Raw genomic sequence first — 144,179 nt, 5'->3', positions numbered from 1 at the left:
TTAATGTATTGCAATATCCAGGCTTGCAAAATACACATACATCTAGTTTGTTAAAACTGTAATTAATTATTTAACATACATTTTGATTTTGCCAGTAATAGCTTTCCAAATAATGGTGTTTTGTGGTTACTATACACAGCTTTCTTGATTTCTCCTGGAATAAGCACGGATCAATCTGACCTGGGTAAGTCAGAGATATGGAGAGAACAAACACTTTGTGAGAAAGTATGTGAAAGTAGGAAAACAGATCTTTTGTAGAAGAATCAATTGAGCTTCCCCTTTTTCAATCTGCATGAAAAGTAATGTCAGCCACATAAAATGAAAGCAGATGTTTTTCCTGCTATACATAAAGACCTCAAAAACGTGAGGCTGCTCATACTTTGCTTTGCATGTTTACACTAAGTCAGCTCCAATAGAGGAAGATATTTGTAGCTCAGGGTTGAACTGTGGGGTTTTGATGCTCCCTTGATGCACTCTGAGTTTGATTATTTTCTTACAGATGTTTCATTACCAAACTAGATGACATCATCAGTGGGGAGTGGGGTTTGCTCTTATTTTTATATACTAGTGCCACGATAGCGAACCTATGGCATAGGTGCCACAGGTGGCACACAGCACCCTCTCTGTGGGCAGGTGAACCGTCGCCCCAGTTCAGCTTTGCTGTGCATGCACATGTGCCTCCTGCCAGCCAACTGGTCATTGGGTCTCTGCCACGCATGTGCAAGGGGTGGGGTGCAGGGGGCATGTGTGCATGCATGGGGGTGGGGCACATGTGGGGGGCTTCATGCACATGTTCAGGGTGCAAGGTGTGCGCAGGGCATGCACACGTGTGGAGGCGGAGCACATTCGAGGGCCACACATGCATGGGGGGCAGGGGGCATGTGCAGGGGCAGAATGCATGCAGGAGGGCAGGGCACATGCATGGTCCTCATGCACATTGCATTTTGGGGGTTAGGGTGCGCACGCGTGCATTCACACATATACATGCATTTTAGGCACTCAGTCTGGAAAAGGTTAGCCATCACTATATAGTGGCTTGCGCTGTCAGTGGGAGTGGGAGTGGGAGTGTTCTTGGTGGTTCCTTGATTAGGCTGTATACTGTTAGCTTGCTAGTCTGAGTTGGTAGTTTCTTGATTGAGATATTGTTTACTTCTTGATTGTTGGTTTAATATTGGTATTATTCTCTGTTCATGTGGGTGTTCATTGCTTGGGAGGAAGTATTTTGGTCTTTTTGGTTTTTTTCCCAGGCTTTTTGATTGTCTCTTTTGAGTGGTATGTAGATCTTGTTTATCTCTGTGTTCCCATTGATGGCCAATTTGTCTATATTCCAGGTCTCCAGGAATTCTGATTTCTTGGCCTCTTGGCTTGATCTAGGATGCTCATCCATTTGTTCTGAAGTTAAGAAGTTTTCATCATGTCTTCTGATTGCAAGTTGATATTCATAAATGCAATTTGCTAGTCTTCTGCCTGTTTGTCCAACATAATAATTTTTACAGTCCTTAGAATGTATATTGTAGATGACACCTGCTTTTTCTTCTGGGACTACTGGGTCTTTCAGCTTACTTAGGATGTTTTGGAGAGCTTTAGTTAGCGTGCTACTGTAATGTCATGTGGTTGTAATAGTCTGTTGATGGTTCTGAATCAACAGCACAGCAGTTTTGTCTGCAAGATATTTGACATACGGGATCCATGTTAATCTGAGAAGAGAGAAATAGATTTATTGCTTTTATTATTTGGCCTGCCTTTCTTGTCATGCTTGGGATGGGGCAAGGGAGGGGAGTTTCCTTTTGGTTGCATTAGTCACGGTATAGAGGATTCTGTGACGTTTTCAGCTTTCCTTAGTCTGGCTGTGTTGCATCTTCTTCATGAGCTTGCTTAATTCCAAAGCATTTGGCATGTGCAAAAGAATTTCCCTTCTCTTACTAACAGCCTAGGACAAGAGGAGATTTCAGTAGGCTTAGATTGCTTGAATTCCCCCCTTCTACATGCCTATTAAAGGTGTAGAAGCCCTGTTATCTTTTACATCTATCCACCCTATGTTTGGTATGGAGATCTAGTTTCCACAAATATCACAGGCATCTCTTGCTCAAAGATTCTACAGGAACATTTTGATTAGTTCCCCGTGTTCAGAGGCAACCCAGTTTCCCCTCTCCCACTAGCTCCTTGTTCTTATATATGGAGCTTCTCAGATGTTCAAATCCAGTCACCTTGAATGACCCACAATTACAGCAGGAGTATTTTTATCAAGGAGCAAAAGGCAGTGAATATATAGCCGACTGTCACATAGCCTCATTAGAACACTGGTGTGACATAAGGCTGTAAAGAACAACTTGCACGTTATGAAATCTGGGATGACTGATTTCCCTTGCTCGTTTTTTGACTGAAATTATTCAGATGTATGAATCCAGCAGATGTTTCCAATACTCAATGACTCAAGAGAGAAAATGCAGGATGGTGCCTCCCACCAGCATTTAATGAAATCTATGGAACATTGTTATGAATCATTTCAGTCCTGGTAACGAATCAAGCCACAAAAACTGGGAATAGTAATTTTCATTTTGGAGATAAGGCCAGACTGCATTACACATAAAACTCTGGTTCCCAGTTTCCCCACATCACAGAGGCAATCACTGTGTGTGTGTGTGTAAGAAAGAAAGAAAGAATAACTAATTCTTAAGATTGGCAAACATTACCATATAATCAATACAAGTGGTGAGACGAGCAGCTATATAAATTTAATTATTAAAATAAGTAAGTAAGTAAATTCACTGCCCTTCTTAATTCTTTTTTTTTTTACTGTTCCTTCTTGAACAGTAAGACAAAGGGATTTATACAGTATATTCAAGCAACAGATTTGACATTAAGGTCAACTAATGCAACTATATCATATATACTACATATCATGGATGAAATTTCAAATTAATTTCCTAACTTGTATTCTTCAGTGTCTACAGAATAATGGTGATTGAATAACCTTTTTCAAACGGTGAAGCACATCACAGCCTGGTGGCTACAAGTTAAAATGCAGCTTTAACGCTAGGAACATTATATGATCAGAATCCAAAGAAGTACAGTAGTAGCATTTTCATGCGGTTAGCCACCAATAACCCACCTGATCTAACCAACATATATAACAAAGACATTCAGATGATCAGATTTCTACTCCTGGAAATCCTGATAGATTCTAATTATGCCAACAGAGGTCCCTTCCACTAGCTTACAGTATACATCATGCTAACTAAGATGTGTTTAACTACAATGTGTAAACAGGCTATAATTGTTTGAGTGAACAACACATGCTAAAAATGCTATAAAACTAGCATTTTTAAAACTTAGAAGTGCTAAAATTATCAGCTGATATTGTTTTCACTGTAAGACCTTTACCATGAACTATTTTCAATCACATATTTTACTTCTATAAATTGGTTCTCAGAACGACTCATATGTTCTTATCTTTCCAGTGCTGTGAAAACCTGACATCCATGGTAGAGCCAGGGAAATAAAGACAAATGCATTACTTGGTGATCACACAAATGATATAACTTACATATTTGCATTAAAGGTCATGATGCCATTATTTAATAATGCCATTTGAATGATATCACGATGCATAATTCATCATTTTGGTATTATTTCATTAATCACAACATGAAAATACTTTTAAAAAAATAGTTTTTAAAAATTGCTGTACAGCAACTTTCTTCTGTTTTATTATCTCATTTTATCCATTGGGCATTGTACGATGTATGAAAAGTCCACTAACTGGTGGATATTTAAATGCATATAATATTGGAGAAAATTTCTGGGAAGCACATGAAGATAGGATCGTGGAATAGAGTGAAATCCTCAGAATGACAACTGATGCTGATGGGAAGAGTGAAGACGAAGGGCATATGAAGGAAGAAGGGAATAGAAGTTGGGGCTGATCTCCGAGAAGATGGCAATGGTGATGCAAATCCGAATCTTGTTGGGAAATAGAGGGGGGTCAGAATGCTGAATAACGTGTTGCAGATGAAGGGGGGACTATATATAGATGCATGGTGCAGACCCTCTTTTCTAGAACTATCACTATAGACCAGAGGTGAGGAACTCTTTACGATTTGTGGACTTCTACTCCCAGAATTCTGGGAGTAGAAGTCTACAAATGACCTTGACAGAAATATGCAAGGAAAATGACCTTGACAGAAATATGCAAGTTATTTATTTATTAAATTTATATGCTGGCCCATCTCACTCACGAAGTGACTCTGGCTGGCTCACAATACAATAAAATAAGAATAGAGAAAATTTAAAAATGGTAAAAATATTTAAAGCGTTAACATTGTTTTATGTAAAAATGTGTAAAAGTATATATACATACTGGGGAAAGGGGACCAAAACATTTTTTAAGCTCTAAGAAACACAATGATATTTGGAAGCATCTCAGGCAGGTGCTGATTCACTGGGATATGAGGGTGGGATGTGTTGTGAGTTTAGCACAGTCAGACTTGTAAGATTCTGTTACTACAGCCAATTTCAGTAAAGTCTTTGTATGAACTTGATTTCCTGCTCTAGTCTACCTAAAGCGGCTGACAGTTGCCTGGTTCTCGGCCTCAATGGCCTAATTGTTGGAAGTCTTGGATTCTGGTTGCTTCTGATTGCCATTCGGTATGTTTGGAATAAGAGAATGTATTATATGGTGACACATGTACATGAAGATTAGGCATGTATTATTGTGATCTGGCTCAGCAACAGTGGGGTTCAGTTGAAAATCTGCTAGCTCAGGCTTCAGGTCTTGAAGCAACAGTGACCCCAAGGGGAATGATAGGTAGGCCATAATGCTTGCTTCCTGGGTGCACTTTTCATTTTTCTTTTGCATAACATCATTTATTTCTGCTCTGGTTTGAATATTAGTTGGGCAGAGACCGCTGTGGCAAATAAATAAATTGGGGTCATGTGTTATGCTGTGATGAAGATTCTTTTGGATGTGAAGAACCTAATAAAGTATCTAGAATTTTCTGCCCCACCCCCACCCCCATAGTCTTCATCAATAACCCTCTTCTGGCTACTTTGATTGGCTAGGTGAGGCAGCCATTTAGAAAACAAAAAAAGACACTGGGCTTGCATACTTCCTATTCTAACCGTTCAGGAATTGCTTGTTAACCGCTTTATTTAAAGTTTAAAATATTTTAACCTGCCTTTCTATTTCGTACTTGGATAATATAAACATAAATTTCAAATCGGAGTTTTAAATGCTGTGTGATAACATTTGTGTCAATCGGATGAGTCGGTATTAATTAATAGATTATACAATAATTTACTTATTGTATATAAAATCAGCAAGGGTTGATAAGGGAAGTCATTGTGCACCAGAAATCTGAATTGGAGCTAGTCCAAATATCCTGCTTCTGTGTGAATGGGAGCTTGGCTTCACAAGGTGAGGTAATTTTCCAAACCATTCTTACACGCAGTTAAATCTGAGAGCAAGATATATTCTAGTCACATGCTGTACCACATATACATTTGAACATTATATAGAATATGGTAGATTTGTACTTCTTGTTTTCATGCCCCTTTGACTTCTGCTCATTGTTGTTATGCCATATATCTGTCAGCTGAAGATAACATGTTATTCATCCTACAGACTGGGCTGCAGTCCTAAAAGCTTATGGCCAATAAATCTCTCAGATATCCTAGGACTCTTTTTTGTATCATGAAACCCCCCCCCCCCCCGATAATATTTCTTAAAAGATTATTTAATGGAAACCACCTAGCTGTGAAATAAGAATATGCAAAAATGAGCTCAACCTTTCACTCTGGTACAGACACCTCTGTGCTGCTGGAAAACACACACAGAGAGCATCAGTGCTTCCTTGTACTTTGAGACAATGCCCTTTTGTTCTCATCCTTTTGTACTGTGACACATGAAACACTGAATAAATGAAATTAATTGCCAACTTCTGCTTTTCTCCCCAAGCAGAACAGGATGGAATGTTGTGATTTTCCATCTGCATGCCTGCAGAAACATGCGTGTCTATGTACTTATGTATGTCATGGATTTATGTAAATGTTATATGTTTTTTACTCCATTGTACGCCGCCCCGAGTCCTATTCGGAAAGGGAGCGGCTAATAAATTTAAATTATTATTATTATTATTATGCTTTGCTCCAGCTTGTCATTAGATAAATGTATTATTCTCTGCTACAAATTAGGATTTCTCCCCCATTTTGGGGTACCACGGTCAGCCCCTTAAATTAGGGAACTGGCATGAATGTTGTGGAGTGGCACACAATCATGGTATTGTTTGGAAAGTGTATGGTAAGAGTATCATGGGAAGTGAGGCTGAAAGCCGAGGAAAACACCTCTGCTATTGCATTTATTTTATCTATACAAGCTCAGTACTAGTTTTTATGTAACTGGAACCTCTTTGTAGCTGAGATGTCTCTAAATTAGAAAAAGACAAGCATAATATTACAGTCTATTCAAAGCTTTATATTTTCCTTTACATTTTAATATGGGACTTTTTAAAAAAAACGTAATTTTGATTTGAGTGAATCTCACAGGATGTCATTGGTGGAGAGATCACCAGATGAGTCACTGTATGGAAAAAAATGTAATGGCAGTGGCAATCTTTAGCTGCACACCAAAGTAAGAAATTGAGCCCTGTATGAAGAACAAGGACCAAGAGGGTTTCTAGAAGGAAGGACTGAGATTTTCAACCATTCACCTTCTGTCATTTCAGAAAGTGAAACAAATGGCCACTTAAGTTTACTTAGTAGAGAAGGACTATCTTGTCTTCATTGACTAAGCCTTAATATTCTGCCTTCACCCTCATTCCCTTTGTTTTCTTTCCAAATAAAAAGGACTATTGATTTTCACACAAGTACTATTTTTTTCCTTAGGCACTTCTATGTTGAGCACCTCACAGATTGCTCCTTCTGTTCATGGGGAGAGCGAGCCATGAAGAGGAATGCCAATAATTCCTCTTGAAGTTTTTCATAAATGGCTGGAAAATGAAACTCCTGATAATATTAGCATTATCCACTCGTTCAGTGTCACTGTGTTCGTGGTGATGAACATTCCTAGCATTTTTCAGAAAAATAAGTAAAGTTCAAAAGAATATTTTTGGAAATAGTCAGTTGGGGTTTTATATCCAATGTTTGGTAGGCTTGATTTGTAAATTCTGTACCCTACCAGACTGTTGGATATGCAACGTGCCCCCAGCAATGAGCAAAACATGCCTATCTTCTGGGATGAAATTTAACCAGAGCATCTTGAAATTATGTCTTAAAAAAAAAAAAACTTCCTTAAGCATTGTGAAAGACAGATTTATCCATTCAATAGCCAGTTAAAAGGTGGATGCAACACACAATTAGAAATGTTGCTTGCAGCTGTGAGGTGGAGGAATCAGGGAAGACAATAATTTCTATTAATATTCTTGATTATAATAGCATAAAGTATAATCTCATACAAACTAAACATAAAGAGTAGAAAGTGCAAGAAAAAAGTGAAAAAGAGAGAAAAATAAGAATATAATAAAGAATAAATACTTAAAGAATATCCAACATCACAACAAATATCAACATATTTAATGACTCATTATCCCTTCTAAGGTTACAAACAATGATTTCCTCATCCCATATCCCATCTTTTATCGATTGGCAAATCAATAAAATATCATTTACAGCAGAAAGTCCATAAAGGGTTGCCAGAAGTAAGAACATATCTTGTTTCAACCTTGATCAAATAATCAACTTTATATTCAACTTAATCTTTAGTTCATTCAAATATTGCCCTAAGCTTTTATTTTTATTTTCTTCTTTATCCCGTTGCAGAGGTCTTCAAGTCTTTTACAAGCCTCTTTGGTAATTCCATTAAAAAAAATTAACTAACTCACTTTCTTAATCATTTGTATTTTCCTTTTGATTTTTAAAACATCAGCCAGTTTCTTTTGTATATTTAGAGACATCCTTTTCCATGTTATTACTTTGCCCTGTCACTTGAAATTCAAATTTTAATACCATCTTATCAGACAATTTTTTTTTCGTATCTGTTATTTCTTCAGTAACATCTTTCGAACATAATTATTTATAGAGGCAGATGTCATGGCTGATGTTGTGGCCACTTATTTTTGGCTCCATTCTTCAAATGTTTCTGGTACTATTTTCAGTGTTATAATGATTTGCATTATTTTGTAGATCCCATTAATTAATACAAAATGGAGGCTAGTGTTTTTCCCCACTGCCTAGAATCTTGAACCCCCTCTAGTGTCTAATTTTTAAAATTATAACATTATTTAGTTTGGCTATGTTTTGCAAAAAACAAAACATGTTTGTTTTCTATAAAAAGCATTTGTTCTTTATAATTAATTTCAAAATCTTTTGGTAAAACGTTTCTATATTCTAAATTTATCTAGTACCTTAATCTAGCAGGCCCCAACCTAATTAACAGAGGGGGGGGAGAAGTGATTGTTCCATGCAAGTGGCAGACGTGCATGCTTGTGTGCACAACTATATTTGCAAAAGAAGAGGCACAAGGGACTGTCACAAGTGCAAATAGAGCTTTGAGTGTTGAGTGCCCGCTGTAAGTGCAAATCGAGCTTCGCATGCGAGCGCTCGCCACTCACACAAGTGGAGCTGCACAGACGCTTGGCCGCCCATTGCTTGGCCTGGTTCCAAATGGGATGTGGCCTAGTAATGGGCTTCAGCCTGAGGCTTGGGACCCCTGCCTTTCCATTTATAGCAGGGGTGTCCAAACTTGGCAACTTTAAGACTTGTGGACTTCAACTCCCAGAATTCCCCAGCCAGCAGCTGGGGAATTCTGGGAGTTGAAGTCCACAAGTCTTAAAGTTGCCAAGTTTGGACACCCCTGATTTATAGCTTTCTAAAATCAAAATCTTATTTAATTTTTTTTATTATTTCAAATGCTTTAAATTCTTAAGCTTTTGATTTTCTTTCATTTAAGACTGAAAGTATAAACTCACCTGGCATTTTCAAACTTCTTTTTCTGAACAGCTTAAAAATGACAATTTAGTAATTCCTGAAAATGATTATAACATTAGGTTAGGGAACTTAGTGTCCTTCACAAGGCACCAACTGTGTTGGCAAGCAAGATTGCTATTTCCATCATATCTCCAAGTTCCCCGTCTGGTGGTTTCCACATGAGGAAGAGCTATCAGGAGCATATGTGGATAATCTCCCATTCTCTCCTTGATGGAAAAGGTTCTGAACAGTCAGTCTATTCACAGGTTCTTTATTCTTTGTTGAAGCTATCCGCTCCACTTTTGTGGCGATATCTTCAGCCCATCATTCCATTCCCCAAGAAGCCCCAGAGGAGGGAAAAATATTTTGAGGGAGCTGCTTATGTCCCTCAAAACTAGTAAGTAATTTCAGCTTTGTTGCAATCTTGTGAGAACATTAAGAGAGCAACTAGTGTCAGATGTGTGGTATATAGTATCTAATCTAAGTGCACTGTAGTAGCTCACTATCGCAACAGAAAAGTGAATCTCAAAATGTTTTAAAATCCACACTGCAAATAGGATCTTAATTTTTTTAAAGCAGTAATGAAGCAATGTGCTTGACATAGTGTGGACTCAATTTCTGCTGTGATTTATCACATTTGCATAATGATGTTATTCTGCAGATAAATTACAGTATTTGCATTAATTTACAACCTTTGTTGTGACACCATCACACAAATGATATAAATCCTCACAATGCCCAATTCTCTGATTCAGTGGATTATCTCCAATAACAGACAGCTCATCCTCCTACCAATGAATTCATTCTGTGGATGTTCATTTTAGTTTTGAGAAGCTCAGTCTCTTCTTGCAAATATCAAGTTATTGCTGCTTTTAGATCATCTGAAACCCAGTGCCTGGCCCACCATCTGCCCCGCGTTTGAAAGTATTTCAGCAGATAATGTTATGTTAGCCTCAAATGACTTTAAGACTGACTTTATATTTGACTGCAGGCCATTGCACATTTCCTGAAATAATGTAAGGTTTGTCTCGGTGAAAGTTCTGCCCACTGAATCTTCTTCCCTCACTCCTCTCCAGTTTTGCTATTATCTTTTGCAAATATTCAGGAGCAATTGTTGGATAGTGGGTCTGGCCAAAATGTTAAAAGTCTTCATCGTGCAGCCACATCTGCCATGTTGACTTTTTTTTATCCTTGATCCACCTGAATAATAACAAAATTAAAAAGGAGTTGGAAGGAATCTTGCAGGTCATCTAGTCCAACCCCCTGCTCAAGCAGGAGACCCAATACTATTCTTGATGAGTGTTCAGTCTCTTGAAAGTCTCCAATGATGAAGCATCCACAACTTCTGAGGGCAAGCTGTTCCATTGGTTGGTTGTTCTCATTGTTAGAAAATTCCTCCTTATTTCTAGCTTGAATCTTTTCTTGATCAGTTTTCATCCATTGTTCCTTGTCTGCCCTTCAGAAAATAGGTTGTCCCCCTCCTCTCTTTGAAAGCCCCTCAAATATTGGAATACTGCTATCATGTCATCCCTAGTCTTTCTTTTCACTAGACTAGCCATGCTCAGTTCTTACAACTGTTCTTCATACATGTTAGCCTCTAGTCATCTTTGTTTCTCTTCTCTGCACTTTTTCTAGAAGCTTAACATATTTTTTATAGTGCGGTGAGAAAAGCTGGATGCAGTATTCCAGGTGTGGCCTTATTAAGGCCACTTACTTACCTGCAGACATTGCTGTAAACATTGCAGATTCAGAGAACATCTTGACATCTTCACAGATGTCTCAAGATGGTTGAAGCTCTTTTAGAAACAAATAGACACTGAAGGTATTTTCCCTTATATTTTTGAGTGGGGTTTGATGTCTTTTAAGTTGCTTCTGGTAAAATTTGGCCAGGATGAGTGAAAGGAACTTAAACAAATCTTGCAGTGCTACAAATTATTCCCTTCCTTCCCCACTATTTGGCCAACAGAATGAAAAACCAAACCAAAACATTTTATGGATAAGAATAAAAAAGTAGGAGTCCTAATACATAGTCATGAAGGGTAGTTGACATTTATAACTTTATTATCCTTACATTTCTAATTGCAACTTTATATCCATGAGTGTATCTTTTTGATGTGATGGCTACCAACATGTATGGTTTAATCCAGAGGCTAGGTTAAGACTGTGTTTTCTGTGCTTTATTTAGTACATTAAGGAAAAAAGACACCACTTGTTCTTCACAATGGCCCATAATGTCCTTTGGTTCACAGGCTTCCCTCAGTGTCCTGCTAGTGCAAACTTTGAGGTCTGGAAGGGTTCTGAAGCAGAGGAAGTGAAATCAACCTACTTCATTTTTTGAAGCAAAAGAACAATATGACTTTGTGAAGTAGTTTTAATAGACTGGTTGTTTTGGAGTTTTGTCAAGCAACACACTTTATTAAAGTTTCATGTTGCCTCATATATAATGAATATTTATCTTCATCTTACATTTGTTTTTGGCTAATTATATTGATGGTACAATTCCACAATTTCAAGGATCAAATGCCATGAGGATTTACCAAAGCCTGCTCTCCAAATTAATCCCTATTTAAGGATCAGTGTGTAATTCACACAAGTTACCAACTCTTTGAGACCTGTGAATAATTCAAGAAATATAGTAAATTCACCCTATAACAAAGAGAAAAAAAATTAATTACCAGCTGTAGAAAGACTTTTTTTAATATTTTCAAGCAACGATTGCCTGTGGTTTCAAATTATCTGAAGTGTATACCTTTAAAAACTGCAGATAGTTTGACCCTGATCCTCTGATTTTCACAGTTGCATTGATTGTTTCTGCACAAAAGAAACAGAGATCAAGAGTTTGCACAAATAAAAGTTACTCTGTTATTTTTCCACATTTTAACACATGCGGTAGGTGGCCTATCAAAAATAAATTTAGAGGCATAACTGGACAAATTATTGCAAATGACAAAGGATAAAAGAGAAAAATATTGGCTGCCAATGCTTTAGCCTTGCAACAGCATTCAAACGGAATGTTATATTACCTGCTGCACCCCAGTGGAAAATTGACGCCAGGTGCATCATGATATAATCACCCAAATACTGAAAAATTGTATAATCTGCATGATGATATAATGAAACACATAACATTATTGCAGTTTGTGTGTGATTTCTATAATACCACCTCCTAGGCAGGAGTGCACAACTTTTGGGTGGTCATTGACAGGGTCATAATCCCAAAAGTGAGAGGTTCCTAGAACACAACTCAATATGATTTTATTTAAATGAAAATGTTACAGTTTGTTGTCAACTTACAACCACAACTGAGCCCAATATTTCCACTGCTACGTAAGAGAGAGCTTTGCCCCATTCTTTCTTGCCAAAATTGCTAAGTGAATCACTGCAGTTGTTAAGTTAGTAACACAGTTGCTAAGTGAATTGACAACCAAATTGACTTTGCTTGTCAGAAACCAGACCCTGAGACATTACAACCATCATAGAAACAAGCCAGTTGCCAAGCATCTGAATTTTGATCAGGTGACCATGGGGATGCTGCAACTATTGTAGGTGTGAGAAACAACTATAGGTCAGTGCTGTTGTAACTTCAAATGGTCACTAAACAAATGTGTATGTCGAGGACTATTACTTTTCATAAACCTATTACAATAAAATTAGTGTGATTAACTTTCAGAAATTTAGTGACTTCTCTTTTCTATTACATGCCAAACTATAATCTGATTGTACCTTCCCAATTTCTACCACTTTAAAATTATATAATCGGGCAGCAACGTCTGTGAAAAACCTTTTTTAGGCTGGGATTCAAAATTTTTGCTACCAGTTCTGTGGGCATGGCATGGCTTGGTGGGCGTGGCGTGGCGTGGCAGGGGAAGGATACTGCAAAATCCCCATTCCCTCCCCACTCCTGGGGGAAGGATACTGTAAAATCTCCATTTCCACCCCACTCCAGGGAAAGGATACTGTAAAATCTCCATTCCCTCCCCACCCCACTAACCTGCTTTGCAGCTCCATTCTCCTGTGCAGAGCAACAGAAGAAGACCCAGCCGATCAGCTGGGACACTGATCAGCTGGGACTTGGTAGGCAACAAATAGATGGGGTGGAGCCAGCCAGAGGTGGCATATTTCGGTTCTCCGAACTACGCAAAATTTCCCTACCGGTTTGCCAGAACCGATCAGAACTGGCAGAATACCACCTCTGGCTGCACCTAAGGTTTAAGTGAAGCATGTGATTTAATAATCAGACTGCCATTGCATGTTCACATCCTCAGATTTCAGTGGCAGTAGGGACCAGGATTGCTGTCACTAAGTGTCGAGGTCTTAAAGCATGATACCATGTGTCTTAACCAGTGGTGGGTTCCAAACCGGTAGCGGTTTGGCGGCCTGGGTCGCTGGAACCAGCAGCGACCCAGGCCTGCCACGCCCCTGAACCAGTTCTCTGGTTTTTCATTTCTGCGCATGTGCAGAACAATTTTTATTGCAATGTGCATGCGCATGCGCACGCCGTGCCCACAAGCAAACCAGCAGTAGTGCCTGCTGGAACTCACCCCTGGGCTTAACCACATGGCAAATCTGTATGAGAGATATCCATGGACTATTAACCTTGCCACACCTCAGATCCAGGTATGTTTTTTGATGCTGTTAACTATCGGGGTCACTTCAATACATCTTTCTTAATTATAAGAATCGTAGGATCTTCCTTGTTTCTTAATTTCTTTGGGGGTCTGACCCACAACAACCATACCAGCAGTAACAACAATCATAGTAATAATAATTTACTATTACTAAAGGTATTAAGAATTGTTTAGTTAAAATAAAGAATTTTAATCAAAATATAGCAGTCTTGTGGAATGTTTATTATGATATATAGAGAGATAGTCTTCAGTTTCCAACAACAGTTGGGGCTGGAATTTCTGTTACTAAGTGATATGATTGTAAAACATAATGCCTCATGAGCATGTCACTTAGTGATGGCAGTTCTGGCATTTTCTAGTTGTCAATATTAAGCAAATCATCATGGTCATTGCTTTTTTTTTTGTATTTTTTTTGTGTTTATGTTTTTCCCTTATTCTGTTTTTTGAGGTCTGTATTTTTAGTGAGGGTTACTATTGCATTGTTTTTGCTGTATTTGGTCATTGTTTCTTCATTTTTCTGTTTTCCTTTTACCTTACTAACAATGGATCATAATTATTTTGTAAGAAATTCAGCACAATTTTATACTATATTTTTTTCTGTTTGATCCTGAGAACCACCAACTGATAGTATGCATTTTTGTGAACACAATCCACTTCATAACATTTAGAAAACATGAAGTTTATCAACCCTCGGTACATTATTTTCTGTTGCTTTCTTCATAAAAGGATATATTGGAAGTCTTGATAAATAGAATACAAGAATCAGAACAAATTTCATAGGTCTGTTAAAGACTGCATATTCATACTTACCTCCTTTCAGAGCTCCACAAAATGAATAGTCATCATCCACACCATGACAAACAGTAGTCTCCCATTTAAAGTCTTTGGAAGGCCCATTCAACAACAGTATGCGTGCATTGACAACTGTCAAATCAGCCTCTGCAGAAATATGTTATAAAAAGATCATTGATAATGTTTCTATGCAAGTATATAATATAGGCCTATAACATGTTCCTTATATGTGTATGAGAAAGAGAGTGAATATTTGATCATTTTAAAATTCTTTTTAAATCCATGGGATTTCACAAAACATTTTGTTTCCTAGAAGACAGTTAGAACAATTAATCAGTGGAACAGCTTGCCTCCAGAAGTTGTGAATGCCCCAACACTGGAAGTCTTTAAGAAGATGTTGGATAGCTATTTGTCTGAAACGGTATAGGGTTTCCTGCCTAGGCAGGGGGTTGGACTAGAAGACCTCCAAGGTCCCTTCGAACTCTACTATTGTATTATTATTGTATTGTATTATTGTATTATAAGAAGGCATCAGTTGAAAACATATTTATACAGACATTTATAAATGGTGACAACAAAGCCAGAGGAGTGATAAATACTTTATTATATTTTATCAATTATTATGTCATATTATACATTATCATTCATGTAATGAAATTTGGAACTAATCAGAGACCTTCCGCCAAACTGAGAAGTGAACTTGTTGCTTAGTAGTTTGTTACATACCAAAAGTGGAGAAAAAATAATAATATACATACTCAGCATGAGAAAGAACTAGAATTTTTTTCTCTGGTTTAAAGGTTCTCTCTTGCATTCTAACTCAAACAATTGCTTCCAGATATGTTACATTATCCCTACCATCATTTTCAACAGAATACCCTGTGTCTCTCTTGATTTACAAACTACTAAGCCATGATTTATGCATTACAAACTGCAACGAACAGGTTCACATGCTAGTCTAAGGGAAAAAATCGAATTGTTTGATAGATCAGCAGTACAAAATGCATATTCAAGTCATTGATTGGGAAATAAGCCCATTAAACTGAGCAGGACTTAAATGTGTACAATGAAAGGTTTGAACCAATATTTCCCACTTAGGATAAATTGCTGTCCAAAAACTTTAATGAATATGAAAGAACAAGCACAAGGTTGCTTTGATTGCTAATACCCCAGCAATCCTTAGGCATATGAGATGTTGCTGATATGAAAAACACAGAAAGGTGAGCAAACGAGCACCTCCTTGCACTTCCATGACCTTCATATGTCAATTAATACTTTGTGTAAGTGTATACCCTTAATATGCTGTATTTTCACTAGAACCAACTGTATGAAATAAAAGATTGGTAGTAATCATTTTTATCAATATTTTATCACTTTAACTGCTCATCGTCCTGTGAGTAATCCATGTTTGCTTTATTGTATTTATAGTAAGTTGCCTATGTAAGTATATAAACAGGGAGCAAGCCCCACATTCACTAGTGCTGATGTTACCTCTGTAAGGTACAATGAAATATCTGCAAGCAAATAATCAGATTCCGAGAGCACTAAGGATCCACAGTTCAACCCTGAGCTACAGATATTCTCTTCTACAAATATTCTATTGTTATTTAAGGTGACCATGAAATACGTTGAGCATTGTGTGTGAAGCTACTATAACTGCTAGGGTTACTGTGACTAAAAAGCTGTTTGATTATTTTCATCTAATTTCCATGCATTTTGGTGTGCTGAAAACAAATAAAATATTGAAAAAACTCCTAGACGTCATGATTTGCCACAACATGCAAACTTGTCTTCAAATTTATTTATTTTTTAATTTTTGGTATTTTTTTTATATTATGGGTTTTTAACCAAATTTAAAGTCCAAATTACTATGAATTAATTCACATAAGTGCATTTAAGATATAAAATGCCAAAAAAAACCTTAAAGGGTTTGTCTGAGTTATGTAAAAAAAAAATATAGCACTGTAAATCTGATGGTCAGCAATATAAACATAAGCTAAGCAAGTTTTAAGTCTGTGCTTCTAATGGTAGAAGGGGTTAATCTAAGCAAGTTTTAAGTCTGTGCTTCTAATGGTAGAACTTTGTGAAAAGTATACTTTGCATACTTTGGACCAAAAATTGGAAATCAAGATAAAGTTTGGGCGCCTCATAAAGTGTGCAAAGGGTGTGTTGAGGACCTCCAAAACTGGTTCAAGGGTAAGAAAAACTCTTTCCGTTATAGGATTCCTATGGTATGGCGAGAGCAAAAGAACCATAGTGATGACTGTTACTTTTGTTCATGCGATGTGAAAAGGTTTAATTCCAAATGGAAGCATTCCATTTCATACCCCAATCTTCACTCAGCAATTCGTCCCATCCCCCATGGCACAGATATACCAGTACCCAAGCCCCCTGCTACCTTGGAAGAGTTTGTCAATACCATGACAGATCCTCAAAAAGAAGGGTGGATTGCATTTAAAGAAGTCGTACAGAAATTTTTCGGCAATAACAAAGATCCTCACTACAAAAAGATCGTCGGAAGAATGCTGAAAGCATTTCAAGCTTTAGGTTGCCTGATGAGTTTGAAAGTACATATCCTCCAGTCCCACCTTAGCTACTTTCCTGAAAATTCGGGAGCTGTGAGTGAGGAACAAGGTGAACAATTCCACCAAGACATTAAAGAGATGGAAGGGAGATACCAGGGAAAATGGAGCATTACAATGATGGCAGACTACTGTTGGATGCTTCAGAGAGACATTCCAGATGCTACTCACAAGTGTAAATGCACCAAGAGGAGCCTCACAAGGAAGAAGAATCGAGTTTAGTGTGTGTAGGTGAGCTCATTTCAGTTCAAAAAAGGATTTTCATGAAAATATTGTAATAAAACTTTAATTTTATAAGTCTATTTCCATTTATTTTGAGATATTGCCTTATTTAACTTAGTTACCTAAATTGCCAGGAAACATGATGTCCTATGACAAAATGGAGGTCATTTTCAGATTCAGCGCACCAAAAAACATAAAGATTACATGGAATAACCAAAACAGCTCTCGAAAAATTTTTTTTTGCAGACCTGTGATTCAAAAACATATTCAGAAATGAATATGGACCACTATAATATAGAAACCTAGCAGTGAGTTCCATGAATGTTAACTTTGCAGTAGTTGACAGCACTTAAGATTTTTTTTTATAAAAAACGCTGTCAGTCTTAACTCTCTCTCATGCTTTCCAACAACAGCTATTCAATACTGAAAGTTAGTCCTCCTGAAGTAATTAGTGTACAGGTAGTTCTCAAAATATCACCTGTCAATTAATGATCAAATGTACAACAGGCCACCTGCCAAAAAAGCTGCATACGTCCTGTTTCAAATTTACAGAGGATACAATATCCCTGCAGTCATTTGCCCTTACAACCAACCACAGGGATGCTGTAACGTTCCCCACCCCGCCCTTCCCCCATCCTTCCCCCTTCCCCCATCCCGCCCTGACAGGACTCCATAATGCTTGGGCCTGGTAGCCATATTTACTGGAACCAGAAACCATTTTCAGTGCTCTGACAATTCCTTGAGGAAAAGGTGGCTGCATTCAGAGCTTTCTGTCCTGATCATGCAAAGGGGGCAGCTTTAGGATCAGCTTCCCAAAAGATTACCCTCACGTAACCCCCTCCCTCTTCCAAAAACTCACATTTCTTCAATAAAGAAAACAAAAACAGCTCAGAGGGTCAGACTTATTGATCTCCCCCCTCCCCCCCAAAAAAATTAGGTGCTGAAATTAAACTCTCTGCCTCTGCCCTCCAATTTTGATCCCCTTTAACCACTTCATTTGCTAAATTTAGCTCATCCTGAAGCTGCCACTTTTGCATGCAGGCAGCTGGCTTCCACAAAGCCTAACAAGGACCAGGAAAGGTTTGCAGTTTCCTGAATGCCAGCTAATCAGGGCAGAGGCCCATTCCCTTCAGAGGGTTGTTTGGAAGCCTCTCTGGCATTGAAATGAGGTGCTAGGCCCTAATCTATTTGGGGTCTTATCCCCTGCTGGGCTGATTTTGGCTTTGAAAATCTTTTTGCTGCTTGTCTGCCTCCTTTATGGACCAGCCTCCCTCACCCACGAGGTACCCCATGCACATTTGTTTAATGGTAGCATCAGGGAGAGCAGGGGCTGGGATTGTTAAGCAAGACTATCTAACTTAACAGTTGACACCACTTGCAACTGTAATGAGCAGGCTGCATTAGTGTTGTATGTTGAGAACCACCTGTATATATAATCCAATGAAACACTACAGTAGATGCCAAGATTAGCCAAGTCTGGTGCTTGATCCTGAATAAGCTAAAGCACTTTCCACCCAAAGAAAGTTACCATCAGATCCAACCAGAGGTGGTATTCAACTGGTTCTCTCCAGTTCGGACGAACCGGTAATGGTGGCTGAGGGAGGCTTTGCCACCACCACCCCGAGGTAATGCACGACCTTCTGTGCGTGCTCACATTTGCAAACTGGTAAGGAAGGTAAGTAAATCCCACCGCTGGATCCAACCCAGCAACAGGAAAAAAATAGCATGGTATACTTGCTATACAGTAATCCTTTCAAGTGGGTTGTTAAGCAAGGCCCATCTCTAATGGAGAACAGTTAAGTCTGGTGTGGTCTGACATAGATAGTAAACTCACTTGGAATCCAGAAAATAGTACCCTGCCATTGTGAACGACCTCGTAACAAACATGGCTCCGCTGAAAAGAGGAAGTTATCTCTCCCAGAACCTGTGAGGCAAACAAATTTAGTAAAGTAAAAATAAATCATTAAAAATGACATTAATCTTTGGCCATTCCTGTTGGACAACTAAAACACACAACTAACACACTTTTGAAAATAAGTGCCAACCAATACTTTAAGTCTGTGCAGGGATGGAAGAAACTAGCAAGACAATACTTAATCAGGATAATATAGAGCAATTTCATCTAGAAAAACAGATCATATAAAAATGAAATGCAGAGTTTAAGAGTTCTTCTACATCTGTAGCTAATTGCTGCAGCTGAGATTGCAACAGGTATTATGTAGACATAGTATTCGGCAGCTTTCAAATTTGCTTGTTTCTCATCTTTGGGGCCATATTATTTGTGGGATTATTCTATTTTTGCTCACCTACCAAGATATTCTACAAAGCATGAGACCCAATAAGTCATAAGAAGTCATCTTCTCATAAATGGGGGCATGCCAGAGCTTTCAATAAGCGAAGGAAGAAGGAAGAATTAAGCCAACTCAGGCCATATTCAATGGCTGAACTTTTCTGAATAGATCTCAATTTTCACGTGACACCCAAAATAGATTTAATATAGTATTATTTTCTGCTCCAAAGCAAATATTTAAACAAATTCTCTTTAAGCTTTGTAAGTTACAAAAAATGGTAAAATAAATGTAAAGGCACTCCTACTCCTTGTAGAAATATGGTGTTTCAGTCCCCACTGCTTGCTCAAATGTGATATAAATTCATTAGTTCATTTTATTTAAATTAGAAGAAATTGTTATGATCTTCCCACAAGATTTAAACTAATTTACAAAATGAAAAATAACTTTTGTGCCAATTCCAAATAACCCATTAGCAAATGAGTGGGACCAAGAGTGTCCATGAAAGAAGACACAAATGAAGGTGCAAATGTGATGACGTAATCACAGACAATGCTTATATATTTACATCAGATGTGATGACATATTTTAATTAAAAGGTGGACTTTTAAAAAATAATATAGGCATGTTGCTTTATACTAGAACCATGTTTTCTAAAGTTGGTCCGAGGATCCTTTGGAGGGACCTGAAAACCAAAACCAAAATTCTTGCCAGATATTGAAGATATTGTAGTTCGTGGAGCCAAGATGTTATTTGGGCCCTTTTTTGGGCACCCAATATTACTTGCGTGGACACATTCTACATCAGCTGAAGCTTCAGATACTTTTCAAGGGTAATGCTTTAATTTTGGAAGTCAATGAGCATTTGTATTGCTTTATTTATTGTTTGTTTTATTGTACATTGCCCAAAACCCCTCTTTGAGACACATGGGTGGTTCAGCAATTGAAAATATAAACACACACACACAACCTAGGAAGATGATGACAATGATTGTTCATGGATTCAAGGTTACCATGACACTGTCAACCCCTAGAATAGATCTAAATAGAATTGTACTTTCTGTGCTTCTCAGCTACTTGACAGGAATTTTTACAGAAGTTAGAAGAACACTGATAATGTAATGGAAATTAGAGCATCTTAGGGTAAAAGACTTGGGATACCTGTTTAAAATCTGAAAATCATTCTGTGAGGCTGCAGACATAAGGCAACAAGCCTATAGGTGTAGATCTGACATCAGTTTAGCCATGAACCAAATATTAAAAATACATTTGAAGTAGGGTGGAATTTTTTTCTTTCTAAGCACTGCATTTTTCTATTTCCTTCTTGATCGGTGAAAAGAAAGTAATTTCACTTTTGAAGTTTAAAAATCTGTTGCGATTAACTAACGATTAGTTTCATTTTTCTAACCAATAGCAATATTTTTTACTAAGAACCTGAAATCAAAAAGCATCAGATTACCGTTTTCATTTTACAGATATCATTTTGCCTAGACTAGACTAGACGTTAAATCAAAAGCAAAATGCATGTGAAATAGAAATTGGTAATGAAGAGCATAGTGGAAACCCAATGCAATAATATACAATAGTCTTAAAATGAGGAAGTTGCTTGGCTCAGACTAACTGAGGGATAAATTACCTAAAGAAACAAAAAGGAAAAAAATTAAAGCATAAATTTTAATGTAATTAAAAAATTAATTTTAAAAATTAAATTGCTTGTAAAGTTTTGCAAACCAAAGAGATTTTCCAGCTCAAAAGCATCACACGTGTACTATTTTCTAATTAAAATTGTGCATCCTAGATTGCAAGTTATCACATTAAGAGTAAAGACCATACTGGTACATGACACTAAAGCTAGTTTTGTCAGCGTTACTTTATTGCAAAAATAGGGAAATTGGAGAAACAGAATTCCACTTTACTAAAGACGACACAGCTTTTCAAGTGTCTGTAAGAATGTTTGTGTCTGTCTCTTTCTGTGTGAATGTGTTAATTGCCTTGCTGGACCAGTTCCTGGCAAGGTTTTGGGGAAGTGATTGGGCAATGGAGGAACCTGGCTCAAAATCACCCAGCTAGCTTTGTGCTTGAGGCAGGACTGGAACTAGAGGTGGGTTGCTCCCTGTTTGGTCTGGATCGGGAGAACCAGTAGTAGCGGTGGCGGGAGGCTCCGCCCACTCACCTGGATACTTCTGCACATGCACAGAAGCGGTGAGTGCGAGCGAACTGGTAGCAAAAAAATGGGAAACCCACCATTGACTAGAACCTCGGGGTCTCCTGCCTTCTAGCTTGATATCTTAAGCACTACACCAAATTGTCTCCCTTTTCAAGTTATACCAAACTGGCTCTCTATCTAAAGTTACACATAGCCTTTTTGTAAGCATATAACAAGAAAAGAGAGCAGAGATAGTACACAAAATGGCTCTGGGTTAGTGAAAAGCAAACACACGGAGAAATCTAGTTCACCAGAATGAGGACTCAATGGTAGCCTCCCCAAAATGATCTCCTTTCTTCTGATCTGTTTCCAGGTATTATCCAGGACACAATTTTCGGGCTATTTTAAACAGAACCATATGGCTGAAGAAGGGACAAACTAATCTGAAAGGATTTGCAAAGTCTGCTTAAACAAAGGCATGGTGGTTCTTTACTTACCACAATAGGAATATAAAATATCAATGTCATGGGATGTACAAAGCAGTTGTTTTTCCAGTGCTACAGTAAAGCCATAAACAGAAAGATTGATGATAACAAGCAGGAAAAACTGTAGATATCTCAACACCATCTTGACAACAACTTCATTTAAAAAGAGGAAGGAAGTGACACTGTGTCATCCTCAAACGAGATTTTTTTTTTAAAGGGGAATAGCTATGTCGTATCTTAAATGATGCCAAACAATGATCTGAAAATCTTTTTTCATTTTGCCTTTTGTTACAGAAGACATGCAATATATTTTGAATCTCATTTGTGCAAAATGAGAAAAGGGGGGGGGGGAATCACTTTATTCACCTAAGTTTGATGTGATTATGGCTGTCAAGAGGCAGACTCTCAAGAAATATTGGCTTCTCAATTCAACTTTATTTTAGGCTTCATAATCCTCACGTTAACTACCAACCTTTTCCTTCATTTACAAGCATGAATGGACCCTTTTGGGACATAAATGCTGGAATAATCCCAACTACACAAACCTGACCTAGAGTTTATTTAGTTATTCCCATGGTGGCCCTCTTTAATATGCTCAGAAATAGCAATTTAATTAAGCAAACCACATCTAATCAAAACCTGCCAGTTTAAAAAAAAAGTTGAAATAATTTGGATTGAACACTGTTGTGTCCTTCCTGTTCACATATATACACAATAAGGTTCTGATCCTAAAAAATAATGGGGTTAGCTAAAATCAACTTTGATCTTATATCTAGGAATGATATAAATTATGGTATACCTACAAGAATTTTATCATAGACAAATATTATCTAAGATAGCCGGTAAGTCTTTCTTATGCTATATATAAACTTTTCAAAAATTCAAGTTTAAGATTAGGTTTGTATGCAAGGCTGTAACACCAGGGCAATTTCTGGTAGCATAAGAATTAAGAAGATGCATATTTGGGTTGCTGCTATGGCACATTTGTTAGCTGTCTAGCAGCCAAGATCATACTTGTCATTCTCCAAAACTGAAGGGCACATTTAAACGCAGGCCCCTCTAATGCAATCCTCCTATATGTAAATTAAAATTAAATTAAATTAAATTAAATTAAAATGATGCTGTTATCTCAATTCCAACTGGCCAAAAGTGAGTTATGCATTGCAATGCAGCACTCAAAATTAATTATATCAAACCTAATGTTTAGGGTTTGCCAAACAAAGAACCACCTGTACTCTGGTCTAGATTTAAATGTTACAGTCACAGTTCTAAAAAATTAGACAGCCATCTTTCTAGCTATTCTTAGGTATACATTACTGTTAAGAGCTTCAGCCTTTCTTTTTGTGAAAGTGGTTGTCAAACAATATTTGGCTGTGATCATTGCAGATGCAGGACATATTCATGTAAACTACTTAACCACAAATAAAAATGTTGGGAATAGCCATAATGTTCTTCGGAGTAAGTCTAATCATTCTTTCCATGCAATAGAAATCATTTTGAAGACTAAACTGGATTGATAAATGTACCCTTACTTACTGACCATTTTAGGCAAAGCCAGTCAGAGTGAGACATGATTTATTTGGTCTTCTTGTATTCAAAACTTGTGCTTTATTACCAAGCTATATTTCTTCTTATCCCTTAAGTACCGTCAAAGATCATGGAACCTGCATGTGCACTAGAGGAATAGGCAGTTTTGCCTATTTGCATGAATATGTTGAATGGAAGACATAGGACTGTGTAGACTGTAGCGTGTGTAGTTTGCAAGATCCATCCTTCAAAGGATATAATTTTTCATTATTTTTATTAATCAGTCTTACAAAGAAACAAATCTTGCCCCTGTTGCCACTTATGCCAGAGGTAGTGAACTCTTGTGGTATTTTATACGAAGTTGTAAAAATATTACTGAAATCAGTAGTTGCCAACACATCCAAAAGCACAGTAACCCTTAAGAACATTATTTTAAAAGAAAAAAAATGTCTCTGCCCCACTAAGTCATTTCTTATTACTGCAGTAAGCCAATTATGACTCCATTTATTGAACAATGCATGCTTTTTGAGCACTCCATTAGAAGGGCCTGCATTTAAAAGTGTCATACAGTATTGTGGTTCAGGTCCCTCTAGTGGTAAAAACGCTTCCTTCACTGTAGTGAAGTTCATCCATTCTTTAGTTATCCATAATTGTGAATTGAAACTTCCTCAATAATACAGTTTTGGGGAAACTGAAAATGATCTCAATAGGCAGACACTTAAAATAAAGAAATAAAAAACATGTACTCATTAAAACTGAGCTAGTTCTTAGAAGTGGGCGAGGATTCTTTGAAGATTGTATCGATCCCTCTGTGAAATAGATGCTATTGTCACAAAAGTGCTTTTTCAACAGGAAGCGGACTTCGTTCCTCCGGGGCCCTCCCTGGACATTTTGCTTCTCATCCAAGATGCTTCTTCAGTTCTGACTGAATGGGGCGGCAGCACCAAGGGAAGCGGGGGAATGGGATGATTTATATTCCTTGCAGTCATCTGGTCATTAGCACTCTCTGGGAATTGTTGGAGGAGGTCTATCAGGATTGTGTGAATCAAAAATGGAAATGGGTGTGGAATCTTCTTGGAACTGCAGAAAGGGCTATGTTGTAAACAGGATATAGAGGTGTTGTATCCCTCCCCCTCTGTTGAGAGTGGGCTGTTCAGTTTTAACATAGATGACTTCTTTGATCCCTCTCTGTTCAGAATGCGAGCTCTGAAAGAGGGGTCAAAGATGCAACATCTTAAAAAGACATTTTTTTGCTCAGCAGACTAAATTCCCATCCCAGTAAAGTCTCTTTTAATCAAGTTTATCAATATTTAAAATAACAAAACTAAAGTAATTATGAAAAAAAGCAATATTAGGTCATCTAAAATCTGTGAAAGACTTCTGAACATCAAACAGAAATCAGGTAACAGACTTTGACATTTTAGAATTCTATTTTTTTGAGTCCTTCAAAGCAAACTGAAAGGGTTTGTCATATCCCATAAGATGGCTGTAGTCTTGAGCATAGTTAAACAGGAATGGATTAACTAACATTGCTCTTCTTTTAACATAAAATGTTGTGAACATCTTGCTCATGTCTGGAACAGTCACATCTTTCTGATGGAACAAAGTTTTCTTTTCTCTCAAAATGCCACTGTATGTAATTGCTGTGTATGTGTCTGTTTTATCTTTATAGTACAGACGGATAATATATCTTCTAGTAAATAAATGTAAGATCATTGGTGTTAGGAAAATAAAGAATAGTGTGGTACTATAAAAAGCAATTTCCGAGTAGATTTTGTCAAAATTTAAGCCATACTTGTGTATAATAGCAAACAACATGAAAGCAGTAATTATGCTGGTGGTAAAACAGAACATTTTCACTCCTGCAAGAAAAGAAAAACATATTAATAGTTAAGAGGTCCAAATTGGCTCCCATCCTAACCCTAACCCAGACAGTAATTCAAGAACTAAACAGTACTTAGAGCCATTTACATCCATTTGCTGGGAGAGCCATCTTCTTCAACAGGATTTGCTTCTAAATTGATATAGTTCAGTTAACAGAGCTAAATGAAGTATTTAACAATAGGCAGCAGTATGAATGGGGCTAAAAAGAGGCACTTGCTGCAGCTGTTATCACTCCTGTAAAGACAGGCAGCTTTTCCTGGGCTTCCATGGCTGGCAGAAAAAGCTGTACAGGTAGTTCTTGTTTAGCAATCCCAATTATGACTAGCACCTCTGTTAAGTGAAACAGATGCTAAGTGAGAAATCATGTTACAGGACTGTACTTTCCTTTTTCCTAAGCTTTGAGATGCTTGAAACTGACAAGACTACTCAGTTTCACACCTTCCTCTTTTGCTTCCCTCCTAACTACTCCCACACCTTTGAATGCTCACCCTGGCTGGATGCTGGAATAATTAACCGGAAGGAAATTGATAATTGTATTTACATTTGTTGGAGAGAGATTACAAGCGAATATGCAGGCACACAATGAGGAATACACATCAAAAGCAATGTGATGAATCTGCAGATATGAGCATGCTATGCAAATAGTACGATATATTGCCCATTGTGTGCCTGCTTAACTTTTTGTAATTCCTTCCATTCTGATTTCCTTCTCTGGGGAAACAAGCAATTTCTAAAGCAGTCTCTCCTGGGCCTGAGTAGTTTTCCCTCCCAACACCCAGAGTAGAAACACTGAAGGGATTACAAGAGAGCACCCCCTTTTTTAGCAAAGTTCCACCCTTTTGCTAAAAATAGTTGCCCTGCCAGGCATCTACAGGTGAAACTCGAAAAATTAGAATATCGTACAAAAGTTCATTTATTTCAGTAATGCAACTTAAAAGGTGAAACTAATATATGAGAAAAGACTCATTACATGCAAAGCAAGATACTTCAAGCCGTGATTTGTCATAATTGTGATGATTATGGCTTACAGCTCATGAAAACCCCAAATCCACCATCTCAAAAAATTAGAATATTGCATGCAATCAATAAAACAAGGATTGTACATAGAACAATATCGGACCTCTGAAAAGTATAAGCATGCATATGTACTCAGTACTTGGTTTGGGCCCCTTTTGCAGCAATTACTGCCTCAATGCGGCATGGCATGGAAGCTATCAGCCTGTGGCACTGCTGAGGTTTTGTGGAAGACCAGGATGCTTCAATAGCAGCCTTCAGCTCTTCTGCATTGTTCGGTCTCATGTCTCTCATCTTTCTCTTGGTAATGCCCCATAGATTCTCTATGGGGTTCAGGTCAGGCGAGTTTGCTGGCCAATCAAGCATAGTAATCCAACGGTCATTGAACCAGGTTTTGACCTGAACTCCATAATCTATGAGGCATTGCAATGGTGGGTTTCAAAAATTTTTAGAACCTCTTCTGTAGATGTGGCCTGCTTTGTGGAAGTGGCTTGCTGGCCATGTGACCGGGTGGGAATGGCTTGCCAGCCATGTGACTGGACGGGAGTATCTTGGTGCTTAGCAACCAAAATGTTGGCTCAGAAACTCTGGCATTGAAGTGTGTAAGTCTTAAAACTGTCAAGTTACAAGACCCTTGCACCCCTAATCTTTTAGAAAAAAAAACCCCAGGGGTGTTCAAACTTGACAGCTTTAAGACTTGTGGACTTCAACTTCCAGAATTCCTCCTCTCGCTCTTCATCTTGATCATGTGCGGATGGGCGGGGAAAGGGAGCTGGAACCGGTTCTAAACGGCACTGTAGATTTGTGGAACCTCTTCTATAGAAGAGGTTAGAACTGGCAATGCCACCCCCGGGGCATTGCCAAGAGAAAGATGAGAGACATGAGACCGAACAATGCAGAAGAGCTGAAGGCAGTGCCACAGGCTGATAGCTTCCATTCCACGCTGCATTGAGACAGTAATGGCTGCAAAAGGGGCCCAAACCAAGTACTGAGTACATATGCATGCTTATACTTTTCAGAGGTCCGATATTGTTCTATGTACAATCCTTGTTTTATTGATTGCATGTAATATTCTAATTTTCTGAGATGGTGGATTTGGGGTTTTCATGAGCTGTACGCCATAATCATCACAATTATGACAAATCATGGCTTGAACTATCTTGCTTTGCATGTAATGAGTCTTATCTCATATATTAGTTTTACCTTTTAAGTTGCATTACTGAAATAAATGAATTTTTGCACGATATTCTAATTTTTCGAGTTTCACCTGTAAGACATACTATATGCCACTGATATGAAGAATGTTTTTAAAAGTTGCTAGTTGGCTTCTGGGTCCAATTCAAGGTGCTGCTTATCATCTTTAAAACTCTTTATGGCATGGATCCAGCCTATCTGAAGAACTGTCTCACCCCAGTGGGATTGGCCTGGAGGGAGTATGGTGCAGACCACATTGGCCAAAGAATTTCAGCTGGCAGGATCCAGGAGAAAAGCCTTTTCTATCATGGCTTCCGCCCTTTGGAACATCATGCTCTCATGGTGAGGTCTGGCCCTACCTTCTTAGCCTTTTAAAAAGCACAGAAAACCTGGCTCTGCCAGCTGACTTGGGCCCTCCACAAATACTTTCTGGATTATCCCTCTCTACCTACCAGCATTTTTTCTTCCAGCCATTGTGTTCCCCCAATAGACTAAAAGGAGCCACAAAGGTGCTCCAAAAGTATTTTTGGGTTTTAGGCAGGAGAAATATGTAACATAGAAAGCATCTTAACATTCTTCTTTCTAGCAAGAGTCACAAATTTCTGAGCTAAGCTCCTACATCAAACAAGATATTTAAATGCATAAGCAAATTTATAGCTAACACACTTTGCATGCATTTCTGCATGACAAGAATTCTCTCTCATGAAAAAGTTAAAAAAAAATCTAACACACTTACCTAATACAGTTTTTGATAAAGTTCCAGAATAAATTAATCTTCCATATTCTGAATGTTCTTCCAGGGATAATGTACCAAAGCGGCACAGAGACTCTGCATAGAGAAATGGAACCTAGGGGCCAAATACCATATATAATCAGTATCAATATCTCTTCCAGTAAGTAATCATACATCAACATATATATACAGACATGCTTTTTTTCTAACAACCAATTTAAATAATGATTCCAAGAGCCTGGTTGAGATTGGCAAGCTGCTGCCCTACCTCTAACCATGTTTTCCTTTGTTATGTGAGTGATGAATGGACCACATGAAAAATTAAGATTCCCTGCCCGTGATTCAGATATATTTATTGTGTAAGGCTTATATGGCCACCTATCTTCTGCAATATAACCTTGGGCAGCCGACAACTGCAAGAAGAAAAATATAACAAAATTAAAGCAACTGCAAACACCTTTTAGATGTCCCTCCTTAATAGTTAGCAATTTCCATTCTATTGTTTGCTGCTGTACATGGATTTCAAAGAAGCAGCAACAAAAGCATTTTGAAATGGGTGAAGAAGCAATGGGTGGAAACTAATCAAGGAGAGAAGCAACTTAGCACTGAGGAGAAACTTCCTGACAGTTAGAACAATTAATCAGTGGAACAGCTTGCCTCCAGAAGTTGTGAATGCCCCAACACTGGAAGTCTTTAAGAAGATGTTGGATAGCCATTTGTCTGGCCTCCTGCCTGGGCAGAGGGTTGGACTAGAAGAACTCCGAGGTCCCTTCCAACTCTGCTATTGTATTGTATTGTATTGTAAATATATTCTACCAAATTAAAACTAAACCGTTTGCTTATATCTCCTGGTGGAAAAAGAAAACAAGATACACGTCTCGGATTTTGTTTCCAAGTTCCTGCTGCTGGGCTATGAAATCCTGATATCTTTCATCCCAAGCGTTCTTCGGCTGAGCAGAGAGAGGTAGCATGGATCATTCCACTTGGTGGCTCAGGAATCCTAGCACCTGCATTCCCCACACGTTAAAAGCTACCAAGGTCAAGAATCCCCGGATTACAGCACACGTGCAACCACCTGCAGGCCAGGAGCCGCGGCTTAAGCCCCAGTTGTATGCTTTCTTACGGTAACATCCGCCCTCCCTCGCCGTGTAAAGTGCACCAAGGTTCGCTGCAGCACTTACCTGCTTCTTTTCCCCGAGCCAAAACCGGGATGCAAACGCTCGGAGCGAACCAAACGGCGTTAGTAGTTTGCAATGGGAAACCCTGAACGCCTGGCGCTTCTCGGGGATTCCCGCCAACCTCTTCGCCGGCTGGAGCGCCCTACATCTTCCGGCGCTTTGCTGCCAGAGTTTTAGGCCGGGAGCGTGGAACCTCAACCCGGCCACCAGCAACATCTCCTCCGCGGGAAGCCAAAGCTACTGGGAAGAGTAACCCGAAGACAGCTGCGGGGCCTCCTCTTCCGGCCTACGGAGACCGAAAGCGGCGTTGGGAAAGCTACCGCAACGCGCCACTGTGGGAGGAGCGCGACGTTTTCAAGTCCAGCGCCTCTGCCTGAAGGTGGAGCTGAAAGGCTTTTGAAGTTACTGGGATCCCGATCAAATGCGAAGAACTCGACTTTGCCCAGCCGAGGAAATGGAGCCCCGGATGAAGTGCCACTCTTCAAGTTGTCCTGGGAAAAGAGGAGCTCGAGAGGCGATGGAAAGATGGTGGAAGAAACAATTGGACTATTTAAAAAAAATAGCAATGCCAAGTGAATCAAAAATGCACTCTGGAAAAACTAACGTCAGATTTGAGAATATCCTCCAGAATATGAGCTACATATGTAAACATCCTGCAAAGGATTCACTCTGTTCTGTACCTGGAATAAAATGGTTTTTTAGAAGTGTGTGGGAGGTGTAAGACTAGGAAATAAAAAAGCATAGCCTTTGAGATGTTTCAACATTTATTTGAAGCTTACATGTTTCAATTACAAAACTCAGCTTTCTGATAGCGCCAGTATTTACAATCTAATCATCAACTCTGTTAAATCTGGTACAAAAATTAATGATCACAGCTCAATGTAAGTATGTGGAAGGAGGGTGTAGCATACAAATACACAAAGTATTGGTTACAGAAATGCAGATTTAATTATCCTGAAAGAATAGCTTTTCATAGCCCAATATTTCCCTGCTGTCCTAATTCATAACTATTCAAATCACACTATGGGGAAGCATCAGGTTGAGGAAACTAGCTCAGAATATTTGCCTAATTAGGATGAAATGTTAATGAGAAATATATTGAATATAAGAATTTTTAAAAAACCAATGGAAAAACTATTGGCTAATGAATTAATATTCTACACATCCCTCCTACTTAGTGTAATAAACTAGGAAGTCTTGCAACAAGTCCATTTGGACTTAGGTTTTTTTTCATATGACAATATTTCCCAGATTATATTTTGACTTTAAACTCAACAATATAGTACATCTGGTTCACTAAATGACTATTGACACATGGAGATGTAAACTTTCTGGTGCTGCAACAATCGTCCTTTTGATTAAAATTCAATGCAAAAAAATTGAATAATCTATAAACAACCCCTCTTCCCCCAAAAAACCTATGTTAGTAATTTAATATATAATCTTTAAAGGTTGGGTTGAGCCTCAGCCCGTTGCTCCAATGTTTCCACAATGTTTTTCAAACGTTCTTCATCATTGAAGAAGAACACGTAGAGTTTTCTTTCCATCTCCTGTACTTTATTATTCTCCAGGACGTCCTTCTTAGATTTTATATCAGCAAGAAAATCCGTGATAAGCTGATTTATTTTATTCAACTGGAATTCCAGCTGCTGAAACTGTTCAGAAAGTTGCTAAACATGAGAGAAATGCAATAGTGAGTTCAATACACTTCTGTCCTACTATATCCTAGAAATATCTTCATATTAACTCTTATATATGCAATCATGAGTTTTTTCTGCCCACATCTTTTTGAAATATGGTTTTTTAAAATTAAAACTTGGAATTCTTGACATTTATATTATAAATCAGGAATATGGAAATTTTGATTTGATTCTATAGGCCAACTGTTACTGGTGGTTGACAAAAAACTTCTGCTGAATAAAAAGCTATGGCTGGGTTCACACAATACATTTGATTGGAAGTCTCAACTATTCAAAAGTGCTGATATCAACTGAATAGCCACTTCACTTTGGTCATGTAGCTTATTGCATATTTATTTATTAAATTTATATGTCATCCAGCTCACTATTCAAAGCAACTCTGGGCTGCTGATAATGTAATAAAATCACAAATGCAAAAACATTAAGATTAACAAGAATTAGATAAAACTTAGAACCAAATGCACGAGTGATATGACGGTTAGTTAATCTTTGCAGTTGCTAAGTTAGTAAGATGATTGTTAAGTGAATCTGGCTTCCCAATTGACTTTGCTTGTCAGAAGGTTGCAAAAGCTGATCACATGACCCCAGGACACTGCAACTGTCATAAAAATGAACCAGTTGTCAAGCGTCCGAATGTGGCTTGGGGATGCTGCAACAGTGTGAAAAATGGTCATAAATAACTTTTTTCAGTGCCGTTGTAACGTCAGTCCCTAAATGAATGGTTGTAAGTTGAGGACTACCTGTATTGTCACAGTGAAGCAAGGGCTGCAAGCTGCAAGAGTTTAGATTAGATACATCAAAGTTATGTGAATAAGGTACTTTCTTATAATTACAGTAAATATTAACAAATGTACTGTTGAATACTCCATCAAACTACCATCTCAGATTATCATAATCCAATTACTTACCTGATTACTAAGGCAGACACTTTCTCCTTTGCAGTATATAGAATCATGAAGAATTGTTAAATCAGCATTCATCTTTGATAAAAGAAGATTTTGTTCTTGGCCAGCAAGCACTAATTGGTCAAGCACTGATACTGAATCCAGATGTAACTTTTCAGCCATCTCCTCAAGCCTTTCATGTGTTCTAAATAATTGCTTTGGATTCCTTCCTTCCAGAAGTTGACACATCCTTTAAAATATGTATAGAAGTGGGATAAAAATATAACAAAGTTAATGCCAAGTGTTTCATTAACAGTGAAGCATAAAATGTTACATTATTTAATAAAATCTGTAAAGTCCGGTGCAAATACAGCAGTACAAAAGGTATTGGGCCTTTGCAACCATGTTATGCTTGGTTCAAGAGTCACGCTTGACATTATTTCTTGTGTCACCACTGGAATTCATTATTTTAAATAAATAAGACCAAACCCCAGCAAAGCAGGGCTGACTTTGGAATGTATCCAATATTAGGCAGCTATTGCATTGTCTATATTAATATAGGGAGAACATTAAACTATCCAATATTCTTGGTTGAAATGTTACCAAAGTTAGATGAAAAAGTACATTTGATACAAACTGTAACATCCATACACTCTTTTATTCAAGGAAGGAAGTAAATTATTGTTTAACTAGAAACAACTTAAAATACTGTACGATAAAAAGAAAGTAAATGTCTATTATGAGTTCATACAAACACCGGTAATCCTCGACCTATGACCAAAATTGAGTCCAAACTTTCTGTTGCTAAGTGAGACATTTGTTAAGTGAGTTTTGCCCCATTTTACAATCTTCCTTGCCACAATTGTTTTGTGAATCAATGCAGTTGTTAAGTTAGAAACACAGTTGTTAAATGAATCTGGTTTCCCCATTGACTTTGCTTGTCAGAAGGTCACAAAAGGTGATCACATGAGTCAGGGACACTGCAGTTGTCATAAAAAGGAGTCACTTGCCAAGCATCTCAATTTTGATCACATGATGATGATGGGGATGTGGAAATAGTCATAAATGTGAAAAACAGTTATAAGTTGTTTTCAATGCTGTTGTAACTTTGAGCAGTCACTAAGCAGGGTGGATAAAAATCAATTTTTAAGTTAAAAATCTGATTTAAAAAAAATTAAATTAGATTGTTTGGATTTTTATCAAAATTATTTTAATAAAATGCTTTTGGAATAAAAATCTATCTAAATGTAGTTTTCTATTTAAGATACATTAATAATCTAGTTTATTCAGCATGAAAAGGAGCTTAGTTATGTAGCATGACTGAGTCAACAGCGAGTCAAATCCACCCTGTTAGTAAGCAAACTTTTGTATGTCAAGGACTACCTGTATATAACAGTATACTCTGGCTTAGAACCGTTACCAATAAGGAAGACCCATTAATTTCAAACAAATTATTTTTATGTTTCAGCCTGAGATTTATTTATTGACAACAGGCCTTATGTTTAGTGCTTCAGTAAATTTGAAATAATCCAGCTTCTTACCTATGGGCTGCAACATCCTTTGGCTCAACAGTGCTTCTTGGTGTCTTTTGAAGAGCTATAGAAGGCTCAGACATTGTTTCTATTGTCCGTACTAAAATGTCATTGCTTAATTTCAGGTCTTGCACCATATTTTCCAGCAGACGGCTGTTTTCCCTAAGTTTTCGAAATTCAATTTCATATGCCAACTGAAGAAATTCAAAGGATGCCTTCTGTTTGATCAGCTGGTTACAGATCTGATCCTGCCTAGATATATAGTAGTCTTGACGAGCAATTTGTAAATCAAAATCCCCTTTAACCACAGGCATATTCAAGAGCTCTGCATTCTCCTTAATCAGCGAAGGTAGGGTTCCACTCTTTATTTGTGATAAATCCATTTTTATTTTTGCAATGTCATTATTCAAGCTAGAAATTTTAGCTTCAAAGTTTTCTTTTCCATGAATCTGCAAAATAGAGAAATGGTTTCTGAGTTTTTATTTAAGTGAATTCTTATTAAGTCTTGAATTCCAGAAGTTCTCCTCTAATTTTATAAACACACACACACTGCTGTTCACATTCCTTTTCGTTCTCCTCCTTTCTACCTATCTATGTATCCAACAGAGTTGAAATACTCTAGGTCAACAATTGGACAATGTCATCTTGTAAGATAACAAGAAGCATGCCTTCTCTATCACAATGCCTGCTCTATGGAATACATTCTAACCAATTCTGGCCTTTAAAAAATCCCTGAAGACCTAGTTTTTCCACAATGCTCTGAGCAGGATAATATATAAATCTGTTGCAACTTCTTAAAGTCTGTGGTTTTCCCTAAAGAAGTGTGTTTTATTTTCATTGCCTTCTTTTCAGATTGTGTTGTATTTAACTCTTACTAGCTGCCCAGAATCATTTGACAAGTGGACAGCTATATCAATTGAATACATTCCATTACACACTATATTTTGAAGTATAATTACAATTACCCATCTTTAAAATCTAAGTTGCTGTGGACCTGAGTCAGTGAGAAATATTCTTCAAAATTTCATTTATCAATCTCTTTCTAATTATTTTATTCCCACTATAATAGACTTTACTATAATGGATTTTTGAAAGGCACCATAATGGATTGCAACAACGAAATTATTCCGTGAAACAAATTCAGTCATCAATGATTCATATAAGGATGAAAACTTTTAGAAGTCTTTTGTTCTTTTATCAAGTATTTCTCACTTCACTTCCAATATTACTGATTGATATGGACCTCAGCCAGAGGCTTCCTGTAGATGTTGAATAGGAAGGGACACAACATTGAGCCCTGTGGTATTTCACAAATGAGGGGACTAGGGAGTTATTTCTTACGCCCCCTGCATCAATTGAAGTTGGCCCTAAAAAAAAAGAATGGTCTCTCCAATTCTCAACTGCCAAAACTAGTCCAGATAGCATGGTCAATGTACTAAACCCCTGAGAAATCAAGGAGCACAAGAATGAATACATCATTTCCATCCTAGATCCAGCACAGGTCATCTGTGAGTGTGACCAAGATTGCCTCTGTACTAAATCCTGGCCTGAAATCTAACTGAAACAGGCCTAGATAATCCACTTTCTCCAGGGTGCTCTACAGCTGCAGTCAGACTACATTTTCAACAACCTCCCCTAAAAAGGGGTGATAACTACTAAAAGTATTGGCTCCAGGGATGACTTCTTAAGCAGGGGTTCAACCATTGCCTTCTTCAAATTTGATGTTATTACCCCCTCCTTCCAAGACCACTCTCAAATGTCACAGAAATCCTATTTACTTCAAAAATCACTGATTCAAACTCATTCCAGCTCACACCTCAAAACCAGCCAAGATCCAACTCAGCATGGCTCTGAGCAATTCTTGCTTCATTTTCAGGATTCTTAAATGCCAAATGATTTTACTCAAAATAATGAGTGCCAGCCTATGGAACACTTACAAGGATGACATGTTCAAGTCAACTCACTATGAATTCAAAGACCATTTAAAACCATATCTTTAGGGCAACAGCATTAAGCCTTATGCAAAAATCACCTTACCTTTTTTAAAGTGCCAATACTCTTCTCTGCCCACTGAAGACCCGATCTCATACTAAGGTTCTTAGCTTGCTGTTGAATTAATTGATGCTGAGCACAAATATATGCCATTTGCAACCTAGTCAGTTCTGATTTTTCATCACATATATCACTGCTTCCCTCGTAGCTGGAGGACTTGCTTATATGTAGAAGTTGAAAATTTTCTTCATTAGAACTTTCCACCAATTCGGATATACCCTGGAAAAACTGTTTTTTTGTATAGGAAGTAAGAGCTCCGGTGCTTTGTTCTTCTTGATACAAATAATTATCTAAAGGAAGATGGGTTAGCAGCACAGGAGGATAATCCAGATCTTGTCCAGCTGCAACCGCAAAAAAAGAAGCAAGTTTCTTAACTCCTTCAATTAGGGTTTGAAGCTCATTGTTTATCTTTATATTCATGGTTGTAAAGTTCCCTTGACCATCTTTCAGGATTTTAAGTGCTTCCTCACCTCTTTCTTTAACCTTTAAGGAGATAAAACTATTAGCTGAAGCCATGACTTGAAGTTTGTTACGACGATGAATCTTTACCTGTTTAATCTTTTTAAGAGTTTGACATTCATTTTCTAACATTTTAAGGGTTTCCTCTTCTTCCTCACAATTGTTAGTTTTCAAATCAAGAGGCTTGGAATTCTTAAGAATTTCATTAAGAGCTTCTTCTCCTAAAATAGATTTTGATGACTTTAGGAGAGCATTAAATGACTGCAATTCTTCTTCAGATAGTACATTACTTTCATTCAAAGCTGTACAGAACCAGTCCAGAAATGATTTATTTTCCAAAGTTTCAAATAACCAGTCAAAGTCTTCTCCGTTAAGTGAATTTGCCTTGAAATATCCTATCCGCTTTAGAGTTTCAACAAACCTAGCTCCACCATCCATAATGCACTTCACTTGTTGATGCTGGATATTGCAGCCGTTTTCTACCACATTTTCAAGTATTTCTAGTAAAGAAAAGTATGGGATAATGAAAATAAATTAGTTTTATAAAGGCCTGCATTTTGTCAATTTATTTAGAAAACCATCGCAAGGTTTCAAATCAATTAGAATTTTGCATATTGATAACAATGCATTTCAATAGTCAGTGGCAAAATAATGCAAAAATGAAACTGAGTGAGTTAAAACAAGCCACTGACTCTTTCTAGGAGGCAAATAAATTGCTTTAAACTTCGGAAAAAAAGTTCCTTTCTACTCGTTTCTTATCGAAGTCCCTCCTCTTTGGAAATTAACGGTTACTTCTCCCCTTACTTGGTATTAATCTCCAGTGTCTTTCCTAGATTTATTACCTAGTGATCACGAGAATCCACCCGCGTACGATTCAAAGGGATCTGTAGGGCTGAAGAGCTCTCGCGTACCAATAAATCCCAAAGGAGAAGAACAACTTGAACAACAGCTTTGGCGGGCGAGGGTGGGGAGGAATTCAAACTTCCGCCTTTTCATGAAAACCAGCTCCCAGACACTCGCGAGAGCCAGCCGAGCTTCTCCCGAGTTCATAGAGTGTTAGTTTTAGCGCTGATTTCAGAATGGAATGATTCAACTTCATTAAAATTCAGCTGAAATAAAAATGAATTAATTTAATTCGTTAAAAATTGTTTAAAAATTAAAATTTGGAAGCATAAGAACCCGCAGATTGTTATACTTTTGTGAACCGTCTTTCCCATTTACATTCAGTACACCCAAGGCACAGGTTCCTCCCTTAGTCCTAAAACAGCGTTTTTCAAAATTTGTCAACTTTAAAATGAGTGTACTGCAACATTTTATGCCGGCTGGGGAATTCTGAGTGTTATAGCCCGCACATCTTAAGAGTTGCCAAGTTTGAAAAATTTATAAGGGAAATTAATACGTTTCTACAATTTGTAGCGTGATATTCTCATCACAAGACCGAGGTTATTTAAGTCTTTTGCTCCGGGTTTTTGTAAACAGCTCCCTGTGTGTGTATATGAGGAAGAAAAAAGCGTTACATCCATATGAGATTTAAACAACATATACATCAGAGGTCTTCAAAGCTGACAACTTTAAGACTTGTGGACTTCAACTCCTAGAATTTTGGAAGTTGAAGTCTTAAAGTTGGCAAGTTTGGGGGCCCCTGATATACATACTGTGGTGGGAGTGTCGGATAAAGCACCCGAGACACAGGTGCTGCTCTGCTTTCAGTCAGAGAAGGGTGACCCAGTGTCCTTCACAGGGTGGACAAGCTTGACGTAGCTCTAATAATTTAAATCTGTACAGGGACCATTCGTCGGCATTTTACAATAACCGTTAGTAAAAACGTCGCTCCCTCCAGTCATCTGACTTACCGAAGAAAAAATTCCCCCAGTTGCTGCTGCCCATAGCGGGCTACTCTATTTTATATATCTCTATGGTATTTGTTCCACGCCTTGCGTTTCGGAAACCGGAAATCGTTATCGGTGACCTACCGGAAGTGGTTTCTGAGAAGGATTGTCCCGGCTGGAGTGGTGTCGTGCCTAAAAAGCTGCCTGGCGGATTTCTGCGGCTGGGGAGCGGTGAGTTGTTGGAGTAGACCTGGTAGACACGTTTCTTTCTTGCGTGTTTTGTTCGTCACGAGGACTCGAGAGCCGAGAGCCGTGGGAAGGGGCTGGTGTCGATGCTGGGCGGAAAGTGACTTAATCCCGGGCTTCAATCTCTTCATCCAGCCTTCCCCAACGGTGCTTCGCCTTGCATTGGGAAATTGCCTCGGATAGGATGTATTGATGCCCTCAAAAGCACCCCCGTGTCTATTTTCCTCCCTGAACCCCCTGAAAATTATTTATTTTAATTTTATTTATTTGTCAACCATGCGCAAGGTAACAGGTATTAGTATAGACATGGACATTATCGCATGAGATTGGTACAAATAGATGACTATAAATAAGTAAAACATGGGCATGATCACACAAAATGAGTACATATCAATGGGGACAGTAGGACAGGGACGGCCCTACTTTTTATTACTTTTTATTCTCAGAGCTGCCACGTCTCTAGACAACTGTTTGTGAAAAGCATCTTGTAAGGGTTGTTCCGCCTTCTTCCCTTTTAGTAAGAACTAAGAGGACTTTATGTCATTTTTTTTCCTGTAGGCTTCAACCTCTTCATTATTTGTGAACTCCTGGATGGATTTTTCTCTTGGGGTGACTTTGCCACACATATTTTTTTCTATCATTTCTTTCCTCTGTTCTCTAGCATTCTTCTCTGCCCTCCCCCCATTATGATTAAAATGAAATGAGCCATATGATAGCAAGCTGTTCATAATATCTTGTTTATATTTGTGTATATTTGAAATCTTAGGAATCAAGCCTGGTAGCTTTGGTAATGTAATATTATTCCCCCACTCTTCTAAAAACTGTTCTTTGCCTACAATTCCCAAGTATTTTTAACATCATTTAAAATATGATCCATGCAATAAGAATACAGATTATACTGTACATGTGCCTTGCCGACAGTGTTGACTGCTACAACTGCCTGGATTTCTGCAGGGTTTTTTTTTTTGGCAAGATTTAAGAAGTGGTTTACTATTGCATTCTTCCTAAGAACTGAGAGAAAGTGACTGTCTCTCAGTCACAGTTGTCTTTGTCTCTAAGGCAAGACTAGAAACCAGAGTTTTCCAGTTTGTAGCCTGGTGCCTTTACCACTGTACCAAACTGACTCTGTTACTGTAGATATAATGCTAGGAAATTAGATACAGCAATAAATTATGTATCAAAACCAAATCACACCTATATGTCTTATCTTAATATGGAGCACTCTAAGAATATAATATTAGGATTGCAACTTCCCCAAATTCTCCAGCTAATGTAGCCGTTTGTCATGCTAGATAAAAATTATTAAGAATTATAGATCTGAATGGTACCATTGGAGGAAGGGCCACCTATTTAGTTTCACTTGGTGTGCACAAGCAACAAAAACAAATCTTTTCAGATCCAGTTTGGTGAAACTGATTTTGATTCCAATTAAAATAGCAACTGTTTACAATTTAAGAGTTAGAAATCTAAAATCTCAAAAACACAAGTCAGTCCAAGTTTATCATTTTGTTTTTCACAATGCCCAAGCCAGGCCTGTAGGTTTCTTGCAAACAGGAGATAGAGGAATTATCCTTTTCACCATTTGCTAAAATTGGTATTTTGGAGGTATTTGAGTCTCAAGTTAAAAGCCCTTGAAGTATCTGTCCCCCATGAAGTTATCCAAATCCTTTAAAAAACTTTCCAGATTAATGGGCATTATTACTTCTAGTGCTAACTAATTCAAGAATTTTACAGTTCTTGTGGACTAGGATGAGCAGCCCAAAATAACTAAAACTTTTTAAATGTTTATCTGATAATTCTGAAACTGAAGACACAATGTAGCTTTCTCATGAGATGAAGCAAGTCCACTTTCAGGAGATCTGGGTTTTTTGACTAATATATCTTTGATTTCATATTTTAAAAGGCAACATGTATAATTTTGGGCAAAATTAGATCAAATATTCAGGTAGTAGTGCCCTTTCTAATAATACCTCCCAAACATTCAAATAAATTGGTGAAGGGTTTTGTGCAAAATGGCATTCAAAGTAATTTTCTTTGCCCAGTGCCAGTTTTGTTGGTATACTCATCAACTGAGAAAGCAATCATGCAATCTGTAAATCTGGTTAGGCATTTCTTAATCTCAATTGTTTTATTCAATACGTAAATCATGGAATTGGCTGATAGCAAGGCTTGTGTTTTCTTGATTCCCAACTTGGCACATCACAGATTTAACCAAAGTTAAACAATTAAGTTCTGTTCTGTTCTATGTGTATTTCAATTTTAAACAAGATCACTATCTCTGTATAGTATAGTGGGCAAGACAGACAATTCTGTCTTCTAAATGAGGACAGTATTTGTATAATGTACCTTCAGGATTTTTAACTGTATTCAGCTGACAACATTACTTCTGGCCATGTTGCCTAGAATGAGAATTTCCTAATCATTACTATGTTTTTATCTGTAAGGAATTTTGAGGTGTCATCCAATGTGTGTGGAGTGGGGATTTATCCTGAAAAATATACTTGTAAATTCAAGAATGAATATATCTATATTTATATAACTGTGTAAATACATAGATGTAATATTGATATATTTTATGTAAGAATACACATACAATATGAACTGTTCCTTATTGGCAATTATCATACTTGTATTCTGATAATATGGGCAGTACTTTTGCCAAAAGTAAGATTTATTCTGAAAATCAAGGTTACATCTGGCCAAGTTTACATGTTTTTTAATAAAAATAATATCGGTATGTGAAAGAAATTCCTGGACTGGCTGAGTATCTATCCATTTACTTTATGGTGAAGTGTACTATCCTGTATCCACATAACAGCTTGATTAAATAGATTGGGCTAAGAGTGAATGAAGACTATATTTATATAGGCTTTTATAAAATTTCCTGACAGTGAAAACAATCAATCAGTAGAACAGCTAGCCTTCAGAAATTGTGGGTGCTTTATCACTTGAGGCTTTTAAGAAGAGACTGGACAGCTACCTGGTAATAGTATAGGGTCTCCTGCTCAAGCAGGGAGTTGGACTAGAATACCTCCAAGGTCCCTTCTAACTCTGATATTCTATGTTCTATAGGCTATAATCACCAAGTAACCTCTATGACCAGAACCCAGGGACTCTTAATCCAATCATTTTACCACCTTGGCTCTCTGTGCAAGCAATGCCATGGATGTTTTAAATAGCAATAGCACTAAGATTTATATACCGCTTTACAGTGCTTTACAGCCCTCTTTAAGAGTATACAGAGTCAGCGTATTGCCCCCAACAATTTGGGTCCTCATTTTACCCTCCTTGGAAGGATGGAAAGATGAGTCAACCTTGATAGAACCTTTCTAGACACTTATCCTTGGCCTTTAGATTGTAGGAGGTATAATCCATCATATCTGATAGGTATTAAGTTCTGGAAGACTGAATCAAATCATCTGACATGCTTGTTATTGATGATGTTATTAGTTTGGGTAATGAAACATCTGCAAGAAAACAACCAAGCTTAGAGAGTACAAAGACCCACTCATTTCAACCCTGAGCTAGCTACCATGTTTTCCCGAAAATAAGATAGGTTCTTATTTTATATTGACCCCCGAAATAAGCACTTGACCTTATTTTCGAGGCGGTCTTACTATTTTTGAGGTACAGGAGACGGCAAGCATGGTCACTTCATGGCTGCTGCTGTGTTGCAATATTTTCAGAGACGGCTTATTTTAGCGCATGCACTCAAAAGCCTGATTGGGCTTATTATCTGGGGAGGTCCTATTTTCAGGGAAACAGGGTATGCATATTCTCATTTATCAGTTTTTGTCTCTTATTTTGATAACATTTCCCATGATAATTTGAATGTCTATTAAAAGTTCTTCAGGAAAAACTTTATTTAGTTAATTAATCTGCAGATAACATTTTAAATAATCTATATAGTATAAAATAGTCCTTGGATTATGACAGCAGTTGAGAGTGGGATTGCCATTGCTATGCGATGCAACCATAAAATGCAGTGTCACATGACCATCATTTAGCAATGGCAATCCTGGCAGGTCCAGTAGCTGTTATGTTAACTGAGAACATGTGGGTTGTTGAGGGGGAAGCAGAGGAGTCCCAGGTAAGGAGCCCAGAGTTGGCACAGAGGCTGGGGAGGGCTTGGGAGACCTAGCTCATGCTTTGAGTGAGATGAGGGAACTGGGGGAGTGAATTAGTGGAGGTTTGAGGGGGCTGGGAGAGGTTGTACACAGGCAAGAATATCCGCTGTAGAGGGGAACAACGTACCAGAGTGACTTGCACCTTTCCTTGCTGACTTCTCCACTTAGTGAGAAGCTAGCAGTGAAGTAGTGATCATGTGGCTGTGGTTGCCTGTGACATTGTAAATGAACTACATTGAAACCTATTGTGAATGTTTCTGGGCATACAATACCTAGATAAGATTTTAGCCAGGCATGTGATTGGCCTGTCAAATTCATAACTGTGCATTAAGGATCCTTAGATAACCTTGGCCTCAAATTAAGGGGTAGTAATGTAAACACGGTGCTATATATGGTATGGTAATATAATACAGTAAACATAGCTAAATCATGTTTTTCTTTGACGTCACTACCAACTGTAGGAAGGACTGTAGTTAGTGACCTTGTACTGCCACTAGACAATATTTTTTTTCATAATGAACTTGAATATGTATGTACTTTTCCATTTGTTTTCAGATCCTGTTTAAAAGCTCCAAAGGCATTTGTTAAGAAGAGATGGGTAAGGATATTGACAAAAATATCCTTTAGAAGTATCTTTGCTTAAGAATATATTCAATATATCATAAAAGTGCTAATTTTACTTCCAGTCATGTTTAAATGAAAATTTGTGTGACAATTCAGAGTAGTAATTAATATATTACTTAATGATTGCAATTGTTTGTCATGGAGTATCTTTTAAGGCTCGTTTTGTTTGCTGAATGGCAAAATGACACTTTTGTAATCTTACATTATTTAGAGATATATATCACTTCCTCAACGCCTCCCCCCCCTTTAAAACTTAAGAATTGTTTTTTCCTCACGTTATTTGGAGATAAATTGTTATTCTGACAGGTGAAATATTTTTTAAAAAAAAACAAAGATTGCCAGTACCTGTAGGAAGGGTGGGTATAATAAAAAACACTCATTCTGCTTTGTAGTGTACTGGAATTATTATCTATATTTAAATTTTATCTTTTAAAATTTATTTCCTGTTATGAAGTATATACGATAACTATCTCAAAATGTTGATAAGGATGCCTTTTTAAAGTTCATCAGATTTGAATATTACCAAGGAATGCTATAGTATTTTGAAATATTTCAGGTTAGTAGATTAGTGTCCACCTAGTATTAAAACAACTTGAGATAAGAACTCTTACAGTATTTATCACAAACAAGATATATCTCAACATCATATTTACACATTAGACTTGCTGCCATTCTCATATATATGTATTTTATTTTTATCCCACATTTATTACCTTAACTCAAGGAAGCAAACATATATAATACCCCTCCTTCCTCCTATTTCCCCCCCAACAACAATCCTATCAGGTGGGTTAGGCTGAGAAAGAGTCACTTGCCCAAAGTAACCCATAAGGCATGAAACTCAGTCTTCTAGTTTCTAACCCTAACCTTAGCCACTAAACCAAACAGGTTCTCCATACCAAACTATATATATATAATACATTCATTGTTTTATTTATTATTTAATTGTTAAACCTCCTGATAATCATAAATTGAAATTCTTCATTCATTTCATATTGTAGATGGAGAAGAGAAAACATATGGAGGGTGTGAAGGCCCTGATGCTATGTATGTGAAGTTGATATCTTCTGATGGCCATGAATTCATTGTTAAACGAGAGCATGCACTCACATCAGGAACAATAAAGGCAATGTTAAGTGGCCCAGGTTGGTATAACACTCATTTCTGAAAAACTGGGATTGAGAATTTTTGTTTTGTTTTTTAATACTAGACTAATCTTTGGAATCAGTTTCTCAAAAAGAACAGTACAGTTTGGTAGAATTTAGTATTTCAATTTCAGTCAGAGACTATGTGCCCAAACAAAAGTGAAAATGGTCTTGGAATCATAGGGATTTTCCAGTATTACCAAAGGAAAGTTTCTAAGCTTTAGATACTTTTTTATAGATCAGTTTTTGTTTTTTTGAAAAGGGATCAGTTTTGAGTTAGCCATAATACCAATTTGGGTCAATTATATACATAATGGAAAAATAATGTCCATATTCATTCTGCTAATAATAATAATTGTACAATTCTATAGAGACAGAGAGTGTATTTGCCGTTACAAGGGATGATCACTGATAGGATGAATTTTCCTTCCTCACTGTAGCCATTTCCTAACAAATATATTATTCTATCTGCCCTGTCCACTAAATCCATAAAATAGATTTGGATTCCTACAAGCCAGATTTATGGGGCGAAGGACCTTATATTTCATATCACATTCATTTATATTTCACATATGTTCAATCATGCTTATTACAATTTTATTCTAGAAATAAAATTCGCAGATAATCAACAGCTATCAAAATGAGTTTTAATTCAAATTTATAACAAATACTTAACTTTTAATAGTGCAGTTTTCAGCTTTCTTTATATGTACAGGTGAATGTGTTGTGTGTGTGCATGTGTGTGTAAAAATAGTGCCTGAAAAGGGCAATGTTATTTATTAGTGCATTATATTCAAGAAGTTAACTGATTTTCTTCTGATTAGATCCAATGGTACAATTAAAACAAATTGCAATAAGGATTGGTTTGACAGGATTTATTAAAAAAAATACCTAAGGTCAAATGATTATATCTGAAAACTCATTCTGAATTTGTTCAGGTTGATCAAATTTAAATAATTAGAAAAGATAAAGAAGACAACAAATGTAAAACGCAGAAGTTCAAGTAGCAGTGGTTTCATTAAATTATATGTATATTCATACAAATACAACACACACACACACTTCTGAATTAAACCTTGTCAAAAAAAATACTGATGAGTTATCTTTGTTTTTTATGTGCACAGGGCAGTTTGCTGAAAATGAAACAAACGAAGTGAATTTCAGAGAGATTCCTTCTCACGTCCTATCTAAAGTATGCATGTATTTCACCTATAAGGTTCGCTACACTAACAGCTCCACAGAGATTCCTGAATTTCCAATTGCACCTGAGATTGCACTGGAACTGCTGATGGCTGCAAACTTCTTAGATTGTTAAATAGAATAAATTATAATAAAAATGTAAACCACCCCCCTTCCCTTCCAGTATTTAATACATATGTTTAGTTAGCAACTTTTTCGTATAGCATGTTTTATATGTTTGGCCAAGAACTGTACTCATCACTGTGAAGGATATTTCTCACAGTGGTTTTGCATAGGAACCATTCATGCTCAATTTTGTTTTGCTGCCTACACAAGTACGGACTTCTTACCAATTGATAAATAAACATGCCAAGTTATGCATGACCTTTGCCTTATCCTTCAGCAAAAAAATAATTATGTTATCAACGTTATGAATTTGCTGAAATTACTTCTTTCTGAGAACAGATCACAGTTAAAGATGGTATCCCCTCCGGGGATGAATCAGACTTCCTCATTTGGAATGCTCAATATTGGGGTATGCTACAAATGTGCTGGGGAGGGGTGGGGGATGGAATTTTATGTTAGCATATTCTCAGATTGTGCTAATAATAAAATGGAGTTACGTTGTAATTGTAAAAATGGTATATAACTATGCTTATAACACAGTTGTTGCAATACTTTACTGCATTTAGTTTGTATGTTCAATCTTGGTAGGCATTACATTTACATAGTAATCTATCATGGATTTTCCCATACTTCCAGTTCTTCTTTACTTTTAGTAATCTTTATAAATTTATCTATAGGCTTTATAAAAATGATGATTCCCAGCTATACTGTCAAATGTAAAATAGAGGACTGTGATAGAATGACACGTCTCAATTTAACATGAGCAAACCTCATCCTGAATAATATTTTCAATCATAACTGGACTTCATTATTTGCAGTAAATAATAATTTATTAAATCCATACGCCACCTGACTCCCAGCAATTCTGGATGGTTTACAAATTGTTAAAAACACATAACAATACAGTACAAAAAATAAAAATCAAAGAAATTAACATAGCAGAGAAAACAAACTTGGATGGATACAAGGGAAGGAAAAAACAGACATCAACCGTCACCAAATCCCTAATGAAGATCAACGTCATTAAGGCCTTTTGAAATCTCATTAGGGTGGAGGCTGTTCAGATCTTGGGAGGAACCTTATTTCAGAGTATAGATGCTGCTACATAAGACATACTTTCAGGGTCCCAAAATACAGCATTAATCAATGGAGCCTGGGGCATGCCAATCCTGCCAGATTGAACCAACTAGGCACATATTACGGGACAGTATAGTTTAGGACATTATTTTATGTAGCAGTTTATACATAATCTCTGGAAAGTATAGAATATGAGTTAAATACTATTTTTATCCATTGTTTTTGTTGTGTTTGAGAGCTGGTTACAATACGTTTTGTTAAGTTCATTTGGATATTGCTGATTGGCTACAGTGAGAACATTCTACTATCCTATTCTGACCATGAATCAGACCATTCCAACTGCACCAGGGCTAGTTCAGCCTCTACTTTTTTTTTTTTTTGCAAACTTCTGTTTAACAAGCATTACATAAAAGAAAATAGTTTTGAATTAAAAAGTATAATAAATTTATATGCAATCAGAGGTAAAAAGAAACTACCGGTAAAGCTCCACAGATTTGATGCGAGTTCAAACTAAGGCATCTGCTCAGTTTTTTAAAGAAATGGATTGGGAAGTTATGAAGGATTGCCTTAAATACTTAATTTTTTAACAGGACCTTACTTGTGAAATAAAGTTTTTTTTCTTTTATTTCTGTTGTCTTTTGAGTTAGACTTGATTCCTGGTGACTATCTAGACTAGTCCTTGCAATTTTCTAGGAATATTTAAGAAGTGGTTTACCAGTGCTGCCTTAGGGTTGAGAGTATATCTGGCCCAAGGTCACCCAACTGACTGGCTTCATGCCTAAGGCAAAACTAGAAATTACAATCTCCCTGTTTCTTGTCTGCTGACTTTTACATCAGTTATGATATTAATTGCAGGATCAAGTAAAAGATCTTGATAAATATGCTTTGCCATAATTTTATATACTTTTCATCGTCCAGTACGATCCCAGAGTTGACCTCCTCAGGGTGCCGTCAGCCAGTGTCGGCTGGCGACCCCCAGGGGGAGAGCCTTCTCTGTGGGAGCTCCTTCCCTCTGGAATGAGCTGCCCCCGGAGCTTCGCATAATCCCTGACATCCGGTCCTTCCGACGTGCCCTAAAAAGTTGGCTTTTCCAGCAAGCCGGTCTGGCCTGTTAATTTTAACTCATTTTTTAAATGTATTGTTCTATAAATTCGATTTGGGTTTTTTTTGGATATATATTTAATTTCTTTTTAACTTTCGGGATGTGTGTTTTTTAATGTTGTACGCCGCCCTGAGTCCTTTGGGAGAAGGGTGGCATATAAATCCAATAAAAACAAAACAAAACAAACAAAACATAATGTATTTATTCAGGCCAAGACAAGGCGTGATATTGGGGTGGGGGGAAATTTAGAGATCCAGCTTTTCTAGTTGAAGTTAACATTCAACTCTTGCGTATACTAGTTCCCCATTTAGAACTGACGCAAGTAAACATAAGCTAATACTACTTACAGTCCAAGTAGATATTTGCAGTAACAGTATCTTCTGGCACAATTTGGTCTAGAACCTTTCATTAGTTCCTTTGTTCTTGATTTATTGATTTTCCCAGGCCAATATTCCTGTTCTATTTGTCATACACAAGTTAAGTTTTTTTAATCTATTCGAACATTGTTCACTTGTGCTTGTATTCAGAAAGTATAGTATAATGTGTTTATTTCAGGATTATTCTCTTTCTCTTTTTGAAAAATGAGGAAGAACTGATATATAGAAAAGGTGCATAGTGAAAACAAAAAGTATACCATTCAGATTTGTTTCCAAATGCTCCCACTGTCAGTAGTTTCTAGTTTTGCATATGCTGAAGATAGGAGAAACGAATATATCTGTTAATATATACTGCTCATAGTGAGGTGGCCTCCTGGTACTGCAAATGTTAGTTGCTATGCAACTGGCCCACCAAAAGAATGTGAATATAAATCTTCCATTACATTGGGTAAGAGGTATAAACAACTATGCTGCGAGGGAAATACAGAAATATGTTAATTGTGTAAGATGTTCAAATATTCATTTATTTATGAAATGTGAAATTGGTAAGATTTGAAACATTCAGGTCTACAGCTGATAGGAAGCTGTCTCTACACATACAAAGCTAAGAGTTATTTCTACATACTTTACACTGAAAAACTATTCCACTTAAAATATTCATAGGGATGTATTCCCATACTGAAGTGGAACCACACATTGTCTCTTATGAAACATACTATTTTCCAATTTTAGTCTATTGTTATTAGACTTTACTCAGTGTGTAGTGACAGTATATGTTACTTATATGCTAACAGGATTAGTTGTAGATTAGTATTAAATAACGTAATTTAATGGATATTTAAAATTAATTATGCTTCTGAACACTCCGTTTTAATTGTTTCCTTCAGATACACTTTTTAGTGCCTTTGAGTCAATGGCAGTCCGAGCTGACTGCCTGGTCATACATCTAATGTCTATATATCAAAATAAGTTTGAAAATCATATTTTACTAACATGTTAGCAATATTTTGCACCATCATTAATGGCACACTTCAGTTCTAAGGAAAACAATCATGAGCTGTATGTTATGTTATTGATTTACTTAAAACAGTTAAAAAGAGTGAAATGGACATTTTGAATGCATATTGGTATGTAGTATCTTATTTGTAAAAAAATGAAATCAAACATTTTAAAGCAACTTGAAAAGGAAAATGGGATTTAGCAATTCTTGTATTCCAAACCTAACAATGAATAACAGTTTGCACAACGTGAGAACTTGTACTGATTCCCATACCTAGTACAAAGGCTAAGCCCTGTAGTTTTCTTATTTTTTCAGAAATTGTTTGCCATTGCCTACTTTCTAGGGCTGAGAATGAGTGACTGACCCAAGATAATCCAGCTAGTTTCATACTCAAGGTGGAGCTAGAACTCAGTCTCCCCAATGCCTTAATCACTACACAAAATTACTCCATTAGCCAGTGGAATTTCAATAGATTATGGCAATGCTCTTTTAAAAAAATGTCAAGTTCAAGATCCATATTAACCTATGTTTTTGTATATCATTTGCCACATTAGCAAATGTTCTGTACAACAACAAAAATATTTATGGGCGTAATGGGAATTATATGGTTGTGGATGTCATTTGGCTGGATGCTAAGAAAGTCTGAAGTGAAGAATCATCTTCCAATTGCTTATGTAAATACATTAATTTTCATTATAAACAGATCAATACATGCAAAGCTTTCTTGAATTGTTAAAATCATGTATTTATTTCTGACAAAAACATCAGGATTTCAAATTCCCTGTCCAGGTATATTTGAAAGATTTTACTTACTTGTAGATTATACTTTCCTTGAATAATGAAAAACCAGGCACTACCAGAAAACAAAGTTATTTATTATGGCATGATGTCATGTCCTATATACATTATCTAAGCTAATTATTTTTATTCTGTGATAATATATTCTGTCTAGAATAAACGGAAAGCTATTTTTATAGCCTGTCAAATGTAAGCACGCATTTTGAAGGTAGGTCTATCTAAGTATATGCTGTATCTGAAACGTAGGTCACTTGTGATGTCACTGCTGGCGATATGGACGAGATTCCAGGTGGCAACCAAAATGCGTTTGCTTCTCCTCCAAGCTTACTAAGTCGAGCCCTACAATGGGTGACCTCACGTCCTCCGTGAGGTTTTTTGGGCACTCCTTCCAGATGCAAGGCCGTAGTCGGAGAAAACACTTAAAGGGCATGCGATGTCTGGTACGTCCACGAAGATATACACACCTATTTTTTTAATAAACCGCCTGGCACCCTACACTCGGGAAGCCAGCACGGCACGCACGTGGCCTACGACCTTACCCAGTTCTGACGCCGTAACGAGAGGAGCTACGGTTGGCTTTTGAATTTTTTTTTTGTAAGGAAGACCAGAATTTTAACAACCCGCCCGAAGACGTCCCGTGCCCACCTGGCACCGACTACGGCAGGGCTTCTGGGCGCATGCGCGCTTTCCACGGGATGGCCGGAGTTCCCACGTGACCCGTAGGGGGTGGGGGGAGAGGCGAGGAGAAGGAAGCGACCGGGGAAGTGTGCCGGCGTTCCTGCCGCCGCCTCCGTCGCCCTGCGTCTCTCCCGGTCCCGGCCGGCGGCGCCGAGAGCGGACCGTGTGGGGAGGCGGATCCATCATGGCGTCTATGCAGGTGAGCAGCCTGCGGCAAGCTGGCGTGGCGCGTCCCTTCGTCCCCAGGTGACTCTCTCGGGGCTAGGGAGAAGAGCGGAGCCGAGGGAGCCGCTCTGCCGTCAAGCAGGAGTTGGTGAAGGTTGGACCGGAGGCTCTCGCCCCTCTCGCCTGCGCTGACTTCCGTGAAGCGGCGGCGGTGGTTGGCAGCTGCTCTGGCGTTTCCTGGCCGAGCGGTTGGGGGAAGAGAGGAACTTCGTCCTGAAGGGACGGGCGAGAAGCCGGGCGAGGGGTGGGAGACAGAGAAGGCCAGGAAGGAGAGAGAGCTCTGCCCTCCCCGTCTTCACCTCCCTTCGCGGCTTGAGGAAGGGGCAGGAGACGGGAGAAAAAAGCCGGGTTGTCCTGCGACTCGGAAGCTTAAGAAAGGTGGGGGTGGACGGGGGCGGCGGGCCAGGTTGGGCTTCGCCGGGTGAGAGAGCAGGTGGCTGTTTTCCTAGGTGTGGCTTTCGAAGACTTGGGGCTGTATTGGGCCTGGCTTGGTTGGTAGGTGCGGGGCAAATATCATGGGTTTTATTATTTGCCAACTAACACAGTCACTTTGTATTTTAATCTGATTTATATTGTTTATTTTAAAGTGACGTTCAAGATTTAGTAGCTTTTAGCGTTCCTAAACCGATGAACAAGCTGGAGACTAGAATCCTGAAAAGAGAAGTTTGTTAGTACAAATTGGGGTCTGGCTTATCTCTTGTGAACCCTAAACAACCTTTCTCCTTACAATTTATTCCCCTTCAGACCTCATTTTAATAAACATGTATGCTATTACCCTATTCAATCAACTTTCCTCTTTCAGGTTTCTTTGTTATGTTGACTGTAAATGGGGATGTAAGATAAAGATTGGGGTTCCCTCTTTGAATGAGGAATCCCTTTTGTCTGAATATTCTGATAAATTGTAATAAAATGATCTTCCTGTCTCGGTTTGTCTCATTGGAAAAAATGCATATGGAGGCAGGAGCCTGAAAAAGCCATATTTGGCCATCATAGGTGAATGTGGGAAGGGGCAGTAAAAGGTGCCTACTGAGGCAGGGCTGTGGCTGCTTCAGGAAATGAGATATCTTTAAAAACCCTTTTCTTCGCTGCTCTGGAAGTTTGGAGTAGAAGTAGTTTTGATGGAGTGCTTGCATGTGAGAAAGAGGGAGAGGTCAGGAAGTCTTGGTGTGCTTTTTTTTTTTGTCTGTTAATCATGGCACATTTTGTTTTTGTAAGGAGTGACAGTAGCCTACTGTAGTTACCATTGGATATATCATTCTCTATATGAAGATAGAGTTCTAATTATTTGTCTGGTCGATAGACCAGTGGTCTCCAACTGTGGCAGCTTTAAGCCTTGGTTGACTTCAACTCCCAGAATTCTCCAGCCAGCAAAGCTGGGAGTTGAAGTCCGCCAAGGCTTAAAGTTGCCAAGGTTGAAGACACCTACTATAGATCAATTACCCTGACTTCAGGGATGCCAATGTAATCCCTGGATTTCAGAGTCATCAACGGAGCCAAGTTCAAAAGAGTGGTGGACAGAAGTGAAATAGGTCCAAGATGATCTGTTCTCCCCATTAAGTAGTTTATTACTGTTGTCTTAGACACTCTGATTGCATGCACATTCAAAAACAAGTATGTATGAGTTGTGAAATTCTAACTGACATTTCTGTTTTGCCTTTATGTTGGAATTAGGAAGTCAACCTCCTGCTGGTCAGCTAATTGGCCACGGCAAATCTTCTTGTAATGGCCCATTTGCTTTCTCCCCTTATTTTTATTGCTTTTTGAATTAATAAAAAGGACAATACAGTACCCCGAAATAATAATGATAGTGATACATATATTGTCAGAGAGAAAAAACACACATAAAAAGTACTTTCACAAAAAGTGAAAAAAATACAAAAATGTAATATGTCTTTTATAACAATAAACAGTTACAATTCTATATATACTTTTCTAATGTAAATATTGAAGACATATCATTGTGATACATTTATATGATTATTTTAACCTACTTTATTCTGTATAAATGAGTCCAATATTTCATTATATTTGTCCATGCAAAGCCTATATCTATAGGAAATCCACATATACTGTAGATGGCAAGGGGCATGAATTTATCTTTCCAATACTGCAGTATTAGTCTTTGGCCTTATTAAGAGCATAGAAAATCAATTTGTTGTCCAGTTTTGAAATTCAATGAATTAAATATGTAATTCAAGAGAATAATACCGTCTGATAATTTTGGCTTTACTTGCACAATCATATTTATATAATCCACTACTTTCTCCCAAAAATGTAGCTATAAGATATTGTAAAAACATCTGTTTTAAAGAAGCATTACCTTTATTACATCTGCAATAAAATGCTATTTTTGACAGTCCTTTCTATACAAATGTAGCCAATAAATTCTAAATATTTTTTTGTTGTATAAATTGTAATTGGAGACCCACTTCCACTGACATTCTTGCTACAGAAATTAAGACATTCTCCCATTATCTAGATAATATAGGAACATCTAATTCTATTTTACACTTGTTTTAACCTTTGCTTATTGAATTGACTTATTGATAATTATATACAAAAAGTAGTAATAGGTTTTTTTTAAAGAACTTAACAAGCTGTTATAGTACCTCAAGTGTCTTAGAAACTGAAAATGCTGTTCTTCCAAATAATGTTAGCAAATGCTGTAATTGTAAATATTGCCATTGACTTACATCTGATAAATGATTTATTTATCTTTGTGCATAGGATATGTTAAAAATTTATCCTAATCTATCAGTTGGCCTAAAGTCAATATGCCTGCTTCTAAGCTCTTTCAGTATTTGACTTTTAATAGTATTTAAGAATTATTGAAGTTGTAGTCCGCTCCTTAAAAATGATTTACAGAATTAAAATAATATACTTTCACACTGAAATCTATGAGCAACAAAGATCTGAAGACATCCTTTAAGTAGCTGATGAAACCAAAGAATTATAAATGCCCAGATTACCTAAATCTTCAAAAAGGCTTAGCAACCATAACTAGAGACTAACCCTTACATTGTCAACACCTAGGAACATGTATAACTAACATTAAACCTATTTTTCTTACATATACATACATTACATATACATACATACATATATATATATATGTATGTATGTATTATATATTATATATATAATACATACATACATTAATTTATATATATATATATATATATATATATATATATATATATATATATATATATATATATATATATACATACATACATACATACATACATACATACATACATACATACATACATATATATATATATATATATAATTAGTAGTAGTGTAAACTTTCATAGCAAGTCCATCTAATTAAAAAATGGTTCTGCCTATTAAAGGTGGTTGATACATGCATTCAATAGATTTCAGCTTAGCATAGGGCAATTTATTATCTACCGTAGTTAGCTGTGTGTAATGTTTTGATTTCAACTAAAATGTTTACATTTTATATATATTATTTTTATTAAAAATTTGAACAATGTAAAAACAAGAATACAAAGTAAAAAGAAAAGAGAAAGAAGAACAGTGAAATAGAAAAATGCAAACAAAAAAACACGAAGTTGCTGATTTCCTTTTCAGCAAGTATAATTAGAAGTAAAAAATACCTCCTACTCTACAGTTACAAAAACATTCTCTTTATTATATTACCTATTTCTGTCTAATTATCAAATCTGTTAAGTTACATATTCATTATTTTCTGCTTCGTACAAAAAGGCTACAAGGGGCTTGCTTCCATTCAACAGTAAATACCATGTCTTTTCTCTAATGAAATAAATAAATTTAGCTACCTTTGCAAATTCTATAATCTTCACCAACCATTCCTCTATTGTAGGTAACTTGAGTCTTTCCATTTTTGTATATTTAATATTCTTGTTGCAGTTGTATAAAAATAAAGTTCCATGACTTCTTTTCCAGTTCTTTATCTATAAGTCTCAAAAGAAAAACTCTTGTTTTCTGTTGTTAATTATGTTAATCCTCAAAAGCTTCTGCACTAGTATGTTCATTTACACCCAAAATTTTCTAGCTTTTTGCACATCTACTAAAGATGATAAAATGGCCCTTTATGTTGTTTATATTTCCAACATAAATTTGAAGTACAAAGATATATCCTATACAGTTTTTCTGGTGGTATATACCAATGATCCATCACTTTATAGAAATTCTCTTTAAGGTGTCACAAAATGAACATTTCATCTTGTCAACCACTTATTTTCCATTTGTAGAGAGTTCTATTTCCAATTCAGTCTTTATATGTTCCTAATATTTATACATTCTTTTATCTACTTTAAAGTTTTCTGACAATTATGTATAGGAGAGCCATTGAGAAACAAATCACTTTGCTATTACATCTTCTCTTGACTTTATATTACATTCTCCTTGAAAAAATTCTAATATTTCATGGTATGCTAATCATTAATGTTTACTTATATTCTCATTGATAATTGCTCAGAGCCTCAGAGGTGTTTTTGGGGAAAAACTGGATGTATATCTATTCCATATTCTCAATGTGGTATATTGAACATGATTTTTAAAATCTATATTAACCTTAGTTTTATCATATGACAAATAATCATGCCACCCAAATCATAAACTGTCTCATCTACCTCCAGCTCCAAAAGCATTTTATTTCTCAGCAATGCCCACTCTCGCCTAACGAAACAGTAAGCAGCAAAATCCTATTTTAAGTCAGGTAAACCCAGTTCTGGTCTTTCTGTAGGAGAAGAGGAAGAGTCAAAAGGGCAATCAACCTGGAGTCGTCATGTTCTCACAGTTGGTCCAAGTCCAGCTCTTCTTGAATTCTGTCAACTTTTATGTAGGGCCAATTTAGTGCTGACTGTTAGTAGACTAGATTCTTGTTTACAGGCATGAGCAATAAATCAGCTTAACTAGAACTTAACATGCGGACCTGATTCTTCAAGCCTGACATTAATCAATTAAGAAGGAGAGGCAGAACCTGGAGGCAGAGTCAAGAGAGGAATCAGCACTAAATTGGCGCTTAGAATTTAAGATGGGCTGCCCTTGGACAGTTTTTGTGGACGAAATGACTCCGGGCTGATTTCTCTCTTGACTCTGCTTCCATTCTCTGCCTCCTCTTCTCCTACACTTTGCTCTGCAAGTTGTAACACCTTATATTTAACTAGTGGTTTTCCCCTTTTTTATACAAGTGTAGGTATGTCTTGCTATGAATACAGGGATGCTTCAACTCCCCCCTTGAGCTTATTTTCCCCATTTATGTCCTTTTGACTCCCAGCATTCTGAGGCCCCTGCCAGGATAATTGGCCTTTGCTGTCGTCTTGTTGCCACTGCTAACCAAGCATGCCTGGCCTGACACTCTTTGTGAGGCAGCTGCTAGCCACATGAGGCTTTTTTCTTTGGGAAGTTTCTTCATAAGACATGGGGGAAATGGCTTCATGTGGCCTTGTGAAAGGCCAGAGTGAGTATGCCTTGTCAACAGTGGGAGTAAGAAGATGGCAAATATCAGCTGGGGTGACAGAGCTCAGGACAGCAGGTGCCCTGGAGGGGTGAGGATGAGCCACATGCTGGGGCCAAGGTTTATGCTGTGAAGGGCTTGGCTGGGTGCTGGGGATCATGGTGTAATGGAATGTGGATGATCTTGGGGGCAGTGAGACAAGAGAGGCAGGAGCTCCTAATAGATTAACAGTCAAAGGAAGAAAACTTAGGAAGGACCTGCCTTAATGGATCAATCAGTTAAAAGTGGCAGTGGGAAGTTTGTTCTTTCAGATTTGCAAGAATCTGTTAATATGGCATTACAGTAAGAATTAGCTGACCTGTCGAGATTCATTTCTGATTTACTTGGGAGGATGACATAAAGTTTTTAGCAGGCCCAGAGTTCTGTGCCAAGAAACCTCTTTGTGTTGTGCTGCTAGGCTGGGTTGGAGCTGGACTTCAGGTTCTGAAGAGCTTTGTGTGACGTCTCAGGGGTTTGTTGCAGCTCCAGACCTTTGGTGTGACAAGAAGCCCCTAAGCAGCAGCATGTCAAGCAGCCTAGAGCCGTGTATGCCATATAGGATGTGGGCAAGGGTTTTAACATCAAAGAGTTTTAATGCTGCCAGTATTCTCCACCTTAATAAATAAAAAAATTGATGTTGGTGAACATTCTTCAAGCCAACTGTGATAAATTCAAAGCAACTGTATTCACACAGTTACCCTCTACGATCTAAGGAAAATATAATGTTTGGCTTTTTCTGCTTTGAATCTGAAATATTGCATAGCCTTAAAATTACATGCAGAGCCAGTTTGATGTAGTGGTTAAACCATCAGATTAGAAATCAGGAGATCATGAATTCTAATCTCTCTTTAGGAATAAAACCATCTGGGTGATCTTGAGGCAGTCACGCATTCTCAGCCCTAGGAAAGAGGCAATGGCAAATCATTTTTTTTAAAAAAACGTTGCTAAGAAAACTGCAGACTAGTCAAAGCAGTTACCAGGAATCAACACCAACTTGAAGGCGTATATATATTTCTTATGACTGCCATATTCACTTCAAAATAATAACTCCATTTTTCAAGAATTTCTTATTAAATTCTCTAGAAAAGTATTTCTCAACAACAAAATGAAGTAGGAAAAAATATAACAAAACATAACAAAAGGACTGCAAGATGCTTTTCATGTGTTTAAAGTTATATTGTACAGATCTATATTGTAAAGACAATGAATATTTAATGTTAGCACATAATAAACATTCTCTTGTCATCTTCTACACATAACTTAAAACTTGATTATCCTTTGGTAAAATTCCTGGGATAGAATCCAAGAGTGATTTTGAGAAGACTCAAAGGCACATGGCAAGCTATATGAGAAAAGAAGGTAGAAGGGAGTCCAAATTTTCCTATGGAGCTACTAGGATACTAAATACATTATATCCTATCATTATTTTCTGAAATTCTAGAATAGATTTAGGAATGTTATCCTGTAAATAAACTGGAGCTCACATATTTATTTAATTCTCATGCTTTGCAAAAGTATGTCAATCTTTAATAAACCAAATATAGCTTTATAAAAGGCAGTGATTTATAAGTACATATTTGTTATTCTATAAATTTATGTAATTAGTGCTTTAATAGGTAGGAGCTAAAAGTCACAAAACATCAACTGCTGCAACTCTCTTGCAAAATAACAATATAGGGGAGGACTAATAGGAGATGACAGTGAATAAGCATGCTCATTAATGCAAATTTTTAAAAGGTCCATTAAAAATGGAAAATAGAGAGTGAGAGTGAAATGAAATATTCAGGAGAGAATGAAGTAGGCTGAAAACTTGAAAAGAAGGATTTCTGTATTTTATTAGTAAACACTGCAATGTTTCCTTCTGGATATACTGTTGGTCAGCGATTTGTATATATTTTTCCAATTCTCATTAATATTCTTTTTTAAACTGTCTCCTTAAACTTTGAGGTTTAAATATATAAGTGATGGACTGTTGGCAACATGTTGATGATCTATAGATATCTTAATCTCCATAATGACCAGAAGAAAATTCTGAGTTCATAGAGTTTCATCACTATATGAATTTTGTGAAACTTCAGGATTGAAGTTTTTTTCAATATGAATGTTCATTAAAGTACGTTTCTCTATAAGTTCTAGATTGCTTTTCCTGCATCTGCTTCATGTCTTTCAAGTAAAAGTATACTTTCACTTTTTATCCTCATTCTTAGGGCAGCTAATGTTAATTCCCCCCCCCCCCCCCAAGTTGACTTTGGATGGAAACAGTGTTAATCTAACAAATCTGAAAAGTACCAAGTAATGGAAATCTATAGTTATCTCATGATTACCTGGATGATACTTTGATATATATTTTTAGCTGCTGGGTGCAGGGATATAATTTTACCCAGTCATGTACTACTCTTATCTAATCAAACATTATCTATTCGATTTCATACTATAAATAAATAAAAACCTGTTTCTACTATTTCCTCATGAATTAATTAATGTATTTTTCCCATTGAAAGATGTTCAATTCTCAGAGAATTGCCTTGACAAGTCCCTGCAATTTTTTTACAAGATTTTTCCAAAATGGTTTGCTCTTGCCTTCTGAGAGGTCTGAGGGATGATGACAAGGTCACCCAGCTGGCTTTGTGCCTAAAACAGGTCTAGAAATCATAGTCTCCCAATTCTTAACCACTACACCACTCTGCCTCTCATTATATTAATAGTATGGTGCAATGTATGTTTCCTCTGAATTATCTCTATATTCAGTTAGGTTCACTGTTAATTAAGTTTCACATATTTGCAGCTTTAATTATGTGAATCAAGTATAGATCTGTTTTGAAGTCATGCTACACATATGGACAATTGCTCAGATAAAATTTAATTGTGTCCTTTTACTAATCATAAATTTAATTGGTGGTCAAGCCAATTGGCTAAATATTCTTAGAATAATATTAGAATAATATTTAGATAGTTTAATTAAAGTTTCTTTACTTTTCTGATAATTATTGTGCTAAAGAAATGTCTTAACTTCATCAATAAATGTTTTCTGTTGGATATCTGTTTCTTGTGCTGTGCTGATTTTCCATATAACATATTTTGTTATTTGTGAAGTGCAGCTTACCTGTCCCGTTCAGAAATAATAGTTCTCTGGATGATAATCAGTATGAAATTTATTTATTTACTTACTCATCTTACTAGGCTTATATGCTATTTGAGTCATTACCAATTCCTAGCAGCTTATGTATCCTTAACCTACCTTTGTAGGTAAGATTAGTACAATATATAATTAAAAATAAAATGTAAGCTACTGTTGACTTGCTACACAAAATGCAAAGCAAATAATACACATGATGATTATGGTGTTTAAGGCGTAAATAATAGACTTGGCCATTCAGATTGAGCAATGTCTTGTACTATACAGATAACAACTTTACAGATTATTCAAATACTTTATGAAACATTTTTTAAGATTTTTCTTTCTCTCTAGAAGAGGCTACAGAAAGAACTGCTAGCTTTGCAGAATGACCCACCACCAGGAATGACCTTGAATGAAAAGAGTGTACAAAATTCAATTACACAGTAAGTATATGTAATTTTATTACAGTTGTGAAAGATTTGTAGGAAAATGCAAACATACTTGCCATTATTATATCACTAAATACTTAGTTTGATCCACTTATCCTGTTTACATTGCTATCAGACTTGGATATGTATAGTGTTTATTTAGATGCATGTTTTAAAAGGATACATTTTTACCATGAGTTACCGTGTGGTAAGATGGATGCTAATAAATTTTACAAATAAGCAAATACCTCTTATTTATTTCAGTAAGAGGGAGAATGCTCCAACATTTTATCACAATTTAAACCTTTTAAACTAGGTTTGTGATATTAGGCATGAAATACTGCTTTGAACATATATAGGCAATATGATACCTATGAAAATAAATGGCAATCCTTAAATTCTACTTATTAATTTATTTATACCTATATGCATAGTCTGTATGAGTGAGATATTTTTTGCTTTGGAGCATTGGCAACACATTTTGTTTGTCCTCTGCCATGAAGTGTTTGATTATTTTAAAGTTCTACCCATTGTCTACTACAAGGTGGCAGGACCCATTCGTAAGGGGGCCTACATGATGGTTATCGATGAAGGACTTGTTTTCCCAACTGTTATTTTTGCATATTATTATGAATGGTTGTTTTTATTGTATTTTTACTTCTGTTAGCTGCCTAGAATTGCTGATTGCAAGATGGGTGGCTGTATAAATTTACAAGGAAATAAATAAAAAAACGATCCAGCAAGTGCCAGATGAATGCAGTTGGGTTTCACAGGGTAATAGTTAGAATTCCTGGTGATCAGCTGCTGAGGCCTTAATCATCACTGGAATAAGGAGCTGGTGATGGCACTGCAACAGATTATTCTTGCGTGGCCTCTGTTTTTTATGGTTCCTTTAAGATCCCCTGGTTTTTATAGTTCATCTTGTGCATCCCACTACTTACTATAGTCATCTTACAAGAAGATTAATGCAGTGCATTCTTGGTGACCACTAAGAAGCATCAGTGGGTCTAGAATACAGCGGAATTGAAGTATCTTGATATGCTTATGCACATTTCTACTTTTGAGTTGCACTAGTGACCAGAGTGCTTTTGAATGTAATTCAAGGTATTGTTTTCCCATAAAGGCCCTCAGATGGAACAACATTCTCTTGAGACTTATGTACCCAACCTTACCTGCCTTTCAAAAAGCATTTAAAGTCTTTTCTCCCCTCAGACATTGGCTCTAGAAATGGTATTACCCATGAGTTGATTTTTTTGTCCCTGACACTTACATGTTTATATGTTGTTGTTTTATACTTTTATTGTGTTTATATTTATATATTCTGCATTTTATTTATAACATATCACTATTGACTATGCTGGCTGAGATTATTGAGATTTTTATTTCAGTAGTAGCTGGTGGATCAGCCACATGTTGTTCTCTACCATTTTGGTAAAAGCAGGAGGGTTGAGGAATACAGTATATGGCTTTAAAGAAAGTGATATGCTCTATAATAATATCTGTAAGCAGTGAGCTGAAGGAAACTTGCATGCAACATAAGAGTGAGATAAGCAGTGTTTTAATTTCAATTCCTGTCAGCATCAATACATGTGCCCTATGTAAGGGATTGTGGAAGTTTAATTCCAGATAATCTGTACCAGATTGCTTGTTCCTGACCTAGAGACAAGCTGAATTCTTCAATTAAAGTGAGTAAATATGTTACAGGAAAATACTGAGTTGGCTTCTGCTAACTTTAGAATTGTTTCATTACTAGAACCACATTCTCACAAGGTTTTTTTTTCTTCATAGCATTTTCCTACAAGTCGTTCCTCCCCCCCCCCCCCCAATCAACTAAGTGTTGATCCATTGGTTATGACAGGAATTGATTGACCAGCGTGTTGTCTGAGCCTGATGTGGGCTGAGAGAGAGTGACTGGCACAAAGTCATCTAGCTGGTTTTCATGCCTAAAGTGGATTATAACTCACAATCTCCTGGTTTTGTAGCCTGCTGTCTTAACTCTTAAATCAGGTCCAACCTGGTGCCTTAAGGCCTGGATAGCTGGTAATGCAGCCCCACAAGATATAATAAAAATAATAAAAAAGTTAAGGAATTTTGTTGTTTACATATATTAACTATATTATATGTATTTATGTTGCCCCAAACAATCCCTCTTTGTTCAGTGTGGCCCAGGCAAGCCAAATGTTTGAACAATCATCCACTGGATCAAATTGCCACTCACTCCTTACAAGAATTTCTGCTCCAGAAATCTCAGCTGATCATAAACGTTTTCCTTCTTTAAGGCAGCAAACATAACAGTGTAGAAATAAGCAAGTAACAAGCAGTGGGTAATTTTAATAAGGGCTGTAAAAGTTTTAATCTTTTTAGTTTGATTTGTTATTGCGGTATGATGCAGAATATGCATTTATTAAAAAACAGCAGACATATTCAATGAAAACAGGAATTGTGGTTTAAACCTTACTGAATGATCAAGAAATAGAATTTTATTAGTGTATATTGTGAAGCCATACTTAGTTGGGCACAATCAGGGAAGCAAGAAATATTAGTAAGGTATCTTTAATTCTAGACTGGAATAAATACAGAATCTTGTACACCATAAAGGAATGTTCCACCCTCATTTATAATGATTTCATTAAAGCAGAACTTCTGAATGATTTAGGAAATTTCTTCATACTTTTTGCTACCTTGCCGCTATTTTGGGAAATGACTTGCTGGTGATTTATCTTACTTCTTTTGATTGTCAATATCTATTCTTCCATTTCTTTCTCAACCTCTTCACAATTTCTAAGAGGAAAGATGATAATTTGAGAATGATTCAGGAAGCAGTTAAGAAAATACCAGTACGTAGCTATCCATTGCTCTGTTGTCTGGAAAATGATAAACCAGCCTAGTGATTCAGAGAAAGGGGATTAGAAATTGAAGAATTATCTGCCTTGGATTGAACAGTCCAATTGTTAATACAATATTTCTGTAATCTAACTTCATTATTTTTTCAAAGGAGAATATTTATGGAGAATATTACATTTAGTAAAGTACATACAATGATCTTTTAAGAAAAAAAGAACCCTATAATTCTAGGATTTTTAAGATGCGTTTTTGAAATTGGGGACTACAGTAGCAATTTGCAAACAGTAACTTACATCAGGTTACTTACAGAAGATCAAATACTCTAGTTATATGTTTTCATCATTGTAAACCATTTTCTTTCCAAAGGTGGATAGTAGACATGGAAGGGGCTTCTGGAACATTATATGAAGGGGAGAAATTTCAACTGCTATTTAAATTCAGTAGTCGGTATCCATTTGATTCTCCTCAGGTAATTTATTATATGCTCAATTAAATTATAAAATATTTGGTAACATTGAATGTTTATTTTATTGAAATTTTTGTTAGGATACCTCTTTAGAAAACAGCAAGAATGGTTTAATTATATATCTGGTACCTGCAGGGGTTGAATGAAAAGCAATGTGTCCAATAGTGTAAGACATCAAAAGATAGCAATAATGATATGGTAGAAGCTTTGAGGTGTTCTTTTTTGGCAAGTTCTTTCACTTCAGTTGTTCGGAAATTGCTGTGCTATTGTTTGTAAAGTGGAAACCTACAGTGAGTACTTGTTGGCAGGCTTTAAGCAATGTGCTGTGATTGAATTTTTGACTGCTGAATGAGTCCTTCCATTCACCACTAAATGTAGATTTTTTTTTAATGTTGACTGCATTAACTTGAATATGTGTTCTTGAACCAAGACATGGAAAGTTGGTGAATTGTGAACAGTTGATTTTCAGTTTGTGATCAAAAACAAGGTAGCTGAGGAGTTTCATTTGAGAACGGTTGATGAACTAGGACAATTGGCAGATTATTCAATCACATTATTGATGTGCTTTAATATTGGAAGCTTTGTCAAGATATATTTCTTGTATGCTGACAGCAGAAATGGAAAGTTGAAGCTTTGGTTGATAATTGCCAGCACTTGAGACATGCTACAGGAGTGAAATTGAAGACATTCTTTATATGGTTATGACAGCTGATAAAACATGTTTGTCATTATGGCCCAGAAATGAAACATCAGTCCATTCAATTACATCATAAAGCTTCAAAAAATTTCAAAACTCAGGCTTTAAAGCAGGAAAACTCATGCATTACAGTTTTCTTTTCCATGTGTGTGTGCACACGCATAGATGTTATCTACATAGATTTCCTTGAAGCCAAAGTCACAATTACCTCAAAAATTTACATTGCAAGAACCGTTTCAAACAATCAGAGCTGAGAATGAAATTTCCTGTAATGTAACAATACTAGGGCTCAGCCCTCACAAGCAACCCACAAGATAATTGCAAAGTTGGATATCTCCATCTTACCAACTTGGTTCTGTGCGGCTTCCATTTTTTTTCCAAATTAAAGAAATATTTCCATGGGATATTTGACGCAATGAAGAGGTTAAAAAGTACTATTAAGCAACCAAGTTCTGAACTGCATATTCTGAATTGCAGAGTTGCATAACTCATAGTCAGGATTGATTACTCTGTGAGTAGAAAGTATTAAGATTCTTTTGAGATGTTTAACATAATGTAACCTGTATGAACAATCTGTATAGAAAACTTTCGGTTAAAAAAGCTAAGAGTAGTAAAAACAAAATAAGAAAAAAAATCATATGGATAACATTTACCTGACAAGAATAAATATATAAAGGTGTATTTTCTTCTGTGAGAACCTAATTAGATAAAGGAGCAAAGGAATAATGCTTTTCCAGCTTTAAACTGAAACATTGGGTACATGACAAAATAAAATGAGACTGATGAAAGCAAAATAGATTTATTCTGGGCAAAATAAAAACTATCAGTTTTATTTTAAATATAAATATAAATACATTCAAAATCCCTCAAAAATAGAAAGGTTAGCATCTATTGACACTTTAAATGAAAGAATGTACATCGCTACACAATTTATGATATCAAGCATTTCCTATGCTGGAATTATTTACTTGTATAATTTAAAATATTTTAAATTTGTGTATTGACATGTGACTCTTAAATTAGATCCATTTCTGCCTGCATATCCAATTGTCTCAGGTGTGACTGTGGAAGAGGAAAGGAGTTGACACTTTAAAAATTGGATTTTATGCTGTATTACCATTACAACTTCTATTTTTGATTTTTAGTATGTCCTTTGTGTTGGTTTCTTTAATAATGTTATACATATTATTTTAACTGCCTGGAATTTCTACCTAATATATTTTCAATTAAGTTATATAGGAGAACAAATAAATACATAATATGTGTTTATACAAATGTACTGGGTTTTAAACTAAATAATGGAAATTAGAGTAACTAGGACGTTATTAAACCCATAAACTGGGCTCATCTGGAAAGACTGAGCAAGAGGGAAAAAACTTTAACCATTTTATTACTAGCTTATAATCACAGTACAGATACTCTTTGACTTACAACAGTTCATTTAGTAGCCATTTGAAGTTACAATGGCACTGAAAAAAATGACTTATGACCATTTTTTCACATGTAACAACCACTGGAACATCCTCATGGTCATGTGATCAAAATTCAGGTGCTTGACAACTGATTCATTTCTGATGGTTGCAATGTCCCAAGTCATATGATCACCTTTTGTGACCTTCTGACAAGCAAAGTCAGTGAGTAGATTGTGATTGTGCAGTGATTTACTTAACAACTGTGGCAATAAAGGTCGTAAGATGGGGCAAAACTCACTTAACAATTGTCACTTAGCAACAGAAATGTTGGGCTCAGTTATGGTCGTAAGTTGAAGACTACCTGATTAGGCAATAGCACCTGAAGTAACAGAATGTACATAACAGAATATAACTAAGAAACAGAGTTGAAAGAGATATTGGAGGCCTTCTAGTCCAGAAGACCCTATGCCATTTCAGGCAAATGGCTGTCCTTTGTTGGAGCACCCACAGCTTATGGAAGCAAGCCATTCCATTGATTAATTGTTTTCACTATCAGGAAATTTCTAGGTTGGTTCATTCCTTAATTAATTTCCATTCATTGCTTTTTATCCTGCCTTCAAGTGTTTTGGAGAATAGGTTGACCCACTCTTCCTTGTAACAGACCCTCAAATATTGGAAAAACTGCTGTCATTGTCACCCCTAGTCGTTCTTTTCACTAGATTAGACATACCCAATTCCTACAGCTCTTCTTCATATGTTTTAGTCTCCAGCCCCCTAATCATCATATTTACACTCATTCTAGAGTCTCAACATCATTTTTATATTGTGGTGACCAAAACTGTATGCAATATATGTGTGTCTATTATAAAGTAGTATTTCATATTATTCTATCTGTTAACGCAGCCTGTGACTGCTGGCTTTTTTTGTAGTTCCAGCACACTGCTGGCTTATATTTAAGTGGTTGTCCAATAGTTGTCCAAATCCCTCACATTTATCACTATTGAGCCAGCTACCACCTATTCTGTACCTGTGCAACATACTGAACGATAAAATTTCATTAAATTCAAGACTGACTCACTGTGATATATGAAAGATCAAATTTGATTCATACCCTTCTAACATCTGTTATTTTACAGATTATGTCCATGTTTGAATTCAAATGTTTTTTGTATAAAAATTGAATTTTTTACAAATAGCATTAGTATACTTTTTGATCTATTATCTTAATAAAATATTAACTTGATTTTTACTTTATAGGTTGTGTTTACTGGTGAAAATATTCCTGTTCATCCTCACGTTTATAGCAATGGACATATCTGTTTATCTATTCTAACAGAAGACTGGTCTCCAGCTCTTTCAGTGCAATCAGTTTGTCTTAGCATTATCAGCATGCTTTCAAGCTGCAAAGAAAAGGTATGAATTTAAAGATAAGGTTGTTATAAGTTTAATGGTAGTAGGATGCCCCACTCTAAATCAATTAAGTTTCTTTTTCTCTTTAATGACATTTAGTAGACTCTAAAATAAGTATATTGTTAAATAAGGCATTTCAAAAAAATTCAGAAGGGTTAATTTATCTAACTACAATACAAACTAGTTAGATAACAACCAACTATTTTTCTTTCCAACCTTTGGAGACCAACAAAACAGAATAATTGTCTTCAAAAGAATGCTCATTACCTAGTTTCACTGAAATTAGTGTCAAGTTCCTGCTTCATGTTGCCACATTTCTTCATTTACATAGAGTTTCGAGAAACCCTAAAAAGTTCATTGGACAGATTATGAATGTCACAGCTGGTAATGGGTATTTAGTGAGATATTTGTACTGTACATTTAGTACAGCTTAATATAACATTTTGAATGCTATCTCTGAAGCAAATTATAAATATTTTAAAACCCTGTAATGGTTTTCTTTCTAAAATAAAATTCAGCTTGTAGCAGAGCACACTTAGGCACAAATGAAATTATGATGGCTCTTTGTATAATTGCAGATAATTTCATTGGTATATGTTGCAGTGTTATAATATCTAAATTGTGTCTTGCTTAGATTGAGACTATTCATGTATGGCTTAAAGAGAACAAATATAAAAACATATTCATGCAATATAGCAATGTTTCTGACATGCTACTCATACTTGATATCTTTTACTAAAAATCTCTCTCTGTGTGTATATGTATAAAGCTAAATGCCATTCACACCGCATCACGAAATCTTCAGAACCGTAAAGCCTACAAACTTGAAATTTGGCATGTATGTTCCTCTTGGCTTCTAGGTGCTAGCTAAGAAAGGATTTTTTGAAATGACCATCAGATCATTAGTATTTGAGGGCGGGGAATAAAAGGAGGGTTTGGGAGGAAGGGATGGAGACAGAGGGAGTGCAGGGGGAGGAAGGAGGGGCTTGGCTGAGGAAAAAAAGAAAAAAACTGGGAGTAGGGTAGCAGAGGCTTCTGTAGGTCAAGCCTGGGGAAGATAATGGGTTAGGATAGCAGAGGCTTCTGTGGGCCATGCCTGAGGGAGATAAGAGGATAGGATAACAGAGGCTTCTGTAGGGCAAGCCTGGGGAAGATAAGGGGATAGGATAAGGAACACTTCTCTGGGACAAGCCTGAGGGAGAGAAGGGGATAGGCTAGAGGAGAATTTTGTGGAGCAAGCTGAGAAAGAGAAGGAGATAAGATAGGAGAGGCTTCTGTGGGATAAATCTGTGGGAGAGAAGGGGATAGGCTAGAGGAGAATTGTGTGGAGCAAGCCTGAGGGAGAGAAGGGGATAAGATAGGAGAGGTATCTGTGGGGCAAGCCTGAGAGAGAGAAGGGGAGGGGAGAGGCTGATCATAACTACTCATTAGTTTTCAAGCTGTGTATCGATTTATCAAGCCCAATCACATAGTTTCGTAGTAGAGTACAGATATTCAGCTAGTATATTATAAATACTGGATGGTGCATATACACAATACAGTTAGAAGAACATTTTCTTCCCATATATTCAAAGTGTGTGGTGAGGCAGAAGTAGGAGGAGGAAGACTTCTGATTATTATTTCCTCTAGAAACTGCTATTTAAAGTTTGGTAGAGAAATATTTTCTTCTATCATTTAGCCTGCTTATGTATTATTCACTTATTTATTTCTTTATCCAGTTTATTTATTGACACAACTTGAGGGTTTTTCCAAACCTGTATTGGTTACATGCTAGTTTTCTCTAGTTTATTTAAACATGACTAAGAGAGGTATTACATTTGTTTAAATATGTGTGCCTGTAAGTTAGGAATTTTAAAGTCTTCTGAAAAATTAACAATTTATTCCCTTATGTTGTGTAAGAGTTGAGGAGAAGTTGAAAGTATTGCAAACCAGGAATAAAATCTTGGAAAGTAACTTATATTTTCTCTCTCATTTCAATGAATACATTTCTGAAATTTCCTCCCTCTCTTTAAGGGAAGGGAGGGAGGAAATTTCAGAAATGTATTTGTTAGATTTATATCCTACTTTTAATTGAGCCACTAATTGGCAGTTTTGTATAATTGAAGTAGGCTTATAATTTAATATAGTTTTACTTTATTGCAGAGAAGGCCACCAGATAATTCATTTTATGTAAGAACATGTAACAAGAATCCAAAGAAAACAAAATGGTGGTATCACGGTAAGCATTTAGTTTGAAAACAATATTCTAAGTAATGAATAATTAGTACTTAATTTACAAAGCTTCCTGTATAATCCTTGAATAAGTTTTTTAATATTCACAAATAACACAAATGAGTACTGTTAAGTTACTTAGACTTGTCTTAATGAATTCAGGTGAAAAACATCTACAGGTGAAACTCAAAAAATTAGAATATCGTGCAAAAGTTCATTTATTTCAGTAATGCAATTTAAAAGGTGAAACTAATATATGAGATAGACTCATTACATGCAAAGCAAGATAGTTCAAGCCGTGATTTGTCCTAATTGTGATGATTATGGCTTACAGCTCATGAAAACCCCAAATCCACAATCTCAGAAAATTAGAATATTGTGAAAAGGTGCAATATTCTAGGCTCAAAGTGTCCCACTCTAATCAGCTAATTAAGCATAACACCTGCAAAGGGTTCCTGAGCCTTTAAATGGTCTCTCAGCCTGGTTCAGTAGGAATCACAATCATGGGAAAGACTGCTGACCTGACAGTTGTGCAGAAAAACATCATTGACACCCTCAATAAGGAGGGAAAGTCTCAAAAGATAATTGCAAAAGAAGTTGGATGTTCCCAAAGTGCTGTATCAAAGCACATTAATAGAAAGTTATGTGGAAGGGAAAAGTGTGGAAGAAAAAGGTGCACAAGCAGCAGGGATGATCGCAGCCTAGAGAGGATTGTCAGGAAAAGGCCATTCAAAAGTGTTGGTGACTTTCACAAGGAGTGGACTGAGGCTGGAGTCAGTGCATCAAGAGCCACCACACACAGATGGATCCTGCACATGGGCTTCAAATGTCGTATTCCTCTTGTCAAGCCGTTCCTGAACAAAGAACAACGTCAGAAGCATCTTACCCGGGCTAAAGAAAAACAGACCTGGTCTGTTGCTCAGTGGTCCAAAGTCCTCTTTTCTAATGAGAGCAACTTTTGCATCTCATTGGAAACCAAGGACCCAGAGTATGGAGGAAGAATGGAGAGGCAGACACTGCAAGATGCTTGAAGTCCGGTGTGAAGTTTCCACAGTCTGTGTTGATTTGGGGCACCATGTCATCTGCTGGTGTTGTCCACTGTGCTTCATTAAGTCCAGGGTCAACGCAACAGTCTACCAGGAGATTTTGGAGTACTTCATGCTTCCTTCCACAGACGAGCTTTTTGGGGATGCTGACTTCATTTTCCAGCAGGACTTGGTACCTGCCCACACTGCCAAAAGCACCAAAACCTGGTTCAATGACCTTGGGATTACTGTGCTTGATTGGCCAGCAAACTCTCCTGACCTGAATCCCATAGAGAATCTATGGGGCATTGCCAAGAGAAAGATGAGAGACATGAGACCGAACAATGCAGAAGATCTGAAGGCCGCTATTGAAGCATCCTGGTCTTCCATAAGACCTTAGCAGTGCCACAGACTGATAGCTTCCATGCCACGCCACATTGAGACAGTAATTGCTGCAAAAGGGGCCCAAACCAAGTACTGAGTACATATGCATGCTTCTACTTTTCAGAGGTCCGATATTGTTCTATGTACAATCCTTGTTTTATTGATTGCATGTAATATTCTAATTTTCTGAGATGGTGGATTTGGGGTTTTCATGAGCTGTAAGCCATAATAATCACAATTATGACAAATCACGGCTTGAACTATCCTGCTTTGCATGTAATGAGTCTATCTCATATATTAGTTTCACCTTTTAAGTTGCCTTACTGAAATAAATGAACTTTTGCACGATATTCTAATTTTTTGAGTTTCACCTGTATAACTTATAGGCATATGAAAATTTCAGGTACAGAACATTTCCAAGAAATCTGCTAGGGAATGGAGTTTTGGCATTCTGAACTGCAGAAGCACTGAAACAGGCTATTTCAGTAGTATTTCAGTAGAATGAAATAATGAATAACCTTACTACTTGGTATAGAAATCTACTGAATGAATAGATTATTAACAAATTTGAATTGAACTGAAGAAATAGGTTGCCAAAGCTAGCATAAAATAAAGTGCTGTGAATAGTTTAAAATATAACAATGTGTTTACTCTGCACGGAAATCACGTTAAAATAGTATTGAGAGTTTTTGTGCCACCTCTCATCCTTCAACCACTTTATGATGTGAAGGTACTTGCACAGCAATAGATTTTTCCCCAAAACATCTTCCACGGTTTCTGAGCCTTTGGGCTTTTTTTTAATTTGCATTTTTCTTTGAAAAATGCACTATTTTACTGAATAGGCAGTTGAACCTATTCAGTATATTGTCCTATTTGTTTGAACAGAACAAGGCAAGTTCAGAATTATATTGTCTCTTTCAGAATTTATAACTTTTAATCCTTATTTTAATTTATTGAAGTGGTACTGTTAAGGGCTATTCCAGCAATAAAAATCTTCATATGTTTTGAAAATGTATATATGCAGAATATAATATTTTACATTTTGTTTTTTTTTAAGATGACACTTGTTGACACCATCATTCTATGATTCTCCTAACAGAAGATAGTCCTACTGAGAAAATGAGCACTTTGATCATTCAGTCTTTGAACTTTAACCTCCTGACTGGAAACGATAAATAGGCAATGAAGACTACTTCCTTTGACTGAATTTTTACTAGTATGCATTCTGGGCGCATGTTGATCACTGGTCCACACCATGCTACTGACATGCCTTTTGTAGTCATACAATGTTAATGCTGGAAAATGTCATTCAATTTTAACATTCGAAAGAATTCCAGGTCTTCATGTATTGTGCAATAATATGAATTTCTTGGTGGTTTTGGTATATCCATTGCCACAGAAGATTGTATCAGGAAACATATATGCTTTCCACACAATAGTTTAGATGCATGATAGGGCCTATGAAAGGTTTTAAGTATATTAGGATGATAAGTAACCTTTTACTTTGAAAGCCACCTAATTTGTTTAGATATGGATTCTGTGCACTGTGATCATAAAACTAGCAGCATAAGTTAAAACATGCTTAACCAAGAAATTAATAAGATCATTGCGTATTTACTGAACTGCCAGTGTCTTGACAAGCAAGTTTTTTTCAAGTTATGTCAGCAGAAAGGTACGTTCTATGGTAGAATAAATATCTTTTGTTTGTGTATGTTATATTTCTGAAGAGAAGGTATGAATAAATAAGGCAGAAGTGGTTTAATCAAGGAAAACCATGTTATGAAATAGAAACAGATAGCAGTGATAAAACTGAATGCTGCAGTCCATGATTGGGCTTGTTAATATGTATACTAGAGCTATTTTCCAAGTAGATTGCACACTGTTCTTTCATACTAGCCTTCAGCATGAGCCCTGTTGCCTACACAATATTTCATTTATTTATGTGTCTAGAAATTTTTGAGTTCAGAGTTTCTTTTGTGGTCTTATATGTTATATTTGAATGTTACAAAACAATATTTTCACTGAAAAGCTATCAGAAGATATTTTCTTGTAAATTATTTCTTTATTAACATTATCTTGTCTTTTAATTCTGTACCATAAAGGAAGAAATACATTTTGGACAGAGATGAACTGTTTTGACAAAAAGTGTGGATCTTTTTATTTAAACTTAAGACAAATATATATAAATATATATATATATATTTTTCTTACCTTACTTGTCCCATACAGCCATAACAATTTTCCAGGTTTTCTTTAAAGATACGACAAAAACTAGATTTACCTTTTATACGGAAAAAACTTGTTAAACAATACTGAATTGATCTTCACCTATATGTAATTTTATGATACGGGATCTAGGCTGTCTTTTTAGGAAGCAATGATGTGTCTTTTATAAACTTGCTACCTTTACACATATGCAAACTTTCTATTTCAATGCTCTTTTTAATGTTGCCTTATTGTTGCACTAAAAAAATCAAATCTAGTGGTCAATAAATGAATGTCTGAACTGCAGAGTAAACTTCTTACTTGATTTTTAAAGTAAGAATCATATAAGCAAGACAAATCTCCCAGGGTTGGCTGAAAATACTCTAGTGTGTATGGATTTTTTTTTAACTGCTGCATTGAATCTTACAAGTTTTATAGATATGTATATAATACAGTAGCTATAATATTTAAAATCAATATAATTGCTAAGCTCAGGGGTGGGAAGAAATCAAATGAAAGTAAAAGACGTGTTCTGTCCAGGCGCTGAATTCCAAATTATTAGTAGAGCAGTTTAAAATAAGGGTAGGTTACCTTTTTCTGTTTTGAATAAGATTATTGACCTCTTAATCAAAAATAAGATACTGTGGGAAAACTTGTACATAGATGTTTATATTTCTCCATTGCATTATTAATGTTACAATACTAATTTTTGTTCAAGCCAAAAATAATGTTGATGTTGAAATTTGTATTCCTTCTTGATTTTCTTCTAGTTCTTCTTCCGTTTGTAAATTTAATTGTGAAAACATGTTAAGAAGTGTATACATGAAGGGTACCACTAAATATTTAAATGGAATTTTCATAGTTTCACAACCCACAACAACTATGTATTCATACATTTAGATAATGTGAATCTGTTCTGTAATTCACTATGAAGGACCTTCATATGTGTGGAGGTTCAATTTGTCCATCTTAAAAGATTAATGCAACTGTTTCCATATTTTTTAAAGGTTGGTTACATAATCCATGCTTTAGTCTTGCATGTATTTTATTTGCCTATAGATTTCTCAGTTTGGATTAAATCAAAATTGCTCAACAAAATATTACCTGGGTTGTTTTACACTATTTCTTGGGTGTGGAGGCTGTTTAAATATATAATAAGGATTTTAAACCAGAATTGTATCGTTTGGATTTTCATAAATTGTATGATCCCACATTAGGGTATGGAGGCAGAGTTTTGCTTTTTTCACTTTACCCTTAAATTCTGTGTCACCTGAAAATCTCTTTTTGAGAAATTAGGAGCTCACTGCAAAAGTATATGAAATGACATAGTGAAAGTGAAGGATACAAATGACCATTCCTTTTTTTTTCATAAAAAATGGTGTCACTGAAAAATATGTTCTCTACAACTGGTACATGCTGAGTTGATTCTGTGCCATTAAGAAGTAGTTCAGGATCTACTTTCTATTTAATCACAGTTCAGTCTGCAATATATACATGTAAGATGCCCTTTCGGGGGGGGTCCCCCCTAGAGGCTGCCCATCATTATAAATTGCACTTAGTAGTAAACATTATATTTTATTATTCATTTTATATATGTGGTATTTTGCTTAGAACATGACAGACAACATACAGTATATAGAAATGTTCCTTAATTCCAACCTGTGAGGTGGATTGAATTAAAGAATAATTGACCTAAATTCAGTCATTGAATTCCCTGGTTTCTGTTAATGTTAATCACTCGCCTCAATATCATTTTATTATCAATATCATATAGTCCACTTGTATGTTTTTTTCATTATTTATTTTTGGTATCTTAGTAGCCTGGGCTATCTTTTCTAATGTCATGAAAAAATAAAGAACCACCTGTCTTTCTATCAGTTCTTAGTTAAATCATCTTTTTCTCCCTTTGTAGCAAAAAAATATGTCTGTTTATACATTTCTGTTTTCTGTTGTATAATACGATATTGGTGTACGAAAAGGACATTCTCTTATCTCCACGAGAAGTTTTCTCAGAAGGTCCAGATAAACAATATATTAAAAGTTATGAAACAATCAAATTGCTCTGCAATGTTGTTTGGATATTAATATGCTATTTTTTCAGTGAAGACGGATGCTGTGAATTAATTCAGTTTGCCTGCAATCTCATGCTATCCTTAATTTCACTTTATTCTAATTGGACATATATTTAGGAAATTTGCTTCAATGTCTGTAGCAATAGCATCTATGATTGCATTTATTTTGCCAGATTCCTCTGTTGATAGCAATCTGAGGATTTCTACTTAGACCTTGACTGAACTACATGTAGTGTGCTTTTTAATGCTGCAGTAGCACAGACATCTTTTGTATAATTATATCTCATGCTTATTGTTATTAGATAAGTAAATGAATCTATTTTCACTGTTGCTGCTGACTTGAATTGGGTTGAATTGATTGTCAGATACTTACCAAAACTAGAATCAGAATCGAGCTGGAAGGGACCTTGCAGGTCGTCTAGTCCAGCCCCCTGCTCCAGCAGGAGATCCTACCATTTCAGACAAGTGGCTGTTTAGTCTCTTCTTAAAAACCTCAAGTGATAAAGCACCCACAATGTCTGAAGGCAAGCTGTTCCATTGGTTAATTGTCCTTGCTGTTAGGAAGTTTCTCCTCAATTCCAGATTGCTTCTCTCCTTGATAGTTTCCATCTATTGTTTCTTGTCCTGCCCTCTGGTGCTTTGGGAAATAATTGACCCCCTCTTTTTTTTGTGGTAGCCTCTCAAATACTGCAATACTGCTATCATGTCTTCCCTAGTCCTTCTTTACTCTAGACTAGCCAAACCCAAATCCTCCAACTGCTCTTCATATGTTTTAGCTTCCAGGCCTCTAATCATCTTAGTTGCTCTTCTTTGCACTTTTTCCAAAGTCTCAAAATCTTTTTTGTAATGTGGTGACCAAAACTGGATAAAGTATTCCAGATGTGGTCTTACCAAGGCTTTATAAATTGGGACTAATACTTCACTTGAATTTGTTCTATGGCTGTGTTTATACAACCAAGGATTGTATTAGCTTTTTTGGCTGCTGCTGCACACTGCTGGCTCATGTTTAATTGATTGACAACTAAGACTCCAAGGTCCCTCTCACAGTTACTGATTTGGAGCCAGGTTTAGTCTAATCTGTACTTGTACCTATTGTGTTTTCGGCCCAGGTGTAAAACTTTGCTTTTCTCCACATTATTTAATTTTGTTGGATAGGTCCCATTGTTCAAGTCTGTCAAGATCTTTTTGGATCCTGAGCTCGTTTTCTGGGTTGTTGGCTATTCCTGTCAGTTTAGTATCATCTGAAAATTCCCTCATCTAAATAATTTATGAAGATATTGAAGAGTACTGGCCTAAGACAAAACCGTGTGATATCCCACTGCTTATTTCCCTCCATGTGGATTTGATATTACTGACTACTTGTTGAGTACGGTTTGTTACAAATCCATCTGATTGTGATGCGGTCTATCCCACATTTTTCTAGCTTGCCAAGTAGTAAGTTGTGGTCTACTTTGTCAAATGCCTTGCTGAAGTCTATAAATATAGTATGTCCACAGCATTTCTACTAAAGGTTCGACTACTGGTCTACTAATTTAGTCACTTTGGCAAAGAATGAAATAAAAATGGTTTGGCATGATCTGTTTTTAACAAACCCATGCTGGCTACTAGTTATATCTTTATTTGCTTCTAGATGTTCACAGATTTTTTTTTATTTTTTCCAGTATCTTCCCAGGTATTGATGTTAGGCTGATTGGTCAGTAGTTTCCTGGATTTGTTCCCCCTCCCCCCCTTTTTTTTTTTTTTTTTGAAAATGAGAACCACATCAGCTCTTTTCCTCTGGTAGTTCCCCTTTCCAATCCTCTGGTAGTTCCCCAGTGCTCAAGATTTTTTTAAATATATGCTACAATGGTTCTGAGATAACATCTGCCAGCTCTTTCAGAACTCTGGAATATAATCCATCAGGTCCCAGTAATTTACCGGTCAGACAGATGTTCTCTTAGAAATTTTTTGCTTATTTTAATTTTTATTTCTAGTCTGAACAATTAATCAGTGGAAAAACTTGCCTCCAGAAGTTGTGAATGCCCCAACACTGGAAGTCTTTAAGAAGATGTTGGATAGCCATTTGTCTGGAACAGTATAGAGTTCCCTGCCTAGGCAGGGGGTTGGACTAGAAGACCTCCAAGGTCCCTTCCAACTCTGCTATTGTATTGTATTGTATTCTTATGGAATATACGTGCCATAATCAGCTGATGGTTGGATTACTTTACTGCAACATACTCAGTCTGCTCTGCAAGCCACTTTAGCATGGTCTAAAATACAACAGGACAAATTGGTATAGATGCACCATTGGATACCCAGGTCGTACTGCTACTTTGTGAACTGCATTGGTTACCAGTGAGCCTTCAAGTAAATTCAAGGTCTGTTGGTCATCTATAAAGCCTTTCAAGGTATAGGGTTTAGATATTTGTAGGTCCATCTCTACCTTCTGCCTGCCTTAAAAGAAATATATCAGGACGAGCATGCTTGAGATTCCATCAATTAAAGAATGCCATCTCGGGACCTACGAAGTATGCTTTCATCGTTGCTGCTGCCCTTTGGAATGGTATCCCCTTCCCAAAATCCTAATGACCCTAATCGCTGGCTTTTAGGAAGACATTTAAGACCTGGCTGCTCCCACAGGGCGGGAGGGGATAATGTGTGGTCTTGCTAATTTCCAGGTGAATATACTTTGGCTTTTCCTTAGTTTGATCATATTTTGATGTTTAATATTTGTTTTTTTACTGCTTTGAACCACTGCAAACTGTCCAGAATCATTGAGTGAGTGGTCTTAGATATTGACCAAATAAATAAATCTTGCTGCAGAATATACAGACTGATCGTTACACCATTGCAAAGCAGTAAGTCTCTGAGCTTTGCATAAAAGCAATGAAAGCTCCACAGACTCACAGTAGACGAAGGAGGCAGACAAGTGTACCATGACAACAATTAAGTTATAAAGAAGTCATTTGTGGGGTGAAAGATATGAGGGATCTACTGACTGATATTTCAGTCAGTAGTTAGGGGAGATGGGGAGAGGATGCCATCAGCTCTGCCCACTGTGGTCCAGGTGATAGTAGAAAGTATCAGGTAGGGAAAGGCTGATAAATTGCTTGCTAGTTGCTTGGCCTGAAAACATGCATCTTGTAGCAATAAACTCCAAATGGTAAGTCCAGCTATAGAGAAATTGCAGCAGTCGACAACGTAAATGGGTAGTAGCAAAGTAAAAGAAGGTACACGTGTTCCTCTCTAGCTTAAGCTTTTGCAACAACAGTCTAATAGTGATGTTAACTTACTAAGGGCTGTATTTGCATAACTCCAAGTTTCTATATCGTCATATAATCAGATCCAACCTAGTGTCGGGGAATGCAAGGGACAAAGTGGATGGATGGTGGGTATGAAGAAGAGGAAGAAAGCTAGTTACTTGAATCAAATGGCATATATTGTATTATAGTACCTCAGGAGTGATAAGCAAGAGCTATCTGACCAAGGTGAAAAGTCAGACCTGGGATAGGAAAGGCCAAAATATAGGCTGTGCCAAAAAAAAAAAGGAATTAAACTCCATGTCTGCTTTCTCTTCTAAAGAAGAGCTGTATCAGTTGTTTGATAAAGTATTGTAGTGTGAAGTAACTGGCTACAGCAGTGGGTCTCAACCTTCCTAATGCCGCAACCCTTTAATACAAGTTCCTCATGTTGTGGTGACCCCCAACCATAAAATTATTTTATGTTTTCTGTATTTTTTCAAAAATATGTGTTTTCCGATGGTCTTAGGCAACCCCTGTGAAAGGGTCGTTCGACCCCCAAAGGGGTCCCGACCCACAGGTTGAGAACCACTGGGCTAGAGAGAGAATCCAGGTGCTGGGTTGAAATGATTCCCCAAAGTGCAAGAAAAGATCAGATAGTTAGTTACTTGGCATTGGGGCAGGATGATAGAAATCCTGTACTGAAATGCACTTGTTTATGATTTTGCACCAATAAAAGCAGAAAAAAATATTGTGTACTCCTTCAGGTTTAGATCCTCCAAATAAACATTAAAGGGAACCCCTAGCAGCAGGGTTAAAGAATGAGAAATTAAGACTATTTCTGATGTCATTATTGACAGGTAAGGTGCGTCATGTGCAGGTTTGCCTATTTCCGCTGCCACAGCAACTAAAAGTACAGCAGAAGCAGAATAATATATATATTTTTAAAAAGACGATACAATACCATATGCCATCAAGATGTAACGCCGGTTGTAAGAGAAGCTTCTCCGTCTTGGGACTGAATCCAGAAGACTGCGGTGTCTTCAGCTGCCACAGGGGGGCGCTTAACACCGCTCGCGGTTTGGGACTGGGAGGCGCTGGGGAAGGTGATGCGGAGGCGGCCCTTCTCACGGTGAGAAGTTGGGGGAGTAGCGGCGGTAGCAGCCCCGCGTAGAGACGCTTCAACCCAGCCCCGATGGGTTAGGCCCCGGCTATCCACGTCGGATAGCGGGCCGCCACGTTGGCGGCGCCCTGTTGCGAGAGTGGGAGGGTGGCGAAGCGGTTGGTTGGCGGGGTCACTTTTGTTAGTATTTGACGATGTCTCCAAAACGTCCCGGGAACCAGGTAACCTTGTGCCGTACGGCCCGCCGGGGGACCGGGGTAGCGCCAGGACGGCTGCTGGAAATGCTGCCGCGGGGCAGAAAAGAGTCTCCTTCTCCTCCCGTGGCTGTTGCGGCGAAGGCGGCCGGTGGAGAGGAATTGGGATGCGCAGGTCGAGCCCCGCCTCTTTGGCTCCGCACAGAATAGCAGAGTTGGAAGGGACCTTGGAGGTCTTCTAGTCCAGCCTCCTACTCAAGCATGATACTCTGATAGCCTGTCTCTTTTTTAAAAGCCTCCAGATGGGACGGCAGGGAGCCTTCTGGAGTTGCTTATCCAGCAGGTGAGGGAGTGCACAGGTGATACACACACACACACACACACCACCTTGGGAACCTCGCAGTGCTTCTGAAAAGATCAGTTCAAATAAGGGGATGTCCAGGAAACATGTCAAGGGCTTTTTTGGGTAATAGTAATGAAAGCTATATTGATTACTCAACTTTCACTATCTGAGGTAATAAAATCTTCACTTCACAGGTTCTAAAGATGCGACACAACTTCATATAGACATGGTCCCATTTAACTTAAGAAACGGCCCATTTGACTTAGTCAGTTAGGGCAAAGCTTATTTCTAAAATGTATAACATCGCAGATAAGGAATGTTTTTGAACAAAAATATACCCACACAATCATTATTCCCTCAAAACTTGACAAACTCTGACAACAGTTTACAAAAAGTGGAACTAAAACAGCATGTTATCATTGTACAGGTTTTTTACCCACTAAAGTCAAACACATAGATATGTTAAATGATATTATTCCCAACCCCAACAGATTTGTGTAAGCTGGGTTCTTAGCATGTTGACTGCAGAGGTGAAAGCTTCAGGAACTGAAATTTGTCAGCAGCTGTTGCCACCTTAGGAGAATGAAAGTGAAAAATCTCTTGACCTCATGATGACAACACAGTAGTTCATTATGATCCAGAAATTAAGCAGTCACAAAATAATGTCACTAAAATGTCACCTGCGGAGGTGGGGTGGGGGGATTAAAACATTGAACTTCAGCAGGAAAACTCATGGTTACATTTTTTGTGACAGATTATTCTAATAGTATGGATTTATTTGAACCTGGTATGTTTTATCAACCAGCGTATTGAATATTATGACTTTTGAAACAGTGTTTAAGAATCATTCAGAAGCAAAGAAGGAACTTTTGCTATAATATAACAATGTTAGGCCTCATACCTCACAACCATTCAAGAAGCTATTGTGAAGTTGGATCTAGCCATTAATGGTACCCGTCCCCATTTAGTGCAGAACTGGAAACATGCAACTTCCACCTTCCCCCAAAATTGAAATAATACCCTCAAGGGCATCTATTTGACTCAAATGAAGAAATAGCAATAATTTCAGTCTCTTGTTTGTTTGCTTGTTTGTTTGTTTGTCAAACATGTACAAGATAACAAGTATAGGTATAATGAACATAAAACATGAACAAAGGAAGTAAATACAGATAAATGGGGACAGCAAAACAGGGATGGTAGGCATGCCGGTGCGCTTATGCACACAGACCTATTAAGAATGGCGTGAGGTCCACGGTAGGCAGTTTGAGATTGAAGCTGTGAGGGTTTGAGGCTGTAATGATGGAGTCGGGTAGAGCATTCCAGGCATTGACTACTCTGTTGCTGAAGTCATATTTTCTGCAATCGAGTTTGAAGCGGTTTACCTTCAGTTTGTATGGATTGTTTTCCCATGTATTGTTGTGGTTGAAGCTGAAGAAGTTGTTGACAGGCAAGATGTTGTAGCAGATGGGGCAGTTCCAGATTGTCCAAACCCAAAATTTTAAGCCTGGTGGCATAAGGGATTCTATTGTGAGTAGAGGACTGGAGTACTCTTCTTGTGAAATACCTCTGAACACGTTCAATCGTGTTAATGTCCGATATACAGTGTGGGTTCCAGGCGGATAAGCTGTATTCAAGAATTGGTCTGGCAAAGGTTTTGTATGCCCTAGTTAGCAATATAATGTTACCGGAGAATTGAAGAGACAAAGCACGTAGTTCTTTCGTAATGGCTTTAAGAAGCTTGTCTGGCATTGGCAGAAATGTATAATAAATGGTGGTGCATATGTGTGGAGAAGTAAATACAAGTAGCAAAAGATCTCAGTCCAGGCTATTTGCCTCTTTCATTTAACTAAAGGTCCCTTTTTAAATTAAAAATATGGAGGTGGAATCATTGCTTTTCATTCAGCCCTTATTGCTTAATTTTTTTAATAGTTTGTGTGTATACTGTCAGTCAATAGTTACGATTCATTTTTGCCCGTGTTATGTTTATACTGGGTTTTCCTAAGTGTGTTCCTGGATTTTATTATATGTCAATATATGTTGCGACATATCTGTCACAAATCACAACTACCGGTATTTGTTTTACAGAAGTAAAGTTATTGGTCTTCAATTTAACACACAGTTAAAAAGTTATATGTAATGAGCATTTTGCTTCCCCCCCCCTCTACTTTCTAATTGTGTGTTTGATTGAGGGCTACCAGCTTTGCTTCTGTAAAATAAGTAACTGATGTGTGAGAACAAACATGAGATTAGACATTGTGGTTCTGAGATATCAGATCTTTCTAATATTCAGCTTGTGGGGCATCTGAAATGTACAGTACGTTAAAATAGAAAATAGTGCATTCAAAAGAGTTGCTGTATGTTTTGGATCTCATCTCTGCCATGAGGAACTTTGGGGTTTGTTTGATCTCAGAAGGTTGCCTATTTTATTTTATGATTGGCATTCACATTGTGAAGGGGATTTTGTGAAACATAATGAAACAGATGCACAAACATTTTCTATAAGAATGCTCATGTGTCCATCAGCCATCCCCCTCAAATAGGAATCACTACTTTACTCCTTCCCAAAGTGGCCATTCGAAATAAATTAACTGATGATTAATGTTACATGCATGACTGTTAAGAATAGCCATGTGAATGCACAAGCCTCTGAAGTTTTAATTTTAACGTTTTAGCATCTTTTGTCATGCAGTGTTTATGCATACAGTAAATAGTCTGCATCTTAATATAAACACCTCATATTGTACCAGTCACCGTTGATTATGTTCAGTTTGACACTAAAATTTTTCATTTTTAGTGTGCTTAACATCTTGAATAGCGTCATGAGTGAATGATATTATCTGTAGGTTTAGCATTTAGAGCATTTAGTTTAGTAAATTTAGATCTTAAAGTCGGTGCTTTTTTGGATATGATATTTTATGATTCAAAGGTAGGAAATGGAAACAAAATTGATCCTCATATTTCTATTAGGCCTGTTAAATATATATACATTTCTGTTTTTACAGGCAGAATAACTCCAACAGTGAAATTGAATGGTCTTGAAATGAGAAGAGGGGAGCCTGCCATCTCTATACCATTAGATCAAAAGCCAGCCCAGCTACAGAGAAAATTATAATTTTTGTGGCATGTATGATTGGAGGTTTGTGCATTTTTAATTATTTTAGCTCCAATTACATTTTAAAATGCCAGCAGATTTTAACCTTTTAATTTTTGTATGATGCATTTCATTACTCGATACCTACTTCAGGTATGCTTTAGTTTCTGAATTTCCTTTTCCTTCACAGTGATAGGAAGTATGTGGAACATTATCAGAAAATGAAACAATTTCTCCATCTCTCTCTCCTCTCTCTCTCTCTCTCTCTCTCTCTCTATATATATATATATATATATATATATATATATGTATGTATGTATGTATGTATGTATGTATATGTATATGTATATATATATATATATATATATGTATTTGTGTTACAACCCCTGGTATGACCTAATATGGGAGGGAGCTCACTCCTCCCTCTTTCTGTCCTTTCGGCTCATCACAGAAAACCATCCAGGCAGAAACCCATATTTTTATTTTTAATGTTGCCTTTTAATATTTGTGTTGTATTTGTGCTGATAAAATTATTTATTTATTTTATCAGCACAAATACAACATTATATATATATATATATATATATATATATATATATATATATATATATATATATATATATATATATATATATATATATATATATATATATATATATATATATATATATATATATATATATATATATATATATATATATATATATATATATAATCTCTACGCTAAAATAAATTACAATTTATGAAAGTGAATTGTACAGGCAAATGTGACAATAGAGAATGTTTAGAACATATTTGAGTTTCCTTTTCTTCTATCAGATGACATGTGATTTCTCAGCACTTTGAGCCAGTTAGGAGTTTCTGTGTAGTGTTCGTATGGCTTGTAACTTAATCATCTAAAACAGGCTTCAATTGATTTCTGAGTGGTAGGCTAGTTGCATTTAAAAAATAAATTGGGGCCAAAGAACTTGAAAGGCCAGGACCCAAGTATAAATTTCTTACATCAAATAAATAAGAAAAACAGTTTGGACTGTACTGAAGGTTTAAGAACTTTGAGACCTTTCATACTTTGCATGCTTTTTTCTGCCAATTATTAATTTATTGAGAAAACTGAGGCTGCATTCATATATCATGAAAGTAATACAGAATACATGTGCTACATTATCATGATCACATAGGACTCAGTTTAAGAACTTAATTTACTTAATTATCTATGTATAGGACCAGCATATTTTTAAATAAATTTGGGAGTGGGATAGAGTCAGGTAGGGAATGGTCTGGCCATATGATCATTATATTAAAAATCCTTGTGTCTTATCTGGAGTCATAACTTCAAATTATCTATATATTATATAAAAATTGCACATAAGAATCAGTTCAAGACCAGTGAATATTTGCTTACACCCAGATACTCAGCGTGGCTTGAAGAAATGATATGGGAAACTCATGAAAGTGCTGTCACAAAGCTTGTGTTCATGATTTCTATTTGCCTAGAATAATATGAAAGTCAGTCTGTGGAAAAAAGCTTTGAAAACCATGGCTATTTATCCATGCAAGAAGTGAAGTTTACAGGATCAATTGTCTCTCTTGATTAGATTTAGAAAATAGTATCACTTAAAATAATTCTTATTGGCCACCAGAGGGCAGTATGAATTTATTATTTGTTTCTAACTTCTATCACAGAAGCTAAAGGTATTTTTCAGCAGACTATTTTTTACACTCTTTAGAATGCATTATTTTGTTCCATGCTATGTTTTTAAAAAAGGGATTAATTTTTTAACTCTTTGGCTATTATAACATTTTGTAACAGCTCCTTATATTGAAAAGCATGCTGAGTTTATGCTAGATGTCAGAAAAGTTAAAGAACACAGCATGTGTTTTATTTACCACAGAGATATTTTTATTCTGTTGAGCTTCATTCAGAGGATAGGAAGGCATCCAAAACTAGGAATTGGGGAAAAACTTCCATTATGAGGACAATCATGGAGGACAAAGAGGGTTGGGGTTTTAATACCTGGAATCTTAACCAAACTGGGTTTTAGGTGAAACATAAAATAATTTTGGATTCAGAGATTTCCCCAGCCTGATATCCTCTATAGTTAACAAAAGCATTCTCTTGATTTTCTCTGCCAATAATGTATCAGTGGCTAGACTGGTTTGTGAATTTTTGGGTTTGTAAGTTCAACACATTTGGAAGGTATCAGGTTCAGGAAAATTGAGACCAGTGCTTTTTAATGAGATAGTGTTTGGTCGGTGAAGGCCCTGGCAACTCATGTTCTTATGTAATTCAAGAGCCCATGTAGTTGGACTCTTGTATGACACGATCTATAGGACTGAGACTGAGGGTAACTCAGAGAAAAATGCAGCAGCCCAGCTGTTATCAGGTAGGGCCCACCACTATAGAATAACAGCTATTTTATTATTGCTGTACTGGCTTTCAATAGACTTCCAGGCTCAATTCAGCAGTACTTGTTATCACCCGTAAAGCTCTGTACAGATAGTCCTCACACAAAGACTGCCCCATTTAGTGATCCTTTGAAGTTACCGAGAAAGTAATTTTACAACTGGTTTACCCACTTACGACATTTACAGCATTCTGCAATCATATGATCATCATTTGTACACTTCATAGCTGGCTTTTGACAAGCAGTCAGTGCAGAAGCCAGCAATACAATGGCAAATCATGGCCACACGATGTCTCGTTTAATGGATAGTTGATTCACTGAACACCTAGGAAAGGTTGTAAGTGTTGCAGTCATGTAATCTCACATAACAGCTTTTAGTGACTGTATTACCGGTCCCAGTTGTGGTTGCTAAGAAAGTGTGATGGCAAGTTTGATTTACATTGTTCAGAATAAATCTGCCCATCCTGTCAGTTCATCTAAAGACAGCTTACTGAGAGTTTTGGCCCATTAATAGGTAAAAAGTATGAAGATTAGAATCCATGCTTTCTTGATTATGAGTCATATTACAGAACTGTTTGCATCCCTTGCTTCTGATTTCCTGATTTCAGGAATAATCTCAAAGCCTTTCTTTTTCACCCAACCTTCAAAGCTGAAACCTAGTTGTTTATGATGTCTTCCATCTTGTATATACATAGGGAAAGCTTGCTTAAATGTGGGATGGGTGATATAATGTGAGGCTTTGTTTTAAGATTGTTATTGCAGTTGGGGCAAATACATAAAAATTCCTAGTCAGGATTCTGGGAGCTATGTTCTCATAACATCAGAGGGAACGTAACATGTTGGGGAAGTAAATGTGAAGATAAGTAAAGAATAATGGATGATTATAAGAGTTGTACTTTTATAAGTAAATATAAGGATTATCCCAGAATTTACGCAATTTATGTTCTGTCTTCATAAAAAAAGATGATCTTCTTTGTGAAAAATTTTATTCCACAACTGAAAATACAATTATGAATGCAGAATAGCATTTGCCGAAAAGCTTGCGCAGAAACGTCACACGCACGCTCATCAGTGCCATGCTCTGGAAAAGCCGAACTTCCAGGTTCTAGTATGCACCAATGATCAGCTGCCCGGCGCGCATGCACAAGCCAGTTTTTGGCACTGCCGTGCACGCGAAAGGACCGCGCTCCGAAAAAGCTGAACTTCTAGGTTCTAGCATTCATGCGTGCCCGACAATCAGCTGGCCGGCACATGTACACAGGCCGGTTTTCGGCACTGCCATGCGGGGGAAGAGACCGCACTCCAGAAAAGCTAAACTTCTGGGTTCTGGCATGCATGTGTATCCAATAATTAGCAGCCCAGTACACATATGTGCACCGGTTTTTGTCACTGCCCCATGCGCGAAGAACAGCTGATCATTGTGCCTGCATGCACACCCAAAACCAGGAAGACAAATAGGCATGGCCGCACATGCCGGGCAACATGGCTTTGCGTGCCACTTTACGCGTGCTATAGGTTTGCCATCATGGCTATAGGCAGATTTTAAAGCATAAATTTGATGAAGACTTGCCTAAGGTTTTTTTTATTTCAGATTGTTTTTGTTTCTTTAACTTACATTAGTAATATTGTTGTTACATACTGATAAACAGTAATGTAATTTCCATCAAGGTCCTCTGATTCGGTGGGAAAATACTCAAAGGTGATTGATTAAGACGTCTGACAGCTCCCTATATTTATTTTATTTATTTATTTATTTCTTAGATTTTTAAACCGCCCCCTCTCCCAAAAAGGGACTCGGGGCGGTGTACAGTCAGTGCATAAAATACAGACGTAACAATAAAATACATTTAAAATACATTAGAGGGGGAGATAGACTGTACAAGAAATAAATACCTAAAAACATCCCAATTAAAACCCCAAACCCAATTAAAATAAATCCCCGGGAGGTAAAACTAAGAAAGTGCCAAGCCAGCTGATTGAAATAGGTGAGTCTTTAACTTTTGACGGAAGGAACGGAGGTCAGTGGTAGTTCGAATATCAGGGGGGAGGTCGTTCCAGAGGGTTGGGCCCATCACAGAGAAGGACCTACTCCTAGGTGTCGCCCGCTGGCATTGCCTAGCGGACGGCACCAGGAGGAGCCCCTCCCTGTGTGAGCGGATAGGTCGCAGGGACGAGTGTGGTAGGATGCGATCCTGCAGATAACTAGGTCCTGTGCCATGGAGCGCTTTAAAGATGGTGATCAATACCTTGAAACGCACCCGGAAGGCCACAGGTAGCCAGTGCAGCTCGCGCAGGAGAGGTGTTACGTGGGAGTAACGTGTACTCCCCATAATAACCCGCGCGGCTGCGTTCTGAACTAGCTGCAGTCTCCGGATGCGTCCCAAGGGAAGCCCCATGTAGAGAGCATTGCAGTAGTCCAGGCGAGACGTCACCAGCGCATGAGTGACCATGCGCAGGGCACTCCGGTCCAGTAGGGGGCGCAATTGGCGCACCAGGCGAACCTGGTGGAACGCCCCCCTTGCCACGGCTGCCACATGATCCTCCATTGACAGCCAGGCATCAAGGAGGACGCCCAAATTGCGCGCCCGCTCCACAGGGGACAGTTGTTCGCCCCCTATGGCCAGCGATGGAGTCAGCTGGCTGAACCGAGGTGCCGGTACCCACAGCCACTCTGTCTTGGAGGGGTTGAGTTTGAGTCTGTTGTCCCCCATCCAGACCCCGACGGCTTCCAAACACCGGGACATCACTTCGACAGCCTCGTTGGGGTGGTTTGGGGTTGAAATGTACAGCTGAGTATCATCAGCGTACAGGTGGTACTCAACCCCAAAACCACGGATGATCTCACCCAGCGGCTTCACATATGCGTTGAACAGGAGGGGCGAGAGGACCGACCCCTGTGGCACCCCACAAGTGAGTGGCCTCAGGGACGACCTCTGCCCCCCTGTCAACACACATTGCTTCCGGTCGGAGAGGTAGGAGCCGAACCACCGCAAAACGGTGCCTCCGACTCCCATCCCCTCCAACCGGCGCAATAGGATACCATGGTCGATGGTATCAAAAGCCGCCGAGAGGTCTAATAGGACCAGGATAGAGGAACAACCCCTATCTCTGGCCCTCCAGAGATCATCGACCAACGCGACCAAGGCCATCTCAGTGCTGTGCCCGGGTCGGAAGCCGGACTGGCGTGGGTCTAGATAGTCGGATTCGTCCAGGTGTCGTGGAAATTGCTGCGCCACCACATTCTCAACAACCTTCGCCAAGAAGGGGAGGTTGGAGACTGGACGATAATTAGCTAGCTCCATTGGGTCGAGCAAAGGCCTCTTGAGCAAGGGTCTCACCACCGCCTCTTTCAAGGTGGTTGGTAAGTATCCCTCACCCAGTGAGGCATTCACCAGGCCCAGGAGCCAGCCTCGTGTCACCTCCCAGGCTGCCAGCACCAGCCAGGAGGGGCACGGGTCCATTAAACATGTGGAGGGTCGCAGCCGTCCACGCAACCTGTCCAAATCCTCAGGGGCAACAGAGTCAAACTCCTCCCAGAATGGTCTCTCAAGACTCGCTGTTGGCGGCTCGTCTGGTCCACTGACGGAGGTCCACCCGCTCCGGATCTGATCGATTTTGTCCTGAAGATATTCCCCAAACTCCTCTGCTCTACCCTGTAAGGGTGTCTCCCGCGCCCCCTGTGACAAAAGGGAGCGGGTCACCCGAAACAGGGCGGCAGGGCGGTTATCCGCGGACGCAATAAGGGCAGCACAATATCTACGTTTGGCCGCTCTTATTGCCACAAGGTAAGTCCGCAAATAGGCTCTTACCTGTGTTCGGTCAGATTCGGAGCGTGAGGACCTCCACCTGCTCTCTAGACGTCTCCTGTGGCGCTTCATCACCCTAAGCTCCTCAGTGAACCAAGGAGCCCGGGTGGGTCGATGCCGCAGGAGAGGTCGCAAAGGCGCAACCCGGTCCAAGGCCCCAGTCGTCGCCCTATTCCAGGCAGTCACTAGGTCCTCGGAGCGGGAGCGGGACAAGGCTACAGGTATTGGCCCAAGCTCCGTCTGGAATCTATCCGATTCCATCAGGTGCCTGGGGCGGTACCAGTTTATAGAGTCTGGTTCCGCCTCCTCGCGGTGGGGGATAGCGCCAGGGAAGTCCAGCCGGAGGGATGAGTGGTCTGACCATGACAGGGGCGTGATGACTAAATCCCCTATTCCCAGATCACTCGTCCACTGCTCAGATACAAAAATGAGGTCCAGTGTGTGGCCCCCTTCGTGAGTGGGGCCCTGCACTAATTGGGTCAGGTCCATGGCCGTCATGGAAGCCATGAACTCCCGAGCCACCTCAGAAGCCGCTCCCGCCGACGGCAAATTGAAGTCCCCCATGACCAGAAGTCTGGGAGTCTCAATTGCCGTCGATGAGATTAGCTCGAGGAGCTCGGGCAGGGCTGCTGATGCATAGCGAGGAGCCAAGTATACAATCAGCAAGCCCCACTGCCTCCCTGGGCCCCAGTTCACACCAAGGGACTCACACCCGGGTATCTGAGGGACAGTGAACTCCCTCGGCTCTAAACATTCCCGAATAACCACCGCCACCCCACCACCCTTACCCAGGGCCCGGGGCTGATGGAATGCCCGGAAACCTGGTGGGCACATTTCCACGAGGGGTAAACCACCCTCGTGGCCCAACCAGGTCTCTGTTATCCCCGCAAGGTCTAGCTCCCCCTCTGAGATCAACTCATTAATGAGGGGGGCCTTGTTGGTAACAGACCTTGCGTTGCAAAGCATCAGCCGCAGGCCCTGGCTCTGTAGCACCTGTCCACCTAGACTGCAGGGGTTGGTACAAGCGACCGGGCATAACCAGCAGCCACGGTCTCCCAACCGACCTTGAGATCTTATCCTGTCCTCGCATCCCTTCCTCCCCACGACCGTTGTAATAGGACAACCCTCTGCTTGAATGATCTTTACTTTCCCCACCACCACCGCATCCCCGTCCTTCCTAGACTCACCCATTTGTCCGGCACTGGCTCTCCTCCCGGTCTGAATAGCCCTCCCCCCCACCCTGGAATAGCCCTCCCCCCCACCCTATAAAAGGGCTGCTGCCAGACAGAGTCTTTGCTGGATTGTACATAGTGTTGACTAATAAAGAGCTGTTATTACTGTTAGCCTGAGTCTGCCTCATCCATTCATCTGATCTAACACTGACGTCGAGGATGGGATTGGAAGGCAACTAGGCACAAAAAGAGCTGACTGACAATCCAGCAACACAATCCAGCCTGGAGCTAAATGCTGCATCGAGCAGCCATCTTTAAGCGGCAAATTCAAATCTGCCTTGATTAAAAAAGATGACTATGCATGCCCCACCAGCTCCGTACGCCCAGCCCCACTGGGACTCGTATATGATGAGGTTCGAATGCTTCCTTGAAGCCAACGACCTCATGGGCCTGTCCGAAACTGAAAGAAAGCCATGTTTCTGAGCTACTGTGGGCCAGAGGTATTCGACAATGGAAGCTGCAGCAGAGGGCAGAGTACACAGATGCCAAAGACACGTTCCAAACAACCATCGGGCAAACAAGCACCACGCAGAACAAGAAGCTGCGGATCTCCATCCTCCTTGAAAGGTCTCCATGCAGCATGGAGATAGATACTGGCTCATCGCTGACCATCATGTCCTGGACCACACTGAAAAAGGCTGTCCCTAATCTATGGAAGCACAAGCTGAGGGTTCCAGAGATATGCCTAAGCGATTACCAGGGGATCCAAATCCCTGTTTTGGGTTAAGGCACCTTCCAGGTGCAATTTAAAAAATTTGATGGCTTGCTTCCTGTTATTGTGGTCAGCGGAGCCCTGCAGGCCTCCTAGGCTTAGACTGGTTCGAATCCCTGGGCTTGGGGGTGACAGGCATCAACACCGTTAAAGACGACAGCACTGAAGAACTAATGCGATAGTTGGAGGACGTCTTCGGCACCGGTCTAGGCAATATATGTGGGGACCCAAATTTCATTTAATTTGGACTCCAATGTTGCCCCCATTAGATTAAAGTCCCAGCAGGTCCCTTTCGCCCTCTGTCCAAAAATTGACCTTGAATTGGACAAACTAATTGGCCAGTGGATTCTGGAGCTGGTTGATCACGTATGCTGGGAGACCTCTATACTGACCCTGGTCAAGCCTGACAGGTCAGTCCGCATCTGCGTGGGTTATAAATGCACCATAAATAAGGCCCTACAACAGAGCACTTATCCAGTGCCCATTATCCAGCATTTACTTCACTCTCTTGGCTAAATTTGATATGGCACAGGCATACCAGCAATTGCCTGTAGATGGTGCCACAGCAGAGGCCCAAACCATAGGGGTGCATTTAAATGCACCAGGCTACAATTCGGAGTTAGTATCACCCCTGGACTGTTCCAAAGCATTATGGAATGGCTTTTGCAAGGAATACCAGGCGTCGTCCCCTATTTTGACGACATCTTAGTATCGGCTGCAAATAAGGAGCAACTTTTTAAAAGATTATGAACCGTTTTGACCAGAATTAGTGAAAAGGCTCTCCATTTAAAAAGAGGAAAATGCCAAATTAATGTTCTAAGGGTTGAATTCCTAGAGTATTTGATCAATGGCTCCGGAATTCACCCAACAAATAAAAAAATTAAAGCAATCCAGGAAGCCCCCACACCTCGCAATCAGACCGAGCTGCAGGCATTCCTCGGATTTCTCAATTTTTATAGTGTCTTAAGCAAGACTCTTACTGTCGCTGAGCCCTTACATCGGCTCCTTGGCAAAAACGCCAGATGGAGCTGGGGAACAGCCAAACCACTTTTGCTGCAGTTAAGAGACTGCTGTCAGCAGACATATTCCTGGTTCAATGCAACCAGACTTTGCCCCTTGTCCTGAATTGCAATGCCTCTCCCTTCGGCGTCGGTGTGGTCCTCAGCCACCGCATGCCCAATGGAACCAAAGCCCCTATCGCTTACTACTCGAGGGCCCTGTCAATGACCGAGCGCAACTACAGCCAGCTGGACCACGAGGCTTTGGCTGCAGTTGCTAGGGTGAAGCAGTTTCACGAGTATTTGTATGGCTGGGACTTTGAGGTCATCACGGACCATAAACCATTGCTGGGGCTCTTGGATGGAGACTGACCAACTCCTGCATTGCTGCCACCGCGGATGACACGCTGGACTATTTTCCTCACGGCCTACAGCTACCACCTCGTTCACAGGCCTGGGAAAATTTTGGGACACGCTGATGCTCTTAGCAGGTACCCACTTCCTGAACTGTTAGAAGATCCAACCCCTGACACCCCAATTTTGCTCATTGACTGTTGGGAGGCCAGCCCGGTGTCATCAAGCGAGGTCACCTGCCACTCTGCGAGAGACAAAACGATCTCTCAAATTTTGAACTGGGTGTGGAGTGGGTGGCCCAAGGGGCCGGTTGGGTCTGAGTTTAAAGCATTTGTAACCAAAAAAGATTAGTTATCTGTATTGCGAAGTTGCCTTCTGTGGGGGGACCGGGTTTTGTTCTACCCAAACTGTGAGTTGCAGTATTAGAGGCCTTGCACGTAGGGCATCCAGGAGTTGTCCAGATGAAATCTTTGGCAAGGAGTTATGTGTGATAGCCTAACATGGATGGGGAGATAGAAGAGTGGGTGGCTACCTGCACACTATGCCAGGAATCCAGACCAGCTCCCCCAGAGGCACCCACTAAGGAATGGGAAAGGCCTCAGTCACCCTGGTTGAGGGTGCACATTGATTCACTGGCCCAGTTCATGGCCAGGTCTTTATGGTAATTTGGACACCTACTCGAAGTGGTTAGAGGTAGTCCTCATGACCACCATCATGGCAGAGCCAGTCATCAAGACACTACAGAGGCTTTTCTCTACTCACGACCTGCCTGATTTCCTATCTCGGACAATGGGCCCCAATTCATGGCCATGCAATTTGAGTCTTATTTAGCCACTCAGGGAATCAGACATGCCCTGGCACTCCCTTCCATCTGGCCAGTAATGGACAGGAGGGGAGAATGGTGCGATCTGCAAAAGAAGCCCTATCCAGGATGGGGCCAGGAGATTGGCAAACACGGGTAGACCAATTCCTCCTTTATCAGCACATCACGCCAAGTGCTACCACTTGCAGAAGTCACGCCGAGCTTCTGATAGGTCGCCGGCTAAGATCGCCCTTAGACAGGCTACACACAAACTATTCTGTCGCAACTCCCCTAGATTTGACTGGCAAAATCAGGCAATTTAGTGTAGGGGATTGAGTTTATGCCCACAACTACGCAGGAGGGCTCTCTGCATCCCTGCCACGGTTACAGTAATTACTGGACCTTGCTCTTACCAATTGGAGCTCGAGGACGGTAGAATTTGGAGGTGGCATATTGACCAATTCCGAGGCCGCATCTCCAACTCCAATCTTAGGCAGCCAGAGGTAACTCCAAGAGTCAGCCAAAGCCCTACCCAAAAGGATCACGAATTCACTCCTTCCACAGACAACTCAAACCTGAAGGTACCGGGTTACTTATCTGGTGAGGTTGCAGAGCCGCAGTGAGTTCCAAGTGAACTGGTTCCAGAAACTCCAGCAGCGTCCTGTGGAAAGTTCCAGGAGCTTCCATCAGGTGAAGCCAGAGAGACAACAGGTCCATCCAACCTGTCCAAGCTTCCAGTGCAAACTGAACTGCGCAGATCAGAGCGAGTCACCAGAAAACCTGCCTACCTGCGTGAGCACGGATCAGCCCAACTAAGAGGGGAGGGGTGTTGCATAGTGATAAACAGTATGGTAGTTTCCACCAAGGTCCTCTGATCTGGCGAGAAAATACTCAAAGGTGATTGGTTAAGCCGTCTGACAGCTCCCTATAAAAGTACTGCTGCCAGACAGAATCTTTGCTGGATTGTACATAGTGTTGACTAATAAAGAGCTGTTATTACTGTTAGCCTGAGTCCGCCTCATCCATTCACCCGATCTAACAATTGTTAATAAATTATATTGCATATATGAATGTAAATTAAATTATCCTACTACCATTTCTAAGCAGTGGAGAGAGGGGTAATCTGGCTTCAAGATTGCAGAAGTATAAAACATGATTTTAAAAATCCATCAGTGGAAGAGATCTTGAAATAGGCCATAAAGATTGAGTACTCTCAGTGGGCATAGAATGTTGATATGGTTGCAGTTATATGTGTAAATAAATAAAGTTAACAACAACAACAAAACTAGAACATGATTTAAGTACAATAATCCTTTTTTCCAGGACATTTTGTTTTTCAGTGAATATAGTACTTTTTATATCTAGATCATTGAGTACTATGTATAATCAAAACAAACTCTCCGCTAAACCTTTTGACTCTACAATTTAATTTTTTCTCATGAAAAGCTTGGGCCTTCTTATGCTTGCTCTTCTTCATTCTAACTTTTAAACATTATGTAATAGGAAAACATTCCTCCTAGTAAGTTATCTGAATTAGCCTGATGTATATAACTTCAATAGTGATAAATTTAATGCTAAATTAAAGGGTTGAAATACTTTGTTTTCTTTCCTTAAGTAGCCAGTATGGTGTCAAATACAGTGTTATTTTAGGGTACGAAGATGATACTATAGTAAGATATACAGTATTTTTTATATTATTCTGTTTTGAAAATGTTGGTGTATTTAGAAAATTGTCTTTCTAACCACTGGGCAGGATGGTAATCTAATTCATGGAAAAGTCTTATGAACTGAAATAGATAAGAGAGTTGAATAATCTATGACATAAATGTAAACGTTACCCTCACACATATGTGCTAGTCATTCCCGATTCTAGGGGACAGTGCTCATCTCTGTTTCAAAGCCGAAGAGCCAGCGCTGTCCAAAGATGTCTCTATGGTCATGTGGCCGGCATGACTAAACACCAAAGGCACACGGAGCGCTGTTACCTTCCCACCAAAGGTGGTTCCTATTTTTCTACTTGCATTTTTTACATGCTTTCGAACTGCTAGGTTGGCAGAAGCGTGGAAAAGTAACAGGAGATCACTCTGTTACGCGGCACTAGTGGTTCAAACCACCAAACTGCCGACCTTTCTGAGTGGCTCAGTGGCTAGACTTTGTCGATCTGAAAGGTTGGCAGTTCAGTGGTTCAAAACTATGACATACAGTAGATTCTGTCATTTTTTAGTTTGAAAAAGAAACTTTTTAATTTCTTGCCTACTACTGATCCCAATTGCCATCCTAACTCAAGGACAACCTTTATAAGAAGTAATGCATTTTTTTAAAAAAAAAGCATTACACATAGGAAATCTGAATTCAAAGTACATTTGCATAATTTGTAATACAACTACATAATGTATTCAAACGCATGAATTTATTTGAAAGGATAAATGTGTATTGTCCTTTATCTCAGTTATGAGAATATACCTCTTTTCCTTGTAAGTTTCTATCATCTTATGAAAGGTATATCTCTGTATTATATGGATAGGATGTGTCTTAAATATATTCTAACCAGTAAGTCCAAAATTAATATAGTATGACATGATGTCACTACATATTATTTCAGACTGAGAAAATGTTCATGATTTCTACAGCAACTTTGGAAGTCTTGTTCAGACATTTTACATAACATTAATCTTGTTAATTTATGGAAAAGGATTAATAGTTTATTTAAAATATACATAGTCCCCGATTTAAGACCACAACTGAGCCCAAAATTTCTGTTGCTAAGCAAGACAGTTGTTAAGTGAATTTTGCCTCAGTTTACAACCTTTGTGCCACAGTTGTTAAGTGAATCACTACAGTTGTTAATTTAGTATCATCAGTCATATAATCTGGCTTCTCCATCGACTTTTCTTATCAGAAGGCCACAAGAGGTGATCATATGAACCCGGGACACTGCAACTGTCATAAGTATGAGTCATTTGCCAAGTGCCTCAATTTTAATCAGGTGTCCATGGGATGTTGCAATGATCAAAAGTAGAGATGTTTTGCATGCATAGAAAGTTCTTTTAGATTCCAGGTAAAGTGTGGTGTAGAAACTGCTGTCATATAGATAAATTAATATGTTTTAGATTTCTAATCTTCCTATAACTATGGTAGGATCCAATCAGTGATTAAGTCAGTTCGCAGTTATTCGGGAGAACCGGTTGTTAACTTTCTAAGCAGTTTGGAGAACCAGTTGTTGGAAGAAATCTCATTTTGTTTTTTCCCCACTTTACAGGGTTAATCCTGTAAGGAAGACAGGAAGGAAACATGCTGGTGTTGCTTCTAGCCTCTTTATTGCCCTGCTTACCGAAACTGCCTTTCCGGTTAACCCTTATTACATTGTAATAGCTAAGGTGAAGCGCCCATCCATGTGAGTGATGTTGAGTTGGCCATGCCTACCCATTCACATGACCACCAAGCCACGCCTACCCAGCTGGTCATTAGGGCAGAGAACTGGTTGTTAAATTATTTGAATCCCACCACTGGATCCAATGATATGTTTTCAGGAGGAGTAGGTCTTCCTATTCACACACACATACACACACTCACTCCAACACTGCTTTGGGGTTCCTTCAACTCTGGAACAAATTAGCTGCTTCTGCTTTTTGCTTCAGTTTTAGTCTTTTAAAAGATGCAGTTTGTTTTAAAAAATTGAAAGATCACATAAATTGACTCTGGTTTAAACAATGTACTAAGCTGTTTTGTGCCATTGACCAGCTATAGATAGATGTGAATTCTGTAGGGGGGGAAAAGTCACTTGTTGAGATGGGCAGCTATAGAAATCAAATGAATAAGTAAAATAAATCAAAACATAATTTCTGCTAATTGAAAACCATTTTAAATTCTTCCATAGCAACAATTGCGATCACAAAACTGATCTCAGCTACATGACTGTGCCTTGAGATCAAAATAAACAATCAGATGCCTTTAATCTACTTTGTAAATGTCCCTTAATGATGTCATTATATAGCCAGATCAGAGAAGTGTTTAATAATATCATTGTTCTTTGAAACAAAGAGGATCATTTTTTTACAAATGAGCACAAACACACACACACACACAAACACACACACCATCAGATATACACCCAATGTGATAAACTGCATGACTATGAAGGAGTCACTCTGTGCTAAAAGACAGTTACAGAAGAAGAACTTTATGAAGAGTATCTGAGAATCTAATACAGGGGTGTCCAAACTTGGGAACTTTAAGACTTGTGGACTTCAACTCCCAGAATTCCCCAGCCAGCATGCTGGCTGGGGAATTCTGGGAGTTGAAGTCCACAAGTCTTAAAGTTCCCAAGTTTGGACACCCCTGCTCTAATACATTTCTATGAGATGTTCCATTTCTCTTCAGACTCTTCTCTGGACATTCCTGCTGAGGAATGTTAGGTGCTTGACTCCAGCAAAAGGACTTTTTTTCACTTACAGGTACCTATTTGTAGAAACATCTCCTAAAAGATCCAGAATTTATTTTCCTTTTATTCAGGGTATTAATTTTCTGGCATTTTTATAGCATTTGGATACTTTTTGAAGTTCTCCTGCTATTTTAAATAGCCCTAGTTTAGCAACTGCTTCATTTAGCAATTCTTCACGGTTTACAGTGATGATGAAAAACTAGCTTTACAACCAATCCTTGCATTTACAATCTTCGCAGGTCTATAAAGCAAAGGAAAGCTGAAGTCAGATGATAAAATAATTTTTTGAAAACAAGATTTTTGGGGATATTTCTTTTTTTGGTTTATTTTGTCGATAAATGTTTGCATCAAAAATGGAGAATCTTTGAATGCCTCAGAAATAATGTGGTACAAATATATTTATCCAGGAACTTAATGAATAGGAAATTCAGAAAATGCTAAAGGAGACAAACCTAGCATAAACTTAGCTTTGGGTTGCAAATTATAACCTGAAAAGAAAATGGAATTAAATATCGCTTTGAAATTTTACCCATTTTGTTAGAAGGGTTGTAAAAACATCTATTCTTCAAGGAATGTTGATGCCATAGAGCAGGGGTGTCAAACTGGCAGCCTGCAGGCCGGATGTGTCATGCGCAGTCCACGCCCACCCCAGCTCCATGAATGGGGAAAACATCGCAATACATCATGTGAGGGCAAAGCAGTGTTGGGTTTCTAAATTTTTTAGAACCTCTTCTGTTGGTGTGGCCTGCTTTGTGGGAGTGGTTTGCCAGCCATGTGACTGGGTGGGAGTGGCTTGCCAGCCATGTGACTGGGCGGGCGTGGCCAACTTGTAAAATGTGGTGAAACTCACTTAACAACTCTCTTGCTTAGCAACCAAAATGTTGGCTCAGAAACTTTGGCATTTGAAGCACGCTAGTCTTAAAGCTGTCAAGTTACAAGACCCTTGCACCCCTAACCCTTTAGGGGAAAAAAACCCAGGGGTGTTCAAACTTGACAGCTTTAAAACTTGTGGACTTCAACTCCAAGAATTCCTCCTCCAGTCATGTTGACTCGGGAACTCTGGCACTGAAGTGTGCAAGTCTTAAAGCTGTCAATTTACAAGACCCTTGCACCCCTAACCCTTTAGAAAAAAAACCCATGGGTGTTCAAACTTGATAGCTTTAAGACTTGTGGACTTCAACTCCCAGAATTCTTCCTCTCGCTCTTCATCTTGATGATGTGCAGACGGGTGAGGGGAGGCAGCTGGAACCGGTTCTAAACGGCACTGTAGATTTGTGGAACCTCTTCTATAGAAGATGTTAGAACTGGCAGGAACCCACCCCTGAGGCAAAGTGATGTGATGTATTTGACACCTGTGCCATAGAGGGATCTGAAAAAATATAGAAAATGCAATAGATTGTTTCATAAAATAATACTTTACTTTTTATATTTAGTGGTCATGCATGGAGAATTCTTAAGGCATATTTAGTATGCAAGTAATATTTGGCTAGAAAGTGTAGGATTGATTCAGCATGTTTGTTTCATATGACATCATACTCCATTAAAATTATAATAAACACAAATTTTGTTTGCCTCTGTGGCAAACCAAAATTAGCTTTGTAATTGCCAACAGACCATAACAATTTATTTAATTACAATGGTGCCTAATCACACCAACTTGATGGCATGTTTTAAATCCCCTTTCAGATGCTAAGAACTAGTTATAAACATTCTTCATTGCATAAGAGCTTTATGCTGGATCATAGCTTAGAAACTGAGTTTCAGTTTAATATTTTTAGTTCTTAAATGGTCTCCTATTAGTGGTCTCCCAAAAAGCTGCCTACCTTGAGAATTTATTTTAAACTTTATTAAAATATTTACAAACCTTATGCTAAATGCATTGGGACCTTTGAATCTTACTCAGGCAAACCCCCCTTTGATGAAATGTTCAATTATACTAGTATGTTTGCCAAAAAAAATTGTCTGATCATTATTGCCACTTCAATGCTTCATAAAATGTCACTTTAGATAATGTGAGTAATAATGGCTTCAGGAGAGTCCCAGTTCACTTATGTATTATTATAGTTCTCTTGGTAGTCACTCATAAAACCTCTGTTTGGATTGATTAGAAACATATACTAGTAAAATGAACGCCCTAATTAACAACTAAAGCCATACACCCTATAAATGCAACATGTAGAACAGCCCAGTGCATATATTCTGGAGAGAGAGATGTTCCCTGATGATCGACTCCAGCATGAGTCTGAAAGCTTGGAAGAATAAACCTTTGATCCAGGTGACTGGCTCAGATTGGATCCTGCAGAAAAGTTTGGGTCAGATTGATCCTGAAATTTGCTGGGTAGGTATTTTGGGTCTAGCATTAAAATTTCCTCCTACCTGAATTTTTTAGAAGAACAAAATGAAAAAAATGAATGATAAAACTATTAGTGCAAAAAAATCATCATACACTGAAATGTAGTTTGGAAAAAATTGGAGGGGAAATTATACAGATTTTAATTAATGTATCCAACCAAACATTATAACTAGATCTTAGCTTCTTGTGATATATTTCATTATAATTTATGTACAAATTGCTTAGCATGTGGATTTAACATACAGTGAGAAACACTTTCCTCATATATATTTTTTCTTAGATACCACCACCCAATGCCTAACATTTTCTATGTTTAGTTAACGAGCTGAGCGTGAGATTTTTGATGAAAGAAAGACTCTACAACAGTGATAGATAACCTTTCTGTTGTTGGGTGCCAAAAAAGCAAGGGTGTGTGTGTGATAGCACATGCGCATGCTGGCACCCATAATGCAAAGCATGCCCCACATGCAGACACACTCACACACCCCCACGTGCACCGCACTACTCACCTCAAAACTAAGCTTGGTATTTCTTCCAGGGGGGGCAGGGGAGGTCATTTTTCCCCTCTCCAAACTCCAGGAAAGCTTCCTCCTGCTCATTTCCAAACTTCTGGTTGGCCCGTTGGGCCCGTTTTTGCTGTTCCCAGGCTCCTGAGGTTTTTCTGAAGCCTGGGGAGGGCGAAAATGGCCTCCCCCGGGCCCCCAGAGGCCCTCCAAAAATGGAAATGGATTGTTCCCAAACTTCTGGTAAACCCATTGGGCCCGTTTTCATCCTCCCCAGGCTCCGGAGGCTTTCCTGGAGCCTGGGAAGGGCGAAAATGGCAGAAGGCTGAAAATTAGCTGGCCGGCGTGTGTATGTGTGCTGGAACTGATGGCTCACATCAGTGGTGGGTTGCAGGTGGTACGCCCCAGTACGGGCGTACCGGAATCTGCCTGGTGCACCTGGTACAGTTCCACCCACCCGCCTGAGCTCCTTATCTGTCCTTTAAGCCTTTGGCGCTTCCGCGCACGTGCATGGCGCGTACGGTGCCTGTGTGACACTTTGCCGAGCAGCTGGAGTATCACGGAGGCTTGTGAAGGCGTCGCAAGCAGGTATGCCGCATGCCGTGCGGGTCCATGTGGGTGACGCCGGGCCCGTTCCAACCGTACCAGTTGGAATGGGATCCAGAACCCACTACTGGCTCCCATGCTGTCAGAGATGGCTCCACATGCCACCTATGGCACGCATGCTATAGGTTTGCCATCACAACTCTACAAGTTGCTAGACACAATGCTGCAAGCTCTTAAGAATGAGCCAATCCCTTCAAAATTATTTTAGGTGAGTGATTTATTTTTGTCCTCTAAACACAGTATGCACACATTTTTAATTTATATATTTAAGTGATGTAATTGTATGGAATTTGGAGGAAGGTTGGACTTTGCTGTTCAGAGGAAATGTACATACACATAGACACACATAAGCCAGTGAAGTGGAATGTTGGATTAGAGCCAAACTCTTACTAGATTTACTACCAAGCCTTCTGCCTCCCTTATCAACATTTGTTTCAAGTCTTAATTTTGTACTTTGTTGTCAGATATCACGTTTCTTATGGATCACCAGTCTCAGTCTAGTGCTTTGGTATGTGGCTAGAGTTCTGTGTCCTGATTGACTCTTTCATTTCTATGGGTGTGTTGAAGGTTCTTTTAGGGGGGAAAAGCAGTTGTTCTTAATCTTCATCAATGTTGATTTTAGCATTAGGGCATAGAACTGTAATTCCCCATCGTGCATGGGGCAGACCAGTTGAAAAGGAATGCTTTATGTGTCAGTTATGTGGCATTCCAAACTGATGGTGGAATCTGCATGGAATCTATTGCTTTCTTGTATGAAGATCTATATAGGATCATTTTATTATTGTAACATTGTAGATAATCATAATATATACTTTTATTTCAATGTAGATTTCAATGCAGTAATGTTTATATACTTAAAATTATTAACATTCTGCTATTTGAAACATTAATTAAACTTAAAAGAGAAAAATAAAAATTCTATCACAATTAATTATCATTTAGGTATCAGTGAATTAATTATCTAATATTGAGATCTCCATTGTATTGTTACTTAATATGTGTATATAGCTAGGTGTGGGGGACTGTATGTATGTATGTATGTATGTGTGTGTGTTACAACCCCTGGTATGCCCAAATATGGGAGGGAGCTCACTACTCCATACCAGGGGTTGTAACACAAATACATACCTATTTCCCTGGCCTAGCTGATAAGGAAGAGAGCCTGTGGCTTAGTGGCAATTACATCGGCCTAATATGCAATACAGCCCTGGTTCGATTCCCAGTAAGGGTATGGCTAGCTGATGAGAGCTAAATAGCTTGAAATAGATCTATACTAGTCTCCCTTTATTTATTTATCAGCACAAATACAACACAAATATAAAAAGGCAACATTAAAAATAAAAATATGGGTTTCTGCCTGGATGGTCCTCTGTGATGAGCCGAATGACAGAAAGAGGGAGGAGTGAGCTCCCTCCCATATTTGGGCATACCAGGGGTTGTAACACAAATACATACCTATTTCCCTGGCCTAGCTGATAAGGAAGAGAGCCTGTGGCTTAGTGGCAATTACATCGGTCTAATATGCAATACAGCCCTGGTTCAATTCCCAGTAAGGGTATGGCTAGCTGATGAGAGCTAAATAGCTTGAAATAGATCTATACTAGTCTCCCTTTATTTATTTATCAGTACAAATACAACACATATATGTGTGTGTGTGTGTTGTATTTGTGCTGATAAATGTGTGTATAAATTATATATATATATATATATATATATATATATATATATATATATATATATATATATATATATATACACACACACACACACACACACACACACACACACATACATATACATATATATATATAGTGTATGTGTATGTGTGTATGTATATATACACACGTGTGTGTCTATCTATATATACACACTTGTGTGTATCTATGTGTGTCTATATCAGTGGTGGGTTTCAAAAAATTTTAAAACCTCTTCTGTAGGTGTGGCCTGCTTTGTGGGAGTCGCTTGCCAGCCATGTGACCAAGTGGGAGTGGCTTGGCAGTCATGTGACTGGGTGGGCGTGGTCAACTTGTAAAATGTAGTGAAACTCACTTAACAATGCTCTTGCTTAGCAACCAAAATGTTGGCTCAGAAACTCTGGCATTTGAAGCACGCAAGTCTTAAACCTGTCAAGTTACAAGACCCTTGCACCCCTAACCCTTTAGAAAAAAAAACCCCAGGGGTGTTCAAACGTGACAGCTTTAAGACTTGTGGACTTCGACTTCCGGCGGATGCCACCAGGGCAATGGACGCTCCCTTTAGAGCGTCCGATCTACAGCTGATTGTTTCGCCGGGAATCGCGGACATCGGCGATTCCCAGGGGCGAAAATCCTCTGCCTCGGGCAAAGAGGCGGAGGAGAGCTTTTTCGGGCTGGGTTGAGCCCGTTTGGACCCTCCAGGAAGGAATTCCTGGAGGTAGAAGCGGTGCTCCCCAGGTGGCCCGAGAGGAAGCTCCAACAGCTGGATCCCCCTGCTTTGCATGGCAAGCTCTGGAAGGCACGTCTCTGTTTACATTGTTGATTGGTGCTGAATTGTAACGGTCAGACTGAGACTGAAGCGGTGGCTGCAAGTATTTTTGGGTTTTTTTTTTCTGCTTTCTCTTATTATTCTACAGCTTTATAACAAAGACTTTCACTTTGGGGGGGGAAAAAACGGAGAACTTTTTCCTTTTAAAATGGCTACTTTTCTTTCTCTGCTTGTTCTCCTTGAAAGAGGATTTTCCTTTTTTTTTTTTTTTTTTTTTTTTTGACTTGCTTGGCGCCTTGGCAAGTTATGGCTGCACAGAGAGGTACCAAGCCCAAGGGCACCTCCTCTCCTTTACAACAATCTCAGCTGTCCTTGTTGGCACAACTTCAATCTCAATCCCAAAATCCACCACCTGCAGCAATTACCAATAAAGAAATACTGGATACTTTGAACATTAAGTTTGGTGATATGGAGAAAAATATGTTGGATTTGAAACAACAAATGAGAAGCCAGCAGGACCAAATGGATCAAATGAACCAAACTATGGAAGAGATGAGGGATCAGGCAGCTCGGGCTAATCAAGATATTAGAAATGATGTTGTTTCTGCCCTTTCTGGACTGGCTGTAAATTTGGAATTCCTGGATGATGCGGTTAAAGAGACTCAGAAGGATGTTGGAAAATTGGAATACCGGGCAGACAAGTTGGAAGAGAGGGCGGATAGAATTGAGCTTGAGCAGTTGTTATTCCAGTACAAGCAGTTAGAGGCTGTTTTGCGGGTAAGGGGTTTGCCAGAGGATAAAGACAGCGGGAAAGGAGAAGATTTGAGGGTGATTTGCGCGGAGGCTTTTGCCCCCCTTCTATAAGTGGATCCAAAAGAGATTCTCCAACAGATTGAGAAAGCCTACAGAGTTAACTCCTGGTATGCAAGACAGCGAAACTTGCCAAGAGATGTGGTGGTTCATCTGGAAAGGAGATACCTGCGTAATGAGATTGTACAGGCTGCATATCATCAGAGATGTACTGTGTGAGATCAGGAGGTGAAAGTTTTGAAAGAAATACCATTGAAAATGCTTAGGCTGCGCAAAGAGTTTAAATTTTTGACGGATGAGCTGAAGAAACGTAACCTGCAATTTAGATGGGAGTTGCCAATTGGCGTTACTTTGACTTACTCTGGGAAAAGATATTGATTGGATTCTACTCAGAAGGCCAGAGATTTTTATTCCAAGGTTCTGAATGCTGGCGAGCCAGAATTGGAATCGGAAAAGACCCAGCCTGTTCAGCAGGAGCCAATAGAGATAGCAGCCTCGGCACTTGCGTCAGTTGATAAACAGCTTGTGGAGAGACTGGAAGAAGCAGTAGGCTTGGGATTGGAATTTAAAGAACAGAGAATTACTAGAGCAACGGCAAAGAAAATGGAGAAGACTATACAGCAAACTTCGAGTATCTCTGTTGATGTACCTACACAATCTGAAGCCGTGGGAGGAGCAAGGCCTAAGAGATTTCCTAGATTTCCTACTGATATGAGGGCTATGCTTCAGAAGCTTCAAACTAAGCTTGACGATGGTCAGGCTGCGGACCTGGAATGTTAATGGACTCAATTCCCCACAAAAAAGAAGAAAGGTTTTCTATTATTTGAAACAGCATAAAAATGATGTAATTTGCCTGTAGATTTATGAAAGTTAAGGCTAAATGGATTAAAATATGGTGGATAATGCAGAAGAAGATTCTTAAAAGAAAAATTAAATTTGCTCCCCAATTTTTTTCTATTGGGCATAGTACCTGACTGCACTGTTGCTGAAACTAAATTAATATTGTATATGATTACAGCAGCTAGACTGCTGGTAGCACAATATTGGAAGAAAGCAGAATTATGCTCTATAGAAGAATGGATACTTAAGGTAGCAAATCTTGCCGAAATGGATAAAATTTCTGTATATCTAAAAGATCACTCTTACGATAAGTATATTATAGATTGGTATCCCTGGATTGATTTTGTAAAATTAAGGTACGGTTCAAAGGAAGTGTCTATGGGATTTGGTTGAGAAATGTTTTATAAATATGTAGTAATGGTTTTGGAAAGGAGGTTATGATGGTTTTTTTTTCCTTTTTTGTCTTTTTTTGTATTATCCTGTTCTTATTCTGATATATGCATATTATTATTGGGATATTTGTTTTTCAGATTTGCTGGTAACTGTGCTTCTGTCTCTATCTGGGAAGTCAGGGGTTGGGTTAGGGAGGGTTAGGGTGGGGAAACGGGGGGGTGGGTGGGGGGAGGGGGGGGGAGGGAGAAAATGTTTAAAAAATTTTTTGTTTTGTGTAAAACTTTTCAATAAAAAAAAAAGAAAAAAAAGAAAAAAAAAAGAAAAGACTTGTGGACTTCAACTCCCAGAATTCCTCTTCCAATCATGTTGGCTCAGGAACTCTGGCATTGAAGTGTTCAAGTCTTAAAGCTGTCAAATTACAAGACCCTTGCACCCCTAACCCTTTAAAAAAACCCTGAGGTGTTCAAACTTGACAGCTTTAAGACTTTAAGGTTTAGATAGGACTCTTAGAGGCGGGCGGGGCCATAGGTGAGCCAGCCAATCCGTAAGCGGAGATGGGGCAAGCGTGGTGTGGATGGGCGGAGGGAGGGAGCTGGAACCGGTTCTAAACGGCATGGTACACATATGAATCAAGTTTATCAAAAATTAAATTATAAAATTACCAGATATAGAAAAAAATCTGTGTGGGTTGTGTGTTATATTTAGTCATAATGGAAGCACCATCCAATTGAATGCCATTTAATGCAAACATCAGAGACATTATAGGAAAGGAGAATTGTATTTAATCATAACATTCTACTGTATTTTGTTTGTTGGAAAAATAATTATTAATGTACTTTGAAATAATGTCTCTGTGTCTTCTAGTTTCAATTAAAGCATTATAGGAATGCTTTCATGCCTCAAAAAATAAAAATACAGAATGTTACATCAACTGATTCCCAATTACCTACTCTTAAAAATTTGCTTCCTTCAGATCTTCTAAATGATGACATGTTAATGTTTTTGTGCAAGAGAATGAGATTACAAAAACATTTTGACAGAGCTTCAGAACAGCTGTCAGATGGTTTTAGGCAGTCTATTAATCCCTTGGTGTATCACTGAGCAGTTATATGAGCCTATAGTTTTGTTATTCTTCCTACCTGCCCCCGGCAGCATTTTTTAAAAATTGTAAAAATATTGTGAAAATACGTGGGACTAAAATAAAAGGAGTAGAATAATAACATTTCTACGTATGTGTGCAGAAATTTCTAAATGAAGATGAAAGGGACAGAATAGATTGCAATGTTGAAAGTCGATGAAGGTATCCCTATTTTTCTCTCCTGCTATTTCCAGATTTAAATTACTTTCAGAGTTGAGTTCGGTCCTGCTCAAGAAATTCAGGTTTTCTCTAATTGCTAAACAGGTTGGAAGGAGTTTTGGAGAACTCTTCCTTATAGCCTTGTTAATGTTAATTCTTCCCATCCTTGAGTCAGAAGGAAAGTGTATTGACATAAGTTGCATTGCTCCTACAGCCTAATGTTAAGTGCCTATGCATCAGGGCTGGACAGCATTGATATCCTACCCTTTCACCAGGGACGTGCGGTCAGGGGAGGCAGGGGAGGCAGAGCCTCACTGCTCTCATCATGAAAATAAAAAAAAGGGGAAAGGGAAAAGGTGCTGAAGAACCTTCTGCATATGTGGTCCAGGAATGGGACCACGTGTGCAGGAGGCTCCTCTAGCCTCAGCCTCCCTCCTGCACACGTGGTCCCATTCCCCACCTTCCTGAGTCAACATGAAGGGGACCATGGAGCGTGAGCCGCGGTCCCATGGAGCATACTCTGCGGTCCCCTTCATGTTGACTCAGGAGTCAGGAAGGAGGGGAATGGGACTACGTGTGCAGGAGGCTGAGGCAGCTTCAGCCTCCTGCACATGTGGTCCCATTCCCTGCCTTCCTGAGTCAACATGAAGGGGACCGCAGCTCGCGCTGATGACGTCACCAGCCTCACCAGCCATAAACCTCACCGCATGTCACTGCCTTTCACCAAGGGTAATGCGTGGTAGATTCCATGTTCTCCTTTCCTATTCCATCCAGCATCACCTGCCGGCAGAGAACCCAACCATCAATTTCTCTCCTGAATGTGCAGCACTTCCAAGTTTGGGAATCAAAATCCTTTTAAAAAATGTATTCAGCTTTAATTGTTAGTATTATTGCATACTCATTTTGTAAATTAATTTTATAGATACTGCCCCCCCACCCCCCAATGTCTAAAGAATTTATTTGAAATAGCAAGCAAAGAAACGCAAGCCAAAACATTCTCAGTGCTGTTATTACTCTCTGGATCAATGTTATCTTTCTCCCTCCTGAGATCAATTTTCTGGGGAAATCCCTTTTGATTGGGCAAAATGCATCTTTTCTTTTCTCCTCCTGTTCTTCCTTTGAGTGTGTGAATTTCAAGGACTTTCCTAATTGATGATCATCCCAGTACACACATATGCATGTGACTTACACACACAGCCAACAGCATGTTTTCTGACTGACTTACTGCTAAGAGTAATTCCATCGTAAAAAAAAAAAAGACCCTTTTTGCAGCCAAAACTGCCCAAGGAAGTACAATGCCTGGCAATCCAATAGAGAGGGAGCATTTTTAGTAGTCTGGCAGATCCCTGTCCCTGACTAGCTCATCTCCAAATTTGTCCTAGTGTCGGCTCGGATTACTACTATTAAGGATGGCTCTAGGCTGCCTTAGCAGTGAATTGGGGATGACATGAAGAGGAGGTTAAAAGGACACATCTCTCAAAAACCATTAGCAAAACACATTTCTGCAGTGGCATGCATGCTGTAAATCTGCGCCCTGAGAAATAACGCCTTTCCTTCAGCACTCAGTACAACTTACCTGACTTTGAGTAGGCGCTTTTAACTGGAAACACTAAATTCTTAACATGGGTATCTCGTATTTCGTCTAGATGGAGTATATATAGTGGTTGGATATCGTGGTTAGAGCATCACCTTAAATGTGGGAGGTTCTAATCCCAGTTGGTATCTACCTTGGGCAAATATTCTCTAACATTCCACATGCCTACCTCAAATATGACAGGGACACAAATCAAGAAGCTAATGCCGTTTCAGCCGTCACCATAACATGGTCTACTTCAGATGTTGAGGGCCAGATATAATCTGATAATCCAGTGTGCTACTGGAACTAACCATACATTGATGAGACAAGGGGACCTGGAATTGAGGGAATGCTACTACAAGGGTAGACATAAAGATAAAGGATATATTAGATTTTGCTTGGTATTTCGATCACCAACCTAATCCAAAAGGAGACTCCCCCAAAAAACCAAGACACAGAACAGGACAATGGCATCGCCTTCCTCCCTTACATCAAAGGCACCACAGATAAAATCAGCAAAATTCTCCACAAGCACAATATCAAGATAGCCTTCACCACTGACCAAAAAATAGCCAACTTCTTAAGAAACCCCCAAGACAAAATCCAGCTAGAAAACCAAGGAGTCTACGAAATACCATGCAAAATCTGCCCAGCAACATATATAGGACAAACAAACAGAATAAATGCATGCATCATAGAACACAAGAACGCAGTAAGAAAAAAAGAAAAAACTTCCTCCCTTTTCCAGTACCTTAAAGCTACAGAACATGAAATCAACTTTGAAGGAGCCAGGTTAATCTCCAAAACAGAACACCTCAACAAGAGAATAATTATGGAAGCCATCGAAATAGAGAAACACCCCCACAACATGAATAAACGTGATGATACCTCCCGCCTACCAAACATCTGGAAACCAGCCCTAGTCAACAAACGAACACCACCTACCACCCAGGCCGTTACAGTACAAAACAACAATGCACACACAGCCAGCACCAATCAGCACCAATCTACCAATCATGATACAACAACACAACCAATCATTCCACTTACTGAAACAAAGCTAGCACCCCATCCCCTCCCACCAAGATTTACAGAAAGATGGCAGCTCCGATCGCATTTTAAGCCAAAGACAGCAGCCTGAAGATGGCAAGTGAGATCTTGCCGAAACGTTGCCAAGACAATCTCAATCCTACACGGGAAAAGACCCGAATACAACAAAACCAGCATACCTACACCTGTGAAAATCTACGAAAACATATATGTGTATATATGTGTGTGTGTGTGTTGTATTTGTGCTGAAAAATAAACAAATCCCAGTAAGGGTATGGCTAGCTGATGAGAGCTAAATAGCTTGAAATAGATCTATACTAGTCTCTCTTTATTTATTTATCAGCACAAATACAAATATAAAAAGGCAACATTAAAAATAAAAATATGGTTTTCTGCCTGGATGGTCCTCTGTAATGAGCCGAAGGACAGAAAGAGGGAGTAGTGAGCGCCCTCCCATATTTGGGCATACCACACACACACACACACACACACACGCATATAGGTGTGTGTGTGTGTGTTGTATTTGTGCTGATAAATAAATAAAGGGATATATATATATACTGTATACATATACACACACATCACAAACAAACGTATATTCTGAGCTGTACTATATCAGCATTGACTAAATGGTCTCATATCTTGGGATTCATTTTTCAGTTAGTATGAAGAAAATTGGATTACTTGCCTATGGAATAAAATAAAATGAGTTTAAATTCATTGTTTTCGGCATATAGTGCATGCAATAGACTGAATATTTTTCTTTTCAGAAAGCCACAATATAATATAAACCACTCGTTTTTCAAATATGGCACACATTTATGACATTGTGAAAACAAAGAAAATTAATTATGAAAGACAAAATTCCTTAGGGTTTTTCCAATGAAAATTTAGTCTTTCTTAGAAATAATCCTAAATCTCCAGTTTTCCAGTGCCCTAAAGAGAATTGGATAACTAGGCTTCACTGAGGAAGGAGGCAGATGAAATACTTTTATTCTTCTCTTGCATTCAATAGTAAATGTCGTCCATCCTTTGGACAACATCTCTTGCTTATCTATTTTAATCCTGTTTAATCTTTATGTTCATGCCTAATATTTATTTTTTTACATTTTGCAGAGTAAACTTTGCAACAATCTAATAAGACTAACAGTATTACCAATATCATAGATTATTTCATTGTTAATTTAGTAATAGGAACAGCAATGCAATCTGGGAAACCTGCTTCCATATGGCCCACAGATCAAATTATTATAAAGAATGCTGACCTGATAGTAGCTTGTTTTGCAGCTGATTAGAACAATCATGAATCAAGTAATGGAGTAACGAAGGTAGTAGATCTTTTAAATTATATCACCTTGCTTGTGTTGTAGAATGTGTGGCACATTAGACACTAACTTCTTACTTAGCCAACGGTGTATTTTCTCTTTGCTTAAAGTTAGAAACACAGTCTCCAAATACTCTATGGTGGAACTTTATGAGTTTAAATATTTATTGGGACTGTTTGGTAAAATCACAATTCAAGCAGCAGTGATGAAAACGGGGAGTGTATGGGAACACAAACTTGCATTCATGAAAGAACTGCTGTATAGTTGCCAACTTACCCCTGCCAAGCAGCCAAAGTGAAGCCTGAGAAGGGAATACATCGCCAAGAGTTTTAGTTTTGTGATGAGATCACACGTAAGTCAGGGATCTCTCAGTACCACCAATCATCCATCCATCCCTTTTCTTTTATTTTTGACAATGGCTAGGAAGCCGGTGTGAAAGGGTCTCAAAGACTTACTGTTCAGTGCCAATGCCAATAAATAATGCAGAATAGTTGTGTCCCTGTTTACTCTTGGCTTGACTTTTACTGTCTATTTTTATAATATAACAATTGAGAGTAAGGAATTTAGTTGCTCACTAACTTAGAACTTATGTTCTACTTACATTTGATTATTTAGTAAAATATAATGTTGGTGTACCAATGTTCTCACATAGATCAACATTTGGATTTCTGTTGCTTAAATTTTATGAAGACATTCTTTTGCATGCTGGTCAGTACTGTATCTGGGAAATGAGATCATGACTTAATGTGGGTTTGCAAACCATTGCTTGTAGTAATAATAATCATTATTCCTACTCTGAAGAACTCCAAAATTGAGGACATTTCAAATATCTTTAATGGGTAGGATTTGAGATTTCACTGTATATTAGTGGCCATATTGAGGGTAAATACATATTTTCTATCTCAGTTACAAGTGGACAAAGTGTTGTTTTCCAGTAGCAAATTCAGCTATTTTTATAATAATAAATGGCAATCTTTCATTTAGCTATCCTGTTTGGATTTCAAGAACTAGTGCACCTGCATAGAATCAGAAATAAGTTTGTATCCAAAGAAAATTAGGTTTGATTTCTGACTAGAATAACTCTGTGTATGCTTAAATGCAAGAACATTTTTGTTAATTTAGAGCACTTTATTATGCTCTTAGAAGAAAGATGGTTGAAGAATAACTTATCATGTTTGATCAGAATGGATCAGACAGGAAATGAAATGGAAGAAGGAAAAAAATGCAAATAAGTCAGAAGCCAGTGCAGCATTTGAAATTGCACTGAACCACAACATGCCTGCCTCTTGAAGTATGTTTTACATGATCTCCCTCCTTCTCTCTCTCTCTCTCTCTCTCTCTCTCTCTCTCTTCCCCCTCTCCCTCTCCCCCATCCGTCTCTCTCTCTCTCTCCCTCCCCCCCTCTTCTGTGCTGTGCCCAAAACTAAGAACTGCTAATTTTAAACTAACAAAATACAATAGCGAATCTGAATCATTGCAAAAGGAAGGACATTGGCAAGTGACTGTGTCCTTCCTGTAAGAACAATCAACTAGTTCAGGGGTGTCCAAACTTGGCAACTTTAAGACTTGTGGACTTCAATTCCCAGAATTCCCCAACAGCTGGCTGGGGAATTCTGGGAGTTGAAGTCCACAAGTCTTAAAGTTGCCAAGTTTGGACACCCCTGAACTAGTGGAACAGCATGCCTTCACTGGAAGCTTGTAAGACAAAACTGTCTATCCACTTGTCTGAAATGGTTTAAGGTCTCCTGCTTGAGCAGGAGGCTGAACTAGAAGATCTCCAAGGTCCCTTCTGATGATGATGATGGAGGAGGAAGAGGAGAAGGAGAAGAAGCAGTAGTTGTTCTTCATTTTTATCTCATGGCTTAATTGATAAGGGACTGTCAAGCCTGATTTAATGGCAAAAATTAAGTAGGTTTCAAGGAAATATGGATTTCAAAGGAGCAAGAATAAGCTGGATTTCAGTAAGGGTGTTCATGTTAGTCTGGGTAAATTAAAAATCTTGCAAATTGTTATAAGAATCTCCCAGCCTTACTCATAATTAGTTAAGGCAGAGCCTCTTAGTAAAACTTTTTTTCCAGATCACTCAGCACCTGGACTAAGTTGTCAAGTGACTTGCCACCAACCTTCTTATCTCTCACATCAACATTTATTCCATTAGTGTTGGTCTCTATCCTTTGTCAAGAGGAAAATGTTGGTTCAATATATAAATCATAGAGATTGTATTCAAGTCAATTTATTGGCACCTAGTTTTGGTCATAATTTACTTGTATCCTGCTGATTTTAGTGAATATTAGGTGTATCTAATTATCTGTCTAAATCAATATGTGATTGTGTATGTGTGTGTGTGGGAAAGGCAAGAAAAGAAACAGTTAAATGTAGCAAATAAATAGCCATTGTCTTCCCTAGCCTAGGTAGTTCCGCTTTCAGTTTCTTGTTTGGTCCTGACAGTTGCTGAAATTCTTTCCTTTGGCCTTCAGCCAAGAATTACCAAGAAAGGCCCTCTGTCATGCTACTTATATTCAGGACAGTAGCCTGGTAGAGATTTAAAGGGATGGTAGAGCCGGATAAAGTTTGGTTTGATCTCAGGCCACTAAATGAAAATTCGTTCCCTAAGTACCTCTTCCTAGCTCATTCTTCTCTTTTATCCTTCGGACTTTTTGAAAAAGATCTTCCTCCAGATCCCTGTCATAACAGCATGACTGCAGGAAAATTTTGCAGGCAGTATTTTCTGGAAGTAGTGACTGTGGCAAATTTTCATAGAATGTTTTCTTCAGAATTACAGTTAGGGATAGACCAGTAAGAACACAAGATGAAATAATAGTCTAATAATATGGGCTTCCTCCAGTGTATAACATGAGGTAATTACCTTAAGGCATAGCCTTCACTTTACAGTAACTTCGTCTGAACACATTTACCTGCTAACCTGAGGCATTCTCTTCTTAAGTAAAAACTTTAAAGAGTGAAGAATCTGTTTCACACTGCTAGGATTCATGGTTGACCCAGATGTTATATTTGGAAGATAGATTTTATTACATACAATCAGGGCTGGGCTTCTAAGGGAGAACCCGTAACTAACGTTATGGCTGGTTTGGAGAACCTCCAAATCCCACCCCTGGCTGGCCCCTCCCACCCCAACCAGCTCCTCCCAGGAGTCTCCACACGTCCTGTTTTGGATGTGAGGTAAGTGCAGGGCCTGTGCGGAGGCTCAGGGAGGGGGAAAATGGGCCTCCTGGAAGTTCCGGAAGGCCAGAAACAAAGCCCGGGGGAGGCAGTTTTCACCCTTCCAGAGGCTTGAGGAAAGCCTTCAAAGCCTGGAGAAGGCAAAAACAGATCCTCCGCCATGGTGCAGGAGGCTGACTAGACCACACCCACCATCGCTACGCCCACCCAGCAACTGGGCAGAGAACCTGTTGCTGAAATTTTTGAAGCCCACCCTTGCATACAATGACATATTATTTTGTAATTTGCCATAACATTTGCTGTTGTTAATAGGATCTTAATTTAAGCAATTTCAGTATTATTTCTTATCAAGCACAGTTGATATTTACAAAGTGGCTTGCATTTTTTTAGGTTATAAGACCTGCAGAAAATATTATATATATATATATATATATATATATATATATATATATATATATATATATATATATATATATATATATATATATATATATATATATATATATATATATATATATATATATATATATATATATATATATATATATATATATATATATATATATATATATATATATATATCACTGCTACATAAGTTAGCAAACAGTTAAAGTATTTGAAGTTTCATGTAAACAACTTCTTGGACTTGCACAATATTTGATGAATGGGTAGGGTGTGTAGTGTCACTTGAAGCCAAGTTCTGCCCAGTGATGTCAGCAAACACAGCCTGAGGGCAAAATCTTGTCCTAAATACTAAGTCCAAAGGGATTATGCGGTCACCTAATCCCATTCACTCTGTTTTATAAAATAGACTTGAGTTTTATTTACCTTTTTAAAAAGAAATGGCGTAGAACTCCTTAGTAAATTGTCTGGTTTTCCGTCATAGTTTTTCCAATTAAATACTATTGTCGTCTGCTGTTGCTGTTCAGCATTGTAAAGACAGTTGACTGGGATTTCATAGGGACTGAAATGTGTCATATCTAGAAGGGAATCAGGTCAGCATCCGTGCATTTAAGAAAACCCTTGCTATGTAATGACCACTGCATCAATAAAATAAAGAACTGCTGAAGCATTTATTGTGGCAGTGGTGAAGGTGAATGGACATTTCTGGTGCTAAAATGTGGATCTTACTTGTTAAGCAAAATAGGTGTTTTTTTAGTAATGAAGGATTGTTAAACTGCAGTGGAGAAAAGGATCATACTGCATAATATTTTTCAAGAGATAAATATGTGATAAGTACATTAATATTGTGTAGAGGTATATCAGTGGTGGGTTGCAGGCAGTATGCCCCGATATGGGCATACTGGTGCCTGCTGGGAGCACCGGGTACCGTTCCAGTACAGTACTCAGGAGGGCCCACCCACCCACCCACCCGCCCACTCGCCCTCCTTACTTGTATTTGAGCTCTTCGGCGCTTACGCACACAGGGAGTATGGCACCTGCACAATGCTCCACCGAGCAGCTGGAGCATCCCGGAGGCGTTGCAGGAAGTAAGGACGTATGCGCATGCTGCATGCGCGCACGTGCGCTGCGTGCATTCATGTGGTGGACGCCGGGCCCCATTGCACCGTACCGGTTGCAACTGGATCTGGAACCCACCACTGAAGTATATCTATACATATAGGTGTATGTTTGGTGTATTTCTTATAGCATTAGATGTTGAACACGTTTTCCATATTTTACACAGGAAAAAATATTTGGAAATAGCAATGTGATTATAATGCAAACGAGGTGTATCACAATGGTTATATTGATCTGTCTTAGAAGCTTATGCTGTTTATAGCACTAGCAATAATCATGCAATTTTTTTATACATTTTAACAGCTATTTTAATGGTTATTACCAGACCAGTTGTAAAATGTATTCTTTATATAGGGGCTTAACACTATAACACTAAGTACTATCTATCTGCTTCCTTCTGATATGCCTATGAAGTATTGGTTGACTTTTATATTTATGATAAGAAAACAAAATTCCACCCAGGGTTATTATTATTCAGGATTGTTTTGTACTTTTAGATGATATTTAATTTTATTTACAATCCTTATTAAAGTCTATACATTAAATCAGTATTATTATTCTCCCTAGAGCAAATTACGGCTAAAAGACACTGGTTGCTTCACACTTAGTCCATGGTAGAAATGTAGTTGAATCATGGGAATTTTCTGTTTTATGCTGTTTCTCTTAGATACCACACTTCACTAGCTCTCAGAATCAGAATCATAGGAATATATGTCTAAATATGATAAAAATTATAATAATTTGTTATCTGAAAAAGAAAATACACTATGAAGCCTATTTAGCACAATGGATTATTCATTTATTTTCAGTAAATACAGCTTTACATATTAGAAGTTCAGTTCTACAACCATTTTATTTATTTTTTTCTTGGCAAATAGATAATAAAGAAAAATAGTTCTCATATGTGAAGAGTTTTGTTACTCAAGTATCAGTTGGAGATTTAAGGTGAAGGAAACAGCAAAAAATCATCAAAGAAATATGCTGCAATAATAGTTCTGCAAGAACTTCAAAAGCCTTCTCTTCTTCCTGTAATTTAAAAGCCAAAAGCTATTTTAAAAAAAGTTGAAGAATAATGTTAAGAAGTAAGAAACTTTGTATATATGACTTAGAACTTGGTATGTCCTAGTAAAATAGCTGTGAAATCTTCCACTTAATCCGGAAATACTGTATATATCACTTTCATTGACTAAAAAGTCATTTGTAATTCCTAGCAACCATTTCAGTGGTGGGTTCCTACCAGTTCGGCCTGGTTCGGCTGAACCAGTAGTGGCATGCCGGTCCAGGTCACAGTACCAGCAGCGATCCAGGCTGGCCACGCCTCCGAATCGGTTCCCCAGTAGCTGCAGTCACCTCCACCATCTTGTTTTTTTAGTTCTGTGCTTGCGCAGAACAATTTCTGTTGAACTGTGCACACAGGGTGCATCAAGCACACCCACGAGCAAACTGGCAGTAATGCCAGCTAGAACCCACCCCTGAACCATTTAGATACAAGGAAATAACATTTCTGGGGAAAGGTGGTAGCAAGTAATAGGCTAAGCATTTAATTCCCATATTCCCACTTTTCCAGAGCTGCACTGCAACTTTAATCTGGATGGGAAAAAAGCAATTTAGTTGCAAAAAATAGCAATGATTATACAGGTGGACTGCAGTTTATGGCGTCAATTGTAAGATGTGCCAATTGTAAGATGTGTTGGTTGTTCAGTGGGAAATAGCGAGAGTCATAGATAAGGAGTGCAAGAGTGCTACAGGGGGGCGGGGGAGGCCTTAACAAGTCTGGCACAGGCACACACAAATTGGGGTACAGGAGTGCCACAGTGTGATAAGTGCAGGGAGACCAAGAAAAGGAGGGCATGGGGCAATGTAGGCAGAGGGATACTGAAGGTAGGAGGGCATAATCCACGTGTGCACAGGAAAGTTGAGGGAAGGAAGAGGCAAGTTGGTGCTAGTACAGGAAGACTGAAGGAAGTTATTGTAGTGCACAGGTAGGCTTGTTGGGTCTAACCTTTGCTGCCTTTGACTTTGCTTGTGAAAAGCTGGCAGGGAAGATCCTAAACGGTGGCCACATGACTGTGGGATGCTGCAACTGTTGTAAATAGGGATTGGTTGCCAAGTGCTTGAATCATAATCATGTCACGTAAGGGGAAGATGCAACAGTCAGAACTTTGAGAACTGATTATATGTTCCGTTTGTTCAGTGCCCTTTCAACTTTAGATAGTTGCTGAACAGGTGGTCAGTAAGTGAGGACTACCCATATCTAATGCATATATGATATGAATTAAATATTGTAGAAAAGATAGACTGCTAAGTTTAGCACTATTATCTCATTCGTATTAAGAAAAGGTATGAGATAGAAAGATAGTCATTTCAAAAGATTACCATATGTGATATCATGTTCTGAATATAAATTGAGATTAGCTAATCATTGCTTTTCTTGAGAGTCTGGGCCATCAGAATGTTTTTTATGACAGGACAATGGTTCTCAAATAATGACTTCCATATGATGAGTAGCTTTGTTTGTCCTGTTTTTACTTTTCTCTTTTCTTTAAAGATCTCTAATACAGAGACAAAGGAGTCTGGCTGCATCCACTTAGACCTTACTGGCTAATAATGCTTATAGTCAAAGCTGAGCAACATTCAAAAACAAACACATATTTTATCATTTGTGCATCTCACTTCCACCAATCTAATTCCTCCCACTCCAAAATTAACTAGAAATTGAAATAGATGTTCAGTTGTACAGTAGCAGCCTAAGAACCCAGATCACTTCTAAACAATTGCAAAGCACTGAAGCAATTGCAATGGAAAAGGCGTATTGCTTTCACTTTCAAGTGTTTCTCCTATAGCAGTGATGGCGAACCTATGGTACGCGTGCCACAGGTGGCACGCGGAGCCATTTGTCAGGGCACGCGAGGCGCTGCCCTGTCAGCTGGCCAGCGCGCATGTGCGCACTGGCCAGCTGAGTTCGCCTTTTTAAAAGCCATTTTTCGCCCTCCCCAGGCTCCAGAGGCTTTATAGGAGCCTGGGGAGAGCGAAAAGAGCTTCCCCCACCCCCCGGAGGCCCTCGGAGGCTTCAGGGACCGTCCAGAGGCTTCCCTGACACCTTCAGAGCGCTTAAAACCACCCTCCGAGCAAACCAGAAGTCACTTCCGGTTTGCTCGGAGGGTGGTTTTAAGCGTTCCGAAGGCTTCAGGAACTGTCCAGAGGCTTCCCTGACGCCTTCGGAGCACTTAAAACGACCCTCTGAGCAAACCGGAAGTCTTTTCGCCCTCCCCAGGCTCCTATAAAGCCTCTGGAGCCTGGGGAGGGCGAAAAAAGCATGTAAGAATGGGGGGGTCGCACATTGCATTATGGGTGCAGCACGCCCGCACAGGACCCCCCTGCGCTCCCCCCCTTGTGGCAACCGAGCCAAAAAAGGTTCGCCATCGCTGTCCTATAGCCTTTCCTTCCTTCCTTCCTTCCTTCCTTCCTTCCTTCCTTCCTTCCTTCCTTCCTTCCTTCCTTCCTTCCTTCCTTCCTTCCCAAATTATATTCTGGATGTAATCATACTGTGTAAATAAATAAATTATCCCAAACAGATAACTATCAATATATGAAATATTAACGCATTCTGTGACACCATTCTTACTATTGTTTCCTTAGTTCTAAGCAACAGCTAATGCTTATCTGTGTCCCCATTGGATGAGAGGCTGAGTATTGATCTAAAGACTACTATTGATGATTGAAACAGGTTTCACAGCATGCCCACATTGAACCATTCTCTGCTCTTATCTTGCTATGTATTTGTGTTCCTAGTTTGTCTTATATAAGCAACTGCCTGTTTGAGATTAGGCAGAGATACTTTATTTTTAAATTTTTTGGAAAACTGCCAACATTTGTAAATGGTATTATCCTTTAAAAAATTATTGTAAGAAGCTGTTTGTTACAACTCTTCAAATCTGAAAATTCAATTGGAGTTTCATAGTTGCCTTATAATTATTACGTCTATAAGTACACATTGAATTACAACCTGCTTATCTACCAAAGATGTGGGATTTTTTTTCCCTTTTACTGAATATTGGTGTGCTTTCCTGTGCTTTAATGTAACTTCTTTCTAAACCTCCTAAATTCCTGTGAGCTCAAGTTTCCTAAATGGAGTGTTTATTTCTGGTGGCAGTAGATTTATTGCTACTTCTGTAATTCATGAGCTTCGGTTTTGCTGGGCTGGCCCTAATTTGTGTATTCATCTGAAATTCCTTTTGAAAATGGGGGAAAGGAGTAAATTTAGTTTTATCTGCTTTAAATCTGATCAAACTCAGGTATGTAAGTCAGCCATATGCCATTCTCTGTATAATTTGTGAAACATTATCACTGGTGGTTCATCATAAAAGCCACTCTTAGCCTCTCAGCTAAGTAATTGGTTTTGTAAAAATTCCCTCTTATGTTATTTTATTGAAATCTGTTTAGGAGTCAGGAAGAAAATGATAGTGGAGTGAACCAGTTAAAATTTTAAAATATCCTATACAAACTATACCTGAACAATAAAAAAAATCAATACAAGGGATGTGACTTAAAGCTTATTTACTTTCATTGGAATTAATGGATAGATTGTCCATAAAATTCATCGGAATGTAATGTATATTCATCATCTAAAAAATCACTTTCTAATCAATTTACTCTGTTAAGATAATCCATTTTACTTAAATTCTTCGCTTTCTGTTTGGTTTGTGTCTGTCTGTCTCTATCTTTTGATGCAGTTTTTCACCTTTCACTTCAGTTTAATAACTTCATCTCTAACATTTTAGCTTTACATCTTGTTAAATGCGGTTTGCATCTTAACTTCTTTGTTGTCTTTTCCTACAGTCCATTTAAACAAGATTCTTAGCTTCCTGTCTCGCTCAGTGTATTCATCAGTATAGCATGTTTTAGAAGAATTCCTAAGATAGCAGATAACAGAGGCTCACTGAGAAATATGGATATAAAAATCTAAAAATTTCCCTTGTTTTGCCCCCCAAATATATACATATATACATGTTTGTGGTGTGTGTGTGTGTGTGTGTTTGTGTGTGTGTGTGTGTGTGTGTGTGAAATAACATTGAACAGCTAGCCAAGAAAATAAATAAAGAGATCATCCAAAAAATCAATGCAGAATTCTTATTTAAGGCACAAATGACCAGGGTCAAATTATCCTACTTCCAACACATTATGCAAAGGCCCAGCTCTCTGGAAAAGGCTTTTAATACTTAGAAAGGTAGAAGGAAAAACAGCAAGAGAATGACAGGATCAAGGTGGATGGACTCAGTTATGGTAGTGAGGAGTAGACCCTTGGAAAACTTGTAAGATTATGTTAGGATAGATCATGCAGAAAATCCATCTACTGTTTTTTCATTTCAAATAACAGAAAGATCTTAATTTTCTCCACCGCAGATGCTCTGCTCATTGAGATTTAATAGCACATTCTTTTCCTTTGTTTGCCTTCTTTCTCCTAATAATGAAATTCCTGTAATATTAAGTATGTACACTTTTATCTATACACTTCTTTAATGGGAAAAGGAAGCCCCATCAGTACGAATTTTGAAGTTAGTTCTGGGGATTCACAGAGAAAGCTTCAAAAGCTCCAGCTTGACCCCTAAGTCAACAGTTTCTTCTCAGACACATATAATTAATCAATGTTGAAAACATCCCTGTGTTTATATTCATGTTACAAACATTTAACTTGTTTGTTTAGTTGTATTTGACTTACTTGTTTTGTTATTTTTAACATTTCCTACATGGGCTTCGTTTATTCGATGGTTCAACACTGTTCTTGGGGGGGGGGGGGTTTCTCCCCAGACAGACCTTTAAAATGGTTAAATGTTAATCTGTAAATAGACGTATATAATTATTTTAGATTTGCAGATTTTAATAGATTAACCCTAACCCTAACCCTAAAATTAAAGTTTTACCATTAGACAGTGCTTAGTAACGTACAACATAAACTTTTTGTACAGCTTGAGTAATTTTATCTGATTTATATAACACGAATCATATTCTAAATTTATTGATTTATAATTTATTATTTATAATAATCAAATTATAATCAAATGTATAGAGTTGCCCATCTAACTAAAAGCGATTCTGTGTGGCCCTCAGAAAAAAACCCAAATCTACAGAAAGGATTCTAGAGCCTGTTGTGTGAAGGGAAGGTTCCCATTTTGATCACAGTAAGGGGGTTGAAGAGATAGACTTCATTTCCCAGTAAGAGGTCCCAGTCTTATAATTATTTAAAGAAAAACAAGTTAACATAGCTAGCTGTTGCAAGTATTAAACAAATCTCTTGTTGGGCCTAGGGATATAATCCAATCAGTGTTGAATACTTTCACGTCCTGTTGATTTCAGTCAGGGAATTAAGCATGGGTTTTAATTGCTCCCATGAAAGTCAAGAAGAATTAACATGATTTAATGTTGTTGGACACTATTGTTTCTAGTTTGATTGCTTTTAGTAGTTATAAATAAATTTTATGGCTTGAGACATATAAGAATGTTTTCAAAATAGTCACACTAAAATCATGTGATATCTGACAGAAACAAAAGTCTTGGTAGATTTATTACTGCCTTCAAAAACTTATCAAAGCAAAATGACTTTTGTATAAAGTACTTAAACCTTGCTTTCATTTGTTTTAATTGAATGTGGAAGTAAAATATCTGGAGATAATATGTTCATTTTTATCTGTCACACAAAGAACAAGCTTAGATGTGATGAAATGGATCCAATTACTTATGCTGACTGTTAGATAAACAGAAGAAAACCTCTGATGACATTAGTTGAAGTTTTGTTCCCAAAGTTAATTTCAGAAAACTCTTTCTTTGTAGTCAGACCTTTAATCCCCAATAGAGGTTATAATAATACTTAAATCAGCTCTACAAGTCTGAGAAATAGCAGTCCATGCATCAGGCACTGAATTTTCACTTCACTATTTATTTTAAATGTTATTTTATTTACAGTGCAATCATAAACATGTCTGTTAGCAAGTATGACCTACTGAATTCAGGGGGGATTATTCTTTGGCAGCTCATAATTCTGTTCATTTGGTTGCAATTTAATTTTAAGACATTTAATTTTTTTCGCAATAGCACTTAACATTTATACTTATATACTGTTCTGTAGTCCTTTACAGCACTCTTTTATGTGGTTTACAGGCCCTCAACAATCTGAGTCCTCATTTTACTGACCTCAGAAGGATGGAAGACTGAGCCAACCTTGAGCCAATTAGGATCATTTTTTTAAAAAAAAACAATTTTAACTTTTTAATTATATTTTACTTTTTTGTTACAGTATTTCATATATTGCAAGAAAATACTGTATTTTTCGTAAAACTGAGAGACTGAATATCTACATTAAACTTCTAATTGTCAATAATAAGTAATTCAGAACTCTTTTTTTGTCTATCTACTCTAAGCATTACTGAATTTGGATATTATCCAATTAATAAACATAAAAGTAATTGTATTTTTTTTAAAGTCACACAAAAAGTTTTTCATTTTCTTACAGATTATATTTTATTTATTTATTTATCTCCTGTCTTTATTACTTTTACAAATAACTCAGTATGAAAAAAAAACACAATACTACCTCCTATTTTCTCCATAGCAATAACAATGCGAGGTGAAGGGAAGTGGGCTGAGAGAGACTGACCCAAAGTTAGCACAGTCTCTGTGCTTCTAGCCTGGTGCCTTAACTAGTTTTATCTACTTTTGAGAATAGATATCTAATTGAAATTAATTCAAAATCACAATGATTATAATTATTATTGTGTTGCATCTATGTGTTTATCTCAATTCAATCCTCATATAAAATCTGCAAGATATATTAGGTTGAAAGAATTTAGACATGTTAAATACAAGAATTTAAACATCAGTTTGTTTGTTTTTTACTTTTTACCTCTAAAATTTCACATAGCCTGAATAGAAAATAAAAAACCCACCTTCAAGTACATAGTTGGCACTTGCAGGTAATCTTCAACTTATGACCACTGTTCAAAAGTGTGATGGTGTTGAACTGGGAGACTTATAAACAGTCTGTGAAATTGTGGCCACTGCAGTGTCCCAACAGTCACATGATCACAATCCGGTAATCATGGGATTGCCATTTGGAACCTTCCCTGCCAGCTTCCCACAAGCAAAGTCAAAGGGGAAAGGTTGCAAGGCGCTTCTGTAAGTTACTTCCACCGCTTTTTCCTCCCAAGAAACTCCATAACAGAGACTGCATACTTTGTAGTGCTCCCTCTCCAACCCACCTTGTATAGTGCATCCCTGCCCACCTGCCCTCTAGTGTGTGCCCACTCACAATCACACATCTGCCTGCACTCTTTAGGACTGGTCCATGGTCTCTGTCAGCCTGCCTGTACTCCTTAGCACCTACTCATGGCATTTGCTGGCTTGCCTGTGCTTCCTAGCACCTGCCTGTAGCACTGACCTTAGCACTTCCCTTTTCCCCAGCACCTACAAATCCTTGAAACTCCTTGCTTGGGACTCCCATCTCTTCCTACTTAATGACCTGCACAGTCCCGGAATTATGACAGCAACTGGGACTTATCATCACCAAGTGATGCAGTCACATGATATGCTTTATGATGCATAACTTAGTAACTGCAATCTGGGAACCAATTACAAATTGGTTGATTTGTACAATATCAAGAGTTGCTTTCATACCTAGCTATATAATGTGTTGTAGCTCTTCTATCTGTCGCTTTTCCACTCCTATATCAATTTCCTACCTTTTTTCTGATTTGAGGCTGATCATAATTTATTATTTGAACCATGATTAAAACTATATTATTATCATTGTTATTGTTATGTTATCTCTTTTATCTAAGAATGTAGGTATCATATATGGAAAATATTCCTTGCAACCATAATTAGATTAGGCTAAGACAAAGTGACTCACTCTGGAGCTACATAACGTAATGAGAACTTTGGTCTTTGTAGTTTGTCTGGAACCTAATCAATAATATATCCTGGCAATTGCCTAATGTAGAATGTGAGAAACAAGACCTGAACAAAAAATTCATCCGGTATAAGTTGCCTTGTAGTTCAGCAACAGAAGTTGAATGACTAGAGTATTATTATGTTGTCTTAAACACCAGTGATGCAATGTAATTTTTTATTCATTTTACTAAAGTGGGGCATGAAATTACAATTGGAACAGAACCCAAGAAGAAAATAGCAAAACGGAATGCATCTGAAGCTATGTTATTACAGCTTGACTATAAAGCCTCTTTCTCTACTTAAAGAACAGCCAGAAACGGTAAGGGTTTGATCAGTTAGAAGAAGAGAAATGCCATTGCCTCATGCTTCTTCAATATTTGTTTTCTAAATATACTTAGTCCAATTGCTGGTACAGTTATTTGTGATCTTCCCAGTCAGTTTCTGATAAGCAAAATAAATTGGGGAACTTGGATTTGCTTGATGACCTTATAATTTCCTTAAACAGCACATTAAAATGGCTGTAAAATCAATCCAGTCATGTGATGATTCATTTCATGACTGCATTGCTTAGCAAATAAAATTTTGGCCCCAATTGTGGTGATAGGTTAATGAGTACCTATGTGGTTATTGCCTTTTGTTCGTGTATGGCCCTCTACTAACCATCTGGTTGACTGTTGGGAGAAAAGGGATGGTAGAAGCACACACAACTCAGTGTTCTCATTGAACAATCTGGTGTTCTTATTTTCAAAGCATCTCACCCATATGTACATAAATAATATTTAATAGTAATTGTATTATTTTGTATTATGCACATTTTATGTTCCTCTTATCAGCTAGGGAATGAAATGGTCAAAATGTTTGCTATCCAGAATCAAAAAGTTAGTGAAATATTTGTATTCATCCATTTTTACATCAGCTGGGTAATAGATAGATAGATAGATAGATAGATAGATAGATAGATAGATAGATAGATAGATAGATATAGATATAGATATATATTGATATATTGATTAGATAGATAGATAGATAGATAGATAGATGATAGATAGATAGATAGATAGATAGATAGATAGATAGATAGATAGATGATAGAAAGAGAGAGAGAGACAGATATATATATATATATATATATATATATATATATATATATATATATATATATATATATATATATATATATATATATATATATATATATATATATATATATATATATATATATAGAGAGAGAGAGAGAGAGAGAGAGAGAGAGAGATATTGAGATATATATATTGAGATATTGAGATATATATATATTGAGATATTTATATGCAGGTTTTGGTGTATTCGGGTCTTTTCTCGTGTAAGATTGAGAGTATCTTGGGGACGTTTCGACGAGATCCCACTCGTCATCTGACAGGCACGAGGCCGAAGACACCAGCCTGAGGATGACTACTGGGATCTCGTCGAAATGTCGCCAAGATACTCTCAATCTTACACGGGAAAAGACCCGAATACACCAAAACCTGCATACCTGTACCCATGAAAATCTACGAAACAAACAGATAGATAGATAGATAGATAGATAGATAGATAGATAGATAGATAGATAGATAGATAGATTAAGATGAAATAATGCAAATAAAGTAATAATCTTTTTTAAAAATGCAATCATTTTGATATTTTAATAAAAATAATCATTTCAACAAAATTATGAGTAAGGCTAATTTGTCCAGAATCAATTTCAAATGGTGAGCATGTTTCCCCTGTTTCTGTTGCTGAAGGCCCAAATTTGAACATGTGACTTCTGCAGTGCCATTTGTAACTCTGAATAGTCACTAAATGAATGGTTGTAAGTCAAAGACTACCTGTACTATAAAAGTACTATAAAAATCAGTGGCAAAATACAAGTGACTCTTGTCACCATTGGTTTGTGCCACTAATGTTTTGGGAGAAATAGAATTGAAAGAACTTTAGAAAGTTTATTCAAGCTACCCCTCAGAAGTTTAACCATCTTGTTTACTAATCTAAGGACTATATATTTTTTCATGCTCTTTACCCTTGTCAATCAGCAGCGTTCTAGACAAAATCCTCTAGGACTGTCTTCCAATAATTCATCACAGATAGTTCTGTTTGTTCTGCAAATTTCATTGTTTTTCAAAATAAAGTTGTAGTCATTAAAAATATGAAAGGCATGTAGTTTTACTGTCGTTCAGTAAGGCTCTGCAACAGTTTTTTGGACATTTGAGCATGATTTATCTATGTAAAATATTCTAACATCTCTGAAAATGTCATCGTAACCTGATAAGAAGCAGCGCTATAACTATTTCTTTATGTTTTTTTCCCATGCTAGATTATAAAAGGGTAGACTATGGTTTTCAAGATATGAGATTGGTTGGAATGAACTAAGCCAAGACCAAGGCATAGTGGGCAGTTTTCCCAACTAAGAGTTCTGCTTTGAAGCAGGTCAGGCTGTCCTTATAGAGTCCTACTGTTCTAGTATCTGTTCTGTCTCATTCCAGTTTTTGAAAAGTAGCCAATTTTTTATTCAAAGCCCAACATCTAGCTTTTGGTCTGACAGCTTATTCAGCTCTGCAATAGAAACAATCCAGACATTTTCATATCAATATTTAATTGAAATATTTTATCAATATTTATCTGGATGCAGAGGAAGAAAAAGTACATACATTCTCACTCTCCAGTACAAAATCTATTGGGACAAATATATAAATACTGAGAATTATATATACCAAATATTATATTCTATGGATATTCCACAGTTGGTGTTAGATTCCTGGAAGACTTTATCTTTAGAGAAATCTCTATCTCAGGGCAATGTTTGCATGACCCAATCACATCTCATTGCTTATGAATGTGGCAGCATATGAGTTTTTGCACTAAAACAATATTTGCAGGCAGGCAGCAGTGGATTCAGAAGGAAGTACAAATGAAAGAACTGATAAAAGACTGCAATCTATACAAAAGCCCATAACTCTCTCACTCTGGCTGACTGTCCAAACCATCACTCATCCTACTCTTCCTCTGTTCATCATGAGTTTTTCCCCTTGTCCTTTTCCCAATTTGGCCACACAAATCAGAAGGCAAGCTGTCAGTACCATCCAACTTTCAGGCTAATCTCCACAAAATGTCCTATAAACCAGATGTATTCTTCTGGCAAGGAAAGACACATTTTTATTACAGAAGAAAAGCAACAGCAAATGTGGCAGATGTAACATACCACAAGCCCCACAAGGAGCATAAGGTACTCCCATATAAGCAGAAAGGGAGGAAACAAAACACACACAAGTATCTTAAGATATATCCCTAGCACCAGGATCGCTAAAACAGGAGGATCATCATCAAGGCCTTGCTCACATCATGTATGCTGGATGCAAGCAGTTCTCCAAACAGTATTATTTGGAGCCTTGTTGTTTGTTTGCATTTAGAAGTATATTGCAGAGTTTGTGAGTATTTTCACAGCTTAGGTGTGAAGAGTCCCTGCCAAGGTTTTTTGGGGGGAATTATTGATTGTAAGTAAATGCCTTCAGAAAGAGTATTGTATTTGCAAGCTGTGTGATGTAGCAATGGCTAGCTGGCCTGGGAGCCAATAAGTATTAGGGATATGTGCTCAGTGGCTGTCAAGGGTGAATTTTAAAATGAATATCCTGGCTTTTCTGGCCACTCTTCCCAATCCTTTTTCTTGAAGGGCTGAATATCTAAGTTGGGCAAGTGGAGGAAAACTTTAACTAAAAACAAATCCAGGACTTTTAAAATCAAATGGTCTACAACCAACTGGATTGAAGAATTCCCACAAAACATTAACTCTAATTAAGGCTGTCATGGGAACACAGCAAAAATAAACAGTTTGTGGTTACTTATACAAGAGGTAATTATCCAGAGGAACTACTTTTTATCTGTAAAACAAGACAAATTGTATTCCATGCACACATTTCTCAGTTAGCGTTCTGGCACAGGGAATAGTATTTTAAGTAGAAAATTTGTGGGCAGTAGGGAAGCTGTTCCCCTCTGCTAATTCTCTGTAACAATGATTGGTTTGGGTTCCCCTTAGTTGACCTTATTTATGGTTGCAGAACTGTGGAGAGAGATTGTGATGAAGAATTCTTGGGTGGAGAGAAATATCCAGGCAGATTTTGAGATTCCCACAAGACCACCTTGCCTTTTGGTGGGGCAGGATTACTCAGTATGAAGAATAGTATGTGAAAGATATTGTGATAGAAAATTGCAGATGTTAAGGAACTGTTTAGGAGAAAAATGCAAAAGTTGGAAATGTGAAGGAGTTAGCTTTAGAATTAAAGGAGAGTATGAACGTGGAGTGAAATAGAAAGAAAGGAAGATACAAAAGATGGAGTACTGTTTCAATAGTGTTCTGACATTGACATTAGTCTTAACTTTCTCTCTAGTTGCTAGCAGTCCCCATTCCATACTACCCAGCTGATGCTACTCTTCATCTAACACTGGGAACTACTCATTCCTTAACAGGGGACTGTTCTTCTCAGGCTGTGCTCTGCCAGATCATTTCTCTAATATATAGAGTAATTAACTTCCTTCACATTCCACCAGCCTTGAACCTTTTCAAGATGACACATTTTTCAAGTTTCAGCAACTTCTGACATTCTATCGAGTAACAGACTTAGAGGGAGGAAAATTCACTTTCTTTGACAATGGAGGATTTGAGATTTGTTTTCATAGAGAAATGTTGATATATTTCTGGGTTTCTTATTACTTGATATAAAACTCTCTTGGAGATAGAATTGGAGATAGAAATGGAACCTGTTCTTTTAAGACCTTGGCTCTGTCCAACACTGAAGAGCGTTCTTTTAAAATGCCCATACTGTTGTTCTTCCATTATTGTGAAACAGGACAATTTCAATAATGGATGTGCTTGGGTCTCTGATTACAGCAGTCAAAACCATTAACTTGTTTTATGGGAATCATCTTATGGAGCTTGTTTCGCTTTTATTATTACATCTTACCAGATGGGTCAGAGATGTTTCTCAAGGTGAACAACCACAAATTTTGTGTTGTTACTTGTAGCATTCTGATGTAACCTCTGGCTCTGTTATAAATAGGATATTTTTATTTTAAATCTGTGCCACTAATATAAAGATGTACAATATAAAAGCTTATGTAATAAAGATCAATTGTGTTATATAAAAGCTTCCCTATTTAAAGTTATGAATGATATTAGAGGCCTAGGACTATACCGGATAGCAATAAAATAATGAATAATTTGAAAGAAACCAGTTGGTAGTAGAAACATGTTGTTATGCTTTTTTCTCCAAATATTTTTTTAGAAATTAAAACAAATAGTATTTTAATGATTTTATTAGAAAAATATTATGACATAGATATGCAAATTTTAGTACAATTGAAAACTATTTTAGTAATGAAAAAGGCTAAACTAATAACTTAATATTTCTTTGTATCATTGCCCAATAAAAAATAATGCAACTTATTCCAAATAATGTATTTTCAGTCAGACAACAAAGTATATCAAGTAAGTTAACTTTTGAACTTTAAAATAATGATTGAACATAATTCACCAAGCTTGTGGGAATGTAATTTTTTTCTATATGCATTGGGAATAAATTCTGTGCACATCTAAAATGTTCATGTGAAAATCAAAACCATGGAAAACCTTTTATTTCAAAACACTTGTTTTTCTTTGTAACTCATTTATTACTCTGGACTTATGCATGAAACGAGGAACTTTGTTCCTTAGGAGTCCATCTGCTCCTGCTGTTTGTTCACCATCTGAAATCATAATCATCTGTTTGTGACACACTAATCATTTTCACAGTAACTAATTGTGATGTCACAAACAGATGATTATGATTTCAGGTGGTGAACAACCAGCAGGAACTAAATGAACTTCGAAGGAACAAAGAAGAAAAAGCATGAGGAAAGCAGATATTCATGTCATACTTGAGGTTTTTTTTTTATTTTACAAATTCAAGTTTGCATGAATATAGTTATTTCTGGTTTTTGGACAGCACCAGGTAGGAAAACATGTCAGAACATTTTTATTCCCTAGTTGACTAAATCTCCCAGAAACACATTGTCATTTACTTCATTTTTTTTTTGCATAAACAAAATACACCAAGAGAGATACTGTGAAATGCAGCATACTTGCAAGTACTTTATGTGAAATGAGAACCACATTTATAGACCTTGTGTTGAATAGTTTTGTGAATTCTTTCTTGCATATCTCCACGTGTTTCTTTTGATCGAGGGACAGAGAATGTTAGTTGAGCCTTCCTATGGCTAATGTAACACGTGAATTTTCCATGAATGATAAGTACAAGCATGTAAGATTGAATAAAATGCCTTCCTTATATTTCATATCTGCTAAAATCTGATCTGGTTCTTAGGAAAGTAATTGTTTTATGAGATGATATACTGTACATTTTTACTATGTCTAAAGTTTTATAGGACACCGAGTTGCATTATTTTACTAATTTGACTTTTATTTTTTAAAGTGTGTGCATTTTTTTCTTGGATTCCTCAATGTGCCAAAAATCATATTTAACACAAATTCCATAATTGTCAAAAAAAAAAAAAAAAAGGAATCAGCACCTCGGTACCTTGATGCTTTGTTGGCCAAGATAGGAATATTCTCTTAAATTCCTCAACAGTGATATCCCTAAAACATTTTCCTGACTATGAGGAGCTTTATAATTTCATTTTCATTACGTTTAGTTTAGTTTAGTGTCATTGCACCTCCTACAATGAATTAAATTAATTAAATTAAATTATTACTCATTTTTGTTAAGTGATACTGTCCATCTACTTTGCTTATTCCCAGCACATATGTTTTCAAAATCTCTTTTTTTATTGTCTAGGTTCATGCTCTATTGTGAGTCGTGTTCAGAATTTATAGTATTACCTTAGTATTGGTATCAGCGTTTTTCACAATGTTCTCATTTTTCTCAAGGAATTGTTTTACTTTATGAAGTTGCTAGACAACTTTTGAGAACAGAAAAAGAATATTGATCTCTGCTTCTTTAACTTTGTTACCCAGAAACAGTGAGTTTGAATATGTTGTTGAAAATTATGTACACTTGATATTTTTGTGTATGTTTATGGACTTCTCTTTTTTCTTTGCATTTACAAAAGAATTCGGCAAAAAGTTCCCAAATTTTGAATAAAGCTACAATGTTTCAACTCAAAGGAATTACAACTTTTTTCCAGAGTAAACCTTTACCAACTATTGATAGGTGAATATTTTTAATTTTTCTCAGTAGCATTTTCTAGAAAGTGCAATAATTGGAATTAATTTATTTGTTTCATTTATGTTTTTATTTATAGCCATATTAAGCTATTCGCTCACTTATCATTGGCTTTGTCAGCAATGTCCATCATCAAGGTTAAGAAACTGGTCATCTGTCATAGGAGAGATAAGATTGCCCTTTGATAGCATTAAGAAAAACATCAATTTCCTACTCTTGGCCTAAGGCTAATTGTGAACAGATGCAAAATATTTTGGAGAATCTGAAGGTTGTCAATTTATATTTTCATTAAAGTTTGCTATCATATCTTTCTGTTACTATAAAGGCGTGTACATAAACATTTCATGGTCTTCTTTTTGGTTTCTTTCCTTGAGCTGAAGAGATTTTTCTTTCTGGGATTAAAATGGGAGTATCATTATGTATATTGCTTAGTATCTATTATGCTTAATATCTATTTTTACACTGAATCCTCCATTTATGGCCAGGTTTTTGTGGCCCATAATACATTTTCAAGTGATAATGCAAATATATTGTCAATGAAAGCATTTTATGATACTTAACTGTAATTTATCGTTGCTGTTATTCACACTTCTGAGTTTCCATCTATGTTTCTGATTCCATTAGCTGTGTGTCTTTATTCTCCTTTTAGGAAATAAAATTAAATAATGTATAAGGATAGTGTTCCAAGATGTATCTTTAATTAAGTTACAATTTCAGTTAGCAGATTTATTTTCATAGGTGAGTTCAGGGATTCGGAGCATTTAGTTGTGACTTCTTTATTCTTGATCCATTAAAACCTAGAGAATCAGGTATTTCTTTCTTTCTTTCTTTCTTGATTGATTGATCAAACTTACATACCACCCATCTTAGTCTCAGAGAGACTCTGGGCAGTGTACAGGTATCCATGGATTGTGTGTGTGTGTGTGTGTGTGTGTGTGTTTGTAACATGGATAATATACACGTACACACACATACTATCTATCTATCTATCTATCTATCTATCTATCTATCTATCTATCATATATCTATCATCTATCTATCTATCTATCTATCTATCTATCTATCTATCTATCTATCTATCTATCTATCTATCTATATCTGTCTGTATTCTGTCTGTTTGTCTGTCTGTCTGTCTATAATACATCTATGTCTCCGGTTAAGCAGATAGGTGTGCATATTCTTTATTGGTTGAAAACTACGGGCTCTAGTTACTGTTTTCCAACAGTGCATTTCTTTCAATGGAACACATATACATCTTTCTGTACAAATCAGCAGAGCTAGTCATGTATAAATTCCTTTTCAAAGTGTAATATAGTTGGACTAGATTAAATTAAATTAATTTCAGATATAAGATGGATAATATTTACAGTAAAAACATCAGGGTGCTTTGCAAGGGATTTCATAATTATTTTATAGTTGCTCATATTCTTTATAAAATGAAGCAAACACACTTAGTAACAAGAAAGTGAAAATGAATTCAATTATTTTTCTTAACTACTATTGATAATTTAAAATGGAAAGAGGTTAGTTAATGTAATAGAAAAGCAGAACTGAAATTAATGTGTTACACTGTTGTACTTTTGTCATTCATTAAACAGATATAAAAGTGAGAATTCAAAAAATGAGTATTTAAAATGTCAATGAAGTAAAAAAAACATTTATTGTAGGGACTGAGACAATTATATTTCAAATGTTATTTCTAGATAATATGGATAATAGAAACCTCAAAAGAGTATTGGGTGATATAATTTGTTTTTGTGTATACTGTATAGGTTTCAAAAACCTCAAAATAGAAGGTGTTACATAAGTGGAAAGTCCTTGTCATTATTGCTAATTGAATGATCATATTACAATAATGTGGATGCAATTTAGAAACATATGGGATATTATGACACAGAGCTTTTTATTCATCCTGTGATGCATATTAGTTGTTTTAACTTTTAAAGAGATTAGTAATCTGGAAGAATTCCCAACTATTGTTCCAGACAGCAGTTAGATATTTGGGTGGATCATGTAAAAACACTGAAAAGGCTGAGAGAGCATGTGAAATGTTTGTTTGAAGTGATATTACATCAGTGAACAAGACATCTGCACTTTTTGATGTGGTTTTAGAAGGTTTATAGTATTGTACAGGAATTTTAAATGGGTGCTCTTTCACCATATTAATTCTATTATTTCTGTATTTTTCAGTTCTGTTATTAAAGTTGTGGCATTCATATATACGTATCTGGAGTGCTTTTATGTTAACTGAATTTGCACTGGTCCAATTCAAAGGAAACATGAGTACATCCAGTTTCCCTGAGCTGGTGTTGCCTTTTGTTTTATTTTGCTGTAGATATATCAAGAAAATATTGCTTTACCACTGTAGTTCACTACTTGTTATAGAACAAAACGATGAGTATTTTCCGGTTTATAATAGGTGGGAGGCAGGTAAGGCACAATGAAATTAATAAATTCAATATGTTGTACAATAGGGACAGTGCTTGCACCTGGTGTTGCAGCTGCCAGCTGAGTTTTGCATGGATACTCAGCTTGGATTTCCCCCCAAAATAAAAGAAGAATTGTGCTGGATTAGGCCAAAGACCCATCAGTCCTATATTCTGTTCATATTGTGATCTATATGTACTTATGAGAAGCATATTGAGTGCAATTGTGTCCCTCAGCAACTATATTGACACACATTAAATACTTACATAATATCAATCACATTGTTAGCTACTGTATATTAGTGGCCACCGCCATAAATGTATATAACACTTTTGAAAACAATATAGGTTGATAAGCATTAATCTCATAGTTTTAAAGTAATATTTTCATATTCCTTAGTCTGAATTTCTATTTCTTATAATGGGATTTGATACCACCTTTTTTAGTTATATTGTGAAAAATAAACTGTTGGCCCAAGTACTTTGTTCAAGGCCTTAAAGTAGAGTTTTTTTCTTAAGTTTAGATCTACAATTGTAGAAACTATACATTATCAATAACCAATATAGTGTTAAAATATTATCTATATAATAAAAAGGGGGCTAGACAATTGTTACATTGAACTGTATTATTAAACTGTGTAATAGAGGGCAATAATGAGGCTTGAAGCAGAAATGTTTCTTGCATATTCTAAATACTGTGGATTGGATCTTGGACTGTACATGTGTGAAGTTGAAATTCACTGAAGTAAACCTTATAGCCAATCCACATCACCAAGAGTGCCCAGACAAGGTGATGAACTTAGGAATCGTAGACCCAGATCTGACATTCTGTCTATTGACTCACACTGAAAATAAATTTAATTATGTTATGTAAAAAGCAGATATACTTATGGAATGATGATGGCTGATAGACAATGATGACTATTAGGAAGAGAACATAAATTGCCTGATTACACATTTCGGTTTGCAGTGTCTTACCTAACCAAACAGAGAGGGATTACTGTATATAACTGTATATATACTGTATATTAAGTAACGGAGGGAAAGACATTGTTTAAAGTTACAAATAATTAAATGCATATTAAAATTACATCAAAATTTTGAATGATCTATGCTCTTAATTTGGCACTCAGGGGAAATTTTTATCTGCCTCCTGATGTTTATCAATGGAAACCAGCTGCAATAAAACACCCCCCAGTGCCTCCATAAACTATCTGACATCCAAGGAAATGAGCCAGACGCCTATTTGTTTTTTCAGTATATCTCCTGCCACTAAAAATACAGCTACAATTACAAGGCAATTCCTCATTAATGGAACATCCTCAAGTGGTAAAGCTAAAGGTATAAAAGGAGCGTCATCCAAATCCCATTGTTATATAGTATAGCCTTCAAACAACTGAAATATGTGGCAGGTATAATAGATTGGAATAAATTACCCTTTACAACCAGTACTCAGATATTTTCGTATTATAATTGTGATCTAAATTTAAAAAATCTTCCACAGCATTTGTATACTTAGCCAATGTTCTAAGAATGTAGAAGCTCCTCTAGGAGGAGCAGAGGCAGCAGAAGGGCTAAAAAGAGTTTAGAGTCTGTTTAGAGCCTGTTCAGAGTTTGTACCCGTAAGCAAACTAAATTAAGACCCCCTTGATTGCTAGTGGATCTTGTATAGTTCTAACCGGTGTTGACAGTTGAGAATAGTCCTGTGCATAGGCATTTAGCAATAATCAGTTAAATTGAATCTTCACATGAAGCTGGTTTTTCGTTCCCATTAAAATCACCCACTTCCAACATGCTTTGATCTTGATTGACTATTATATTAGTTGTTATATTATTTGATATTGAATCTTTCATTGTCTTACTGTGCTTTGTTGTACACTACTCAGAGTCTCAACTGTTTGGGCACAAAATAAAATATTACATATGCCAAATGAACCCATATATATTGACCTCTGCTACCCATCATAGTTTTGATCAATTGAGGCTTTCATATAATGCTACTGAGTAAGATTGAGAAGACATAAACTAGGATCTTTGTCTTAGTTGTTCACAAGCTACATTCACTATTAATGGTAAAGACAATACCAGTCAGTGTTGGCAAATTTTGGCCAGTAGGATTCAAACAACAGCCCAGTTTACCCCAAGTGTGATGATACTATTCTGTGCAAGTTAAATATCTACACACTACTTTGCAAGCCACATATTGAAGCCTACATTCTTTTAGCTAGGAAGTACCATATTTTTCGAAGTATAAGACACACCTTTTTCCCTCAAAAGAGAGAGTGAAAATCTGAATGCATCTTTACACTGAATACAGCATTTTTTGCCTCCCGACCCCCCCACTTTGCAAAAATGGCTGTGCATAACCTTTAGGAGGCTTCCATAGTGTTTCTGGGGGCTGGGGAGGGCAAAAATGAGCTAAAAGCGGGCCATTTTTTTGCTTGTTTTTGCCCCTCCCCAGCCCCAAGAAGCACTCTATAAGCCTCCTAAAGGCTATGCATGCCCTCTTTTTTTGACAAAAAACAGGCCCGTTTTCACAAAAACGGGCCGTTTTTGGGAGGTCTGCAGAGTGCAAACACTTTTTTTTAAATTTGCCTCTTCAAAATCTTGGTGTGTCTTCTTATACGGCAGTGCGTCTTATACTTCAAAAAATACGGTATATGCAGTGTGCTGACACACATTAAGGATATGTTTTATTCTTATAGTGCCAAAACTCTGTTCAAGGTAATGTTTTTGCCAAGTTATTTCCATACTACCCCTAGCTATGGGATACAATTACTAGACACCGATCATGTGTTCCTTTCCCATTTCCCCATCTTCATTGTTTATTTGAGCTTGAAAAACAGAAGGTTTGTTGTCTTTTTGCCAAGATTGTAGCTGATCACGCTTGCTTCATTCTTACTGAACTTCGGCAGATATTATCTGTAATTCTCACTTATACCTTTAGAGTTTCAAGGAGCTTGTGATTTTGGCTTCCTACCCATATTCTTTTGTAAAGTTCAGCTTAATATCTTGGCTGCCTGAATTTTTGGAATCAGCAAGAAGCTCTGTGCTGGATCACTGAGCACCAAGGAGAAAGTTGAACAGAATCTCTGTGGGAAATAGCTTAGTGAGTTGTCAAATGCCTGTCACTAGTCTCTTCACTTTCTCACCACAGAAAGCACTTTCTGTTCATGATTTAAAAGCCTCTTCCTTTATAAGTTATTGTATTCCAGCAGGTTGCCAATTAAAAAAAAATAAAACTACACCTACCAAAATACTTCACCATATTTTTAAAGAATAAAATAAAAAAAATTCTATTTTCTCAAGAAATAATCATTAACTTGTCCATGTTTTAAATCATAAGCCTATCTTTGTTTTTTACTGACAATCTTTGAAGGCACAGTTCAATGCACTGTTACACTTTTAAGTTATTCAAAATGTAAACATTCAAAAACTACCTTCAAGAGGTATTATTCACATAATAAAAAAGGGGAAAATCATATGAATTCAGGGAAAAATTATATGAATTCATAATTAATCGTTAGCTAGAAAATGCAACATTTTTTTCAAGATGGTTACCTGATGTGAATTTTTCTTAATTCACATTACTTATAAAACAACATGTGTTGTACAAACAATAATTATTATTGGAATTATGGCCTGATTATATTCATTTTTGCTAGATAAGCATATCAGTAGATTCATTTCCTCCTTTAGCAATTCTTAATAAAACCACTGGCAGTGCACTTTGATTAATTTCAAATTAATGGAGTCAAATACTTAACATTTTGCAATACTGAATATAGCATTGTCATTGTTCAGGTTGCCTTGAATACTTAAGCCATTTCTTTAGAGATTACCTTTGAAATCATCTGCAAAAACAAGATTGTAATTTGTATTGTTAAAACACTTAAGTAGGATTTTTTTGAAAATACGTTTACAACCACTCTTTTTGCAACCATTCAAAGTTATGAAAAAGTTGAACATGTGGTACATGACCAGTCCATGAAGTTTCAATCATCACATCCCTCCAGTCACATTATCACATTTTGAGTGCTTGGCAACTGGCTCACACTTACAACAGTTGCAGCATCCTGTAATCACATGATCACTATTTGCAACCTTCCCTGCCAACTTCCCACAAGCAATGTCAAATTGCTTCCGTAAGTTGTTCCCACCACTTTTCCTGTTATGGAGTATGAGATCCCAACGACTGAAATCTCACCATAACCCCAAGAGCTTCCTCTATGTTGCAACTGTTATTGCAGCTCCTCCTTGCTAACATATTGCCATGCATGTACGACCACAATGGCTAATCAAACAAGTCACTAATAAAAACATATTGTCAGCACTGGAGGCCATCTTTTTCTTTGGATCATCAGGGCTGCCACAGTGCTGTGGGAAACTGGGAAGGGGGAGTTGCATGGAGTTGCGGGGATATCTAGCCATAATAACATTCCTTTCTCTGAGAGTCAAGGACATTCGGCTTGCATCTGGAATGGCATGATGGGAGGTTTCTCCATTTGGGGTTAGGGTTCATTTTAATATATATATTGATTGCATTGATTGGTCCATGTGATGAACACATGGGTGCAGGGGAAGCGACTTGGCTTTTCTTTTGGGTGGGGAAAACCAGGAAGCTTTCAGATTCAGGTTTTCTCAGATGTGCCAATATGATATCTCTAATAAAATGGAACTTCTAGCCTTGGAGTCTTCTTGTATTGGGGGTGTTACTTGGAACCCTGACACATATTTAAGCTAATTGAGTGGATTTAGTAAATATTCAGAGCAGCTTCTCTGTCACTTGGAATTATGTAAGGAGCAGAAAACTTGACTGAATAGAATGAACAAAATTCACTGTGTAGGAAATGTGATAAATATTACAGCGTACTCAGAAGCAGTTTAGGATTATTATTGTTTTTAAAAAATCAAACCTACCAGTGTTCTGGTATTGCTTTTAGATGATCAAAGTATTTTAGTGTCCTAGTTGGAAGATATCCTCGACAATCTTAGCATTGACACTTCCTTTTCTTGTGAAATTTTACTACCACCTCTCAAAGTTCTATCAAAACTTCCTTCCCCTCCCACCAATACATTTAACTAGAAGGAAGTGTGACCTTCTCAAAGGTTAAAAGTACTATAGTCTATATAAAGTTAAGTAAATTATTTTCAGTTCTGTACCTGCAAAGATTAGTTTTACGTTTAATGCATACATTGTGCCCTGGAGTGCAACTGTAGTATTTTTGCTTTTGTGACACTTTTTGCAACTGTTCATCAGAAAATAGACAGTTTATCTGTATTTGGCGCACTCCAGAATGGTTCTGTTAATGTCAATATCATATTGATACTCACCAGTGACTGCAGCATAAGATCTAAGGACTTGGGTTAGGCTAATAATCAACCCAAGCTGGATTTTTTTTTCTTTAAAGTAAGATCATATATTAAATAGTAGTCATAGTTGTGAGATGTATTGCACATATAAATCAATATATATATATTAAAATGAACAAACTATAAAGAGGGCAAAACTGTGTAATGAACATTATTACTGAATTTTATTTCTGCTTTAATTTTTAATTTTTAAAATGGGCATTTTGAATACAGAAGCCGATTTTGGTTCAAAATAAATAAGAGAATCTTCTATTCTTAGATATATCCATGTTTTGTGCAATAACAAATGCCATTCTTATTTTTTTTAAAATATGCTAATTGGATTTGGATCTGTCTATTCTATCAACCTTCTGCTATCATAGGTTGCATTGGTCTAAAATGGACTGAAGACTTAGGCTGTATGCATACTGTGGCATGATTTAGAAAATCACCTGTTAAAGGCAATAATTTTTTGAACAGAGTGTATATATCATAATGACATTTGTTTAAATAAAAAGTTTGTGTATTTATTTGGTTTGTATGATTTAATCTCACATTTTTATGCTGTCATGTACTCAGCTAATATAAAGATGATTCAAACAGATTAAAAATAACAACAAAGTAAATGTAAATACTAAAATCCTAAATCATTTAACAATTAACAGCCAAGCACACAGTGGAAGCCTAACATAATGTAGCCAGAGGACAAGGCAGAAAAATGCTCCTCTATTCCAAAAAAACCCCAGCCTCTTGACAGCAGGACCATCTTCAGAAAAAGTTTTCCTGTTAACCTTAACAACTAGTTAGGGACATAACCTTCCTTTAGCTATAAAGAAGTCTGTTTCTCCCAAATGATCGACATTCTGAAGCTATCATCATGAAGCTGCATTTTCACAAAACTTGCTCTTATGAATGAGGCCTATATTGATAGAATCTAGGATTTGTTCACATGTTATACGCATTTCTGTCCCTTGGTAACAATAACCAAGTAATATCCTTAATTTGAGAAAAATGAGGCACTATAGATTGATAATCAAGGGTTATTCAACAGAAATTGCCAGTTTGAAGGCATTTAAGCACATTTATTTGATGTTTTATACCTAATAATAAATCTTAGTCATCATAATATGTAAGTGCTTTTAAGAAATAAAATGTAGAAGATGACTTGATCTGTAAAGTGCATTCCAGAGATGAATGACTCCCACCTTCTCCCTAAATTAACATTTTATTTATTCTTCACACCTTCACTGGAGAATTCCCCAACCCTTTAAAGCAGATGAATGGAGATGACATTATCCCTTTATAACTCACCAGTAATAATCTTTCATATTATTAGAGAGTTTGAGTATTTTTATGATTTTAGACTGATCTTTTCAGTGATAAGACTATTATTTATTATTATATATAATGGCAGTTCACAGTGAAGAGGTTGGGTTAGTCTATACTAGTTATTATTACTGATGTTAGTAAACTACCTTCTTTCATAAGTTTATTAGTGCTTTTGTATGTGCAGATTACTGAATATTTGTGGTGATTTCACACTAACTGAGCAAAATAACCCTTTCAATTTTAATCTAATTGGAAAAAGATAGTCATTGGTTTAATCTTTTCATGAAAAGGATTACAAGCAGTGACGTGCGGTGAGGTTTACTGCTGGTGAGGCTGGTGACGTCATCAGGAAGGCGGGGAATGGGACCATGTGTGCTGGAGGCGGAGGCTGCCTCAGCCTCCAGCACACGTGATCCCATTCCCCGCCTTCCTGAGCGTGCTCTGCCGGCTCGCGCTCCGCAGTCCTTGAAAGCGACTGGGGAACGACGAGAACCTTCCTGCCTCTGCTGGACTTTGCGCAAGTCCAGCAGAGGCAGGAAGGTTCTCGTTGTTCCCCAGTCGCTTTCATGGCTTCATCATCCGGGAGCGCCGACAACATTTCTGCCTCTGCAACTCGCGGGCGCAGACGGACGGAGGTAGCCAGAGTGGCAGTCTGGTGGGCGAGCGACCGAGGATCAGGCTGCATCGCTCGATCACTCGCTCTTTCGTCCGCCCAGACCGCCTCGGCGTCACTCTGGCTACCCCAGTCGCTTTCGTGGCTTCGTCATCCGGGAGCGCTGACAACATTTCTGCCTCCGCAGCTCCTGGGCGCGGCCGGCCGGATGTATATAATATTATAATATTTTATATATATATATATATATATATATATATATATATATATATATATATATATATATATATATATATATATATATATATATATATATATATATATATATATATATATATAGTATATAATATTATATACTATTATTTCATGAAGAGAGGTGAGGCTCTGCCTCCCTTGCCTCCCCTGACTGCACGTCCCTGATTACAAGGATTTCATATTAGTGGTGTTCAATATTTGAGGGGTTGCTGCAAAAAAGAGGGGCTCAACCTATTTTTCTAAGCACCAGAAAGCAAGAAACAATAGCTGGAAACTAATCAAGGAGAATAACAACCTAGACCAGGGGTGTCCAAACTTGGCAACTTTAAGACTTGTGGACTTCAACTCCCAGAATTCCCCAGCCAGCAGACTTGTGGACTTCAACTCCCAGAATTCCCCAGCCAGCAGACTTGTGGACTTCAACTCCCAGAATTCCCCAGCCAGCAGAGCTGGCTGGGGAATTCTGGGAGTTGAAGTCCACAAGTCTTAAAGTTGCCAAGTTTGGACACCCCTGACCTAGACCTAAGGAGAAATTTCCTAACAGAACAATCTTGCCTTCAGAAGTTATGGGTGCTCCATCACTGGAGGGTTTTAAGAAGAGACTGGACAGCCACTTATCTGGAATGGTATAGGGCAGGGTTGTCAAACTGGATTTCTTCGAGGACCAAATCAGCATTGTAGTTCAGCATTGTAGATGGAGGGGAGGAGCAGGGGGGAGATGGGACGGACGCCTCCTGCAGCACTCTGCTGGCTGAAAATGGGCCATGCGGAGGCCCACAAGGCCCTTGCGTGGCCCGTTTTTGGCTGGCAGAATGCTGCTGGAGGCTGGGGACACTGAAAATCCCCCCCCCCCCCGAAACCCATTTTGGCCAGCAGAAGCAACACGGGCCGGTCCTTTGATATTTCCAGATGGGTCCCGCGGGCCAGATTTAAGTACTCAAATATTTGAGTATGTCACATGTTCACATAAATCATTATTGTTCAGTAGTGTAATTCTTCTGCAACTTTGGGATATCCATTTGTTTCACTTCAGTTCTGTATGCTGCAGTTTAATCTCATTCATTCTAATTTTATGTGTAGCACTTTCCATGGATTCTGGGATAGACCCATTGAAAGAATAGAAGAGGTGCTCCCATATTTAAGCTAATTTTGGTGGCCGAGCACTGAATGGAATGGAAGTACTGGTACATAAAATGTTAAGATTATATATAAGAAAATACAGGTGTAGTGATCATGAATTGAATAAGGTAATTCTGAATTATTTATTAATATGCTCCACACTATAATTCATTCCTGAAAGTACTTTTACACATGGAGAAATCTAAGTGACATTTTTAACACTGATAGACTGGAATTTGGTTTTTTAAAATAGCTGTAAAACTGTTAGAACCTCTCACAATAATGTAACCAGTACTAAACAAAGCAGCTTGTGCTTTCTGCCAAATTCCTGTTAAGCAAATCTTTGATAAAATTAGATGCCAACCTTTTTTCTGGAATGAAGCCAACACTTCAAAAAACTTAAGTTGCTACAGACAGAACAGCAAAAGCATAGTGCTGAATTGTTTGTCGGGTGATACTTGTTCAAAATTAAATTCAACGCACTTAATTTATAAAAAAATATTTCTTCAAAAGAAAAGCCAGAAACCTAGATTAAAATGGGGAAGAGGGTGGGAGAGAATTGGACTGGAGAGTATCAGTTTGTAAACTTCCAGCATCTGGCGAATGAAAGAGGGTGTTTTTTTTTTTTTTTTGCACAAATGGAAATTGCTCGGGTTGCTCCTTGTCATATTGTGAGGCTATAATTGAATCACCATCATAATTTTCAACAGTTTTGAACAGATTGATCAGTACCATTTGCCCGTTAGTTTGCATGCATTCCAGATCTGGCTTCACTAGCAAGCATAAAATCTTTCTTCATTCTCACTTTAAGACAAATAACAGTTCTACTAACCAAGAAGAAAATTAGTAGCAGGTGAAAAACATTTTCACTGGCAGAAAACAAAATATTATTTGAAATATGATATTTTTTATTAACTAAACCTACCTTAATTCTTCACCGAGATTGGATACAGCTTACTCAGTTATTCAGCAGGAACACATATTGTGGAAAGAAATGTGTTGTATTCTATACATAGAGGGGTTAGCAAGCTTTGAAGTAGTTTTTCTAAAAAATCTTTGTGGGTGTTTACTTTGCCTATGATGAAATAGGAGGCAATTGAGACCTCTCTCTATATATTTGGCAACCTCTATTTTTTATTATGAAATATTTTTTTAAAGGATTTTGCTTGTGGATTTATTCAGCTATTGTCAGCAGAATTCATGCCATACAAAATAATAAATTTGGTTTTCTCACTCTCATTTCTCTCGTACATTTTAGGGAAGTCTGTTTAGTTTGATTGTATAGCTCTGATTTAGATGCATATTGCTAATTTAAAGTTGAAACAGTGGTGTTGGGTACTACTTAACCTAATAGAAACAGTTGAATGTATAATAAGAATGTGTCCTTGGTGGCCTTAAAGGGACATGTGCCACCAAAAACTGCCTCTAGAACCGCGATGTCATATCTGCCCGCACGCTAGCTGTCAGCTCCAATGTGCATGTGTGTGCCGGCCAGCTGATTTTCAGCCTTCCAAAGGGCTGGGGGAGGTCGTTTTCGCCCTCCCCAGGCTCCAGAGGCTTTCCTCTGCCCCCCCCGGAGGAAATACCAAGCTCAGCTTAGAGGTGAGTAGTGCGGCACATATGGGGGGAGTGTGTGTGGGCTTTATGCATGCATGTGCATGTGGGGGCGCACTTTGCATTATGGGTGCCGACACGCACATGCACTATTGGTGTGCGCGCCCTTG

At 37.8% G+C, this 144,179-nt stretch overlaps 5 protein-coding genes across 9 annotated transcripts; 2 read left to right on the top strand and 3 right to left on the bottom strand.

Annotated features, from left to right (window-relative positions):
• Positions 1-10,660: 10,660 nt before the first annotated feature.
• Positions 10,661-22,274, bottom strand: LY96 (lymphocyte antigen 96). Its single transcript, XM_081952636.1, has 5 exons — positions 22,116-22,274; positions 19,020-19,109; positions 14,400-14,528; positions 11,711-11,772; positions 10,661-11,607 (listed from the first exon to the last, which is right to left on the bottom strand). The coding sequence occupies exons 1-5, from the start codon at positions 22,243-22,245 to the stop codon at positions 11,524-11,526; spliced, it is 495 nt and encodes a 164-aa protein (XP_081808762.1). The 5' UTR covers positions 22,246-22,274; the 3' UTR covers positions 10,661-11,523.
• Positions 22,275-24,914: 2,640 nt separating this feature from the next.
• On the bottom strand, positions 24,915-29,985 carry TMEM70 (transmembrane protein 70). Its single transcript, XM_081953350.1, has 3 exons — positions 29,637-29,985; positions 28,459-28,570; positions 24,915-25,492 (listed from the first exon to the last, which is right to left on the bottom strand). Exons 1-3 carry the CDS (start codon positions 29,847-29,849, stop codon positions 25,059-25,061), a joined length of 759 nt encoding a protein of 252 aa, XP_081809476.1. The 5' UTR covers positions 29,850-29,985; the 3' UTR covers positions 24,915-25,058.
• A 408-nt stretch (positions 29,986-30,393) lies between these two features.
• HAUS3 (HAUS augmin like complex subunit 3) lies at positions 30,394-38,252 on the bottom strand. 3 transcript variants are annotated; one of them, XM_081951570.1, is made up of 5 exons: positions 38,114-38,252; positions 35,787-36,760; positions 33,759-34,198; positions 32,242-32,467; positions 30,394-31,303 (listed from the first exon to the last, which is right to left on the bottom strand). In XM_081951570.1, exons 1-5 carry the CDS (start codon positions 38,145-38,147, stop codon positions 31,079-31,081), a joined length of 1,899 nt encoding a protein of 632 aa, XP_081807696.1. In that variant the 5' UTR covers positions 38,148-38,252; the 3' UTR covers positions 30,394-31,078. The 3 variants fall into 3 exon arrangements, with proteins under 3 accessions (XP_081807696.1, XP_081807698.1, XP_081807697.1); XM_081951572.1 differs by lacking the exon at positions 38,114-38,252 and adding an exon at positions 37,912-38,090; XM_081951571.1 differs by lacking the exon at positions 38,114-38,252 and adding an exon at positions 37,103-37,348.
• ELOC (elongin C) lies at positions 38,225-47,242 on the top strand. Its single transcript, XM_081951573.1, has 4 exons — positions 38,225-38,320; positions 43,018-43,060; positions 44,088-44,231; positions 45,356-47,242. The coding sequence occupies exons 2-4, from the start codon at positions 43,057-43,059 to the stop codon at positions 45,544-45,546; spliced, it is 339 nt and encodes a 112-aa protein (XP_081807699.1). The 5' UTR covers positions 38,225-38,320; positions 43,018-43,056; the 3' UTR covers positions 45,547-47,242.
• Positions 47,243-50,149: 2,907 nt separating this feature from the next.
• Positions 50,150-74,532, top strand: UBE2W (ubiquitin conjugating enzyme E2 W). 3 transcript variants are annotated; one of them, XM_081950823.1, is made up of 6 exons: positions 50,150-50,330; positions 59,751-59,842; positions 63,038-63,140; positions 66,504-66,659; positions 68,799-68,874; positions 71,334-74,532. In XM_081950823.1, exons 1-6 carry the CDS (start codon positions 50,235-50,237, stop codon positions 71,345-71,347), a joined length of 537 nt encoding a protein of 178 aa, XP_081806949.1. In that variant the 5' UTR covers positions 50,150-50,234; the 3' UTR covers positions 71,348-74,532. The 3 variants fall into 3 exon arrangements, with proteins under 3 accessions (XP_081806949.1, XP_081806951.1, XP_081806950.1); XM_081950825.1 differs by lacking the exon at positions 50,150-50,330 and adding an exon at positions 50,433-50,767 and having other exon boundaries at positions 59,754-59,842; XM_081950824.1 differs by lacking the exon at positions 50,150-50,330 and adding an exon at positions 50,445-50,767.
• Positions 74,533-144,179: the final 69,647 nt, after the last annotated feature.

The sequence above is a fragment of the Natrix helvetica genome (assembly GCF_964273705.1).
Source record: "Natrix helvetica genome assembly, chromosome: 4".
Classification (NCBI taxonomy): domain Eukaryota; kingdom Metazoa; phylum Chordata; class Lepidosauria; order Squamata; family Natricidae; genus Natrix; species Natrix helvetica.
The sequence above is the reverse complement of the archived record's forward strand: the minus strand, read 5'-3'. Positions and strand labels throughout refer to the sequence as shown.

Bases quoted from the DNA above. Each gene is read 5' to 3' on its own strand.
- LY96 (XM_081952636.1), bottom strand. From the start codon at position 22,245: ATGGTGTTGAGATATCTACAGTTTTTCCTGCTTGTTATCATCAATCTT. The intron at 19,110-22,115 runs GTAAGTAAAGAA...TTTGCCTCACAG, and splicing joins TATTTTATATTCCTATTGTG to GTTCTGGGAGAGATAACTTC. The intron at 11,773-14,399 runs GTAAGTATGAAT...TCTTTTGTGCAG, and splicing joins TTGTGGAGCTCTGAAAGGAG to AAACAATCAATGCAACTGTG.
- TMEM70 (XM_081953350.1), bottom strand. From the start codon at position 29,849: ATGTTGCTGGTGGCCGGGTTGAGGTTCCACGCTCCCGGCCTAAAACTC. The intron at 28,571-29,636 runs GTAAGTGCTGCA...TTTGGCCCCTAG, and splicing joins GGCTCGGGGAAAAGAAGCAG to GTTCCATTTCTCTATGCAGA. The intron at 25,493-28,458 runs GTAAGTGTGTTA...CTTTTCTTGCAG, and splicing joins TTTATCAAAAACTGTATTAG to GAGTGAAAATGTTCTGTTTT.
- HAUS3 (XM_081951570.1), bottom strand. From the start codon at position 38,147: ATGGGCAGCAGCAACTGGGGGAATTTTTTCTTCG. The intron at 32,468-33,758 runs GTAAGAAGCTGG...CATATTTTAAAG, and splicing joins AAGGATGTTGCAGCCCATAG to GATGTGTCAACTTCTGGAAG. The intron at 31,304-32,241 runs GTAAGTAATTGG...TCTCATGTTTAG, and splicing joins GTGTCTGCCTTAGTAATCAG to CAACTTTCTGAACAGTTTCA.
- ELOC (XM_081951573.1), top strand. The intron at 44,232-45,355 runs GTTGGTATAACA...TTATGTGCACAG, and splicing joins GGCAATGTTAAGTGGCCCAG to GGCAGTTTGCTGAAAATGAA.
- UBE2W (XM_081950823.1), top strand. From the start codon at position 50,235: ATGGGTGACCTCACGTCCTCCGTGAGGTTTTTTGGGCACTCCTTCCAG. The intron at 59,843-63,037 runs GTAAGTATATGT...TTCTTTCCAAAG, and splicing joins GTACAAAATTCAATTACACA to GTGGATAGTAGACATGGAAG. The intron at 63,141-66,503 runs GTAATTTATTAT...TTTACTTTATAG, and splicing joins ATCCATTTGATTCTCCTCAG to GTTGTGTTTACTGGTGAAAA.